At 37.7% G+C, this 144,179-nt stretch overlaps 1 protein-coding gene across 1 annotated transcript; it reads right to left on the reverse strand.

Moving 5' to 3' along the window:
* Window positions 1–12,637: 12,637 nt before the first annotated feature.
* Window positions 12,638–74,277, reverse strand: KITLG (KIT ligand). The gene is made up of 10 exons (XM_058190532.1): window positions 73,770–74,277; window positions 39,180–39,293; window positions 30,629–30,691; window positions 27,396–27,578; window positions 26,312–26,471; window positions 24,868–24,957; window positions 20,166–20,275; window positions 18,426–18,502; window positions 17,881–17,967; window positions 12,638–14,637 (listed from the first exon to the last, which is right to left on the reverse strand). Exons 1-9 carry the CDS (start codon window positions 73,782–73,784, stop codon window positions 17,928–17,930), a joined length of 852 nt encoding a protein of 283 aa, XP_058046515.1. The 5' UTR covers window positions 73,785–74,277; the 3' UTR covers window positions 12,638–14,637; window positions 17,881–17,927.
* Window positions 74,278–144,179: the final 69,902 nt, after the last annotated feature.

Here is a 144,179-nt window from a genome sequence, read left to right on the forward strand (position 1 = left end):
TTTACAACTTCTTCACTGCAAAAACATATGGACCACAAATCTTGATCAGGGCAAAGCAATAGATGCAATTTACATAGACTTCTGTAAGGCTTTTGACCCAGTGGTACATGACAAACTTCTCCTAAAACTAAAATCCTATGGCATCTCCGGACCCCTCCACAATTGGATAACAGTGTTCCTGTCAAACAGACAACAAGTGGTCAAAATAGGCAGTGCCCTATCAAATCCTGTTCCTGTCAATAGCGGTGTTCCCCAAGGCAGCGTTCTTGGACCAGCACTCTTCATATTATACATTAATGATCTCTGTGACCATATTATAAGTAATTGTGTTCTCTTTGCTGACGATGTTAAACTATTTAACACTACCAAAAATACAGCTACCCTTCAAAAAGACCTTGACTTTGTGTCAGAATGGTCAAAAACTTGGCAACTCCAAATCTCCAAATCTCAACCAGCAAATGCTCTGTCTTACACCTTGGAAAAAAGAATCTCAACACTAAATACAAGCTCGATGGACATAACATTGTAGATGACCCCCACCCTGTTACCCTGTGTTTAACTCATAGAATCATCTATTGCAATGTTCTTCCTGTTGAAAACTTCTTCAGCTTCAATCACAACAATACAAGAGCAAACAATAGATTTAAACTTAATGTTAACTTCTTCAATCTTGATTGCAGAAAATATGATTTCTGTAACAGTTATTAATGCTTGGAACACATTACCTGACTCTGTGGTCTCTTCTCAAAATCCCAAAATCTTTAACCAAAAACTATCTACTATTGACCTCACCCCATTCCTAAGAGGTCTATAAGGGGCGTGCATAAGAGCATAAACGTGCCTACCATTCCCTGTCCTATTGTTCCTCCTCATTATATCCAATTAATATAGTTATTACATACTTATGCTCATATATGTGCTTAAATATTATATAGTTATTTCATGTTAATGCTTATATATACTGTTATGACAAAATAAATAAATAAAATAAAAAATAAAAATAAAGACCTTGGAGTTTTCATATCAAATGATCTAAGTGCCAAAGCCCACTGCAACTACATCACAAAAAAGGCTTTAAGAATTGTAAACTTAATCTTGCGTAGCTTCTTCTCCGGATACACTACACTACTAACTAGAGCATATAAAACATTTGCTAGACCAATTCTTGAATAGAGCTCGCCTGTCTGGAACCCATACCTCATTTCGGACATTAATACAATTGAGCATGTCCAGAAATATTTTACAAGAAGAGTTCTCCAGTCCTCTGATTACAACAAAATACCTTATGCCACCAGACTTGAAATCCTGGGTTTAGAAAATTTTGAACTCCGCCGCCTTTGACATGACCTGAGTTTAACTCATAGAATCATCTGTTACAATGTCCTTCCTGTTGAAGACTACTTCAGCTTCAATCACAACAATACACAAGCACACAATAGATTTAAGCTTAATGTGAACAGCTCCAATCTTGATTGCAGAAAATATGACTTCAGTAACAGAATTGTTAATGCCTGGAATGCACTACCTGACTCTGTTGTCCCTTCCCAAAATCCCAAAATCTTTAACCAAAGACTGCTATTGACCTCACCCCATTCCTAAGAGGTCTGTAAGAGGCGTGCATAAGAGCACCAATGTGCCTACCATTCCTATCCTAATGTTCTGTTTGATTGTATCCAATTTCGTATAGTTATTACATACTTATGCTTATATATATAGTTATTTCATGCTTATGCTTATATATACTGTTGTGACAAATAAAATAAATAAAATAAAATAAACTTGACTTACACTGATGCTCTGCCTAGCACAGGGATGTTATTTTCCTCGAATCATTTAATGTGATGTTTTGCGGTTTGAGTTGTTTTTTCTTCATTGTCGGAATGAGGCTCTTCAGTGTCTGCCATGACACAATAGTGAAGAAGGACTCCATGTCTACTTCCATGCTGCAAAGGATCCCCTCTATAGGGATGGTGACATGGTATTTATCAGCATCACATGCGTCTGAGTGGCCCACAGTTGTTTGATTTATTCCTTTTGCTTCTGGTTGGGTTTCTTCCCTGTGCTTGTTCCTTGGGTACCCCGGTCTCACGTGTCCTTGCCTCCCTGGGCCAGCCTGGGGTCTGGTTTGATATGGTATAGGCTGGGTGGCTCTGCAGGCCTTGGCTATGTGGCTCTTTCACTGGCACCGGCAGCATATGGCAACTTGGAACTGGCAAACTGCTCTAGCATGGAAATCCATACACCTTGGGCAACGGGGTTGTTTAAAATCATTGTTTCTTTGGCTTACCCTTCTTTCCGGGTATATTCAGTTCACTGCCTCTTCCTCCTCCCAGTCCTTTTCATTCTTGGGGACCTCAGTGGCCCAATTGGGCTCCCGTTGGGTGCGATGCACTCTGCTGGTATTTTGAATGTTGCTGGCAGAATTATCAGACACTTTTGCAGGGCGGGCTTTCTCGACCACATCTTTGAAGGTGGCTGTCCTCCGAATTAGCAGCTTCTTCTGTAAGGTCAGGTCCCTCATCCCCAAGATGATTCTATCTTTCATCATCTCCTCCAGATTGACAAATTCATACCTGATTGCAATTTCTCGCAATTTGGCCACAAAATCGCTGATGGTCTCACCCTCTCTTTGTCGCCAGTGGTAAAATTTGTTTCGGCATAATGGTCCCTTAGGATATTTTGCAACGTGGACCAGGTCATCATTTCAATGTCTGCTGGTGATGCAAGGGTCTGAGCCATCTTGTTGTGTCTTGCCCGCCCTCAGAGCAGCCGGGGCCTTCTTATCTGCTCCCGAACACGGAGGAATGTATGCCTCCCGGCCCAAGTCCTGGCTCCATGCCCAGACAAACTGCAGAAGAAGGAGCAGCTCCCGGCCCCAGCCCTGACTCCATGCCCAGGCAAACGGAACAGCTAGACCCCTCCCCCTCCTCCACAGCATGTGAGCCTGAGGAGGGTTTATTACCAACAGCTGATTGGAGTGACCCTCGCATCAGAAGATTGGATAGGCGGAGGCAACAGAAGGAAGGGAGGGGCAGGCCTTAATGAGTGCTGAGTCATGGAGCCACACCCCATGGCCTATATAAAGGATCTGCTTTCTGGCAGTCTCTGAGTCAGGCAAAGTCGAACTTATCTTGCTGAAGTCACTTACTGGTCTCCTGCCTGCTCTGAGGACTTTGCTAAGACTTTGGGCAGAGCTGCAGAGGCAAGCCTGATTCGGATTTCCCTGACCCGGCCGTCAGCGGAGGAGTGGGACACGGCACATCTTGTAAATTTTTGGACCGCAGTAGGTGAGGAAGAGGGCTCTTTTTCTGTTGTCTGAGAGGTCTTGGTAGTTGTTAGCTTCTAGGAACATTCGGAATCGTCCCATATAGGTGTGCCATTCCTCTGTCTGTGGATCGTAGATGGCCAGTGCAGCAGAGGTTTGGTTGGTCATCATTTTCTTTTTGTTTGCAGGATGAGGTCATTCCTCCCTAAGGAAATGGCCGTGGATACCACAAGGTGCAGGTCAGTGCTCTTTGTCCCCTTTCCTCTGTCCTCTTTAAAATCCCACTTTTGTTGCCAGTGTTAGATAGGGGGCACAAATGAAAGGCGGGATGCAGTAGTCTGTTCAGCACTTTATTTCCAGTCGCCATCAGGAGCAAGAGGCTGGCAGGCTGCCAGAGCTCTCTTTTTAAAGAGCTTCGGTAGTCTTGCTGGCCACTGACGGTGGCTTATTTTTCCCGCTGCTAGATTATCCAGTCAGCTGCAGGCATGCAAATGGGTGCTCTGTACGTCCGTACATAACAGTATGTTAGTGTGCATGTTTTGATTTTATACAAGTATTGGATCCTCCATTTAAGGGTTTCAGCTTCTGGCAGTTCCTCTATTCTTTATCTGAATTGGAATCAGACATCTCTCTTGTACTGTTGGTGCAGCCCATTTTTTATTTAAATATTTATTAGTTCTTTGAAATCTTATTAATTCTAAATTGGATCCAAGTCTGACTAAGTGTTAGCGGTCTCTTTTGAACATGATGCTATTTCAGCTTCCTCACACTCATTTTCAATATTCTCTTATATGAATAAGCTTTGAATCCACATACCCTTAGGTATGATACCCTTCCTCCCATTCTGTAACTCATATGGAATGTTAGCTGCACTTTTGGTAAATGCATTTAGAGATAAGTAGCTCTCTTGGGCTTCTCTCCAGAATTCATTTGGTAATTTTGTATCAGAAGATACCTTATCATGCTTAACAGGCTTTGATTCTGCAGCCTTATTTTTCTCAAGGCTCTAACAACTTTTTTTTGATGTTTTCTGAATTTATTGTTCAAAATATTTTTAAAATTCCCAGTTACAACTTGTTACCTTTTAATCAGACCTTAATCTCTCTATTTTTCTGTTGAATTTGTTTTCAGAATAAGCGTAGTATGGTTTGAATTTCTTAAACAGTTTAGTTTTGTCAGTTAAGAAATAAATGCCGTGTTTTGATTGGCATGGATGACAAATGCCTGAAAAAATAAATTCCAATGGTTAGCTAGCTTATTTGAATTTATGTCTGGAAAAATTGTTCCTTTTATCTTTGCTCTGAGGCAACAGTCACACTTTGGTTTCCTTTGTTTCTTGCAATGACAAACATTCAATTCAATTGCTTGGTCCTCATCTTTTATTTTCTTAAAGATAGATACATTTGCGTGATTGATTGATTGACTGATTGATTGATTATGTGCCATCTAATAGTTACAGATAGTCCTTGACTTACAACCACAACTGAGCCCGACATTTCTATGATTAAGTGAGATATTTGTTAAGTGAGTTTTCCCCCATTTTAAGACCTTTCTTGCCACAGTTGTTAAGTGAATCTGTAGTCATTAAATAACCTGGTTGTTAAATGAATCTGGTTTCCCCATTGACTCTGCTTGTCAGAGGTTGTTGTGCCTTGCCCACCCCCCTCTCCGCAGCCGGGCCCCTCCCATCTCCTGCTATCTCAGCCAGAGACTGATAGTGAAGACGAATGGCCTGGCATGCCTCCAGCCCCCAGCCCTGGCACCATGCTCGGACAGACTGAGCAAACAAACCTCCCTCCTATAGCATGTGAGCATGATGAGCATGAAGCCAGCCATGACCTAGAATTGCCGGCAGCTGGGCAGGAAGAGGAAAAGTGGACAGATCCCCGCTTCCAGAGAATGGAGAGGCGACATCAGCAAAAGGAAGGGAGGGGCAGGCCTGGATAAGTGCTGAGTCATGGAGCCACACCCCATGGCCTATATAAAGGATCTGCTTTTTGGCATTCCTTGAGTCAGGCAAAGTCTAATCTGGTTGCTGAAGTCACACCTTGGATTCCTGCCTGCCCTGAGAACTCTGACAGGAATTTGGCAAAGCTGCAGAGGCTTCGTGGCCACGCTTGATACAGACTTCCCAGACCCGGCCGTCAGAGAATAGAATAGATTTTTTTTTTATTGGCCAAGTGTGATTGGACACACAAGGAATTTGTCTTGGTGCATATGCTCTCAGTGTACATAAAAGAAAAGATACGTTCATCAAGGTACAACATTTACAACACAATTGATGGTCAATATATCAATTTAAATCATAAGGATTGCCAGCAACAAGTTATAGTCATTCAGTCATAAATGGAAAGAGATTGGTGATGGGAACTATGAGAGCATTAATAGTAGTGCAGGTTCAGTAAATAGTTTGACAGTGTTGATGGAATTTTTTGTTTAGCAGAGTGATGGCCTTCGGGAAAAAACTGTTCTTGTGTCTAGTTGTTCTGGTGTGCAGTGTATAGCTCTATAGAGGAGGAGTGGGATAAGACAGAAGTTCACAAAAGGTGATCACATGATTCTGGGACATTGAAACCATAATAAATATGAGTCAGTTGCTAAGTTTCTGAATTTTGATCACGTGACCATGGGGATACTACAAAGTTCCTAAGTGTGAAAAATGGTCAGAAGTCACTTTTTTCAGTGCCATTGCAACTTTGAACGGTCACTAAATGAACTGTTGTAAGTCAAGGACTACCCATATTGACTCAGAAGAATCAAATAGCTAGATCTTCTCCATCTGTCCTTAACTTGGTCTTTCAGGTCTTCTAACAGTGCGTTCATCATCACAGTAACCAAGTCCATTCATCTTGCTGCAAGTTGTTCTCTTTCCTTTCCTTCTACCTTTCCCAGTATTAGGGTCTTGTCCAGGTAGCTAAATCTTTGCATAATGTTTCTAAAGTACAATAATTTGAACCTGGTCATTTGTGCCTTGAATAAGAACTTTGTTGATTGAAGAATCCTCAACTGTTCCTCAGTAGCATGCTGAGTGCCATCCAATTTGAGAGATCCATTATCTGGCACTATATCACCCATCATATTGCTCCATGATATTTTCCTTAGAAAAATGAAGGATTGGTTTGTCATTGCCTTCTCCCAAGCAGTAAGGTAAATTTGTCATTGTCATTGAAGTGATAATCTGCCTCTAGCATCTTCTTGTATCACCACTGCCTGATGTAGGGGGTCTGCCTGCTTTAGCTGGGCAGTTGGGGTGGTCTTCCATTTTGGGTAACCCTGCTGGGAATATCTACTCTTGGCAATCTTCCCAATCTTCTTTGCTCATCCCTCCCAGGAACATCCCCATTCCACCATGATGAGGCAGCCCAGCAGGACTTTGAGAGTTTGATCTCTATGACCAAAATTTAAATGCTGTAATGTTTTTGTGCAGGCTTATTTTTATATATGCGTCCTGCTACTCTGTTTACTTTAGATTGCATGAGCTCCAGAAAATTAACTTCACAGTGTTTTCTTTTTGATATTACTTTATGCTCCATTATAATAGTGCAAAGTCCTTTCTTAAGCATAATTTCAAAGCCACATTGTATATATTAGTATGGGTATGTCTAGGGTGTGTGTCAAATTTTTCAACTTTCAATTTCCAAACTTTAAGGGTGCTCAAAAGTTGTGACATGCTTTGGGGATTGTAAAGATATTTTGGTTAGTTTAATATAATTTAGACGTGCTTGGTAAGCAACACCATAAATATCATGACTTTTTAACATTTTGTTTGTTTCATTTATTGTGCATCCATGCAATAGCAAGTCACATCTGGTGCCTAGATGACTCCATTGACCAAATCATGGCAACTTTTTTAGAAATTTTCCTTTTTCCTTTTTCCTAGGACTGAGAGGAAATAACTGACATAAAGTCACCCATTTGACTTCTGTCTGTAAGCCAGGATTAGAATATCGGTTTCTTTGGTCCTAGTCCAATGCCTTAACCCTTGGACCAATTTGCATCCAGTTCAGGCATACATATAACTATTTTATGCCTGCGTTCATTGTGATTGATCAGACTGAATACTGCCTTTTCCATTTACATCTATCAACCTTCCATTTGCTAAATTAATTTTTTCTTGGCAAGGATTATTTTTGTTGCAGACATATCAATGTGATTGATATATAACTATCCAGCAATTTTTTTCTTCAGAATCAAATAAGAATTTATGTGCTTATAAAAATGCTACTTTGTATTTATTTCATTGTTATGGTACTTTCTGTGAAGATATGGCTTTTACATAAAGTTATTGGACCTCATTATCTTTTTCTGTTGTAGGCATCTTCATTCTCTTCATTGTATGCTCTTTTATTATAATAATGGCAGACTACCGTTCTCCCTTGTAGCTGTTTTAGAAAATTCCTTCAGTTACATGTTCAAATCATGCTGGCACACCTCCACTTTGGCAATTACATATTCAGGGGAAACTTCATCATGAAGTTTGATTAACTCTAATACATCTTGTAACATTTTCATATTGATTTTTTCCCCCTGCCATATAAATTTCATTATCATTCTATTCAGGTCTTCAAAATGTTTTTTCAAGTTTTATTGGTATTGTTTGAAATAAAAACAACAATCTAGGTAATATATTCATCTTAATTACCATTTTAATTTAGTTTTATATATATATATATATATATAATTAAGTGGTTTTTATTACTCATTCCTGAGCATACATATATTTGTCTTAGCTTGCCCTGAACCTCTTTTCCTGAGGCATAATTTTGAATCATCTCGCAGTTTTTCAAGTTCATTTTCAGAATTATTTTCAAATATTGCTTCTATTTTTAGGCTTCAGACGCTGTGTTGTTTCCTATCTTCAAGCATTCAATTTTCACCATCATTTTCGGAACTCAAAATAAAAGCAGGAAAAAGTGCTCTGCAATTAGGTTATTTTAAGTCCTAAACTCAGACTGCTTTTACATGGAAATAAATTAGAATGTTTTTGTGACTGGAATGCTTTGGCTGCTTCAGGTCAGTCAGTGCTTAATTCTGGCTCCCTGCTGAGGTTATGGTACATTCAGTAATATATCCAAATTCATTGTTATTTAAAAACACTTACAATGTTGAACTAGGAATTTGGGATTGAATCCCTGCCCAAAGTCATCTTGGGCTAGTAATTTTTACAATTCTTTAAGATGAGCCACATTTCATTGCCCAGATCTCCTGATAGTACCTTAAAATGCAGTCATGAATTATCCAAAGTGATTTGACATTTACAGATTTCGAGATGCTATGTTTAGATATGTGTGAGTCATGTTCACACCAAACTGATAGCCAATTACTACCTGTTGTTCTGATATCTAAGGATTGAGAACTTTTGACTAATTAGTCCTCAGTTATTGGCCAGACATCCCTGAACCTGCAGACACCTGTCGGCACTGAAATGTAAGATTCCTGTATTGTAGTATTAACTATTTAAAATTGATTTTCTTGTCAGCACATTGTTCATGAATGTACAAGAATATTCCAGGAAATCTTACCATGGTAACTGTTCAGGCGCAACATCATTTCATCAGTCAAATATCAGTCAAATATATGAATTATAGTCTTGAAACTATTACTTAAATGTTTGAACAAGACAGATTAATGCGAAAAATCACCAAGTAAAATGTACTGTACAGAGTAAGTGAGAATAAATAATTTCTAACATGCAAACCATTTGGTCATGTTTGCAATAAGCATTTAAAATGGACACAAAACAAATATTCTGTTCTTAATTTCTTTAATTGGGCTTACTTTACAAGTACAGTGCATGCATCATGACATATTTGATTGCAAATAAAGAGATATTTGTAATAGCAAGGATCTTATTTCATGAGGTCAAGAAAATGCCTCCCTTTGCCAAAAAAGACAGAATGTTGCTTCTGTTTTTGAATCTAGCCAAAAGCTCAACCTCTCACAAATGCCTGAAAAAAATGTTGTGTGTATGTGTATTGTGATTCAATTCTTTTTCTGTAGAATTTATCAGAAATATTGTCAAGTCAATAGAGTGATACTTGTTTAGAAAACCAGGTATTTATTGTGTCCAAGCTAAATTAAAGACAGTACCCCCAATAAGTAAAACACAGAGGAAATTTAGAAAGTAGTAAGCAAATGCTTTGCTTCTCAACTCCACAGAAAGTTTTGTTGTGCTCAGTAACTGACTGAGTTACTGGCTATATGTTCTTTGTTCTACTATTTAGGCCCTTGCCTATAAAGCAAATTCAAAGTCATTTTTCTTCCAATCTTATCTGTTTACACGTCAGAGTAATAGAAATAATACTGGGCTCCTCCCTTTGGCACCAGCTTTAGTCCAATTCTATTTTTTCTTGATGAATCCAGAAGCTCTTCAATTTCCTCTACATGAAATACACAGCTGTTGGAAAAAGGCAAACTGCACTGAAGGAATTATTAGGAAAATAAATGTGCTAATCTTTATAGCTAGATTTCCTAGAAAATCTAGATTGTGATTACGTGCTTGGAACATGTGGTGTACAACCTGATACATACCACATATTTTTCTTGGACAAGCACACTGTGGGAGACTAGGAAGGGCTGGGAAAGAAATGGAGGGTAGAGGAGACCTAAACAATCAAAAGGCAGGAGGTAAGTCATAAACAGCAGTTTAGTCCAGATCAGTGGTGGGTTACTCCTGGTTCGGTCTGGTTCTTGCGAACTGGTAGTAATGGCGGTGGGAGGCTCCACCCACCTGTCCCAACATCATCACTGACAATCTTGCATGCAAACCGGTAGTAAAGGTAAGTAGAACCCACCACTGGTCCAGATGTCAAGAAACCTAAGAAGCATTTCAAATAATTTAAAAATAATTTATAGTAACCTTCATTAGCTTACTATAAATCGTCTTCCTAGCATTATTCTTGCAGGTGCAGGGTCCACTTTTCAGATGGACAAATGCCATCTTGCACAATCAAATGTAGCATTCTGGTCCAACTCGGCAATTTTCATGACTGCATTTATTGTGCCTTGCTAACTTTGCTTTAGTCTTCCACGTAGGTGTTTGCCATCTGTATTAAAGTAGAAGGCAATAAAGGCAACATTGGGGGGTGCTGCTCATAGGACATGACGTTTATAAACCTTATAGGCTTTTCTCCCACATTTTCTCAGGTATTGGAGCAATGCCCACTTGTTGATATACTTCGTTATTGCTGACATGGTCAAGAAGAGAAACATCTAATGAACAACAAAAATAAGGGTGTGAAATCCATCTTATAATTTCCCAGGTTCTATATTTACTCCAGACTTAAGATATTTACTTAAATATCACATAGAAATGGTTGTCTTTGCATGAGCAAAATAAAAGTGCTTTCTGTGTAGAAACAATCTGGCTCACCTCTTCTCAAAATGATATTATGGAGTTAGGAAAAGTTTAGAATAGAAACTCTGAAATCTTATATGGAAGAGATATAGGCTTTTAATTAAAAAAAAGTGAAAACATGATGGAGCTATATAAAATTACTCATGGTGTGAAGAAAGTAGGATAATGTTCTCTCCCATTACCTCATCATCTCATGATGTTATAACTCAAAATATCAAATGGATCTTAATAAAGGGAGATTTAGAACAGGTGAAATGAAGTAGGTGGGCTTTTAAAGTTGTAGTTACATTTCACAACTTGGATGGTTTTAAAAGTGATTCATGTGATAAAGTTATCAAAGGATAATAGAACGTATAGCTATATGATTGTCAGCAATTAAAATCAGACAAATTTTTGGGAATATGAGTGGGATTGGACTGCAAGGTTTATATGCTATTTGTGAATGTTCTGGGTGGATAGAATTTTGGAGTAGATAATCCTGATTGAACCAGAATTAATTTATCCTGGAGAGTTATTATGTGAATACAAAGGAGAGAGAACTAAGTATCTTAGAGAAAAAGGCTAGAAATTATAAAACACGAATTGTCTCAGATTGGTAAAGTCAAGAATGAATTTTTGTAAAAAATGTCCACTTTGTCCCTGTAGTTTTCCCTGTAGGAAAAAAAAAATAACTGCAATCTATCAGTTGAAAAATAAGTATCTTGAGTTAGTAGTTTAATTTTCTGCCAGAGGAACCTAAGGAAGTACAAATTTGCTTCTGCATGCATGCATCAGATTTCTCCATTCTGTAAAATCACTTGTGAAATCTGTGGGGACTCAGGGACAGTTAACAAGTGACATATTCAACACATTCAGGTCTGCATTATGCTGTAGTTACTACCAGCATAAATTCTTTATCATACTAATTATGTTTCAGTGTGCATTACCCATAATTTCAGTATACTGCTATTCTATAAAATTTAACTTTTCAGTTACATTTTATTTACCAATGTGTAGCTATTTGATAATTGAACAGGTAGTTTGAAATTTTAAAACTGTTATATACTCTAAACTGTTGAATAGGTTTTGCCACAATGAAATAAAATTAAACTCTCGTTTAATTTCCTGCCGAAACAGCTCCTGATAACCCATATGGAAACACTCCATGTTAATATGTCAACTAGAATTATATACACTTATCTAGGCTAATGTAAACCAAAGTAGCAATATAAAAAGCATAGTTAGGAAGGTTTACATCATCCAAAGACTGGGGCTAAGATAAAAGTACCTGTTTTTATTGAGCCAAATATATATATTTTTATGTAGAAGCCACGGAAAATTAGATTTGTTTCTTTCTGTTACAGTTAAAAAATGTTGTTCACTATTAAATTGGAGTAGCAGGCTTGAAATTTGATGTAATTGCATCTTTGTTATAAGATGCTGTACAATATTTGATGTTCTTGCTTCTTTGCCCATCCAGGAAGAGTTGATTCAATTAGTCTACTTTCTAAAGGTTCATGCTGTGTAAAGGCTGAATCCCCACTGAGCAAACTAAGAATAAGCCCCACCACATCACAAGGCCTCCCTGCACCATCGGATTCAACCACAATTCCCTCCACTTGTATTCTGCTCTTTGCAGGAAACTATTGAATCATCAAACAATGAAAATCTTTGTGAATTAACAAACAGATCTAAGTTAAAGACCAAAGAGATATATTGTTTCCTTGTATAATAATATATTTTTAAAAGCATTAAGTGCATTGAGTCTTAATAATTCACGTACATGTATTCTGAACAACATAGAATGAGATTATATGAATCCTTTCCAGAATGTCACATAGTTGTGATAAATAATTTAAGATGACAAGATTTTAGAATGTTATAGTGTTCCAAGAAAAAGGACAATTATAACGATTGATGATCATTCTCCTAGTAGGTAAGTAGATTAATTAATAATAGTAGATTATATAAATTTACATAACATTACAAAGGATGTGGAGAAATTATTACATAATTGTAAAAATTGTAGTTTCAAATATGTATGAAAAGTATTTTTATTTAACAATTATATAATGCATTATCTGAAGAGTTTGATACTGAGAAAATAATAGACAAGTTTGATATATTTGTATTAACAATGAATCAAAACAAACAGATTGAAATAGGTATCATTAGGCTATTACTAATTACCTCTTTTGCATTCCACATAAAAATTAGCATCATCATATGCACTCTATATGACATTCATAAGGAGAATATCTTTTCTTAGTAATGCAGCAATGAAAGAATTTCTGCAGGTGGCCTTGTTTTGCTCAATAATACCAAAAAGCTAATGGAAATATTTGGCTAACCAAGCCACAATCCTGAGATGTTATGCAAAGTACTGGCAGAGAATTTGTCCATTTACTTATTTATTACACATATTTCTATGCCACTCAGTTTCCAAGGCTGTTTCTATGCAATAATATTCCATAATGACTTATGGAAAAACATATCTGAAACTTTATAAAGATTTTGATTTGACTATGATATAGTATTGTTTATATGCAGAATTATACTTTTAGATTCAGTATTAAACACTCTGCCTAGTACTGTGAGAATTGGCAGTGTGAAAGCTGCTTAATAAATAGAACCGCTCTGTACCTTAGTTTACAAATAATTTGTCCTTTCTCCTTAGTAGAGCCTATTGATACAGGCCATATGCATTTGTTTCAAGATTAGCCAAAATTAGGAATCCAGATTTAGGTTATTTTAGTCAATCCTAAATATGTTACATAGCTTTCTAAGAGACTGTGACAGATATGAAAATAAATAAATCTAAAAATGTGAAAGTTTAAATAAAGCATTTATTAAGCACAGTTTTTTTTATCAATGCACCATAAAGGAAAATTTAACAATAGTTTAATTAAACTTACAATAGTTTAAACTTATTATTGGATTAGTAGTTTGGAATGTACAGCAATCCAACTATTTCATAGAAAATAAAATTCTTCAAATCCATTTTCAGGAAAAAAATAACTTAACATTATATACAGGTTTCAATGTTTTTAGTGTTCCATTGAAGTTCATGACTGGTAATTTTTCACCTGGCAATTGTTGTCCACAGTTTTGTTACAATTATCAAAAGGTTGAGAAATACTTAGACAAATAATTCTTTCCACTTGAGCTGAAGGAATAATAATTGATGGAGAATTCAAAATGATAAAATGGGTGCTGCTTTTAAAATTTATTTCAAAATATTCAAGGACATATATAAAAAGTTAAAGTAAACTTACTATCTCTGAGATGACCTAATTTCTGTTAGTATCAAGAATAGTTTACGTACTTTGATTCAGTTTCATGATAGTTATCCCAGATAACAATTTATATTCTGCCCCCCACCCTCATGTACTGGAACATAACTGGTAATCTTCCTTGCAACCATCAATGGGCCAACCTAGAATATTTGCATTTAGATCACTTCTACTGAACAGACAGTCACAACATTGTCAAACTCTATAAAAAATTTTGACACAAAATTAAACTCCACTTATATCTTTCAAAATTACTGTATCTGATTTTAAATGAAACTTTCCATCACTATTAGCCCAGTTCCATTGATGAAAGAAAACTAACACATTAGTCCATTGCATAAACTTATTTGCAAGACATAATTTCTGAAGTTTCCTATTTTTGTCCATTTCCGCATATTTCTTCTATTCATAGTCTCCATTTGTGTATCCAATACGAACTTCCTTATATTTTGGATCACATAAATCTTCTTACTGCATTTGCTAAAATCCACTGCAGATCCAAGGTGCAAAGATACACTTTGCTCTGCATTAAAAGTGGTAATCCTTTTTGCTGTAGACTCTTTTCTCTAGTGATGTTGAATTCCACGTTGATTTCACAGTAACACAGCTTTCATCCACAGCTCTATATTGTGAATATGGAGTCACAGGCAACAGCAACAGATGCAGACTCAGTCTGTCACTCCAAAAGGAATACAAATATGCTTAAAGCTGCTTCATTTATGAAGCAAACTTAGAACTGTTAGCTGCCTGGAGAAAGGGAAGGGAGGAAAAAGCTTAAAAACTCAATATTTCAAAAGCTATTTCAGTGACAAATGTTCAACTTCTCATATTAGTAGAAGATACTTTCACATAGAAATGGCAAAGGCTGCCTTGATAATGAAGGAATCCCAAGCAAGGAAGCCTTCAATTTTACTCAGTACTTGATTCAAAATATAATGTGATTTCATTCTCCTTTATTCAACCTACAGCCACCACCCTTTCCAATTGTTTTATACTTAAAGCAGCTACAATCTTTTTTAAAACATATAAAGCAGGGGTGAAATGCTACCGGTTCAGACTGGTTCGCCTGAACCGGTAGTGATGGCGGTGGGTGGTTCGGAGAACCAATAGCGATGGCAGCGCAAGGCTCCGCCCACCCACCCAGTTGTCATTGCTTCCTGGTTTTAACCCAGAAGTAACCTGTTTTTTACCCTCTGTGCATACACAGAAGGATTTGTGCATGCGCTGAGGGTCCAAGAGTGCATGGGGTGCATGCACTTCTGAACCAGTAGGGAAGGTAAATAGATTTCACCCCTGATATAAAAATAAAGCAAAATATAAAAGTAAGGCAAATAGAATTATGAAAGAAGAATGAATGAATGAAAATGAATAAATGAATAAATGGATGGAAACATTTCAAAGGCTTGGCTAAAGAGAGTACCTTCAGAATGGGAGCTAAGCATCACTCCTAAGGGTAGGTTGTGATTTTTTAAATCACAGAGTATGATTTTTTTTAAAAAGATGATGAACACAACAATGTGACCAAAACTCTTTTGGTTCTTTATGCACATTTTATGTGCAACACACAAAAAATTCTGATCATATTTTTGTGGCCCCCAATTTGACTTTTCTGATCATACTTTGTGGATACCCTGCCTAACGAAGTACAGTCCATAGACCAAGAATGTTGAATGAGCGATACAGGCCCCCCAGTGAAAACTCTGATGGTCAGGACAGATTTTTCATATTTTCCCCACCTGGTACAACTATTAGCAAGGTATCAGTTACATTTTCTATCATTTGAGCATCTTATCAATTTACTATGAAATGTATGGTGAATGATAGAGTGATGAAGTGTTGCCACCTTAGAGAATAAAACCACATGATAAGTCAGAAGAGAAAGAAGAGATAAAGACCAGGGGACAGAAAAAATAAGAGAATGAAATTGATAGAAAATTGGTGTTTGTGAATCGGGCAGAGTAGAACTGAAAATAGAAATATGGTGGCTGTGGATTCTGCATGTTTGTGCAGATGCATGAACACATGTGCACAATATATGCATTTAATCAATCATAACATGGCTGTACTCTTATATCTGTATGTAGAGACAATTTGTTTAAATTGTCTTTAATTTAAATAGGTTCAGTTGATGCTGCCTTTCTGAAGCATCAGCTGAACCTATATTAAAACTTAGTGGTTCAGTTTATGTCAGAGATAAAATGATCATAGTTTATTTCTGTATCAATAGTAAATTGATACAAATGGTAGCTTGCTCTTCTTTGCATGCCATGTGTACAGGTAGTCTTCGATTTATGACCACAATTGCAACTGGGATTGCTATTATAAATTGATGCAGTTGTAAAGCAAGATGTCATCTGATTGCAATTATTTGTAATAGCAATACCAGGACTCCACAGTGCAGTTATTAACCAAAAATTGTGGGTCATCAGCCGAGTAGCTAGTTCAATCCAAGCCATTCTGGGCTTGGTCCATACCAGCCCTAATCCTCAGTAAGTCAAGAGACTGCCTTTAACTACCCCTATGTGTCCATCGCTCCCCCATCTATAACCTTTTGGCCAGCTTGCATCCTGCCTTGCAACAAGCAACCTAACATCTACGGCTGCCTGCCATAACCAAAGAAGCCTCCACCAATTCAGCCCACCCCAGCTGGTATTCATTCAACCAGCTACCTTCTCTCTCCAGGCCTATATACTCCATAGTCTGGCCAGAAAGCACCAGCAGCATTCGTTCACTCCCAATCCATCCCAGCAAACATTTCTTCACCCAGAGCCTTCTCTCCTGGTTCCCTGCATGGCTCTTTCACCATTTGCTGTCTCTGTTTTGGGCCCAAATTCTCCAATAAACCTTTCTTACTTTCCTACTTTGTCCTTCTTCTGAAGGCAACATGTTTTTTGTAAAACTGAGCTATCTTTGGAACACCTTAGGAAAGGCAGTTCAGATTTCTGAAGGATGTGTTGTCTTTGTAAAGCTTTGCTGTCTTTGGAAAGAGAGTGCAGCTTTATGAAGACAATGCAGCTTTACAAAGAAGCACTGTCTTTGGAATGAAGTGGGGGGGAGTAGAAAAGTAGGCAATGTTTCCTCAAAAGGCTGGATCCAAAAAGGAAGCAGCAAAAGGCAAAAGGTCGAAGCAGGAAACTGGAAGAGAAGGCAGTTGGGCAAATGAATACTTGCTGGTGCCTGCTGGGTTAAGGTGGGGAGCACTTGAGGCTGGGAAGCAAAGAGAAGTGGGCAATATAATGAATGTTTTCTGATGTTTGCTAGAGCAGACTGGGGTGGCTCTGGCTTCCTGAGGTATGGCAAGCAGCCTCAGAGCCATGTCATTCTAAGGCTGGTTGCTGCTTTTCAAAACAGGGTACAAGCCAGCCAAAAGGGCAATGATATGGGGGGTTGGGGGGGAGAAAAATAGGTGATGGGGGGGATTTGAACTGTCCCTGATGTAAGTGTGGATGGGCTGTCAAGCACTGGAATTTTCATCACGTAGCTGGCACAGGTGGTAAGTCCCTTTTTTCAGCCCTTTTGTAACTCCAAACTGTCAATGAACCATAAGTCCAAACCTATCCATATTAGCCACTGTGAATTTACTTTGATACCCCATAGGCAGGTCTTAAAAGAAGCCAAAGTTGTCCAGCAAATGCCAGAATTTCCTTCTGCATCATAGCTGAGCTACGCTGAGGTCAATGATGGGGAAAACCTGCCAGTGCAAGATGAAATTCCAGTCTTCAATTCACAGCCTATCCCCTGTGTCCCAGCGCAAAGGCTCAGATCAGATGTTCATGTAATGCCATCATTTTAAATGCTTATTTAAAAGAGAGCAAGAAGGGAGATTACTTTATAGACTATGGCTGTATTGTCAATGAGAGCAGCATATCAATGTTCTGATGGTAGATAGGTTTATATGAGAAACCCTGAAAGAATTACTACAAAGTTCACTCAACTAGTCACTTGAAACCCCTCAGTCATAAACTCAAAATATTCTGTTTCAATACTTGCCTAGACGTGAAGCAGTAACAGTGTATATATAAAAAAGAAACAGCTACACTTGTAGAAGCGATTTGTCTTTGTGCTGCAACATACTAAAAAAGAAATAAAAACAAAGTGCTTTTGTGACAAATGCATTTTTGAAATTATGAAAATAATTTCAGATGGAAAACAGTCCTTATTTGTTAAGAGCATTCCACAATTACCTATTTTAAAATATATTCATATGGAAATAATGTTTTAGAATGTAACAATATATAGTGCAGGGGGGAAATGCATCAATTAGACATAAAAACAGAATTGTCAACAACACAGATTTCTAAACTCTCCGTTTTGCAATTTTATAATGCTTGCATACTAAGAAAACCCCATTGTATAGCCACGCCCTAGTAAACCTGTGTAGAATTGCAACTTTACAAAATCCTAACACAGGTCATGGGGTACATATGTTAAGAGTCCTAGAATCTTTCAGGACTAACATTTCCAAAACATATATTGAAATTGGGGAAATAGTATCCTAACAGACAATTGACTAAAAATTAAATTAAAATACCTTATCTCATTATCATCTTGGTTGATGTTAGATTGTGTTGTCTGGTGAATTTGTAGCATATGCCTGCAGGTCCTTTTCTATAGAAAAATAAGAGAACAAGCCTTATGGTAATGTAGAAAGAATACAATTTAATCAATTTCATTTTTTTTAAAAATGAAATACTAAAAGCATGTTGTCACTCAGCTGAAAGAGGAAAAGAATAGAAGTCAAATCCCCTTTTCTTTGCATTGATCCCATCTCTGGGAGATTATATATCACTGTCCATGTAGTTTTCTTGGCAACCATACAGCATGGAAATTGTTTGCCATTGCTTTTGTACATAAATGTGACTGTGTATAAATTTTCTTTCAGCCCACCTTTTTCTTACTATTTATTGATAGCAGAACGATATGAAGGCAGAATAGCCCTTGTGCCTCTTTGTACTGTGATTATTTAGTTGTTGCAGAAAGGTCACATTATGTTGCAGAAAGGTCACTGGGATACTATTTTTTATAACTGTAGGCAGCACAATCCCTCGAACTTCAAATCACAATCATTTCACCTTGGGAAAAATAATATTATTCTTAGCTAATCCCCAAAATTAGGACTATAAATGTTATAGAACATCTATAGTCCTAATTGTGTGGATTAGCTAAGAGTCTTTCCATTCCCCACTATCCTGTCAGAGCTGAAGAAGCTTCTTGGATGAGAAGCGAAACGTCTTCAAAAGAAAAAAAATAAAAGTTCAGTTGCCTCCTGAAAAAAGCACCTTTGGGACAACCATGACCTGGATGGCTGAGAATCTCTACAGACTTTTAGCTATATAATTTGGGATGAACAGCCTTTGAATTGTGTGGGAGTAGGAATGGATTTCCAGAGGAAAAAAATGAAGACTACAGGAACCAGGAGCACTACTCAGGTGACCCTGAGAACACAGATAAACCTCCAAGTGTTTCAACAACCCTCTAAAAGGATGCAGATTACCAGCTGTCTGCAAGGAATATAAATCCTTCCATTCCCCACTATTCTGTCAGAGCTGAAGAAGCTTCTTGGATGAGAAATGAAATGTCTTCAAAAGAAAAAACAAGAAAAACCAGTTGCCTCTTGAAAAAAGCACCTTTGGGACATTAGCTAAGAGTATGTTTCAGTAGTCTTCTACCGCAATGGTCCCCAACCTTTTGGGCACCAGGGACTGGTTCCATGGAGAGAGATTTTTTCATGTACTGGAGGGGGTGTGGTTTCGTGTGCTGCCTGTATCTCGAGGATGGGGCTTTGCTTGTCTGCTCGGCCTGGTTTCTGGCAGGCCGCAGCCCAGTACCGGTCCATGGACTGGGTACTCGCTACATCAACTGGGCCTGGCAATCCTCGAAGATTTGTAAATTTTGCCACATTTTAAAAATATTTATCATTGCAAGTGTATGAAATCACACTGCTGTTGCCAAATCTAAACTGGCATTCAATTCCACATCAATGCCTATTCCTCTTCATTAGGGAATCTAATTCCACACTGGAGAACTATCCTCTGCCAACAAGTCATCTGCCTCTAGACAGGATGGAGAGAGGAAAGTAAAGTAAAATGACAAAGCTTTCTAGAAACATAGAAAGTTTTTAAAAAATCCTTTCCTCAAATCCTGTCTGTAAAATCCTGTCTGTTTATTGATAGGTTTGCTTAACAGGAAATCAAGGTTCTTCACTCAAGGTCATATATGATACTTCAATTTAATATCCTCTTTAACCAATCATATATTTGATATTTCTCACCTTCCAGCATATGGCTCCCAAAACCAAGCCGAAGACAAAAGCCAACAATGATGAAAGTGCTATGCTCAATACTTGATTGCTAGACTTACTGAGGAAGTCCAATTCCGCTTCTGAAATTAAAAGAAAAAACAAAACACATTTTGTATTAATGAAGGCAGATTAAAACAAAACAAAATCTCCAGGGTAACAAAGTTAAGCTTGTGAGTCATGTATTTGGTAATACTTTTCTACTCCTTACATTGTAAATGATACCTTTAAAGTAGTTTGTGGTTTTATTAGGAAGTGTTTGGCTGCCTGAAATTCACAGCTTTATTTGCACTTCACTCGGGAAAGGCAAACATTCTGGCAACTTTATAATCCCATGTAACCATCTGCAAAGGAACACTTACCAAGTTATCTTCTTGTTTTCTCTTGGCTGGATTTTCTGTAAAGGTCTCTTCTCCCCATTTAAACTAGACCACATAATTTATCAGAAAAATACCCTTAGAAGCTCACAGATGTGAATTCTCAATAGGCAGAGTAGCAGGAACTGAAAAATGACACAGATTTCCCCAACTCTTCATTGGAGAACAGAGTACTATTAGCAAGAGCAGCCCCACTGGCAACTGAAATAAGAGTTGGGGCACTTTTGCTCATCTGAACATTTGAAAGGCAATCTATACTAAGACTTAGCCTATAACAGTGTTTCTCAACCTTAGCAACCTCAAGACATCTGGACATCAATTCCCAGAATTCTCCAGCCAGCATGCTGATTAAGGGAATGCTGCAAGTTGAAATCCACATATCTTAAATTTGATATCTGCTAAGCCGTTACAGAAGCGCTAAAAGAAGCTAAAATGACTAAAAGAAGCAGTAGCCTGCTGTTTGTCTGACACCCAGTGTCCCAACCATGATCAACACAGGTTTGTAGCAATAACTTAAAGATAGCAGTGAATGCAGTAGTGAAATCCGATTTTTTTAATTACCGGTTTTGTGGGCATGGTTTGGTGGGCGTGATGTGGTTTAGTGGATGTGGGTTGGTGGGCATGGCAGGGGAAGGATACTGAAAAATCTCCGTTCCCACCCTACTCGGGGGCCAGCCAGAGGTGGTATTTGCTGGTTCTCTAAATTACTCAAAATTTCTGCTATTAGTTCTCCAGAACCTGTCAGAACCTGCTAGATTTCACTCCTGAGTGAATGTATTTCTTGTTCTGTCTCTGGTAACTTTTTTTTTAATTTAAAATCTTGGTGTGACTCAGCTCCTATATCTATGTATGGTGGCTTCCCATATTTCTGTGTTATTCTTATGTAGGACAACCATCATGTGCATATGTATGCCCCATAGCAAAATAAGGTCTGGTGAGGAAGAGTGAAAGACAGATGAGCCGAAGAGGTTGTAAAAAAATGCTTTTAAAAGGTTCTGGCGATCAGGCAACTCAGCTGGGATCGTCAGAAGCCTTTAAAAGCTTTTTTTCCCTCTGGTGATCCCAGCTGAGTTGCCTGATCATCACAGGCTTTTAAAAGCATTTTTTACAACCTCTTCAGCCAAAGAGGTTGTAGAAAAAATGCTTTTAAAAGTTAAAAAAAAATTGGCCACGCCCACCCAGCCACATTACTCCCCCCACCAAACCACACCCACAAAACCGGTAGTAACTAATTTTACATTTAATCCCCGTTGTGCCCACACTGATAATCCTATACGCCCCGCCCCCGTGCATGTGACACCCCCATGCTCCCCCCTGCTTTTGGCAGATGGGCTCAGTAGGCCTGTTTTTTTCTCTCACTAGGCTTCAGAGCCTTTCTAGGAACCGGGGAGGAGGGAGGAAAAAATAGCCTTCCACCCCCAGAGGTCCTCCGGAGGCTGGAAACAGCCTGTTTGTCAACTTCCTGTGGGACCGGAAGTTGGCAAACGGGCCATTTTTGGCCTCCAGAGGGCCTCTGCGGGGGTGGGGAAGGCTGTTTTGGTCTTCCCAAGGTTCCTAGAAAGGCTCTGGAGCCTCGTTTCCGGCCTCTGGAGGGCCTCCAGGGGTGTGGGGAAGGCTGTTTCCCCCCCACCCCAGGTCCTAGAAAGGCTCTGGAGCATGAGGAGAACAAAAAACGAGCCTTCCCCACCCCCACCAGGCCCTCTGGAAGTAGGAAACAGCCTGTCTCCCTATTGCAGGTGGGCCCAGAAGGCCCGAAAATCAGCTGGCCGGCACACGCATGCCTGCCAGAACTGAGCTCCTGTGCCCACCCGGCTATGCAGGCCACCTGTGGCATGCGTACCATAGGTTCGCCATCACGGCCTTATACCAAATTAGATATGATCAATCTAACCAGCGTTGTCTACAGTGACCAACAAAGGCTTTCCAGAATTGCAGACAGTTGTTCCAATTGCTCCCTTTTTTATATGGACATCAAATTGGAACTGTTTAGGCCTATGATCAAATCCATCATGTCTATTTTTATTACGTGTGCCAGGTCTTGGCTGTGAAAATCCAGGTATCTACTAGATGGCACCAAAGGCATGCAGAAAACTCATTCTATATGTTATGGTAGGGGTCAGGACTTCTCTAGCCCAGATTTGATAACTGTGATTGCCTTAATACTTTCCTTTTATGCAGTATTCACAGCTGCATTCTTAACATTATGGAAAATAACTACATATTCTTATCCTGTTTGACTAGGTATGAATCCATAAGATGACTTGTCACTTAATTTTATTATTGCTTTGAGTCCATTACACAGGTAGTGAGTTTTCATCCCAACTATATTCTTATTAATACTATCATAAGATTTGAAAAATTGGCAAAATATTTTCCTTGCAGAATTCTATTTTCTCTGTAACATTTGTTATACCCCATCAAACTTCTTCCATCAGAAGACCAGTTACTCTGGAACAGGGGTCTCCAACCTTGGTCACTTTAAGACTTGTGGATTTCAACTCCCAGAGTTCCTCAGCCAACTTTGCTGGCTGAGAAACTCTGGGAGTTAAAGTCCACAAGTCTTAAAAGAGCCAAGTTTGCAGACCCCTGCACTAAACCATAAAACATGAAGAGTCAGTGCAGTGTAATGGTTAGAGTGTGACTGGAGAAATCTAGGTTTTGTGGCTCACATCCACAAAAGTTTTGCTGTCTGAGGAATTCTGGGAGTTGAAGTCCACAAGTCTTAAAGTGGCCAAGGTTGGAGACCCCTGCTCTGGAAGAACTAAATGGCTGTTCTGTATATTTTAAAAGTTTGTTCATTTTACAGTGCTTTCCCTCAGTGATCAGAAATATAGGCATGCCATTTCTTTGGCTATCCTAGTTTCTTGTTTATCCTCTAATTTCTTTCTTTAAAGGTGATTTTAGCAGTTAGTATCATAAGACATTTTTTAAAATCTCTTTGAAACAGGATATCTGGTTCTGCTAACTTTCTCATTGCTGTCTGTTAGAATTAAGTTTCATTTTGTCAAAATTCAAAATTCTTTGTGAATACATGCACAGACACAGGAGTGCACGCGCGGGCACACACACACACACACACACACACACACACACACACACACACACAAATCTATATTTGCTGTGTCCTCATTTCACTTTATTGTTTTCTTTAGTGATATTTTGTTTTCTCTAGTGATATTCCTTTCTGGCATCTTAATTCGGAAATATTTAGAGAAAATCACTTGAATACCTGACCTTAAGGTAAAGGTAAAGGTTCCCCTCGCACATATGTCCTAGTCATTCCTGACTCTAGGGGCCAGTGTTCATCTCCGTTTCAAAGCCGACGAGCCAGCGCTGTCCGAAGATGTCTCCGTGGTCATGTGGCCGGCATGACTCAACGCCAAAGGTGCATGGAACGCTGTTACCTTCCCACCAAAGATGGTCCCTATTTTTTCTACTTGCATTTTTATGTGCTTTCGAAACTGCTAGGTTGGCAGAAGCTGGGACAAGTAACAGGAGCTCACTCCGTTACACAGCAGCACTAGGGATTTGAACCACCGAGCTGCCGACCTTTCGATCGACAAGCTCAATGTCCTAGCCCCTAAGCCACTGCGTCCCTGATTTTAGCTTTACAAAATACAGTCCCAAGATTGTAAACTGAAGTGGTAGTTTGTGGGGCTCATAATATGGCAATGCAAGAAACAGATTCCTTTTCTATTTCATCTTATGATTTATACAGTCCAGAAAATGTTAAAATCATAAAGAAGCTTCTTCACCTTCTCAATTAGTAAGCCTCTTTAATTAAAAAAAAATGGGATTGAGCACTTAGACTCTAAAAAAAAACATGTTTTTTTATTTCTCTCACAGCTTCATCAAGGTTTAATAATTTAATGCTTCCCAGACTGAAGCAGAAGTGTGGGGGGGGGGAGGGAGAGGAAGAGGTGGATGAGGAAAAATAACCTCATTCTGGTGCCATTAAATGACATTCATGGGTATGTTATGAAATAATTAAGAGGTTTATGTATATTGTTTCAATTTTACACGCCCTACAATTCTCATTACCAAAGTTTAACATCAACCAAAGCAAAACCATGTGCTTCTTCTCCAAGCTCTATGTTTCGTGCTAAGAAGCCATATTAATGTTGAGTGCTATTAGACATGTTTGCCACTTGCTTCTTTCCTCTGCTGGCAAAGAAGTTTATTTAACCACTGGATCATGATTCCTGAGGATACAGAACTGATTTGCACAATATTGGCTGCTTTTCTTCCCCACTTCCCCAATTAATATGACAATATCGAAAGCAATTGTTTACACTTACTGTTGCTGTTATTGTTACTGCTATCATTCCTAAGGGAACTGGCCGCAACAGGATGTAATAAAAATGGCTCTGTGACACTAGTGCTTGAATCTGAGACAGAAATAATATGTCAGTGTTTATATATATATATTTTAAGCACATAGGAAGTTGCATAACACAGAATGAAACCCTTGGGTCGTCTAGTTCAGGATTCCTGTAGGATTCTTTCCCAGCCTGATCTGGGACCACATGTAGGAGTTTCCCACTACAATAAAGCTGGACCCATTTTTTTTGGGAGGGGGAACCCTACTTTTTTTTTACTGCTTTATAACATTTAGACAATTCAGTAAAAAAATGTGATCAGAAGTAAATAGCTATAACGGAAACAGAGCAGCTAAATTTTCTATATTCAGAGCCACGGTGGCACAGTGGTTAGACTGCAGTACTACAAGCTACTTCTGCTCTTCAATTTGGCAGTTCAAATCTCACCGGGCTCAAGGTTGACTCAGCCTTCCATCCTTCCAAGGATGGAATCCGACCCAGATTGTTGGGGGCAATATGCTGACTCTGTAAACTGCTTAGAGAGGGCTGTAAAGCGCTGTGAAGCAGTATATAAATCTAAGCGCTATTGCTATTGCTATTCTATGTTAAAAAAATATATCATTCTACAAAATCCTGAAGGATTGCTTTATGTTCCTAAGACATGTTGTTATGGTGTTCTGACGAGGAATATTTTAAGTCTCAAAGAGTCAGATTGAAAACGCTAACATTGTCCACCTGTACTTTTGATAAAAAATCTAGGGAAAGGCTGCTCTTTCAAAATCTTCACGCAGACCCTTCAGGAACCTTCTTAATTGAAGGTTGGGATGAAAGTGACATAAAGAGGTAAATAAATTTATTCCACAGTTTATTTTATTTTAAAAATTAAATAGCAGTCATGAGTTTTGAAAATGGATTGTTCTAGAGAATAATGGGCTAAACAGTGTAGAAAGATTTTGATCCCTTCTCCGTTTCTTAGCCAAGAGAGTCAGCATTATCTGAAGACATTTCTGTGATCATGTGGCTAGCATGCGTATGTGGTGAGGTTCATGGAACACTGTTACCTTCCCACCAAAGTGTTATCTATTTATCTACTTGCATTCACATGCTTTCGAACTGCTAGGTGGCAGGAGTCGGGGCAAGTAAGCTGGGAGCTCACCCTATCGCGCAGCACTCTAGTCTCAAACCCAGGCTGTCGGCTTTCCAGCTGACATGCTCAGTGTCTTTAGGACCCTGGTAAAGAAGGGTACATGTCTATGAAGTCAAAGCACTGTTTATTACTGATGTGTCTAGATGGCCCTTTTCCAAGCAGCATATAACTGTTACATTTACCCTGTATAATACAAGCTCATATTGAATTGGCACCAATCCATTAAAGGTGATTCATGACATTTGTGGATATTTCTATATATAAAAGAACATTTACCATTTGGAGAGGCTTCTGTTGTTGAGGGAAGAATGCAGTCACTTTGTTCTGGTCTTTTTGAAAAGATTTTGTAGGCCTCAATAATGCTGTAAAAGTGCTTGAAGAACTCTTCTGGAACAAATTTACCTTCTTCATATAGATGATCATGTTGGCTATAATTCTGAGAAAGAGGATAGAATCCCATTTTTGAAAAAATAAGTCCACCTAGTCTATCACTATGCAGGGAAAGTTATAAAGCAGAAATTCCTTCCTAGGTGAGTACATTATTTACAAGTGGCAAAAATACAGACGTGAAAACTGTACATGCAAATTCATATTCAACTGAAAAGCTTTTTTTATATAAATATTAAATACACAATTAAAATACTAAAGCAGGAATTGGTTTGGTTTATTTTGCAAACTGAAGCAGCTAATTTTAAAGCTGGCTTTAGACATAGTTTCTTTATGTTCTTTATATTTTAAATCAGAGGTGCATAATGAGGGGAGGATGGCATGTATCTCAGAGAACTCTTACTCCCAAATTTCTGTTTCATCTATTACTATGAAAAGCAAAGTGTTGTTTCCACAGATTAATTAGCAGTGCAAGCAAGCCATGCTTGCTACTCAGATATTACATTTGAAATAAGTCCTATTGACACAGCTTCAATGCATCAAATGTACATACATTTGATATGTAAGTATATACATATGTACGTACATACATATATACATACAAATGTACATACATTTGAATATGTTAAATAGACATATTTATTTAAATACAGGGATAGAAGAAATTGAATTGCATGCAGTAATTATTTATATATAATCTTTATGTTCCACTACAAACATATAAACCCAAGGGAAGGTATAAACATGATACATAAATATATATAAAAATTGAAATTATATATAATTAAATATATAAATAACTGAAGGAATTATATAAAATCATGATTTAATAAAACATTAAGAATGTTTGGTTTATTATAGTAGCAAGGTAACCTCTGAAAAAGCATTATGTTACAGTCACCCATTCTTTATATATTTTTATCTCAGGATATTATTTAGTAATATAGAGGAACGTTCAGATTTAGATTATTACCTTATTATATGTGGTAGAAGGTAAGCATGCCATCACATCATTGATGATCCTCCTTAGTTTATTGATAATCGAATAATTACTCAAGACATTTGACATATCTGGAAATTCTTTAAATTTATTGAGAAGATTATTTAGACTGTTTAACAATTCAGGGACCATCAAATGCAACCAACAGTGGTAAGGCTGTCAGAAATGATAAAAAAGGAAAAAAGATATATTCTGCACATGCTTTAATAATGTACAATTGTTAAAAAGTAGTTCAATGCATTGTTACATTCATTCATTCATTCATTCTCTATCTATCCACCTATCAACATTTATAAACTATCTCATCTCAATCTGCATTGGAAGCATTATTTTGCACTTTATTAAACAAATATTCAGCTGCCATTAATATGCATGGATCTGTGCCTGTCAGCAGATTTCTGATAATTCTACTTGTTTCTCGTGTCCATTAATTTCACTTCTTTATTCTTTTCCTTATAAGGAAAAGAATTAAGATCTATTTTATCTTGTTCGTCCCAATTCAATATGTTTATGAATCTTGACTCCTGGTGATGACATGGAAAGCTCCACAGTTTTCTTAGCAACATTTTCAGACTACAGGATCCAATATTTATGTTGTACTGAATTTGTCCTATATTTTAAAATGAGATGCATTTCATGTTGCATTCAGGAATACAAATTACATGTAAAAACCACTATGCATTAATAAAGTTGCTTCATTTATATATAGATTGGGTTCACCTCAACAGTGAATGTATTTTACTAACATGAAGTGTGTTCATACATCACAATAAGTCATAATGAGATTTGTCTGATTTTGACTTACACTGCTGTGTGAATCCTAATAATACCAAAGCCCATTAATATTGCAAGACAAAGACTGATTTTCAGTTATGAACATCAAACTCAATTTGAAAATACTATTAGATTTAAAAGTAATTAGTATTATTAGTATTAAAAGATAATTGAGCATCTACTGAGATCTCTACCCTATAATGCTTTCCTGCCTAATTTTTTATTTATTTATTTATTTTAATTTATTTAGTTTGTCAATCATGTACTAGATAATGGGTATAAGTATAAACATGGACATGAATGAAGGAAATGAGTACAAATGAATGGAGACAGTAGGACAGGTAGACATGCTGGTGCGCTTATGCACGCCTCCTTTACGGACTTCTTAGGAATGGGGTGAGGTCCATAGTAGACAGTTTAAGGTTGAAGCTGTGGGGGTTAGAGGATGTAACAATGGAGTCAAGTAGAGCATTCCAGGCGGTGACCACTCTTGCTGAAGTCATATTTTCTGCAATCGAGTTTGGAGCGGTTTACTTTGAGTTTGTATCTATTGTTTGCCTGTGTATTGTTGAGGTTGAAGCTGATGTATTCATTGACAGGTAGGACGTTGTAGCAGACAATTTTGTGTACTATGCTTAGGTCAGAACATAGGCTGCATAGTTCCAGTTTTGTATGCCCTAGTTTGCAGTAAAATGTTATTGGAGAAGAAGCTTCGTAAGATTAGGTTAACAACTCTTAATACCTTTTTGGCAATGCTGTTACAGTGAGCTCTGGGGCTTAGATAATTTGAGATGAGTACTCCTAGCTCCTTGACAGAATGAGGGTCATCTACGAGATCGTATCCACCCAGCTTGTATTTGGTGTTCTGATCTTTGTTGGCAATGTGTAGGACAGAGCATTTGTTAGTTGAGATTTGGAGTTGCCAATTACACGACCATTCTGAGGTCGAGGTCGCTTTGTAGGGCAGAAGCATTGTCAGTGGTGTTAAGTAGTTTTACGTCATCAGCAAAGAGGATGCAGCTGCTTGTAAAATGATTGCAAAGTCATTTATGTAAAGCAGAAAAAGTGTGGGTCCTGCCTTGGGGAATATCACTATTAACTGGTGCCGGGTTTGATAGGGTGTCCCTATTTTGACTACTTGTCTGTTTGACAGGAATGTGGTTATCCACTTGTGCAGTGATCCGGAAATGCCATAAGAGCTTAGTTTTAACAGTAGTTTGTCGTGTACCACTGAATCAAAGGCTTTGCAGACGTCTATGTAAATTACGTCTATACCCTGGTCGAGTTGTGTGGTCCAAATGTTTCTGCAGTGTAGGAGTTGTAGACTGCAGGACAAATTTAATTGTTACAGTTTATGAAGTGTTGTAGCAATAGTACTTAGATTTATATAATGCTTCATAGTGCTTTATAGCCCTCTCTAAATGGTTTACAGAGTCACTCTCAACAATCTGGGTTCTCATTTTACCTCGGAAGGATGGAAGGCTGAGTCAACCTTGAGATGGTCAGAATCAAACTGCTGGCAGTCAGCAGAATTAGCCTGCAATTCTGCATTCTAACCACTCTGCAACCACGGCTCTACCTACATATCTTTTTTTTTTTTAATGATTCTTCTGAAGTTGGAACTGGTGGTACTTCTAAGTTCATAGAATACTGCCACCATGGCAAATAAAACCAAATGTATTCACAAAATGTTTTTGAGTACTCACTAAAGAAAAGATCTTTCTCTCTCACACGCACAAAAGTTATTATTCTCTCTGCCAGCAAGCAGATTTAATTAGGCTTTTAATTAGCAGCAAAGAAACAACCTTAAAACATTGCAGTTCTATGTCTGTTTTTTGGCGAGGAAAAATTAGAAGCTTGGCAGGAAACCATTTATAATATTATGTTCTTTACAATTTAATTAGATGAACAAAATTGAATTCCTTATTAATACTGTAAGTATGTCAGTAACCACACACCTCCATGTTTGGAATTTAGAGGAGACAAGAATGCAGGCATAAAAATCTTACAATATTTCTGCTGCATAAAATCAAAGATTTCTTGTTCCCAACTACCATGGGAAAATGATTCATTTTATATAACTGAAGATTTAGATAGGTTGAGTCATAGGCTGCTTCACTCATCTGATTACTACATATATACAAATAATTAAAATTATATTGTTCCTTTGTACATATTCATTTCAAGTTATTATTAAATAAAATATATGGGAAAAAACAATTAAAATGCCGCATGTTAAATTTTAATAGAATTTCAATGGAAAAATTTAATTTACCAACAGGAATGTAATGGTCTCTGGCCAAAATATATATTGTTTGAAAAATCGTTGAATTAAAAAGTTCAATCTGTTTGCCTTTCCAAAAACTGAAAAGCAAGAATAATTGATGCTGCATATGTTTATGTTTTTAAATAATTCCAATAACTTTACATACCAGTGTGTCCGTCTTCTGGACATATCTAAGAGCTATCATATAATCATGTGGAAGATTTCCAACCTACAGACAACAAAGAACATGAAAAACAACTTAACTATTTGAAATAGAGCTAAACATATAAAGTCCAATCATGCTTGTGGCAACTTAACATGTTTACCTGACATGCCACTTGCATGACAGTGCAATGAACATTTTTTAATGCTGACTTTTTATTAATGAATTATGTGCCACCCATTTGATTCAGTCCAGATTTATTTTCATTTTTTTTTCAGTTCCCTGTTGAAGAATTGCCTTTCAGGTATTTTTGACTACATCTGTTTTAATCCTTTGCTACTGTGAATGACGAAGGGCATGAGGTTGACTCCTGGTTTATTGTTTGTCAGGGTATTCCTTGCATGTGAAATATCAAACTGAAGTTTGTTCTGCTTTGTTCTCTTACCTATGAAGGAGAAAGGGGGGAAGTACATGATCTAAGTCTAACAATGACTTGTTTTTCTGTTTTATCTGAATTCTGTAGTGGGCCAGTATATTTTTCCATGGGTCTAGGGCAACTTGCTGTGGCTATCTCAGCACCACCAGCTCATCATTGCCAAGTCACCTCTGCTGACTCACTGCCACTAAGTTGCTGTAGGACAATTCCACATATACAACTCACTGTGGAGACAACTTGCCATAGGTTTCTGGAAACAGAGCCAGGCAGGTGAGCAAATGAAAGGGTGGGCAGAGCACAGAGTGGTGGCCAGGGGCTTCTCATTGTCACACCGCCTGACCCTGCTTCTGCACAAAGCTCTGGGGAAAAAATAGTCAGGAATGGCCGCAGTGAAAAGGATGGGTAGCAGGGAGGTGACAGTGGCCAGGGATGTCCCATTTTCATACCATCTGCCACTGCTGCTGTTGCTGTGCCAAGCTCTGGACACCCCCACTGCCACCTCCCTGCCATCGTCTTCAACCTCTTCGGCCCGGAACACAGGGCAGTGCAACAGCAGTAGCAGCAGCGGCAGCAGTGGGGCTTGTGAAAATGGGACGCCTCAGCCTCTGCCACCTCCCTGCTTCTTGCTTTGCCCACTGCCACTGTCCCCAGGCTCTAAGGTCTGGAGTTTGGCATGGCAGGTCACTATGTGCTCTACCCACCTATTTGCTCACTCACCCAACTTCCTCTGGCCACCTGCAGTGACTTGTCCCCATGGCAAGTTAGCTGTGTGGTTGTCCTGCGGTGACTTGGCAGCAATGAGTCGGCACAGGTGACCTGGCCCTGCTGATCTGGCTGCGATGAGTTGTCCCATTCCTTTTTTCCTTAGCCTTTCCTTGTTTCTTGAAAGCCTTTGTATTCTAATTGGAAGATTGCTATCGTAATTTTGATTTAGTAATATTTTCTGTAATCTAAACATACATAGATCCTATAGCCATTCTTCACAGAGCCTGATTTCCATACTCCTTTTTTTCTAAAGTGTTCTTTTTTTAAAGTGTGGTGGACACTATTCCAAGTAAGATCCAACCAGGTCAGCATAAAATGAAATAATTACTCCCTGTTATCTTGATTCTATTGTCTGTTAATGCCCCAAAGATAACATTTATGCTTTTAGCAGCTCTATTATACTGCTGGTTCATGTTTAATTTGTGGTTATCCAGTACACCCAAATCCTTTTTTTTTTACTGTTCGCAGGACTTCACCACTTTTGCCTTACATTCTTCTTATTTAGATGCATAAATTTATGTTTCTTTGTTTCCTATTCATTTCTGTCATCTATTCAAGCCTGTCCAGAGCTTTTTGAATTTTCTCCCTTTCATTAAAAATGTATGAGTCACCTGCAAATGTTATAAATGAGTGAAGGAGTCACCCAAGTCACTGATAAAAATATTCAACAGTACGAGTACCAGGCCAGAGACCTGTGGCACTCCACCACATACTTCCTTCCAAGATTAAATGGGGCCAATAATGAACACTCTTTGGACGTGATCATTTAGCCAACTGTAGGCCCATCTAAGTAGCTCATATTTCACCATTTTATGAAGGTGAATATCACAAGGCACTCTGTCAAAGTGCCTGAACTTTAGGTGCACTATGTCTCTAGTATTTTCCAACTTTGTCAAAGGAGATAAGGTTAAGCTGGCAAAATTTGCTTGTAAGAAATCTAGTCCGGGTCCTATTAATTGAGCTTTCTTATATAATTGCTTCTCCAAACCACAGGTTATTATTTAGTAGGTTTCACCTTTCAGTTTGGACATAAAATGAGCTCATCATATTTATGACTGCACAGAGAGCTGAAAGATCATCATGTAACTCCAGGTAACAACTATGGGATACTGCAGTGAATTTGATTTTTGGCCAATTATGTGATAGGCATATGGCCATTCTAGTTTATTTATGTATTAGATAGATATTTACCTTGCCTTCTTTTCATAAGCTAAAGACAGCATGCATAATATTCTCTCCTCCCAGATTTTCCTTCCAATCATCAACTTGGGAGGTAGGTTGGGCTGAGAAAGAATGAATGGCCTCAAGTCCCTAATGAACTTTTGTGGCTGTGAGTGGATTTGAACCTAGATTTCTCCAGTCACACTCTAACCACTACACTGCACTGACTTTTCGTATTTTATGGCTTAGTGTATTGTGGGAACCTAGCCACTATGTTTTTTAAAAAGAAAAACAATTCATGCTTCAGTGCAATACATCCTAAATTATAACTTCTGTATATAGTTCTAAAACTTACAGCACTTCTACTCTACTAATAAATTTCCCTAGAAGAAGAATGAGCAACATTTTATTTTTATATCCTGCTTAGGGGTTATAGGGGACGAGTACCCAGTGATGTCATGGCATCACCAGAGTTGGTAAAATCAAACATTCCAGGTTTTTTTTAACTTTAATTTTGAGCTAGAAGAAAGTTTCAATAGGGGTTTTGCCTTGAAATTTATTTAATTTAATTTATATTGGGCCTTTCAAAAAGAATTTTTTTTAAAAAGTGATGCAATTCTAACTTTTAAACAATCCATTAAAACTCTGCAAAATATAAAAAAATGGATCTAAAATGGGCGTCTTTTTCTTTTTTAAGTGATATAGTTATAACCTTTAAACAATCCACCAAAATTTTGTAAAGTGAAAAAAAGGGTCTGAAAATTATGGTTATATTTATTCTGGTATGGCTTTATAGGCCTGTAGGGTTTTAGGGGCTACATGCAGCTTGTAGACTCTGGGCTGCTGATTTGCATTCTAAAACGAATGGCATCTGCCACTTTTTTCAGGTATGATTTTATTTTTCAGAATAGATGCTAGAGAATAGTTTGGCTTCTTGGGACTACTGTCCAATAGTTTTCAGAAAGAATGAGCCAATTTAAAATGTAATTAAGGATCAATCAATGCTAATAATAACCCAGTTAATAGGTACATAAGTAGCTAGAGTTCACCTAGTACCTAATCAAAGTAACGTATCTTCCCATTTAAATTTGTTGTACTAGACTCACTTGTCTAATTAATAAAAGAGGTCACTCAATTAATGAAAGAATTAGTATTTGGCAAGATAATGTCATTTACATCTCACAATCCTGTCAAACAATTGATATTCAAACCAAAAGAAAACACAGTAAAATTACTTTGAAATACACATTTCTTAGGACTGTGAAATTTTTACAAAATTTGTCAATTTCTATTGATATCTAAAGGACCAATATTTTTAACTATTTTTAAACGTGGATTTCATGTTCCATTTTAATTAATTTTAGAAATGGATACCCTGTTTCTCCAAAATAAGACATCCCCTGATAATAAGCCCAATTGGGCTTTTAAGCGCATGGCAATAAGGCCAAGCGCTTATTTCAGGGTTCAAAAATATATAAGACAGGGTCTTATTTTGGGGAAAATACGGTATACCTAGAATAATTTATCAAAAGCATATTTGGGCTTTAATGCAAAATCAAATAGTAGGTTATATTCAGACTTAGTTGAACTTAAGTATATTCAGATAAATCAATGATTATGTAAGTTACCAGTTTAAGTTCCAAACTAGATCTACTCTGTACAATGTTGGCTTTTAGATCTTGCATTAATTTTTAATTCTTACATAATTCTGTATTATATCTTTTTAACTCAAGAACAAACTATAATATATAACATAGGGATTGTATAGGTGCTTTTTCTTTCCCTTCTTTTTTACGTAAGAGTAAAGACATATGATGAGTTGATCCAGATTTCACTGCTTTATTTTCTGAAACTCACTCCCTAAATTAGTTCTGGATCCCATCCACATTTGACTTGCAGCCTCAATACTATCATACAATCATTTGAGAAATCTTACATTAAATGTAATTTCTTTTTTCCCCTCCAAATAAGAAAACTATGGTTCACAGGTCTGGAAGAAGCCACGATTTTGAGGCAACTTCAAAACCATCTTATAGATTTGGAAGATACTCATCTCCTCATGTAGATTTGAGGAGGGAAGGCAAAAGGGTGGTTGCAGCAGAGGGGGGTTTCAGCAGGTTCTGATCAGTTCTGGAGAACCGGTAGCAGAAATTTTGAGTAGTTTAGAGAACCGGTAGTAAAAATTTTGACTGGCCCGCTCCCATCTATGCTCTGCCTCCCAAGTCCCAGCTGATCAGGAGGAAATGGGGATTTTGCAGTATCCTTTCCCTGGAGTGGGATGGGAATGAAGATTTTACAGCATCCTTCCCCTGCCACACCCACCAAGCCACGCCCACCAAGCCACACTCACAGAACCAGTAGTAAAAAATTTTGAAACCCGCCACTGGATTGCATGGCCAAAAGGATCATTCAGATTCATCTGAACACAAGAGGATTTGGGATCTCTTAGCCAGATCCAATATCAGCCACACTTTAAGCAAAAGAGAAGTTCCTGTTTTCTTTAGTCAGTATCCTCAGAGAGATTAGAGCAGTGGTTCCCAACCTTTTCTTGTTTGAGGCACAACCTTTTCTTGTTTGAGGCACCCTTGGAAAGCCTTTCAAAAGTTCCCGGCACCCTTATAAGGAAATAGATATTTAAAATCTCTGTAGCTCAAAAGTTCCCGGCACCCTCAAAAGATCTCACGGCACCCCTTAGTGCCGCGGCACACTGGTTGGGAACCACTGGATTAGAGGCTTCACAATGTCAGCAACCATGCATTTCTTTAAGGAAGGTCAGTGCAAGATTAAATCTGTTCCAGATCGAGAAGCACAACAAGAATTGACATGCATTATGTATACAACCTACTTTACTAGCATCAAAGCCTTTCAAGCTCTTTTCATGCACAGCAAAAAAAAAAAACCTATGTAGCCAAGATTACAAAGTGAAGGAGTTTGAACATTTTAATAACTATTACAGAGGAGTGGAGAGGGACAGGGAGAGAAAGACTGATACGACATAGCTGGAGCCTTGCAACAAATTTAGATTTTTGAAAAGACATGCTGTCTTATTCTGAGAAAAATCAATGAACTTAAAATTACTTATGTATGTAAATACTGACTGAACTATAGCAGTATATTTGGTGTGACATCAATTTTTATTTCAATTGCAAATTCAGAGTCACCATGCTGGGATTTAATGACAAATTATAGAAATATCATGTTTGAATTTCCTAGTCCCACACTCTTTTTCTAATCCTGCTATCTTTTCACCATTGCAATTTTTACTAGGTTTTTTAAAAAAACATTTCTGCCCTACTTATGCTGCATGCTCTGCTTTGAACTCAAAGTGAACTGGTTATTTTATTAATAATGAAAAAATATATTTATGCTTCCTTGTGTCCTCCAATGCCATAAGACATCTGCCCACTTTTTAGCTTAGATGATAACAAAACTCTAGAAGAGCCTTATAAGATAACATTCCTTGTAATAAGAAGCAGCTGATAGCTAACCTAGCATTATTTTACATGCCACAAAGGAACTTTTTAAAATTCCAAACAATTAATTATTTTCACATTCATATTACACTTGGCATTGATTGTTCATGCCACAGGAAAACTGTGGTTTATGCTATCTGATGGGAAAGAGAGCTTGTTAGGAGTTGTTGAAACTTGGATTTGTGGACTGCTTAGAAACTGAAGGGATGAGGAAAACATGTAACAAAAGGAAGGCACAAATCTCTAGCAGGTCACAGCCTAAGATTAGTTGATCTGCTTTGGCTTGTTGGGTCTTGACTGGTGCAGACATGAAACAACTTCTGTAAAAATGTATCACATCTTTGGATGTCTTTTTCTAACAAGAAAGGGACCATCAGCATGCCAAGAAAAGAAGTAATTGGTTGTGCTTGCATAATGTATGACCTGAGTTAAGTACAGTTTCTAAAAACATAGAAAGTTGCATCAATATTTCACTCAGTCTATACTGCCGATGTTGAATTATGTTGACTTTCCCTCATATGCTGTTTGCGTATGCGTATCATTCACGATGCATGCTGTAAGCCGTATTCTATAACATTGTTCCATTCCATGCCTTTTCTTAGACTCAGAGCAACAACTCCAAAGCTAGCATTTAGTAGAAAATTGTAATGAGTGCAATATATTCTCCAGCCCCATCTCATCCTACCCACTTATGACCCTTGGATGAAAGTGGATAATCTTCTATGAAGCAAAGACATGTTGGCATTGGCTATGAGGAATGGCCCAGCAAGAGAGGGAAGCTCAACTACAGAAGACCAGTTCCATGAGGCAAAATATATTTGCAGTCCTCGGCAGTGGGGAAATATAAAATTTGTTATTACTGGTTCTGTGGGTGTGGTTTGGTGGTGGGGGTAATGTGACTGGGTGGGCGTGGCCAACTTTTTTTTTCTTTTAAAAGTATTTTTTCTACAACCTCTTTGGCTGAAGAGGTTGTAGAAAAAGTGCTTTTAAAAGCCTCTTACGATCCCAGCTGAACCGTACGATCATCAGAGGCTTTTTTTTTTTTACTTTTGAAAGCATTTTTTTGGCAAAGAAAAAATGCTTTTAAAAGTAAAAAAAAAAACCCCTCTGATGATCACGCGACTAAGCTAGGCATGGGGGGGGATTTTTGCTACCGGTTCTCTGAACCACCCACCGCCATTGCTACCAGATTGGGCGATCCGGTCCAAACCAGGAGCATTTTACCCCTGGTCCTCGGCTTACGACTGGTCACTTAACAGTTTGAAATTATGATAGCTTCAGAAAGGGTCTTAAAGAAGTTCTGACCATTGAAAAACATTGCACCACTATCCCTTCATCATCTGGGTGCTTCACAATCAGTGGCGTGGTTTGGGCTAGTTCGGGCGAACCGGTAGTTAAATTGCTGGCTGACCCCTCCCCGCCCATTCCAGGAGTCCCCTCATCCCCCATTTTGGCTCCCAGGTAAGTGCCTGGAGCCCTAGGCCCAAAATGGGGCACAGGGGTGGCCGGGGAGGCCCCCACGGCACGTTTTCGCTCTCAGGAGACTGCAGAGAGGCTTTCTAGCCCCAAAAAGGGGTGCAGGTGGATAGCATGTTCCTCCCCACAGCCCATTTTTGCTCCCCGGGGGGAGCAGAAGGCCAAGTGCTGCCTGTCACATCCCCTGGCCATGCCCACCATGGCCACACCCACCCATCCAGTCATTAGGGAAGGGAACCAGTTGTTAAATTATTTGAATCCCACCACTCAATCCATTCACACTTATGACAGGTTCCCAAGTGCCCCACAATCATGTGATCATCATATACAATATTCCATGCTGGCTTCCACAGAAAGTCAATGTTTTCTGCTTGGATTTCAGCAGGGAGGATTTTTAGTTCCACACTGGAGAGGCACTTGTGTGCACTGAGCCTCTCCCACCCACCCCCGAAGCAGCATAAACCCCTTGTTCCTTATGGAGTCTCATGCTTGATTTCAGCAGTTGCCTCAGCAGAGGCAGAAATCATGTAAGGAAGACCTGGCTCAGGCAGTGCATGAGCATCTCTCTACTTAGGCATTGAAAATCTAACCTGCAGAGGATTTTCAGTGCTAGAGTAGGCCTCCCAGCATTTCCCCCACTCAAGGAATCTAGCACTCCTTACTTGAGAGTCTGTCCACTTAATGATGCAAGAAATTGCTTAATGACAGAGGGCTGAGATTATGGTCATTGAGCAAAGCAGTCATGTGGGTCTCTTGCTTAACAACTGCTTTGCTCAACGACCCAGATTCTGGGACCAATTTATGTTTTGAATAGCCTCTAAAGGACATTCCTACTTTCAGTGTCTTGATCGGATGATTTAAGATAGGCACAAACATATATATTTACTCCAATGATAAAAAGCATAGAATATATTCCTCAGAGTTGAAGAGAATTTAGTAATGGAACTACCACAGATTTAACAGGAAAATTTACAGGCAGGCAAAAAAAATGGTCTTTGGGAAACACCATAGTTATTTTATGGCTTGAAACAGACTCATGTATTTTGTAATGATTTGCCGGATCCTCTCTCCATTTTTTTAAAAAATAAGATAACTTTATTAGGTTTTTTTTTACATGATAAAAATGAACTGAAGCTAAAAATTAAGACAAGCCAAAGAGAGCTTCCATGTTTCTGCCAAGCATATCTCCTTTCATCTTGTGCAGAACAGTGTTTAGTGAGAAATTTGGAAAGAAACCACTTACCAGTACTGTAATTTCATTTACATCATCTGTCACTGGATTCCCACAGGGGCTTTGGGCTTTAATAAGAGGATAAAGTAGGAGCAATTGAAGATAAAAGCAAGTGATAATCCAAGTCTGTGAAAAGAGAGAGAATAACTGGTAACTGTAGTAAAGACAAATTACATTATAACAACATAAATACACTTCAGAGATGTTTTTGGCTCTTTAAATAAAACAATTTTCATAAGTTATAAAATTTGAGATAAATGTTAAGTAACATGTGGATTTAGATGGCAACAGTTTCAGCAACCAAAACAAACTTCCAAAGCAAATGTGGTAACTTTAAAAGTGGTATCTTTAAAACTTTAATCATGTTCTCCATCTTTCAACATTGCCATCACCTCAGGAAAAAAGCAGAAAAATATTTTTTTTTTGGCTTTGAAGGAAAAATTCTTATTTTACATAGATTCTGATTGTGATGAATTGGGAAAGACTGGTTTAAAACATGCCTTGATTTTTTTTGTGCTGTAGCTGAAATCAAAGGCAAATTCCAAGCAGGGAATTATCAGGAAATGACCAAGTGACCATTGGAATAATGCCTATAATTTTGACTGCCTTATCTAAAAAAAATAAAAATAAAAAAATTTCACAATTAGAAAAAAAAAGGTGCAGAGAATATACATCCCAAAATCAGTTGGTGGAAAAAAATAGAAATAATAACTAGCTTCTTTTTCATTTTTGTAATAGTACTCACATAAGAAGTTTGTCAGAACTAGAAAGTGTTTGCACTGCTTGCATTATGATGACAGTAGGCGTAGATACATAAAAATCTATAATACGTTAATTCACCACATAGTTGGTTACTTTTTATGCTTACATAATTATCATTCTATAATGGAAATGGACTATGGAGGTTTATCAGTAATTCATAATATAACACAGGATCATTTATTCAATTAATTAAATGGTAGGAGCAATACAACAGGTAAGAACATACACACAGTCATCTGTAATAATTAGATTTTTTTTTCATGGGAGGTGCTTGGCAACTTTAAGACTTGTGGACTTCAATTCCCAGGAGTTGAAATCCACAAGTCCACAAGTTAAGTTGCCAAGTTTGGACACCCCTGGCTTAAGCTTTTCTGAGTAGGCTGTAGAAAAAAATCAAATGCAAAAAGCACCTATTTATTGTTTAAATTTTGTCTAAATCACACACACCAAACCAAGTTTTTTTTTATAATAAACTCCATTCTGTTGAAATCCAACACAAAGAAATTAAGTTCATTAAGTCAAGCAGAGAGGTTAAAACATACAGATATGCCTAAAACCATGTGCTCTAGAATATAAATGAAGTGGTATAAGTTATTGTATCATTATTATTATACAATAAGTTATTGTATCCGGAGGCTGCAGTTAGTCCAGAATGCGGCTGCGCGGGTGATAGATGGAGCCCCTCGTGGCTCCCGTATAACACCCATCCTGCGCAGACTGCACTGGCTACCTGTGGCCTTCCGGGTGCGCTTCAAGGTTTTGGTGACCACCTTTAAAGCGCTCCATGGCATTGGGCCGGGTTATTTACGGGACCGCCTACTGCTACCGAATACCTCTCACCGACCCGTGCGCTCTCACAGAGAGGGTCTCCTCAGGGTGCCGTCAGCGAGGCAATGTCGTCTGGCGACGCCCAGGGGAAGGGCCTTCTCTGTGGGGGCTCCCACCCTTTGGAACGAACTACCCCCCGGACTCCGTCAGCTTCCGGACCTTCGGACCTTCCGCCGCGGGCTTAAAACATACTTATTTAATTGTGCAGGACTGAGCTAGATTTTAAATTTATGGGTTTTAATTGGGTTTTATTTGTATTTTTAATTAACGGGCTTTAAAATAAGTTTTTTAATTGTTTTTATTCTGTATTTATGTGTTTTTAAGCGCCTGTGAACCGCCCTGAGTCCTTCGGGAGATAGGGCGGTATATAAATATGATTAAATAAATAATAAATAAATAAATTTACCACAAGGCCATTGGAGTAACTCAGTTTTCAAAAGTTTCCGAATAGTTAAAGCCAAACAAGCCAACTACTTCTCTCCTTGGCAACTGTTTCATACGATAGGCATGGCCTCTAAAATAGCAACAGCTGCAGGCATCAGGATTTCCTTTTGTTCTTCAAGTTCTGTTTTACAGCTGAGTTGAGAGTCAGCTGAGAACAATCATAGATTTAACACCTTATCCTAAAACCTGATTGGCTTTTATTCAGCCACAATCAACTATACAGCAATTACATCAAAAAACTGAGATCAGTCTCCTCTCCAATTGTGACACATCCGCCTGTTGCTTCAATGTTTCTCAACCTTGGCAACTTTAAAATGTGTAAACTTCCATTCCCAGAATTCCCTAGCTATACAACTTAAAAGTATAGAAATATAAACAAACAAACAAATAAATAAATAAAAGTTGTCAAGATTGAGAAACACTGATTTAATTGATACTATGATTCCAGCTGAAGCTGAAATTTTAGCCAATGTTATCTTTGAACCAAAGAAAAGTTGGAAAGTTCTATGGCAGAGGTGTCACTAAACCGGGTGTGGGCGTGGGCAGCACGTGACGCATCCGGCCCCCGGGCTGGGAGTTTGACAGCCCTGCTTTAGAGAATGATCAAATTTGCTCAGGTAATGAATATGACTTTCAGTGGATCACCAGTGTAAAACAGACAAAAAAACACCTATCTGGAGAAGATAATATTTAACACATTTTTTTTTCTGCAAAATGGTCTTCATCCAAATAGAATAGAATAGAATAGAATAGAATAGAATAGAATAGAATAGAATAGAATAGAATAGAATAGAATAGAATAGAATTTTTATTGGCCAAGTGTGATTGGACACAGAAGGAATTTGTCTTGGTGCATATGCTCTCAGTGTACATAAAAGAAAAGATACGTTCATCAAGGTACAACATTTCCAACACAAATGATGGTCAATATATCAATATAAATCATAAGGATTGCCAGCAACAAGTTATAGTCATACAGTCATAAGTGGAAAGAGATTGGTGATGGGAACTATGAAACGATTAATAGTAGTGCAGATTCAGTAAATAGTCTGACAGTGTTGAGGGAATTATTTGTTTAGCAGAGTGATGGCCTTTGGGAAAAAACTGTTCTTGTGTCTAGTTGTTCTGGAGTGCAGTGCTCTATAGCGTCGTTTTGAGGGTAGGAGTTGAAACAGTTTATGTCCAGGATGCGAGGGATCTGCAAATATTTTCACGGCCCTCTTCTTGATTCGTGCAGTATACAGGTCCTCAATGGAAGGCAGGTTGGTAGCAATTATTTTTTCTGCAGTTCTAATTATCCTCTGAAGTCTGTGTTTTTCTTGTTGGATTGCAGAACCGAACCAGACAGTTATAGAAGTGCAAATGACAGACTCAATAATTCCTCTGTAGAATTGGATCAGCAGCTCCTTGGGCAGTTTGAGCTTACTTAGTTGGCGCAGAAAGAACAGTCTTTGTTGTCCTTTTTTAATGATGTTTTTGATGTTAGCTGTCCATTTGAGATCTTGCGATATGATAGAACCCAGAAATTTGAAGGTTTCTACTGTTGATACTGTGTTGTCAAGTATTGTGAGAGGTGGAAGTATGGAAGGGTTTTTCCTAAAGTCTACCACCATTTCTATGGTTTTGAGTGTGTTCAGTTCCAGATTGTTTTGGTTGCACCACAAGGCTAGTCGTTCGACCTCTCGTCTATATGCGGATTCGTCATTGTCTCGAATGAGACCAATCACTGTTGTGTCATCTGCGAACTTCAGTAGCTTAACAGATGGATCATTGGAGATGCAGTCATTGGTATACAGAGAGAAGAGAAGTGGGGAGAGCACACAGCCTTGGGGGGCCCCTGTGCTATTTGTACAGGTATTTGATGTGATCTTGCTTAGCTTCACCTGCTGCTTCCTGTTTGTTAGGAAGCTTGTGATCCACTTACAAGTCTGTTCCGGTATCTGTAGCTGGTTTAGCTTAGTTAGAAGAATGTCTGGAATGATGGTATTGAATGCTGAACTAAAGCCTACAAAAAGGACCCTTGCATAGGTCTTTGGAGACTCAAGATGTTGTAGGATGTAGTGCAGAGCCATATTAACAGCATCATCTGTTGATCTATTTGCTCGGTATGATCCTTTTCTGCTATATGGAAAGGCAAAATGGTCATCTATCAGTCTAATATCAGCTACAATGATTTGGATAGTGAGATTCACAGGTCAAACTTATATGGTTAGGATCTATTTGAACCCCAAGCCTTCTCTAATTTTATATATGGAGCTACCACCAGTATATTTTAATTGGCAATGATTATTTAAGTTTGCTACATAATAATTTTCTCTAATGTCTTTCGTTAGAAAGGTAAGGGATTGAACTGGGATCTTTTGTATGTAAAGCATGCATTTTTCTATTGAAATATAATCTCCTTCCCTATTCTTATAGAAACATAAGAAGGGAGGAGGAGAAGCAACTTAATTCAAGCTGTCGCTGCACTAATTGCTGCAGTTTTAAAAAATGATTCTAGATGACTGTTATCAAGTCTGTGAATCCTGCAGCAGTGGTGGGTTGCTACCAGTTCCCCCCAGATCAGGCGAATTGGTAGCAGCGAAGGTGGGAGGCTCCGCCCACCCACCCGGATGCATGTGCAGAAGTGTTGCACATGTGAGCGTGGCCATGAGTGAACCGGTAGCAACAGGTTTTGAAACCCACCCCTGTCCTGCAGGCAATATATTGTATTCGTTAGGGAAATAGCTTCATTGGAATAAGCTTCATAGAAATATCAGGAAGCACGTTGCATACACAAGAAAATGACTTTTGCCCTGGGTGTGACATTAAATGAAAAACATCCAATGCATTGTGGAGCAGAAGAGCAGAAGAGGGGGGGGGGAATCAAATATAGTTTCATACAGCCCTGCTCTGTGGCGATTCTAAGCATCCTGGATGTAATTTGAGGGAACTCATGAAAATGGTGTGTTGAAAGAAACACACATTTCTGAATGATAACTGATATATCAGAAAAGAAAACACAAGATGTCTTACATAAATGTAATCCAGTTAAAAGTTCTTTGCTTCTACAGTTGCCAAGAAACTATGCCAAATTTTACACTGCTAATAGTTTGGAATATGTTTTCGACAAGTATGTGTGAAATTAAGAAGAAACTGTTGTTTTTACTGTGGTGTTATTCATCCAACATAAATGTTGGAACAGATTACATAGATGCTAAAGCAGCTTAAACAAGCAACTGTTTCATTATCATTATTATCACGGCAATTCTGGTGGGTTATACTGATATCATTGATAAACAACAGATGTTGTCATTACTATTTGGTGAATAGATACATAGATGTTACAGATATACATAATTATAAATATAGATATATAGATATATCACACTTTGTCTCCAACATAATTCCTCTCTTATTTCCTCTCTCTTTAAAACTAAGAACATGCCCCAATGATAAATTATAGTTACAAATTTTAGAGTTTGTAAAGTTTTACAAGTAGTAGTGAAGTGGTGTTTTGCCTGAGAGTATTGCTTTTAGTACTATGCATTTACATAGTTAATAGTGACAGAAATCACATTTTTTCCAGATCCAAAGAAATACCTATTTTATTAGGCCACTGGATGTGAGAATCTCAGAACAACCCTAACATGCATCTAGTTAGGGTTTGAATTCCAGATTACTACAATAGATCTTTTGTAGGAGAACCTGCATGTTCCTAGCTTTGATCTAAAGCAGTGGTGAAATCCAATTTTTTTTACTACTGGTTCTGTGGGCATGGCTTGGTGGGCCTGGTGTGGCTTGGTGGGCGTGGCTTGATAGGCATGGCAGGGGAAGGATACTGCAAAATCTCCAATCACACCCCACTCCAGGGGAAGAATACTGCAAAATCCCTATTCCCTCCCCACTCTAAACTACTCAAAATTTCCGCTACTCTAATTTTCCGCTACTGGTTCTCTGAACTGCTCAAAATTTCCGCTACCTGTTCTCCAGAACCTGTCAAAACCTGCTGGATTTCACCCCTGATCTAAAGGCCTTATTGCAATACCCTCTAAGGATGTCTTCCTTAATTCCCACTTCTTGCCATTAACATATTAATATTCCAATATTATAATTATTTATTCAGATCTATAGGATATATTAAACTAAGAAAAAACAAAAATTTATCTCTCTTTAGCAGAGCAAAAATAACTGCAACTAAAATGCAGATTTCATAACCAGATCCAGGTTCTATTTTAAGATTTGTTTTTCTGCTATTCCTATTTTTGGGGGTAGGGGTAGGGAGGGGGAAAATACACTTTACTTCTGTTAAGATGTCATTCTTTAGAAAACTCCAATGCTTTTAGGCCTTGTGGTTGGTTTTAATGTGGTAATGCCCAAGAAAGATCAGGTAAAGAATAAATCACTCATATCCATGGCACAAAATCGAAAGGAAGGGAAAGATCATTTTAATGGATTTGGAGAGAAGGGAATTCAGAGAGGAGTTCTCATGCTGAAATCAAAACAGTTGTTTTTCTAGCTCAATTGATCTTCAGTGACGTTGACTATCAATGATGGTCTAAGATTTTAAATAAAAATCTTTCTCAGCTGTACTTGGAAATGCCAAGGATAGGACCTTTCATCTGCAAAGCCCCTACTGATCAATGAATTGTGATCCTTCACATTTGCCACCTTGAATTATATACATATATACATACGTGTGTGTGTGTGTGTGTGTGTGTGTGTATGTGTGCGTGTGTATGTGTGTGTAATGTATATATCTCCAAGTACAGCTAAGAAAGATTTTATTTGAGAACCTCCTAGCAGCTCCATTATCAACTGGGTCAATAAGGACCAAGATAGGTATTTAAGTTCCTGGATATCTTGTGAAAAATGGGCTACAGGTCCTAGAACTGTTGGCTGAGAAACCAGGACCAATAGCTGCAGAACGATTGGAACTATTGGAAAAAAGGGGGTTTACCCATCACAAATATACAGAGATAAAAACCAAAGAAATAATGTTCTGTTATTATGAATCAAGCCCAACAAGAAAAGGATATGTGAAATGAAATGCACTAATTTGGGAAAAATAATATCCAGAATCAGAAATAACAGAACAGAGGGCTAGCAAATCAATGGTGATTTATAATACAAAATAAAATATTCACAGAATCAGAATTTGAAAAATTTCAAACGTCTACCAGGGCAAAGAAATCAAAGCCTTGTCAGAAGCAACTTGGATTGTAGAGGCAAGCCAAGGGGATCTGACAGCAGGGGAAGTCAGCGCAGCTGTATAATTGCTTTCATTTGGAAACCAGATGTGCTTTCTTCTGCCTCAGAAAGAACAACACTCTCTAACTAAAGAGGTAGAGTCACAGAGCATCTAAAACAGCACAAAAATAACAGAATAATATTGCCTGTATTGAAGCTTGTTCCAAAAAATGGCTAGCACAAACATGAAAAATACCAATACTGTAATATCAAATGTAAGTACCAGCTCACTGCAAGAAATAAACCCACTTATGTACATCACAAGTGCAATTATAACTGAATATCTAGGATGCAAAGGGCATGATTCATTATTCTTATTTTCCTGGTCTTCCTATTCAGGATTTTTAGTTCTGCTAAAAGTGTTCTGATACTTTAGAATTAAAACAGACAAGTATCTGCCACACAAAACCCCAAACTAGCTATTATTAATAAGAAAGACAAAAAAAGTCTGGAAGTTACAGTATCTGAGGATTTAGCCAAAGAAAAGAGAAAGAACTGGACAAAATCACAAAATACAAAGACTTGCAAATAGAATGACTGTGGCAAAGAAAGCAAAGGTAACACCAATAATAATAAATGCCTTGAATGCAATCCCAAAACATCTGGAGCATCACTTGAACACCAATGGCATTGTCAACTTTATCAACAGAAAATTGCTAACAGTGGCATCACAGTTTACATTCTACTTTATGAAACAACATCTGCCTAACCCAGATTCTTAGGAAAGACTTGATAGATGGGTGAAAATGCCAAATCCAGTATAAACTTCTGGCTGACTGCACAACAAACCATAATAATAGTATAACTCTACATTGAATATGCATGTATGCCACCCATTATTTAGAGTTGGGTTCAGAGGTGGGTTTCACATAATTTTACCACTGGTTCGCCATGCACCAAAAATCTGAGCGCTCGCTTCGCTCTCTCTCGCGCCTTCTGCACACGCACACAGCCTCCCGTAGATGCGCTTTGCTCGCATGTGCGGCTTCCACGCATGCGCACGACTTAGAAAATGTGGCTAAATAGGACGGCATAGTGCTGGGGAGGGTGGACAAGCCCACCCACAGGTCGCCACTACCAGTTCACCTGAACCAGTCAGAACCAGCTGAATGCCATCACTGCCTTGGTTATGAAAGAAAGAATTCTAGCAGATTCAAGTTATAATTATTATTTGATATCATGCTGGAAACTTGACTGAGTTAATAGTTTTTTTATTTATTTTCATTTTGTCACAACAGTATACACAAACATCGACATAAAACAACAACACATAATAAAAGAAATATATATATAAGCAAAAGTATGCAACAACTATGTTAATTTGATATAATGAAGGGAGCAATAGGATAGGAACGGTGGGCACTTTTGTGCTCTTATGCACGCCCCTTATAGTCCTCTTAGGAATGGGGTGAGGTTAATAGTAGACAGTTTTTGGTTGAAGATTTTGGGATTTTGAGTAGAGACTATAGAGTCAGGTAATGAGTTCCAAGCGTTAACAACTCTGTTACAGAAGTCATATTTTCTGCAATCACAGAAAATAGTTGATAGATTACAGCCAACCTTTATCTACTTAATGAGTAATGTTGGCAATTATTTTGTGCAAATAGGTGCTTATAAAAAACTATAAAATAAAGCTATTATGATTCTTTTCTGTCCCACTAGAAATCTTCCGGTTGCAACAATTTTGGTTATTTGGTCTTTTCCCATAAAATAATTCAGATTCCTAGTCCAAGATCTAACAATCGAGAACTTGTATATGAACAAATGGGTGAAGAAATATTATCAATAAATAGATAATTAGCTATCTTTTCATATATATTAGCATTCAAATTACATACATTTCATCATTCCCCTTTCCTTTCTGTTTGGGGGTAAAAATATTTATTTTATTTTATTTTATTTATTTATTTTGTCACAACAGTATATATAAGCATAAACATGAAAGTAACTATATAATATATAAGCATATATATATAAGCATAAGCATGCAACAACTATATTAATTGGATATAATGAAAGAAAACAATAGGACAGGAACGGTAGGCACGTTTGTGCTCTTATGCACGCCCCTTACGGACCTCTTAGGAATGGGGTGAGGTCAATAGTAGACAGTTTTTGGTTAAAGCTTTGGGGATTTTGAGAAGAGACCACAGAGTCAGGTAGGTCTCGACTGTTTAATTTTAGCAACATACGGATATAAACCATGTAATCTTGCAAACCCAATTGTGGAAGTGTATTAACAGAAGTATGAATTGGGTGATAACGTAAAGATGAAATCATCTTTTTCTGGGGTCTTTGCAACTGGAGATGAATTATACTAATTGCAAAGGAGAATTTTCTTTTTTAAAAAAAGTTATTAAACTTTAAAAAAAAAGAAATTTTTGAATTTTGTTTCTTTTCAACAAGTTCGCGTCGGTAACAAATTTCTTACTTACACATTTTTTCTTCCTTATTCTAATGTATCTTTTATATATATATATATACTTCTAATATAAATTTATTTATTTACCTATATACAAATAAATAACTGTGTACACAATTTCAGTTCTATAATTTTTGTTTCCTCGTATTTGTTGTTGTATTTTTACTCCTATTTTGGCCATTGTTTGATCTTTCCTTGCCTTTTATCTCTTTCCTCCAGCCATTCATACCATTTCTCCCACACTAGGTAGTATTCTGTTTCCTCTTTTTCTTGTATCTCCTTTGTAAGCTTATCCATTTCCAAACATTCCAAAACTTTTCTGATCAAATTGTCTTAGGTTGGTATATTGCTATTTTTTCAATTCTGTGCATAGATTATTCTTGCTGCTGTGATTATATGAATAATTAAATATTGTATTTCTTTTTCATATGACCCTGGAAGTATTCCTAATAAAAATGTTTCTGGACTCATCTCTATATGTTGTTTGGTTATCTCTTCCAATTGTGATTTTGCTCCACTATTGTTTCGCTTTATGACAGGACCACCACATGTGGTAATACGTTACCTTTTGCTGTTTGCATTTCCAGCACATTGGTGATGCATTGGGGAACATCTTTGCTAATCTAGCTGGTGGCAAGTGCCACCTATAGAACATTTTGTACATGTTTTTTTTATAGTATACAGACATTGTCAGTTTATCATTTTTCTTCCCTAATTTCTAAAGGAGAACTTCTAAAATATCTACCTAGAAGAGCTGTTCTAGAATGTCCTGAAAATACAATAACAAGTATGATATCAGGATGAAAGGTTCAAGCTTACAAGGTGACATTATAATGCCCAGCTTCTTCCTCCCACACAGAAACCTGTCAGCTCTACTCATTTCACCTGGGAACAGCAAAGACAATAAAAGTTACTTTTCCTCTTTAAATGTCTGATGACACAACCGAGTTGTGAGTTAAAGAATTTGCATATGTTTAGCCTACAGAAAAGATGACTAAGGGGAAGTACGGTAATCAAACGTCATTCAGAAGAGAAAAAAGACTTGTTCTCTGCTGCCCCAGGACCAGAAGCAATGAAGTAAAACTAAAAGGAAGATGAAGGTCAGGATAGATATTGGGAGAAATTTCCTGAATGTATCAGCTGATGTCCAGTGGTACATGATGTAGGTGAGTTCTCCGCTAGAGGCCTTCAAAAAAAAGTTGGATGGTTATTTATCAGAGTCCTTAGTGGATCCTGCATTGAGCATGGAATTGAACTAGATGACATTTGTGATCATTTCCAGTTCTATGATCCTATGATGCCATTTTAGAACTGATGCAGAATTTTCAGTTGAAAGTGTCGAGCTGGCTTAGAGAATACGTTCTACACTAAAAATGTCACAGTACTTAGCTCTCCCACACTAATATCACTTTAAATTATAATATAGATACACAACCATTCTGTAATATAATTTATCACCACTTGAAGAAGAAATGGCTTGGAGTCTCTGGGCAGAGATTTTGGAGACATCTATATGGAATTATATGCCAACAAAAAACTGTAATATGTTTCTAGTGAACAGACTATAACAATCCATGTGAGGAAACTAGATTAATATCAATCCTGTACAATCTCAGCCTTGACTTGCAGACTCTTTATCAGTTGAATGTCAATGTGACACAAGGATAGTATAGGTCTGTATCCTGAACCTAGACCTATAAGCATCAAAATGTATAGTGGCACTTTCTGTGGAAACAACCAGGCTTCTTGTTCTACCTGATTTTTTTTATATTTAAAAATATTTTTATTATACAAAAAGGAAGTATGAATGCTACAAAGCAAAGTGCAAGCTTTCAGCACCATTTTTATTTCTACGAATGCTTCGGTACACAAACCTTTGTTTTGTTGTTGTTGTTGTTGTTTTAAAATAAAAATGGTGGACTTTCAAGGAAGAATTGGTGAATTCTGCTCTCGTGACCACAGTGGAACAAACAGCTCTTTAGAATTCTTCTCTCAACAGGGAGAAGATTTGGGGTAGCAATAGCCATAGCACTTAGACTTATATACCACTTCACAGTGCTTTACATCCCTCTCTAAGCAGTTTACAGAGTCAGTATATGGCCCCCAACAATCTGGGTTTTCATTTTACCCACCTCAGAAGGTTGAGTCAACCTTGAGCTGGTCAGGATCGAACTCCTGGCAGTCGTCAGAATCAGCCTGTAATATTGCATTCTAACCACTGTATCACCACAGCTCATCTACAAGTGCTCCCACTATGTGCTTCTCACAAGGTGAGGATGAAACAACATTCTCCAACAGGTTTAGAGATTTGGGGACCAGGCAATGCCATCTTTGCCCAAACTGTGGTTGGCGCCTTTGTGGATACAGGATTCATTTTTAAGCAATAAGGAAATTGCTTATTAACGGCTTTTCAGCTATTTGGAAAGACAGGTTTTACTGCTCTTGGTAAATTTCCTTTAATTCTTAAAAGAGTTTTAAATAGCAGTTTAATGAATTTAAAGAATCTTCTTTTGGAATAAACATGTGTACCAGGCGGCTGCTCTTCCAGTTTCCGGAACTCCTGCACACGTGAGGACCAGCTGGGTGGCATGAGAAACCCAGAAGAGCAACGGGCAACAGCTCATGTGCCCGGAAAGATGGCTCTGCATGCCATTTCTGGCACGTGTGCCATAGGTTCGCCATCATGATATTATACAGTACATACAGTAACCTTTGTATGTATATGCATTATGTAAGACTGCCACAGGATATATACAATACAAAACCTCCCACTTCCCTAATCCACATATAAAATAAAAACATTATTATTTTTAGATAAAACTATTTATTCCCTTTCCATTCCATACCTCTTCAATGGAAAATGTTATTCCTCCATCAAAATACTTTTCTTCCTCACCAGTAAAGAATACTATAGCTTCTAGTAATACAATACTCATTAATGTGTGCAAGCATAAGCAATATGCACTTCCCTCTTATGGGAATGCTGAACAGATGTCCAGCCGATTCCCAGCTATTACAGATCCAACTAACAAAATCCCTCCATAACTCCTCACAGGCCAGCGAAAGTCATGGACCAAGCCATTATTTCCTTTCTCTTCCCATAAAAGCAGCCTTTTCTTATCTTTAATTACAGACATTTCCACATGGTAACTTTCAGCAGCCTATCTCCTGTGTGTAAACTGGCTGGAAAATAGCTTTAAAAATCTCTTTTTCGGATTTGAATCTGCTTCTCCACTCTGGCTACAGTGATTTTTTTTTGTTTGCACCACAATTACCAAAGCCCTGCTGGGTAGATTTCCCTGCTTAATTAATTAATTTATTTATTTGCCAAGCATATATAAGATAACAGATAAAAGTATAAACATGATTATGAATACATGAAAAGGATACGAATAAAAAGGGACATTAGGACAGAAAAAGTAGGCATGTTGGTGTGCTTATGTACGCCCCTTACAGACCTCTTAGGAATGGGGTGAGGTCAACAGTAGACAGTCTAAGGTTAAAGTTATGGGGGTTTGGGGAAGAAACCAATTATCTCTCCTGGATCATTTTTGTTCTTTTTTTTTAAAGGGAAATGTTCATATTTTTACTGATCCATCAATAAACTTAAGAAATGAAAGCAACCAGTGATCACCGTGCATAATAACCAAACAGAGTAGAGATATTACCTACATGAAATGACTGAAGCATAATCAAAAGCAAAAACATACTTTTGATGCATAGCAGAAAAATATGAATAACCTTCCCAGTATAAATGACATCATGTGATCCTGTCCTCAATAAATGATCAATTAATAAGGAGAGGGTATACAATCTGCTCAGTCATTCCACTTGGATTACTCATCCAGTTCCGTGTGAGAATTTCCATTGAAGTAGGTTTAGAAGCTTTGCTTAATGTAGTGTGCATCTGGGCTCACACACTATGTGAAGAATAAAGTTTTCAGTTTGGTTTTTGTTTAACATGCAGGGTGACTTCAGTCACCAAAGTTTCAAAACTGTAGTCCACAATACAAACTATTGTATAACCAAACAATTGTGGCTGGGGTCCGTCCCCCCCAAACTACCAAGAACTGGGATGTTCCCTAAAAGCTATTTATGATTAACATTTCTATGAAATTAGATGTGTTAATTTATAGTTTGAAAAAATTGCAGGTATGAAAACTGCATAAAAAGTCCCATTTATTTTTTTAATAGGCAGTACAGTATTCCCATTCTAAATGTTATTATACTACTATGGATATTTTGCTATGCTCATATGTATGTTTTCTATGCCTTTTAGGATACATGTTTAATCTACTGTCAAAATGTATGATACCACTTTATTAAGCTAAATTATCTAGTTAATAAGTTGTATTCTTTCTTCTAGAAATAGTTTTCTTTTTCCGTGCTCTCTCCCTCCCTTATTTTACCAACAGCCTTTTCATTTATAGATTAAATCAGTGACACAACTGTACAGCTTCTTCATTTATGAATCACGTTTGGAATGTTGATAGACAATGTTGGCATTTATATAACTTTGTTCTCAGTATGAAATAATTCCCATAAGTGTCTCATGAAAAACATCAAGTCTTGACTTAATTAACTCTTTCTGCAGGCTCCGTCTCTAGAAAAGCTTCTGAACATCATGGGCTTAGTCAATGTGCACTCATGGAACCCCAATGTCCAGAACAATAGTTGCAGAATTCCATCATCATGAGGAAAGCATACTGGAGACTGATTGTGTCTAATAGTTTTAACTATGTTTTCTTTGGTTTGTGGCAATTTCCAATACTAAATATCAAAAGTATCACATGGGCTTGTCTGGAAGTAACTTGGACCTGCGGCAAAATTACTTCCCTATTATATAAAATGGCCCAAAACAAGATTCTGAATAGTTGATGGTGCTACAAGTTGAAATATTATGCAATATGGGAAACAATTAAGTACAAACGTAAGAGAAATGCAATGAAAGAATGAAAGTGATTATCACAATGTGTCATAAGACAATTAGTTTTGCAAGTAGGACCAGAGTAAGCAGAGTGCTATTTGATGACTGTGCTGTCTTTTAAGATTTTCACTTCATATCATATCTCTGTCCCTGAGGTATGTAAAGACTTTTGCTATTTCTTTGAATTTACTGCTGCTATACATAAAGCCACGGAGAAACTAACTTTTATACTTCAAAGTGGCCTGTGCTTGGGAAAAAAGTCTCTTTAAAAGTCATCTTTTAAAAAGAAGCCCTGCAAAAGGCTGGCACTTTCCTTAGTTTCCATGTATATCAGTACAGAAAAAGTATGTTGCAGTATAAAAAATCAAGAATAGCCCCACCAAGACATGTTGAATGATGGCTATAATGGGCATCTCCACTATATATGCTTTAATAACACCAGGCCTTTTTTTAGAGGGAGTGGGGGCAAGAGGGTATTCTCCTTTGTACTTTCAATTATTTCAGTGTTTCTCAAATTTTCTTAGCTATAAGAAATAATTTTAGCTTCAGTTGCTTTTTCCATCTGCTTCGTTGGAACCTAAAATAAATTAAAACCCCGAAGAATTATGGCTAAGGAAAAAAAAACACCAGGCTGCCAGGTCTTGTTTACCACATTGGATTCCAGATTTAATTTAACATCATGATGTAAGAAAATACAATAAAATGAACTTTGTTTATCTCACTGGATGGTGCCATAGTAGAGAAAGAGAATGATAATAAAAAGAAAAAGGCAGGTTTACTATATTCATGATTTGGAACAGGTTATTAATAACAGGACACATTCATAGAAATATCCGGAGACAGTGGGTGATATTTTTAGTTTTAGTCTGCTTTCCAATTCCTGTCAATTATGGAAAGACCTCTGAAATAAAGATACGAGTTTTGCACAGTTAGAGATAGAGGAAATTCAAAAGTGCCTTTTGAAATTAATAATATAGGCTATGTCCCACTGCTAAAATCATCTTCCATATAGCTCATATGCTACCCAAACCTTTTAAACTTTGCAGTGGTACCTGGATACTGATTGTTACCGTATATACTCGACTATAAGCCGAGTTTTTCAGCACGTTTTTTGTGCTGAAAAACGTCCCCTCGGCTTATACTCGAGTATATACGGCTTATACTCGAGGTTTTTTTTTTTCTTCTTTTTTTCACATTATACCGGATGGTGCAAACTTGGCGGGCTTTTGCATTAGCGCGGGGAAGCCCTGCCGGTGCAGTGAGAGGGCGGGGCGGGGGAGCCGCCAGCCTTCTCGGCTGAGGGAGGGAGGCTTTCCCTGACCGGTAGCTGCCTCATTTCCCTCCCTCGGCTTATACTTGAGTCCCCAGTTTACCCCAGTTTTTTGGGGTAAAATTGGGGACCTCGGCTTATACTCGGATCGGCTTATATTCGAGTATATACGGTAATTGGTTTTGGGAGGCATAATGAGTACCAAAAACAATGATTAACAAACATTTTTTTCCATAAGGAATAATATAGTAAGTCACAAGGCAGCCACCACTGATAACTTGTGTATTGAGTACCCAACAACCAATGAGTACTGGGACAAAATTTTCATGTCAAAATGCGTTGAGTACCAAATCTGATGAGTTTCAAAGCAGTTGACTATCAAGGTACCACTGTATTTTTAAGTGCACAGTTTACATTATATTATCTTGGAAGTTCTTGGAAATGTCACTTTTCTGAAGCTGCCCATGAACTGTGGGATAATACATGCTCCCTTCAAAATCCACAGGGCCTGGTTTTGCTGTCATTTAGGAAAATTCTTAAAATGAGCCTTTAGAGCAGAGCAACTTGTAATCCGGGTGTGGATGTGTTGGGTGGGGGGGAGGAGTGGCAAGGGCAGGGGAGGAGTCAAAAGAGGAATCAGTCTTAGAGCAGCGATGGCGAACTTTTTTGGCACCGAGTGCTGAAAAAGGAGAGCGTGCATGTGCGCGTGGCACCAAGTGCCGAAAAGGGAGCACTTCACAAGTGGGCATGCACTCATCAGGGCCCCGACCAAGAAGAGGAGCTGTCCAAGGGGCATGCACGCACCAGATAAGGTACTTATCCTAGCTAAGGCAAGCAAGTCTTCTAGTTACTGATGCACATGTGCATGCACTGATCAGCTGGCCAGCATGCATGCTCATGCCAGAAAACAGAAGACCAGCTCTTCCAGTTCCCAGCACTGCTGCATACACAAAGGCCAGCTGATTGTCACATGTGCATGCGTGCCAGAAACCCAGAAGAGGAACGAGCAATGCTACGCATGCCAGGCAACACGGCTACATGTGCCACTTTGAGTACACGTGCCATAGGTTCACCATCACGGGTCTAAAGTTTCTACATTGCCACAAGTCCAACCCCTCTTGAATTCTGTTAACCCTTATCTACTGTCAAAATAGTGCTGTTAATTGACTAAATTCCTGTATATAGGCATGAATAACAAATCAGTTTAATTGGAACTTAAAGTGTAGCCTTGGTCTTTTGCTGCTGAAGCACACATACACACACAGAAAGACACACATATACTTAAATACACACATAATACACTTTAATATTTTAGAAACAATGTGTTGAGACAGAACAGATGTCCTTGAAATCACCAGGAGTAAAGTCAATTCAGAAGTGTAATAGTAGGCAACATATAGTCAGTAGAATTACAGGGAAAGGTTGCAATTCAGCAGCTGAGCACAATACAAAATTATCACTCTTTGTGGCTCTCCTTGGGGCAGAAGGATGAACTAAAATCAAGTTGGCATTCTTCCTTTATTAATATGTAGAACTACATTTATTTTAAAATAAATTGATTGGAGTCTAGAACTGCAGCAGCAGGTTTATTTATTAAGAAAATTTATATAGCTGCCCCCAACTCACTCATGGAGATTCCAATCATCTTACAGAAGTAAAACCCATATACAAAACCCAATACCCCTCCCCCATGACAACAATCAAACAAACCAATTGATGGGCTCTGTATCAGCCTGGTTCCCACAGGCCCACTAGCAAAACCATGTTTTCAGAGCCTTTCAGAAGAGTATCAAGGAGGTCAATCTTATCAGGATGATATTCCACAGGAAAGTAGCAATAATGGAAAAGGCGTCTTGGTCCTACTAGATGGACCTCATTTAAGAGGGGACCCATAACATAACATACTTCCGTACTCTGGTGGATTGGGTAGATATAATTGGGGAAAATAATCCTTCAATTAATCCGGCCCGAAGTCATGTAGGATGTTAAAGCTAGCAACCAATAGCTTAAATCGGACCCAGAAGCAAACTGGCAACCAATGCAGCTCCTGCAAGTGAGGTAAAACATGTGCAAATCTAGACCTGCACAAAACCATATGGGCTGTCACACACTGAACTAATTGGAAACTTCCAAATACTTTTCAAGGGCAGCCCCACATACAGCACATTGCAGTAGTCAAGTTGAGAGATGACTAGGGCATGGATGATTGTGAGGAGGGAAAGGGTGTAGCTAATTCATAACAACTGTTGCACAAAGGCTATTCTGGCCACAAGCACCACCTGCTCCTTCAGCAGGAGTTGCAATCCAAAGGAATCCCTCAATTACAGATGAGTCCATCTGGAGCAATGCAACCCATCCAGGGCCAAAGATGGCAAATCTCCATAGACAAAAAAACCCTAATCCAGAGTCATTCCATTTTACCAAAGATCAGTTTCAGCCCATTGCTCCTTAATCAGCCCTTAACAGTCTCCAAGCACTACAAGAAGGAGGACATACAGCTGAAAATCTGCAAGCCCAAAATCAAGAACACAAGGTGATTCTTCCAAGTTGAGTTCTTTATAGTTTCACCCCTATAGACCACAGCTTGTCAGACTGAACATTCAACTCTTGACATTTACAATATACTCTGTAAACTATTAGAGAGGAGCTATTTTCTTTCACATGTGTCCTTCCACCTCCTTACTATATTCCATCACAATATCATCAGCATACTGATGATACCTCAGCAAATGATGACAATTTCATGTAGATGTTAAACAGGAGCAGAGAAAGTACCTAACCTAAGGGGGGACTTCTCACTTCCTATCAACACTGAATGAGAATGGCCAAAGGAAGGAAGTGAACCAAGAGAACACAGTGTTCCCCATTCCCACCCCTGCAACTACTTCAGAAAGATATGAAAGATAATGAAGACCACCAGGATGTCAAGTAGAACAAGGATGGACACACTACCCCATCCCACTTTCACTAGGGGTAATCAAAAAGCAGAACCAATAACATCTCCATGCCATATCCAGGCCTGAATGCCAACTTAAAAAATCAGAGTTGAAGAAGCTTCTTGGATGAGAAGCAGAACATCTTCAAAGAAAAACCAGAAAGTCCAGTTGCCTCTTGAAAAACAACCTTAGAATGTCTAAATAATCTGTTTCATTCAGGAACCTCTGGAGCTGCAACACAACCACTTTCTCAATAACCTTCTTCAAAAAGGAAAGGTTGGAAATAGGACAAAAATTATTGAATAAGATGGCTATTGCCTCTTAAGAAGAAGGCAGACCACAGCTTCATAAAAGGCTGGGGCACAACCAGTGGTGGGATTCAGCCAGTTGCACCACTTCGGGAGAACCGGTTGTTAACTTTTTGAGCAGTTTGGTGAACTAGTTGTTGGAAGAAATCATTAGGGCAGAAAACCGGTTGTTAAATTATTTGAATCCCACCACTGGGCACAACCCCTTCCAGCAGAGAAGCATTAATCATGCCAGAATCCACTCACATGTCACCTCCCAGGAAACTTTCACAAGCCAGGAGGGACACAGATCTAAGACACAAGTGGTTGCAGTCATACTTTCTAGGGTCCTCTCCACTTTTACAAGAGTAACACAGTTAAACCATTCCCAGATAGCTGGGCAAGAATCTGCAACAGACATCTCCACCAGATCAGCAGCCACACCAACATCTAACTGGAAATTAATCCAAGCAACTTTGTCTTCCAGAAACTAGGCAAATGCCTCCGCATGTCCCTGCAGGTAGACATTTGCCTTCCCCAGAAGTTAACTCCCTTAAAGATGGTCACCTGATGATTATCTGCAGATGCAATTAGCGTGGATAAGTATTTGCACTTTGCTGCCCAGATCACCTTGAGGTAGGCTATAATATCAGCTCTTACCCATGTTTGGTTGAGTTAATTCTTTGTCTTCTGCCAATGATACCCTAGTTATTTCTTAATCACTTTCATCTCTGAATTCTGACATATACCAGGGGAGGGGCATATCCACAGGTCAGGACAGGTCGCAGGAGCGTAATCAAAGCCTGTCACCTTTCTATTCCAAGCAATGACTAGGAATTGGCAGAATTAAACAGCAGATCCTAGTTATAATCTGCAGTTCCTTCTAAAATCAGTCACTGGAGGTAGATCAATCTGCTTCCCTATAGAGCAGTGATGGCAAAACTATGGCACATGTGCCGGAAATGGCATGCAGAGCCATCTTTCAGGGCATGCCAGCCGTTGTCCATTGCTCTTCCAGGTTCCAGTGTGCACATGCATGTTGGCCAGCTGCTCTACGCATGCACACATACACCAGAAACTGAAAGACCAGGTGAACTTTAGCTTCCCGGCGTGCGCATGCATGCTGGGGAACTGCTCTTCCAGTTTCTGGTGGTCCTGCACATGCATTCTAGGGAGCTGTTGTTCCGATTTCTGGTGCTCCCCAGCGCTTGCACGCACACTCCTGTTTTGGCACTCAATGCCAAAAAGATTCGCCAACACTGCTATAGCGGGATACAACTCTAGACAAGCTCATAATTGAACTCTGGACAACCTGACCTTGAGACAGCTACCTCCAACCCCACCCCAGTTCAAAGTTTCCCAAAACTATGAACCTGAGGAACTCCATCACCAGCCCCATAGCAAGGACCAGGAGCTCAGGCTGGGAAGCTGCAGTAGGGAGGTTGGTACAGTAACCCCAATCTCATCTGATCCCTCAAGCCCAACTTTTAAAAAAGGTCTTATAATCACTCACTTGTGGAGTGATATCCCTGAAAGCCATCAGAAATTCTCTGATGACAACAGACAGACCCTTCCTGTCTCTGTAGTCTAAGTTGGTGTCATTCTCCAAAACCAGCTGGGCACATTTCTAAGACAGGAACCCCACCAATTGCACCTAGCTAGGTCTCGGTGATACAAGTCAGATCAGCCTTCTACACAAGAATCAGCCTAAAACTCAAATTTGCTGACTAGGTAAATAGATTTAATGCAAGGACTGAAACATAAGAGCAGTACTAAATACTGAGGATGTGTTCCCCACAAGGGGCATGACCCTTGTCTCCTGCCATATTTCCCATTATCTGACACCACCAAAATACATTGCCCTACCTTGCCCTCCTCACCAGCCATACCATTCTCCATCCTCAAAACTCTTTTATTGATTTGAAAGGGGACCCCCCCCTTCAACTAATGAACAACCAGGGATAAGGTGAGCCCGACAGATGCTATAGCATTTATTCTCAGTGCCTTCAAGGCACTGCCATTTTCTTACCGCAACAACAGAGTTGTCACATCAAAAACCCCTTCATCCCCCTCTGCATTCACCCTACATCCATACAACCCCCAAGTACCACCCTCCCTGGTCTTTCTCACTTACCAGGCAACAAGACATTTACACACACAAACACACACACTAGCGCTCACCCAGGGAAGAAGGACAAACATAGTCAGTCTGATTCTGACCAATCTTCTGCACAACTCCAGGTTCTCTTGTACAGCCTCCCAAAGTCAGATTGTAAATAAAACCAGAGATCAGCCTCAAACATAATCAGACCAGTAATCCCAAAACATACCACGCTGCACCAAGCTCTACACCAATACAACTCCTGAAAGACAGTCAACCAAAAATCCAGCCAACAGCCTATTACATGCCACAAAACGAACATTAATGTGAATAGGTCTGTCTATGGCCAGGGGAGCCCAATAGTCCAGTAGAGTAACTTTGGTGGTTGAAATACAAAGAAACATTAAAAAGTTCTATTATGAGGCCCTTTGATGCACTATGCTGATAACATGCAGTTCGCCAGCTGAAATCTTTTTCTTAGTTTACTAAAAAAAGAAAATGTAGTGTTAGCATTGCTTCACTAATTTATACTCTTATGCACTTTGAAGTCAAAAGCAAATTAAAAATCTCAGGTCTAGAAATGCAAATGAATTTAATTAAATTAGCTTGCAGTAATTCATAACTTGTGGTTAAAGAAAAGAATTTTTTTTTGCAGTTTCCTCCCTCCCTGCTATTCAGTGTGGTTCATGATTATACTATATATGAACTAATAAAACTCTGAATTTCTGCTTGCAGAAACCAAATACTGTATACTCAGTAGTTATGCTGCCTTATGGTTTTTTGCTAAGATTGCAACATTATTAACTTTTAATACTAGTTGCTCATGAATGAAAGCTATGGCACTCTAATTGAGCTGCCTTGTTTTCTGTTTTCTGGGCGTCAATCTTGTTCTGTTAAAAACATACATGCATATATAAACCACAGCTTTATATAGCAGAATTTTAAAATTATGAGTAAGAATACTTTTCTGCCTGTAACATTTCTTGTTAGACAAATGTAATTATTTTAACAAGTCATCAGCCTTAATTTCAGTTATAATAATTAGATAGTTTAATATAATCATAAAATAATAATCACCTGCCCAAGCAAACATCTGTCAAACTACAAATAATAACCATAAGTAAAAAAAAAGCGATAGGAATATATATATATATATATGTACATTATCAGATGCAGCCATCTTGGTAATCTTAGAAAAATTAACATCACTAAAGCTTAGATGGGAGACTATCTGGAAATAGTGTTTAGTGCTGTAGTCTGGGCTATGAGATTGAAAAACCAGTATGGAAGGAGGTAATGTCAAATCATTCTGGACTGCTGCCAAGAATTTGATTTATTAGTCCTACAAAACATTAATTCTGTAGAAGTTGGTTTACTCTTCAAGGAGAGGGGCAAAGGGATATCAGAGCCACTGCAGAACAGCAAACACACCCTAGGGTCAGAGATTTGGCTCCGAAGTGAAAGGAGACCCCTTTGAGAAGGACAAGATGAGATCAATAACTTTTTTCTCTGAATCTTGGACAGTGGCCAGGCAATTTGGAAATAGAAAGAGAAATTCCCCTTTCTCCCTAAATATGAGTGTTGTTCAAGGAGAAGGAAGTTGCCTACTACTGACTTTAACTCTGAGATTGGATAGATCCGGGCGAGATGACGGGGCCGAGCCTTGTGGACATTACCTGGCCTGAGTTTGATCCTGTGACTCCCGACGACATGGACAGGCTGTTGGGTAGGCTGAATCCCACTACATGTTTATTCGACCCATGTCCCTCCTGGTTGGTACCGGCCACACGGGAGGTGACACGAGGCTGGCTCCTGGGAGTGACCAACTCTTCTTTGTTGGGGGGCATTTTCCCCACCGCCTTGAAAGAGGCGGTGGTGAGGCCCCTCCTCAAGAAGCCTTCCCTGGACCCAGCTGTATTGGCGAACTATCGTCCAGTCTCCAATCTTCGCTTTTTGGTGAAGGTTGTTGAGAGTGTGGTGGCATATCAGCTTCCCCAATACCTGCAGGAATCTGTCTTTCTAGACCCATTCCAGTCCGGCTTCAGACCTGGGTACAGCACTGAGACAGCTTTGGTTGCGTTGGTGGTTGACCTCTGGAGGGCTCGGGACAGTGAATGTTCCTCTGTCCTGGTCCTTTTAGATCTCTCGCCGGCTTTTGATACCATCGACCATGGTATCCTGCTGCGGCGGTTGGAGGGATTCGGGGTGGGAGGCACCGTTTATCGGTGGTTCTCCTCCTATCTCTCTGACCATTCGAGACGGTGTTGGCAGGGGGGCAGAGATCGACCTCTAGGTCCCTCACTTGTGTCTCTCACCCCTCCTGTTCAACATCTACATGAAGCCGCTGGGTGAGGTTATCCGTGGTTTCGGGGTGGATTGTTATCTGTACACTGATGATACTCAGCTGTACATTTCCACTCCAAACCACCCCAACGAAGCTGTCAAGGTGATGGCCCAATGTCTTGAGGCCATGCGGGTCTGGATGGGGAGGAACAGGCTCCAGCTCAACCCCACCAAGACAGAGTGGCTGTGGGTTCCGGCGTCCCGGTACAGCCAGCTTTCGCTTTCGCTGACTGCTGGAGGTGAAGTATTGGCCCCCAGGGGAAGGGTGCGCAACCTGGGCGTTCTCCTGGACGATCGGCTGTCCTTAGAAGAACACATGACGGCCATCGCCAGGGGAGCATTTTATCAGGTTCACCTGATTCGCCAGTTGCGCCCCTTCCTTGACCAGGACTCCTTATACACGGTCACTCATGCCCTCATTACCTCTTGCCTGGACTATTGCAATGCTCTCTATATGGGGCTCCCCTTGAAGAGCACCAGGAGGCTCCAGCTAGTCCAGAATACGGCTGCGCGGGTAATAGAGGGAGCACCACGTTGCTCCCATATAACACCTATCCTGCGTGGCCTGCACTGGCTGCCGGTAGCTTTCCGAGTGCAATTCAAGGTGTTAGTGACCACCTTCAAAGCGCTCCATGGCTTAGGACTGGATTATTTACAAGACTGCCTTCTGCCACCGATAGCCTCCCAACGACCTGTGCGCTCCCACAGAGTGGGCCTGCTCAGGGTGCCGTCGACCAAACAATGTCGGTTGGCGGCCCCCAGAGGGAGAGCCTTCTATGTGGCAACACCAGCCCTTTGGAACGAGTTACCTCCGAAGTTATGCCAACTCCCCGACCTCCAAAACTTCAAAGCGGGAATTGAAAACTTTATTATTTAATCGTGACTAGCCTAAATGCATTTTAATTATAGTTTTTAAATTTTAAAGGGTTTTATGTCAGTCTTGACCGTTTTAGTAAATTGTCCAATTAAATATTCGTTTTAAATGTGTTTTAAATTTGTTATTTATATTATGTGTACTCTTGTGTTTTTAATACGGTTGTAAACCGCCCTGAGTCCTTCGGGAGAAGGGCGGTATAGAAATTGGATTATAAATAAATAAATAAAATAAAATAAATGAGAGCATATCATGTTTCTTTGGATCAAAATATGCGTGCAGGAGGTTGCGATTATAAACAGTCCAGAGAAATGAATGATATTTTACTCTACAATGATTCTTAATTAGAATCTCACTGCTGGCTAACCAGACTCTCACTGAGCAGAGATCTCCAAGTTCCAACTATTTGTCAATTCAAGGCCTGTGCAGCCACCTCACTCCTTTTTCATGCCATTTAGGTTTACTAGGAATATAATAGCTGCTTTTATCTCACTGTATTTCCATGAACAGCCCTCCAGATCACAGAGGACAAACATTTATACAGAAGGCAAAGAAAGTAGTGGGATCCACATGGGAATAAAAGGAAGTGTAGAGCTATGGTAGCGAACATATAGCCCACAGACATTATATGAAGAATAAGCCTGAAGGGACTATTGCAATAGGAAAATTACTCATATAACTAATTTATTTCTTTATTTCTTTAGTCAATCATATATAAGATAACAGATAAAAGTATAAACATAATTTGGATACATGAAAAGAGTAATTAAAAAGGAATATTAGGACAGGAATGGTAGGCACGCAGGTGCACTTATGCACGCCCCCTTACAGACCTCTTAGGAATAGGGTGAAGTCAACAGTAGACAGTTTAAGCTTAAAGTTTTGGAGGTTTTGGGATGAGACCACAGAGTTTGGTAGTGCATTCCAGGCATTGACAACTCTGTTACTAAAGTCATATTTTCTGCAAGAGTTTGGAGTGGTTTACCTTGAGTTTGTATCTATTATTTGCTCGTGTATTGTTGTGGTTGTATTGTATTGTATTGTAGCGTGTATTGTATTGTGGTTGCATTGTATTGTGTATTGTTGTAGTTTAACTAGCATTAAAAGGAAAACTACAATGAAAGGAAAACAAACAAAAGTATAGACAGACATTGCAATGATATTAACAAAAGCTTCCAAATAATCATTGGTAGTATATAAGATAATTATTGTGGCAAGAACTGCTATGAACCATTTTGCTATTCTTCAAGAAAAAGGATACAAATATGATGAATATGCTTAAATTATTGCTGATACACACCAAATGTCAAGACAGAAATAACATATTAGCAGATCTTAAAGATCTTCTCTTGGGAAAAGAAAGAAGTACAGAAGGAAGTTTGCATTCTGAACATCCTTCCATATTCTCAGTAGATGTTTCTTTTACACAATCCTATAATTATTTTTGTTTCAATCTTGTTTACTTATTGTGCTTCCTTTAAATTCTCTTGAACTCCATTTGATAAAGAATAGAATAGAATAGAATTTTATTGGCCAAGTGTGATTGGACACACAAGGAATTTGTCTTGGTGCATATGCTCTCAGTATACATAAAAGAAAAGATACGTTCATCAAGGTACAACATTTACAACACAATTGATGATCAATATATCAATATAAATCATAAGGATTGCCAGCAACAAGTTATAGTCATACAGTCATAAGTGGAAAGAGATTGGTGATGGGAACTATGAAACGATTAATAGTAGTGCAGATTCAGTAAATAGTCTGACAGTGTTGAGGGAATTATTTGTTTAGCAGAGTGATGGCCTTCGGGAAAAAACTGTTCTTGTGTCTAGTTGTTCTGGTGTGCAGTGCTCTATAGCGTCGTTTTGAGGGTAGGAGTTGAAACAGTTTATGTCCAGGATGCGAGGGATCTGCAAATATTTTCACGGCCCTCTTCTTGATTCGTGCAGTATACAGGTCCTCAATGGAAGGCAAGTTGGTAGCAATTATTTTTTCTGCAGTTCTAATTATCCTCTGAAGTCTGTGTTTTTCTTGTTGGGTTGCAGAACCGAACCAGACAGTTATAGAGGTGCAAATGACAGACTCAATAATTCCTCTGTAGAATTGGATCAGCAGCTCCTTGGGCAGTTTGAGCTTACTGAGTTGGCGCAGAAAGAACATTCTTTGTTGTCCTTTTTTAATGATGTTTTTGATGTTAGCTGTCCATTTGAGATCTTGCGATATGATAGAACCCAGAAATTTGAAGGTTTCTACTGTTGATACTGTGTTGTCAAGTATTGTGAGAGGTGGAAGTATGGAAGGGTTTTTCCTAAAGTCTACCACCATTTCTATGGTTTTGAGTGTGTTCAGTTCCAGATTGTTTTGGTTGCACCACAAGGCTAGTCGTTCGACCTCTCGTCTATATGCGGATTCGTCATTGTCTCGAATGAGACCAATCACTGTTGTGTCATCTGTGAACTTCAGTAGCTTAACAAATGGATCATTGGAGATGCAGTCATTGCTATACAGAGAGAAGAGAAGTGGGGAGAGCACACAGCCTTGGGGGGCCCCTGTGCTAATTGTACAGGTATTTGATGTGATCTTGCTTAGCTTCACCTGCTGCTTGGACCATATCTTTACTATACTCAGTTCCCTTCCCTATACTTCAAAATCAAACCTTAACACCACAAGAAATTGCTTTTTTTACACTATGTAATGCAATTTACAATTCCTAATACATTCTAGATAGCACAAAAAGGTCAGAGATATTCAGGGATTTTTAAAGCATAAGCTCCTAAGCAATTCTTAGGAAGTACCATAGTATTATTTACATTGCACGAAGCAGCTTAGCAGGTTAAACTGCGAGGAAGGATTTTGATAAAAGAAAGCAAAGTATTTACTTTCTTTCTTGAGATTAGCTAGTTAGCTAGATAGATGATAAATAGATAGATATAATAGATAGATAACAAAATCCATACCTTTAGAAAATTACAATGAACAAACATTTGTCTACTTGGCAAATCATTACCAATATTGCAATCAACATGTTTAAGAAAACAGATGATCAGAAAATCTTACAGGTCGGTCTTTTTTTAAAAAAAAAATAGTTTAATTTGCAGAAACAGTAATAGATTTATTAATTGCTTAATCCGACTTTCCGAGTATGTCAGACAAATTCAGAAAACAGTTTGTCAGAATATTTCAATATGCTTTTAATAGGCAGTGTATTGTATCTTGACTAAACTATCTTCTCTGTCTGCACCTTCACAGTTTATATACAGTATTATGTACTTTGTACTGAAGCATGCATCTGTCAAAAGAGCAGCAGTTACTGCTGAAGCCTACTGCCTCTGCATAGTTTCTTCTGTGATGACTGTACGCAGGGCATTTTGCAAGTCTGGCAATCTACCGATATACTTAAAGTTTTGTCTTCCTTCATTGACAAATGCAGCAGGTTGTGGAGTGTGAATATCAGTATCTAGAAGTTCAGTATCAGTATCTAGAAGTTCACAAATGCATAAATGCTCAAATCTGCTTCTATAATTAAAGTTTTCTTGATAATATTCAGGACTGGAAAGCAATCAGAAAATCTGTTTTGCCCATGTACATCGAGTACAGACTGTGAGCAATTAATCAAGAGAATGCCCTGCTGAATATAGCTTTGGAAACAAGACACAGTGTATATAGTCACTTTTGTGTGGTTATTCAATAGTTCTTCAAAAATCTGTAAGTTATATTACTCTGATTAGTTATTTCAGTTCTCAAATCTAATCACCAAGGAAGCAAGAGAAAAGAACTCAACCAGTGTATCCCATCTACTCTCTCTATTTCTTATTCTTCTCTACAAACTCTTATCTACAAAAAATATAAATATAAACTCTGGAAAAGGATATCCTTACAATTAGATGAACAGATGAGACATTGCCCACACATTTACAGCATCCCACAGTTAGACAACCACAATTAACAACTTTTTTGCTGTGTTTATTTCTGATTTTCTGCAAAATAGCCCATAGCGAATAAAGAATTTGCTTAATGGCTGTGGCTTAAATTTGCTTTATGACTGCTACAAAAAAGTCATAAATATGGGTCTTGTAACATGGTAGTCCATTTTACAACTGTCATAACTTGCAACTATGTAGATGGGCGGGCTCTATATTACATTGTATGTCAACAGCTACCTATAATGCCTATCTCAATAGTTCCATCTACATTCTTATGTTTGTATTTCAAATATTTACCCAAGTAAATTGAAAAATCATATTAGATCCGAAAAAGGCCTATCTAATCTACCATCCAGAGATTAGCAATAATAATAATAACAAAAACAACAGCAACAACAACAACAGAGTTGGAAGGCACCTTGGAGGTCTTCTAGTCCAATCCCCTGCCTAGGCAGGAAACCCTACACCACTTCAGACAAATAGTTATCTAACATCTTCTTAAAAATTCCAGTGTTGGAGCAGTCATAACTTCTGCCAGCAAGTTGTTCCACTTATTAATTGTTCTAACTGTCAGGAAATTTCTCCTTAATTCTAAGTTGCTTCTCTCCTTCATTAGTTTCCACCCATTGCTTCTTGTCCTACCTTCAGGTGCTTTGGAGAATAGTTTGATCCCCTCTTCTTTGTGGCAGCCCCTGAGATATTGGAACACTGCTATCATGTCTCCCCTAGTCCTTCTTTTCATTAAACTAGATATACCCAGTTCCTGCAACTGTTCTTCATATGTTTTAGCCTCTAGTCCTCTAATCATCTTTGTTGCCCTTCTCTGCACTCTTTATAACTGAAATAAAAGGCTTTTTCGTTAAGTTCCCCTGGAGTGCAAAATGTGCATGTCTAGCTCATCAACCCTATGGTTGCACAATGGTCAGCACTGGAGATAAGTAGAGAATAGTATTGTTTTGTGGTTTTTTGTGGGAAGAGGTATCTCCTTTGTCTCCACTTAATATACTACATAACACAAGGTGCATACTAATAAGCCACTCTCCCACTTTTTCCCTAGAGTTTCCTTCCTCTATTGTTTTCCACTGCACCGCATTTCAGGGTATAATATCAAACTATCATCTGCCTGGATTTCCTGAGCATTTGCCAGCTACAGAAACAATAACAAGTCAACAGAAATACAGACAAATTCTTCAACAGAAGTTAAAAGCAAATTCTTTATAAATTAATTTTCAAGCATTAAGTATTTCCTGAGTAACTACAAATATTGCAAGTCACAGTGCATTTTATCGATCGGTATTAATGCCATAAGAAACTAGAAAGTCATTTTTATCTACATATTTATGCAACTCGGACTACAAATCTCAAATAACTTTTAGAAGCAGATCCGATAACCTCCACAGTTCCATGCCAGAACGAGTAATTTGAGGATGAAAGCCTGTGGATGCTTGTAGTTTTTGAATGATATATTCAGGGAAGATCTCTGGGGTGCCCATCACCACCCCTCATCTAGCAACTCTTGGATTCATTTTTTAATCTAAGCATAATATTAATAATTAACAAGCTTTAAGTGGGCAATGCAAAGATTTTTGGGATAAATGTTCCCAGGAAATGCTGTATTAAAATAGATTATCCTTAGTATCATTAGACTAATAAATATAGGACATGCTGTTTATTCAAGGAAGAAAAGTAGGGGAATAAAACTCCCTATTAAAATAACCTTTATTCCATCTCTCATTAGGTTCCTTTAAATTTACTGACTTGGCATTTCGGAAATTGCAGACACCCATTAGTAATATGGAACCTCCCAACAAAACACAACTGAAGATAGGTAAAGTGAATTGATATGCTTTATTTGAAGTGGCTGTCATTTTTAAATCTTGACTTCACTATACATTATCCCAGGTTATTCAACTTCAACTACCAAATAACCTGCTTGAACTATAAAAATATAACTTCATATCACAGTGTTGAATCATGTACATGCTAGTTAACACTGGAGGCTGAAGTCTTTCAGCAACCTAAATGGTTGATATTTGTTTTAAACACTAAGAGTAGTGTGCCAAAAATACCAAACTAAGTACTCTCATTGTTATAAAAGATACAGTCCATGCAAATAGTCTCGGTTTTGAAACAAAGTAATGTGTAAAGAAAGTGCCAATTTATACGGAATCCCTTCCTCAAATCCCCTCTCTTACAAAAGTCTAGTTAAGATCCATTTGTCCCAAGGAATCTTCACTTTACATATATCAGTAATGACAGCCAGTTTGGTCTAGTGGTTAAGGCACCAGGCTAGAAAGTGGAAGACCTTCAGTTCTAATCCTGGCTTAGTCATGAAAGACTGGACCTTGGGCCAGTCACTTTCTCTCAGCCCAATTCACTTCGCAAGGTTGTGGTTGTGGGGAAAATAGGAGGAAGAAAGGAGTATAAGATATGTCTATTGCCCTGAATTGTTTAGAAAAAATAATAAAGGTGGAAAATAAATAAATAAATAAATAAATAAATAAATAATACTATGCTGCATGTCCTACAGTTAAGTGTTTATAGCAACAACAGTACTTATCTGAACTGAGTTTTGCAAACACATCCAGATATAAAACTATTAACAAGAATTATTGGCTGCAACCAACAGTTCTAAACCATGGTTTATGAAATTTAAGAGAAGGATGACTTCTCTTACATCAGCTGCAGAGAAAAATGAAACTAAAATTCTTTATATTTTCAATCTAGCCCATCCCTTTTGATTTCTAAAGCAACTTTTACCAGTCCTTCACCTGAGTCTTTGTATGTATTCATTTTATTTTCTATACTCTCTTAGCAACACTGATTAGTAGATGTGATTGTTGTGTTTGCTGTTTCTAACAAATGAGGGCTATGCTTAATTATAAACCTGTGAATTGATATTTATATAAGCTTATCAGTCACGCATATCAACCCTAGAGTTGCATAGGAACATAGTTCTTTTCAACAGAATAACTTCATGTACATCTACTTCACAAAAGCCTACTTTGAATGGCTTTAAGTCTAAGCTAAATGGATACCGGCCTCTTGCAACGTATGTTTTCAGAATAGGATACAATTATGCCTCCATAAATTGCTGGCTTCCCCCAGGATTTTGTGCACCATCTATTCCATTATTTCCAAAAGCCTCTTCCAACAGCAAAAATGCTGTACTACTCGGACTGTCCTCCCAGAGAAGCCCTGAAGGTCATATAACTGCTGGCAATGAATGTACCCATTCAGCAAAAGAAAGCTGTATTCTTTCTGCCTCTAGCTCTTTTCCACTGTTAAGGTCTCCTAAAGTTTGCATGTCTAGCCAGCAGGTCAAATTTCTGAGTCTGCCTGGTGATCTCCAAACTTGTTGCGATCAACCCTATGCTTCTAAAATGTACTTCTCCCAATATATTATGAAATATTGCCTTTAAAGTAGTAGCTGACAGTGAAAAAATGTTGCTTTTAAAAAGGTTGCCTTTTAAAAAAAAATTAAGTCCATGTTTACAGAAATTATTACTTTGAAATCCTTCTCTGGTACGACAATTACACAGATTTGTTTCTTATATTAGTATTCATTTACTGTTGCATATAACTGTGCAAATCCATTCATCAGAACAATCCTTCAACAAGATTACATCACCATAATCATCCCAAATGAGAATGGGCATGATCAAATTCTAAACGGCCAAAATAAAAGAACACAGAATTTTGAATCTTCATGTATAGTTGATTTATGATATAATCTCTAACTGCATTCAAATAGCCAGTTGAAAATACATTTACATAGATAAGTATTTTTCTATCAGGTCATCTAGCTAATGCATTGCTAATGATTAAATCTAAGGATTAACACATAGTAAGTATGCATAGTAAGTATAGTATGCTACTATAGCCGTAATTTATGCTAGTAAGCAGAAATATAGATAGACTTGCTTCTGAGTAAACTCCAGAAGAAGAAAAATCTGAATTCCAATATCTAATACCAATTTTAATGAAAAATTCCTGCGCCAGAAAAGATTCAACTAGCTTTTTTCTCCTCCCTTCCACCCTTACTACCCTCCCCCAAAGCTTTCAGCAGCACAGAAGCCTGAACAATGGAGCAGATTGAAAGGTACAAAACAATGGCTAAGGTAGCATGGAACAGTGACTAATTCCCTCAGAGGCTGAAGGGGCCCTGAGATCAGCCAGAGCAGTTACAACCTGATGACAACCTAAACCCTGAACTGCACGATCCGATCCTTTCTTAATCCCAGCTCACAGTGCATCATAGGAAAAGAACAAGGAGAAATACAATGCACTGTTGACAGGATTCCTCTCCACTTGTCTTTAAATGTGAAATGTTACCTTGTTATAAACCATTATCTTGGTTTCTTGTATTTTAACTTCTGAAACCTGATATTCTCCCCCCCCCAAATCTAACCCTTTTCTTCATCAGCTAACACAATATGGAAAGGTCAGAGAAATTTGCCTGCAACTATCCATCTTTCTTTCCTAAAAAATGTTCTCTGTTCAATTACACCTCTGAATTCTGACTAGAAGAAAGCTGATAGGTCAGAAGGTGATTCATAAGTCTCAGAAAAGAACCCTTGAAGCCACCAAAGACTACTGCATCAGTTTTCAGAGTAAAATCACTATCTCAGCTTCAGTGTGCAACTGGTAACTTTCAGAGTCATATTTACATGTGCAAAATGGAACTGTAGGGTGAAACTCAACAGCTTGCAAACGGAACTCTACTTGCCTTCCTTTTTAAGTAACACTTTTGCCTTTTTACTCCATCATACAGAGTACAGAGTACAGGCTTCGGAATTTTCTCCAATCCAGCTCGTACTTTCCCTTCTGAGCAGACATTGGCATACACAAACTAAACAAAATTAAGTAGCAACTGCCAGTACTATAATCTGTACAAAATATATATTGACTGCACAAAGCATTTTCTCCCCTCAGGACTCTGATGTGATGTTTTTCAATCTACCTATCACATCTTAAAATTCCAAATGTAGCAAGATTTCAAATTATGGGAAAGATATATTAATACTTCTGAACACCTACATAGGATATTTTTGTTTCACTTTTCCGATTAAACAATCTAATTTCATTGTTTCTGTTTGAATGACACCGAATAAATGTTGCAGATCCCACCTAAGTCTCCTTGCTTGAATCCCTTCCTTTCATTGCTTACATGTGGAAGACCCAAAATGGCACATGAGCCAAAACAGCAGAAGATACCAAAGAAAGTAGCTAGGAAAACATTGGGATTAAAGGGTGGGGTGAAGAAGGCACTGCTGTGCAAAAACTGGCAAGGGAACAACACTGGGAGATTCCATCTATCTATTATCTATCTTTTTTCATCTATCTATTGCGAGGGAGCCTGGTTAAACATTCTTCTAGAGTCCCAAACACATTTAGCTCATTCTTGTCAGCAATTCCTTGTCATTCTGGGCAATTTTCTTTCAATTCCTACTCCTCTCCTACTCTACAGCCAGTCCCCTCGTGGAAAGAAATTATAACACAAAGTGCAGCTTGTAGAGAAAGGAACATGTTCAGATATGGAATGGAAAAAAAAAGAGGAGGGGTGTCAATGAAAGATAAAAGCAAAGAGGAAAGGGTACCCCACAAAGGCACTCTTTGCATGATTATAAAAGAAGCAATACTTCAACCCCTTAGTTCTAGCTGGTATTGAGCAATTTCAGTTTACCTATTGATCGAGTATTTGCACGATTCATCCTATCGGTAAAGAATTATTTGGTGTTTAGAATCCTGCCAGGTGGAAACGACCAGGTAGTCACAGGACAGGAAAGGAGGGATTTGACAAACGATCACCAGCTCCAATGGCCTTAAGAATGCTTTCTCTCTCTGCCATAGAGTGAGCCGTCGTCACCAGAACACCCCTCCTCTACCTACCTGGCCCCTAACCAGAACGTCCCCGTTGAATAGAAGCGCGAGGTTGGTTCAAGGCGGCTTACAACGCTCCGCCGCGCAAATCCACGCGCAAGAGGAGAGGGAAAAAGTTAGCGGCGCTTCTGCAAGCAACTCGGCAGCCTCTTTGCTGTAAGGCTACCCAACAGCCAGAAGGTGATCTCTCGTCCAGCTCTTATCCAACTCGCTCTTTTCTCCCCGCCAAACTTCCACTTGCCTGGACACTAGACGCCTTCATCCTTCCCCGCGGAGCGCACAACCCACCCGCCCTTGGTAAGTCTGTCCAGATACCATCAGCACCAAGTCCCCGGCGGGACGCAAAACTTCTTCACTGGATACTCACTTGTGTCTTCTTCATAAGGAAAGAGAGCGCTGCAATCCAGCTCCGACAGTGGTGTGCAAAGTCCTTTTAGCTGCTCTGTAGTTCCAGCATGTTGCAAAGGCAGCTAGACCACGCATTGAGGCTTGCCTAGCGCCCTCTATGGCTTTGCCGTGCCCTGTCCTTCAATTCGCCCCCAGGCACGCGGGCGGCGCACCCGCTGCTCTCTATTCGCACCGGCTCCAAGTCCTCCGGAGGAAAGCAGAGGCGGGAAATGCAGCTCAAGCCGGCACCCGATCACTTCTTTTATAGCTTTAAGCTGCCTTCCGCAGCGGCAGCAACCGCCCCGAGAGGACACGCCTTCTGTGTGAGTCCTTGTCAGGGGACGGGGAAAGTGGAGCAGCGGAGGAGCCCGGAGAAAGGGGAGAAGGGAATCAAGCAGGACCAGACAGACAATTGCAGTATATAAACGCCGACAGGGAGAGCGAAAGAAAAAGAAGAAGAAAAAAAAATGATTCCCAGCCTTTCTCCACTGCCTGGGTTGAACTGTTATCCACACACCACTGAGTAGGCAGAAAACTATGCCGCATGCAGTTTGCTGTCCCCACCCTCTTCTGCCCCTGTTCCCAGTCACTTGAGTCACCTGACCTTCCTCCGAGCATTTTACACACCTTAAGGCAAACTTTGGACATGGTTCAAGGGAAAACGCAAATGTGCTCTGGTATAGCGAAGGACGCCTTCAAGTGTGTCTGTCACCTATAGACCGATAGTGAGATGCAGCCAACATCACAAGGAAGTCTCAGAAGAAAGGTGTTATGGGGGCAGAGTTCTTTCGTAGTTATAGAAAGGTGGGGAAAAGCCCACAATGCATCTAGCTAATCTTTTGAAGCTAAGCAAAGTTGCCCCTGGTGTATTGGGATGGAGTCTTACCTAGGAGTTTCAGGAATGTTGACTGTATTAGGACATTGAAAAATATCCAAGAAGAAAACAGAAGCAAACGATACATCAAGAAAACGTGGGATGGGTTCATGAAGTGCCACTGGCACTTGAGATGGACTTGAGGAAGATTTTACTTTATTTTATTAGGGAAATAAATGTAACTACCAATAGAATGGATTTGAAATTCCATTGTCTTGGCTTCTTTGTTGTGGAAACATTTTTGATCCTTTTGGAACAGCTCCATACCATATTCTTATTTTACTAGTTAAGGATCCGATAGAAGTTTCATAACCCAAATGGGTCATACATCCCTCTGAAGACTGTGCTAGTGGAATTGCCTGAGAGACAATGTGAATGGAGCTGTTCCACCAGGGAATGTATGTCAAAAGAGGATAGAGCCATCTGAGTGCAGATAGGAATATCACATGAGAATACAGGGAATTCTTGATTTGTGACCATTCACTTAGCCACCGTTCAAAGTAATTACAACACAGTTCCAAAATACCAAACAGCTCCCCCCCCCCACCAGTAGTCATCTGGCACATGTCGGCCTGCATTTATAGCCATTTGCAATGATACCCCACACATGGCATGCTACTGGTGGGGAGGCGGTTGCGGACTACTCTGGATAGGCTACACCCCCAATATGACACAGAGCGGGGGCCAGACAATTCAATCATAACTAAGGGATTCAAAGGAGGGGACACCGTGTTTATCCGGAACTTTGGGTCATCACCCAAGTGGGTGCCAGGCACCATTATACAAATAACCGGGCCCTATTCCTACAGGGTCCGGCTGGCCGACGGACGAGAGTGGCACCGCCATATAAATCAACTCAGACGGCGGACAGCCGGCACGGAGGGCCTCACCTATGACCAGGACTACCCGGGAACCTCGGAGCAGGCCGCTCCGGTTCCACCTTCCAGGCCATCAGTCCTGGAAGGAAACCACGACCACGCCGGCCCGTCTTGGGAACCCGGCCTTCCGGACCTGCAGGCCGGGGAGGGACTCCAACCCTCAAGACGCGGATTGATCTCGTCGAGAAACGTACCTGAAGTTTCCGAAGTTCCCGCGTGGGCCAGGCCTCCTTTAGGGGTGGAGTTGTCGTTCCCAGCAGAAGCATCAGCAGCCTCAGGCCACTCCTCCTCCTCCTCCGGCGGCTACCGCCCCTGAACTAAGAAGATCTGGGCGGAGCCGACGTCGGCCTGCGTACTTGGCCGATTACGCATGCGCGGTCCAGGAGGGGAAGGGTGTAAAGTCCTCAGAGTTACGACGCGTCTCTAGCCTGGCAACAGCCAGGCGTCTGCTGATTGGGTGAGACACGCCACAAGAAAAGCGGGAGATTTGGAGCCCTGTCATTGGTGCAGTCCCCTCTGGCAGCCGGTATATAAGAGCTGTCAAGGGTTTCTAGTTTTCGAGTGAGTTCTCTTGTTGTTACCACGTTGGTTAATAAAGTTATAAAAGCAGTTCCTGACTGGACTCTTCCTGGTATCTGACTCCAGACACAATAAATGGTATTGCCAAAAACTGGCATTTTCTTACAGCCTGTGGCAAACTGTTGGTTTGCTTAACTATGGTGACATTCACTTAATGATCTCTGCCAAAAAGGTTATAAAATAAGGCCAGTCATGTAGGTGACATGATTTACCACTATCATGACTTATGACCATGATAAGCAGCTTCCATTATGGTCATAAATCAAGGATTATCTGTATATTTTTTTAAAAATTATTGTATTTATTTTAAAAAAATTATATGGCTGGTCAACTCTCAGTGATTCTAAGTAGTTTACAAAGTAACACTCCAAATACATATCCATTAAACCCTGACCCTCTGGTGACAACAATCAAACAAACAACTTGACGGTCTCCCTGGGGTCTCCAGGCTCACTGGCAAAACCATGTCTTCAGGACCTTTCAAAAATTATTAGGGTGGGAATCAAACTTATCTTTATGGGGATGATGTTCTACTGGGGGGGAACCAACATGGAGAAGGCCCATTTTCTTGGTCCCAGTAGATGGACTTCCTTAATAGAGGGAACCCATAACATACCCTGCCCTCCCATTTTGGTGGGTCAGGTGGATGTCAGTGGTAATTAATTATAATTTTCCCCACATTCAGATTATGTCCATGCCATGCAAAACTTCATACCAACCCTGGATCTAGTATAGGAACGGACAATTAAAAATAGACCCTTCCATTTCAGTGATTTCACTGAGGCCACTGGAAGATCTTCTCCCTAACTTCTCTTTCTGTATGGAGAGATATTCACAAATGAAGCACATTGAAGCTTCAGAAGTGAAGCACATTATTTCAATACCACAAATGTTTCTTATACTGATAAGATTCCTTAATGTTTGTTTACTAGATAAAATGAATGAATGTTAGATAAACATTTTGTCATTCATCAGACACAATTTGATTGTCAAACATACTGCAATGGCAATTTCACATATTAAAAGTAGCTGTATGGTTGCGTCCCTTTTTAAATCTTCCTTGTTAAAAGCACAATAGTCCTGGGAAAATGCAGCAGGACCTTAATTTTTTTAGGACAACATTTCTTTTTCTTTGTCACTGATGTATGAGATGGAGTTTTCCTCTATCTACTCAGGACTTGGAGAACAGCAAATGCGTAAGAAGCCAAATCACACAGAATAAAACCAGCAAGATGAGCAAGACTAAACAATGACTGGGCAAGTTGGTGGCATGAAAAATGTTATGAGCTGGGGAGGGAACAAAGACCTTCACTGAGATAGGAAGTGAACTGTAGGAAATAAAAGTCACAGAAATAAGTATCTCACAAATCTAGCCTTCCATTCTCACAAACCAAATACAGAAGCATCAGCTAATATGCAGTAATAGGTCAATATCTTCCTAATTAATGGAATTTGCAAAAAATATTTAAAAAACAAAACAAAACCAGTTCCTAATACTTGTTGAGTCACTCTCTCTAATGAACTCGCTAGCTGCGCTTACTTACTGGTAAAGGAAATATATAGTCATAGTTCCAAAGAACAAGAACTAAGTATAACTACTTCTATAGTCAGAAATGAATATTTTAGCACAGTTTCAGAATACTAACTATTAACATGAGTATTTCCAAAACATAACTGCAGGTAGAATTTATTTCTTTTGTTTGTTTGTTTGTTTGTTTGAGAGTGAGTGTGTGTGTTTGTACCATTTTGGAATTACAGTGAAGAGAAACATCGCTGAATGTTTGCCCCAATGGCAGGAACCATTCTCTCTTACTTCTTGATGTCACATCCAGCTCCATGTCTTGGGCATGCTTTGAAAAATAGCTACTTGACTAAAGTTATTTGCATATCTAAAATTATTCTGGGGTTAGAATTTTATTCATTTTATTAGGGCCAATATCATTTATGTCTAAACACTGTTTCTATCCTCTCTAACTTTAGCTGAAATTCTTTTATTTTTGAAAAGTTTGATACAACCTATAATAAAAAAAGACCACACTCCTAATTTTTGGAGGAACAAAGTATAAATACTGCCATAATGAGTGCCTACATTTAGTAAGTATGTGCATCTCTACATGTATGTTCCCATGAGTACTTTTTGCACACATAATTTGATAGATAGATAGATAGATAGATAGATAGATAGATAGATAGATAGATAGATAAGATAGAATTCTTTATTGGCCAAGTGTGATTGGACACACAAGGTATTTGTCTTTGGTGCATATGCTCTCATTAGGAATATAAAATACATTCATCAAGAATAAAAGTTACAACACTTAGAGATAGTCAAGGTTACTAATAAGCTATCAAATCATATTAGGAAACAAATAAAAACAATATAAATTGAAAGACACAAGCAACATAAGTCATAAGTGGGAAAAGATAGCTACTAGGAAGGAAGATAATAATAATAATAATAATAATAATAATAATAATAATAATAATAATAATAATAATAATAATAATAATAATACAGTCTTAGTAAATTATTTGACAGTTGTGGAGTTGTTAAGCAGAATGATGGCATTCGGGGAAAAAAATGTCCTTGTGTTTAGTTGTTCTGGTGTGCAGTGCCCTATAGCGTCGTTTTGAGGGTAAAAGTTGAAACAATTTATGTCCAGGATATAAGGGGTCTGTAGATATTTTCACAGCCCTCTTTTTGACTTGGGCAGTATGCAGGTCCTCAAGGGAAGGCAAATTGGTAGCAGATGACAGACTCAATAATTCCTCTATAGAACTGAATTAGCAGCTCTTTGGAGAATTATTGAGTCTGTCATCTGCACATCCATAACTGTCTGGTTTGGCGCTGCAACCAAACAAGACAAACACAGACTTCAACGGATAATTAGAACTGCAGAAAAACAATTGCTAAACAATTTTATCTGCATTTTATGTAAAATTTATATTTACCTGGTTGCCATCTGGAAGTATGACTCTATTTTGAAATATGACTATAAATTCCTGACTCTGGCAGGCTGAATCTTGAACCAATCATTAGCATATTCAACATGTCTCCAATTTCCTAAATTATTAAGCAATATTTAATTATATTTTTTCACAGAAAGAATGAACCTATTGTGTATCTAGTATCATTGTCTACAGCAGGGGTAGTCAACCTTTTTATACCTACCACCCACTTTTGTATCTCTGTTAGTAATAAAATTTTCTAACTGCCCATCGGTTCGGGGGAAGATGCGAGCTATTCTGGGACGAGGCTCTTTTGTTTGCGGTAGCACTATAGCTCCATTTAGTTTCACTTATGTAATGTGAACTAAACTTATGTGCAATACAAATAGTATATTTTCAGAAATTTAAATTGTCACTGGGAATTTTATGAAAGCCTAATGAAAATGTTTTTAAATAATGCTATGAAAGTTTTTTAAAAAGTCAATTAAATTTAAAAAAAGGAAAGTGCTTCAGTATCGGACAAAACCCCTACCGCTGGAACACCAACTAGTGGGCGGTAGGGACCAGGTTGACTATCACTGGTGTACAAATTGCTGCTACTAATAGTCCTTCGGCCATGGAATCAATCTTGTAAGTACCGCATAGATTTTTATGTAACATATTTATCTGGGACTAATAGTTGTGGATCCTGGTGCTGCATTCTGGAATCATTGACTCATGACTTCTAGGTCTAGTATTAGCCAAAAGAATATTAAATGCCAACAATCCAATGGATATCCATATGATAATCACATATTAAAGATGTTCAAAAAGAATAAATCTTCACAAAAATATGATGTGAATTTTGATAGAAATTAATGTACTTGCAAACTTGGTCACCTATAAACATACCCATGATGCTTTGTCTTTGGGGGATATGCAGCAATAAGCATGGTGCATATTCTCATACTCAATCTCTCACGGGTCTGTGGAAGGCCAAAAATCTGGCCTACATATTCCTGCTGCAATACAGCGGCACTGCATTTTTAAAATTGTGTTCAGTATCACCTCTTTAATACTTTCAATCAGAAATTTACAAAACACTTTCCAGGCATGTGAGATAAACCCCTGTTGCTTAGTCATTCATTCTAGCTACTTTTCCACCTGTATGGAGAACAGTGATGATACTTTTATTGAGCAGCGATTTTATCTTCACTCACTGAAAGCTATAAATCATAGGTTGTTATATAACCTATGTTACTTGCCATAAATAACATGTCTGTTTCAAATGAAGGCGAATATACGTGTTCCAGGATAATGTTGCAGGATTCAGTCTGAATCAGTCACCGGGACCAGAAGTGAACCATAGGCTCCAGCATGAGTCTGAAAGCTTGGAAGATCAAACTTCTGGTCCTGGTGACCGACCCAGATTGGATCCTGCAAACATCTGTTTGTTTACTTCACAGTTATAGAGCAAAGCTTCATACAATAAACAAATATAGCAAAGTTGATATTGTTCAAATTGTAAAATAGTGAATAGCCTCTTAACATGAAAACAATCCATCTGATTCAGTTTAAATCTCAAGTTTGAAAAATTGACTATTTTTTTTCAACCTTTATGATGAAGATTAAAGTATATTTTAGGATATGCTGTATTGTATACTATTTATCGATCCATACTGTGAAGTGATTTTCATTTATTACAATGTTATCTATACTGTAAATATATAGTAAATATATAGTGTATATGTGGAGCTGAATGACTGAAGCTACGTAAAGGCATTCATAATAAATAAAATACAAATTTAATTAGAGCTTTAACATTGTTTAACAGATTTATGTTCTCATAATATTTATCCCCTTTTATCATTTCTTTTCCTGGATACTAGCCTTCTTAGTATTTTCTTCAATTCTACTCTGACATATCACTTTCATTCCAATACAAATCTCTAAAATGCTTATTCAAGCATTCTCTCACCTAAGATTTATTTCAAACTATTTCAACTATTTTCAGTTCCATTTACTCTGTTGGATGCTTTTTGCTTAGTGCTTGAAAATAAAAACAAAAAATTGTTTTTACACCTAAGTCATATTTTAGTTACACCTGATTTTCTCTCCTTTAAATTTGAACTGTTTCTCTGATTCTCATAATACATAGAATCTTTCATTCTCATTTTTTTCAATAATCATTCTTTGTATGCATTCATTCTCATTTTCTTCTTCATCATTCCATAAAGCATTTTTTCCACAATTTCCATATTGTAAGTGCAATTCCACAAAAGCATGCTCTGTAACATTCATTTCATCCTGTTCCTCTTTCCTTATATTCACTTTTCATTCAGTTTGTTGGACGAATAATCTCCCTTCTAATATATTTTCAGGCAAAATTCAAGGCTTTTTGCAAGAAATTTTACTTTCAATATACTTTCTTTTACTTCTTTTTTTTCCGCCATGCCCATTTTCCTCAAGGTCCACTCTTGAAATTATTCTAAAAATAATATGACCCTCATTTAGAACCTCTTATCATGCTTGTAATATTCATTCTTAGAGTCTTCTATCAGTCTAAATTTACAATAATTCTTTTGCCATGTGTATGCATGAATATACTTATGTTTAAATATTCATCATATTTAATTCAGAATTGACATTTTTCTGAAGAGAGACTGACCCCTTACCAGTCTCGTTCATTCTTCAGTCTCTTACAATACTCTTTCAGTATTCTTACATCTGATTCCCATTTATGTCACATTGCAAATTCATTTTTCTCCTCAAATCACATTATTTCAAAATGTGACCCAGTTCCACCCTTGAACTCCTTTCTGGTCCTTCCATTATCACTATTCAGTGGAGTGTAACATAAAACTATTACCATCCTGTTTCCCAACTTCATGCAAATCCACAACTATCCAGATGACATTAGTTTATACTTTTTGACATACCAACAAGTGGTGGGTTTCAAATCCTGTCACTACCAGTTTGCTCGTGGGTGCACGCGTGTTCACAGGCATGCAACGCTTCTGCACATGTGCAGGAGTGTCTGGACGGATGGGTGGAGCCTCCCACTGCCACCGCTACTGGTTCACCGGAGCCAGGGCGAACCGGTAGCAACCCACCACTGATACCAAGATGTTGTTTTTTTCATTCATACCTAAATTAAAGGGTTCACTTCAGGGGTGAAAAGCTCCTGGATCGGACCAGATCAGGCGATCCGGTAGTGATTGTCCTGGTTGGTTCGGCAATCCGGTAGCAATCATGGAGCGAAGCTCCTCCCACCCACCTGCTTGTCGTTACTTCCTGGTTTTAACCAGGAAGTAACATTGTACCTTCTGTACATGCACAGTTTTTGCACATGCGCAGAAGATCCGCTGGTGAAGAAGCGCTGCCCCTCTCAGCTGGGGTGGAGAGGGATAGGTGTGCGAGACTACTCAGAGGGACATTGCGAGGCTCGCTCGCCTTTTGGGTCTGGTGTGCTTGGCTTCCATGCGGTCTTTGGGTGACTTGCCTTCCCCGCTGACTCCATCCAGCCCATGATGGGGGATGCGCCACTTCTGGACCAGGCTGCCCACCCTCCCAGAGGACTTTCTTCCTTCTCCTGCAGCAGCCGCTGGAGCAGAAACTGCTGCTCTGCTGGGGTGCGCATGAGCAGCCCCAGGATGTAAGGTTGATGCTGGCAGTTGGGAAGGGAGACCCGCTCGGCCAAAGAAGAGCCACCTTGGGGGAACTGGTGAGGGTCGCTTGGCTTCCACAGGGCGTTTGGGTGACAACTGCGTGCTTGCCTTCCCCTCCACTTCGGGTCCCGCTGCCTGCATCTATCTAATGATGGGGAACGCATCCGGCGCACCCCGCCCCACTACTCCCCCGACTCCACCCCCCGTCATGCAACTGGTGCACAGCCCCAGCTACACCTCATCAGGGCTAGCAAGCCTTAATTAATCCTGTGTGGCCTGGGCTATCAAGTTTTTATTACTCCTGGGCAAGCCGCCCTCAGTAATCCTGGGCAGGCTGGGTTGCTCCCGATCAGGCTTGGGGCCTCTGAGCAGGCATGGAAGCAGCCAGTGCCGACCTGAGCGCCTGCTGTTTCCTGTCCACCTCTCAGCTGAGAGGCAGTAGGGAGCAGGCAGCAACAAGAAGATCTGAGGTCTTGGCAGCAGTCCCGGAAGCAGTGAGCAGAAGTGGGAGTTACCAGCAAGCGACAGGATGCAGGGCTAGTAAGTGGAGCCAGGGTGAGGCTTCCTGGGTCACTGGAATATGGGGTGGTTAGCTCCATCAGCTGCCATCCCCGCCAGAATGAGAGCCCCCACGCAGCGGGGCTGACGAGAGAGAGAAGAAGGAAAGAGAAAGAAAGGAAGGAAAGAAGGGAGAGAGAGAGAGAAGAAAGAAAAAGAAAGGAAGAGTGAAAGAGAAGAAAGAAAGAGTGACGTGAGTGACGTCATGTTAGTTCCGCCCACCCAGTCACACACACCCACACCAAGCCACACCCACCAAGCCACGCCCACCGGACCGGTGGCAAAAAAAATTAGATTTCACCCCTGGTTCACTTCCCTGCATGTCTTCTCAATTCCATTCTTCACTCAAACTACTTTCGTTCAAACCTCTTACATACTTTCCCTTTGGGTTAGTTTCACAGACATACAGGATTGCTATTTTTCTTACATTTCTTTCATTCGTTCACTTCCTTTATCATTTATTTCACTTTCAGTTCAAGTTGCAATCTTCCATTTGTCATGTTCACTAAAATGGGCCTCTACCACCCATTATGTGGCCCACAGGTATTTCATCGTAAATACAACCAATCCCAGTGTTACCCTCGGGATGTTTACATATATTGCTTGCCTTCAGAAGTTGTGGGTGCACTTCCACTGGAGGCTTTTAAGAAGAGACTGGACAGCCGCTTGTCTGGAATGGCATAGGGCCTCCTGCTTGTGCGGGGGGGGGGTTTGGACTAGAAGACCCCCAAATCCCTTCCAACTCTGTTATTCTGTTACACCAGCTTTGCTGGCTGAGGAATTCTGGGAGTTGAAGTCCACAAGTCTTAAAGTTGCCACATTTGGACACCCCTGTGTTATACTATTCTGTGCAAGCTGGACCATTAATCTAGAGACTATTTTGGGATAGAAATTACAAACTGACAATGGCTACTGCATATAAGGAAAATCTTTGTAAAATGTTTTATGGGTGGCGTTTGCCACCGGCAAGACTAGCAAAAATGTTTAACAACATGTCTGCCAAATGTTGGAAATGTAATCAGACTCCAGGTACCTATTATCTGTTGTGACCCAGACCCAAGTAGGAAGCAACAAACTCAGTCCGTGATAAAATAAACTTTATTCAAACAGCTGGGAATTACCTCATTTCCAGCGTCATTCAACTCAAAGTAAAACAAAGGCCTCTCAAACACAAATTCTTCAGTTAACACAAACCTGAGTCCAATTAGGCAAACTACCAAAGGCCATTCCTGATAAATGTCCAAAAGTTACCAAAACACAGAGCAAAGGACGCAGCTACAACATTGTTTTCCGGCAAACTGAAACACCAGTGCCGGTCTGTTATTAAGCCTTATGGGAGGGGCCAATCATGTCTTGGCCCTACTCCCGAGTTGCCCTCTCTGCTTGAGCTGCTCTTTCCTTTTGGCAGCTCTCCTCATATGTGCATTAGGAACAGGCTCCTCCAGTTCCTCTTCCTCACTATTATCAGTCTCTGGAAGCTCTAGAGTCTGCACCTCACTTCCCGATGGCCCTGGTCTCACCTCAGCCTCATTGCTGTCTGACTCCGTTGCCAGCTCCATAGGCTGCTGACGGACCACAACATTATCATATGTGGTGTATGTGGTGTATGAAAGCAAGAAAAATATTGGATGAAAATACACACATGGCTGGAAAAGATGACCAAGCAGCATATAGACTTAAAAACGGACATATTTATGTTAGGCATAATACTATAAAATTATGATAAAGGGACTATATACTTAATGCTATATGTATTGATAGCAGCGAGAATTGTATTTACACAATATTGGAAAAATGAGAACACCCCCCCCCCCAGATGAAAATATAAATTTGGAAAATATTGGACTGTGCAGAGATGGATAGATTGACATTGAAAATAAAAAATAAAGGCGATACAGAGTACTATTCAACGTGGGATAGATTTTATCAATGGTTAGAGATAAGAGGTAGAAATTAGATAAAGAAAGATTATTGTTATGTGTAAGTAAAATATGAATGTTCTTTATAACTATAATTATGCTAGTATAATTAATATGATCATAAATAAGCTAATATAATTATAAATATGATTATAATTATAACATGTATTATCATTATTGCTATCAGTATATCTGTTACATATATATAAAAACTTGACTTAAAACAAAAAATCTAGAGACTAATTTATATGGCAAAGTGCTGTTGTTAAATATCCTCTGGCTCCTCTGGTACTATTAATCAAGATACTGGCTGCCATTTTATCTTGTCTTATGATTCTTGAAGTTTAAATATAAATGTAATATTGGGGAAATTTATTCTCTTGGATTTTCACCTTTAGAGAATCTGCAGAGACTGAAAATATCATTTTATTTAGATACAGGTTCTCAAATTGAACATGAATGGAACTAGATAAACTGATACACTCATTCTCAATCTCACACTTTTGAAACAAAGATTTAGAAGACTTATTGGGGAAACTGTATTTGATATCTGTTTTTGTTTTTTCTGCACTTCATTGGCCCACTGATGATACAGGCTACTCAGCATACTCTCAATTCAGTTTCCTAGAAATGACCTAATTCTATGAATCTCTTTAGAAAATCTGACTTGCTTCCATTTTTATTCTCTTTCATAGCACCTATATCAGGAGTAAAAATCCTAAAGCTAATACTAATGCATGCAATGCAGAATAGTGCATGCATTTTTAAAATATTCTTGAACTCTGTATATTTATGATTTTAAGGCAGTAAGCAAGCCTAAACATGCACATATAGAAAATAGAATCTTCTTGTATTTCTCAGCTTAACAAACCAAATCAAGCAAGTATTTTTGACAAATTGCTTGAAGGCATGCTTGGGCAAAAGCTAGAGATTTGGGAACTGTGAAGAGTTTATAGTCCACCCTGCCAATTTTGAAGAGAATAGAGACTCTTTCCTAGCAAGTGGCTGATAACTATTTTTGGAAAGAAATAAGTAACGAAGCTACTATTTATTGCAATAAACCAACCTCCTCAACTTTAACTATGGAATAATCTAACCCAACAGCAAAAATAACCTGAGACAGCATGGACAGTCAATACCATGCCAACTTGATTTTGGTCTAGAATAGAACAGGGATGTCCAAACTTGGCCCCTTGAAGAGTGGGGGATTTCAACTCCCAGAATTCCCCAGCCAGCATGAGCTATAAATATGAGCAAGTTGCTGGCTGGGGAATTTTGGGAGTTGAAGTCCACCACTCTTCAAGGGGCTGAGTTTGGACATCCCTGGTTCAGAATAAATCCTCAAAGAACTTAACCAAGTATAAAGAGCCAAACTTTCCCATATGTCATAGAGACAAACAATGCTGCTTGAAGACAAGCCTCCATTGACATCAACAGAACCTTCCTTCTTGGAATTAAAGTGTTCCTCCAAGGGAGAGGGAAGGGACAATTTCTCAGAGCAAAGCTGGTGAAAGAGCATGTTTTTAAAAATTATCTATTTATCACAATTACTCTAATATTTATCCCTAGTTGCTATTTAAATATTTTATTATTTAAATAACAAAAATAAAATACTTCAGGGCATGCAGAAATTATTTATTCATCTAGCAGCATTTATAAGCTGCCCCACTGTAACTGTGAGCAGTGTACAAAACCTACATGAAAAACCAGAACCCAGAATCAGGTCTGAAAAGCATGTTAGCTTTAGATGCATTCCTGAGGAAGAAGATGGTGGGAAGCAATCATACCTCTGAGAGGAGCAGTTTCAGACCAGAAGAAAAGGAATCATTATTCATTTGGATTCTGACAAATCTTTAACCTTCGCTTCTGGGATAAGTAATCCCTTGGCTTTGGCTTTGCCTTCGGTATCATATTGCCTTTACTTTATGCTCTTCACCCTTCTTTGCTTTCTCTCTATATGAACATAATAGTTGATCCTTTCATATTGTACATATCAAAAATGTAACTAATTCTTCCTGAAGCATCCCCTGGGTTTTATCAGTTCCAGTACTGACTTATCTATTTAATCCATTTTATCTATTTGGAATGTTATTTGAAAAACATGATTTCTTTCTTTGTTAGTTTTTCCCATTTGTATTTCAGGGATGGTCCAAAGCAAAAAGCAAAAAGTGTGTGTGTGTGTGTTGTCTTAAGAATGTCATTCTTAGAAGTATTTTGTAACAAGCCTAGGAATTGGTCAAGGTGACTTCACCGGATCTGTTTCAATCCTAATTGTCAGTCCTTTTTGATATAGATTTATAGAGATGTCTGGGATCCTTAAATCTCTGACTTTTGAAAGCTGACACAAGGCACTTAACAGCCATTAACATTTTGATGATGTATTTGAATGAGATTCATATAGTCCACAGGTGTCAAACTCACCATGTCACGTTGATGTCACGTGATGTATCGCAACGTTTTTGCCTTCATGGAGCTGGGGTGGTCATGGCCTGTTTTTGATGCATCTGGCCCATGGGCCACCAGTTTGACACACCTGACCCTGAAGACATGGGCCAGGGTAATAGAACTATGGACTGTAGTTCAACCAATTCTCAGCCCATCTTGGAAGATGTGATGGCTGAAATATATGATGTCTCCTGCACATATTCATCCCACTCCAGTGTGTGCAACCAAGAAGAATCTGTGCTAAACTGGGTCTTAAAAAGAAATAGGAAGCCTACTTTCTGCCCTCTGTGGGAAATTCTATGGTCAAAAGGATTTTTTTAGAAATCTAATGGGAGCAGGAATCTTTTGAAGTGAACTGGTGAACACTAACCTGTGTTCAGTTTGCATAATCTTTTATTAAACAACACCTTTCATTTCCATGACTTCTTTCCAAGGACAATAGATTCCCAGGCATCACCTGAAATTGCTTGGACGTTAGATAGGTATGTTGTGCAAGGTTCCTTCCTGTTTAAGTACATTGAATCAGACTTTAAATCAAACTGCTTTCAGATTGGTTTTATGGACAACATTCACTGAAATGGCATTTTTTCCTAGCGCAACTGATAATTCACACAAGCTTTGGAGAACAGATGGAGACTTGATTGGTTGAATTCAGGAAATTGTTAATGCCCCTTTGCTGGCAGCCATGAAAGATGCTATGGTATGATCCCACCTGAAGAAGCCCTCCCTGGTTCAACCTTCACTTTTTAGAGAGTGTTGTTGAGAGGGTGGTACAATTCAGCTAAAGAGTGCCTACTGCCAGTCCCATTAGAAAATAAATATCACATGAAGACTTAAACTGTTTTGTTGAGATTGGATGATATAGCAAAATATTTCAAGTCTAATTGTGCTATACCTACTCCATATTTTTATACACCAATAATATCAGAGTTTAGACAGTGTAACTATTATGGGATAAACCCAGGAGCAAAAAAACACAGCACATAGAGCCTTTAGATAATTAACAGTGGTTTATATACAACTAAATATATACAGACTTATACGTGGTAAATACCTTATCATACAGCTACTGACACAATGAGATACATGTTGAGAGAGAACATGAATAGAAGAGAAACGCCCTCTAATGGCTTCCCTTATATAGGCAGCTTCTTACCCAGCTTCTTTTTTTTTTTATTAAAAAAGTTTTATTTTTATTTTTTCTTACCCAGCTTCTTAAAGTGACAGTAACCCTGCTGCCTTATTCCCATTGCATCAGCTTTCAGTTGCTTCCACTTACAACCTTCCATCAGCTTACAGCTGTTAAATCTACATACCCTACATAGCGTATAATATATCTATCTGAGCCACTTCTAAATGTTATCTCTTTATTCAACACTTGATAGCATTCCTTTTGTTATTTGATTAGGTTTGCTCTAGGGACTCTTATTATAGTCTTATAATGGATATTTAAATGCTGATGGTAAATTATAAATGTTTTATTGTTGATTATTAAAAATGCAGTAGACAGGTAGTTCTGCAGTAGACAGATTGGTATATGAACCTCTAGAATAGAGCTCTGTTCTATGAGCTGCATTGGTTGCATCTGGGTTCAGTTCAAAGTGTTGGTTTTAACTTTTAATGCCCTTCACAGCATGAGACCAGGTTATCTGAGGGACCACCTCTTCCTTCTAATAATAATAATAATAATAATGATGATGATGATGATGATGATGATGATAATGATAATAATAATAATTTAATTTGTATACCGCCCTTCTCCCAAAGGACTCAGGGCGGTGAACAGCCAAAATAAAATACAAAAGGAACAATACATACAATAATAAGAACAACCCTTAAAAACTTATTCAAATGGTCAAATTTAAAATACAATAACACCCTATAAAATTGACAAAAATTTTAAACCCATAAAATCAAATTAAAATTTTAAAAAATCAAACCAGTCCAGCAAGGCGGAATAAATAGGTTTTAAGTTCGCGACGAAAGGTCCTAAGGTCAGATAGTTGTCGAAGTCCAGGGGGAAGTTTGTTCCACAGTTCGTTATACATCCAACTCATTAGATCAGGCAGAGTAGGCATGTTGCAGGTACCATTGGCCAGGGACCTTCATTTGATGATCGTAGGAGATGTGCTTTCCTGCTGCAATGCCTGCCTTATGGAATGTTCTTCCACCCCAAATTAGACTCACTATATCCTTTTGGTATTCTAAAAAACCCTCAAGTCTTTGCTTCATTGTCGTGTCTGGGTCTCCCAGGTGACCAGATGGCTCCATTGTTGAGGTACCATTTTTATCCATACAAATCTGTAATTTGTACTTTCACTTTTATGATATTTTTAATATGGGTTTTTATATAGTACATTTTTGTTTGTATTTATTGATTGTATTGATTTTTTATTCACTTTTGACAGTTTCCTTTGATGAATTTTTTTGATGAAAAAATAAACTGCCATGAGTCAATAGTTAATTTAGTGGCATAGCAGTGGAATGAACAAACAAAACAACCTTATTCAACAATAAATTTATTAGTTCTTTAGGTATCATTGCAAGTCTTTCTCTTGTATTGTATTCGTTGGAAAATATTATCTCTCTGGAAATTTTTCCTAATGCGGCATTGATTTCTATCAAAAGAAGCAAAAGATCTTTTTGTAAAAAAAATTTTTTAGGCTATATGACCTCAGAGAGTTTTTGTGTTCATCTGTTATTACCTGTGTCATCTCAGTGATTAAATTCAGGTGCAACAAGTTGAAGCATAAAGCGAGCAAGGAGTTGTGTCACTCCATGTCAGGTCTTGATTGAATATGAGGCCTGAGGAATGTCCATAAGGAAGTGCCTGCGGTAGGTGTTAATGCCCAGCCAGTCCATGGTAATCTTTGTCACATTATACATCACCTATCTATATTTCTGTTCTCAGAAATACTTAAATGACGCATGTAGGACATTCAAACAATGAACAGCTAACTGAATTCTGCACACAGTTTAAATCTGTGTCATTATCCTGTCATTCTTTTTGTTTAATGAAGTACAAAGTTCTGCAACATCAGGGCTGCAAGAAAGAGCAATACTTAATAGTTCCTGTTGAAGTTACTGGAACTAAAATTGGTTGAAATAAATTCTTAGAATTGTTCCACAGTATTTCAGCATCACCTTAATAAGAACTTAATAAAGTTCAAAGCCCAATAGCATTGATTTATTCTGTCTTTTTTTCTTAAATCTCATTTACAATAATAAATATAAAGTTTTCCCCCCTTTATTTATGGTCACTAGGTAAGGGGCTATTCTGAATACTGTTTATATTTTAGAAATTATTGGTTATTTATTTATCATTATATTATTTATTTATTTATATTATATATATTATTATATTTATTTATTTATTTATTTATTTATTTATATTATTTATTATTTATATTATCATTCTGAAGAAGCCCAAAGAAAAAACCTGTTCTTTAAATAACTAATTTTAGAGTGCTTTTTAGCACTGAATCTGTTCCAAAAATATTATCCTACCACAACAGTCTTATCACAAACATTGACAGGCATGCCATGGGAAGAAGGAGTACTTTGTGAATCTGTATGTGAGGTGTAACTTAATTCTAAAACTAAGAATTTATAAATATAAATATGCCAAAGTATGAAATTATTAATTTATGATATTACAAATCATTTTAACCACACTAAAACACAAAATATTTAAAATCAGCAGGAGCCAATATATCAAACGGAACAAAAATCTGGGTGAAGCCATTTTAAGTAGACACTGAATGTAGAAACTTCCAATAATGTCTCTGTATAGCACATAACTTTAAAAGCAGGAATTCCAAAACAAGGCCACCTATTATCTCAGCATCACATGCAAATCCTCTAGAGATCTTAAAGACTGACCTGGCATATTTTGGGAGAAACCTTCAAAAATTATTTAGACCTATTTCTAAATCGATATGGAATATATCCACAGTTCAGCTTCCCCTAGCATGAACATGGACCATCTACCAGTACTGGAACACCAAAATGCATGACTTTATCCTCAATCCACTTCAGCTATAGTTCATGCTGACTCTGTCTTCCTTCTCTGGCTGTGCATCAAAAATAGTTTTTTCTATCTTGCACTGGCTTAAGATAGGCTGTTGGGTTTACAAATTATACCTTATACCAAGCTCTTCCACTCCAGTTGGCTACTGTGGTGTGAATGCCTTCTCCATTGAAATCCCTAGTGACTGCCCCTGACTGCAAGTTTTGTTTTGTTTTTCTTATTTTGTACAGTTTCAACAGTGGAACAATGATAAAATGTGTGTGGCTTTTTTTTACACTATTCATTGCAGGAACCAAAAAATGAAGGATTTTGTTTATTGTTTTTGAACTTAATACTGCCACTTTCCTCTTCTTGCTCAGTGATTTAAAAAAAACCTGGGTGGGTAAAACTCTTTTTTACAATTTTCACTGGTCCAGAAGGAATAGAGAAGAAGGTAATCCACCAATCAGAGGTCATTGTAAGCATATTCCAGACAGCACATCAAGTTATCACCATGACCAAGGCTTGGCTTGAAATTCAGAAAGAGATTTCATATATAGGTTTTATTTCTAATCAGTTTATGCAAGGGAGTCAAGTATCTGAAGGGTGTGGTGCAGAAAAACTCATGGTGTGTGTTACACTAGAAATGGGGAGATTCAGGCTCACATTCACATAGACGCTGAGTTAAAAATATTATAGAATAGAATAGAATTTGGAGAGAGTGGTTGAATCAATATCTGAAAAATTCTGATTACTGTATTTTGTAATTAAGTAGAAGGATACTTGTATCACCCTAATCTTGACTAGCTATACTAATTACCCTACACTAATTCATCTAGATTTACATCACAATTGGAATCAAATTTGAATTAACGGGCATTAGTTTTGTTCAGCTCCATTATTATACCTTCTTTTCTGGTATAAAACCCTTTGCCTTATATTGTATAGGAAGGTTATTTTTAGCAATCCTGTGGTTATTTATTGGAGATTAACCTGTTCTGTATAGAAATCATACAAAAACAGCCTAAAGCTATATCTAGTTTCTGTTCTCATCTTGACTTCTAGTGCTCAGTTCAACACAAGCTGACAAAGAGACACTTCAGGGAGAAAATACAATGTATTTTTAGAAAAAAATGAGAAAACCCTGTGACCCATTGGGTAAAGCTTCAAGAAAAAGGTAGTGTATTCTGATGTGACCAGAATGAACATTAAATTTTAGGCTAACCATATCCGATCATAAAACAACAAAGCATCCAAAATGAAAAAATATGTTCATAAACTAAACATAAACTGAATTTTGTTCAAATATAGTAACTTCTAAAAGATATTGTTACAACACAAAACTTAGCCACTTCAGAATACTGAACATCTAGTAAGAAATACACAGTTGCCTGTTGAGACCAATGTAGATAGTAGAGTGGAGATCAGGCCCAACTTTCTACAGCAGATTCAATTTCAGTATCTGAACATATTCATAAATGACCTTACTAGGGACATTTTTTTTATTTGTCGTAACAATATATACAAGCATTACATAAAGGATTATATAATATATAAACATATATATGAGGAGAAACAAGGTAATATAAACATATATATATATAGGGGAAGAAACAATAGGACAGGAACAGTAGGCATGTTTGTGCTCTTATGCACGCCCCTTAGAGTCCTCTTAGGAATGTGGTGAGGTCAACCGTGGATAGATTTTGAGTAAAGCTTTTGGGGTTATGAGAAGAGACCACAGAGTCAGGTAATGCATTCCAAGCATAGATAATTCTATTACAGAAATCGTGTTTTCTGCAATCTAAACTGGAGCGGTTGACATTGAGTTTAAATCTGTTGGTGGCCCTTGTGTTATTGTTATTGAAACTGAAGAAGTCATTGACAGGAAGGACATTACAATGGATGATTCTATGAGCTAAACCCAGGTCCTGTCGAAGGCGACGAAGTTCCAAGTTCTCTAGACCCAGGACATCAAGTCTGGTGGAATACGGTATTTTATTGGTTTCGGAGGAGTGGAGAACTCTTCTCATAAAATACCTCTGGACATGCTCAACTGTATTGCTATCAGATATATGGTATGGGTTCCAGACAGGTGAGTAGTAATCAAGAATTGGCCTAGCAAATGTTTTATATGCTCTGGTCAGTAGCGTGGTGTTTTTTGAAAAGAAGCTACATAGAATTAAGTTAACAACTCTTAGACCCTTTTTTGCTATATAGTTGCAGTGGGCTTTGGCACTTAGATCCTTAGATATAAAAACTCCAAGGTCTTTGACAGGAGGGGGGTCATCAGTGAGGTAATGTCCATCAAGCATGTACTTTGTGATTGGGTCCTTTCTTCCAATGTGCAAGACTGAGCATTTACTGGTTGAGATTTGTAGTTGCCAAATTTTAGACCAAGCAGTTAGATGATCAACGTCCTTTTGAATTGTGGATGTATTGTCAGTGGTGTTGAAAAGTTTGACATCGTCAGCAAAGAGAACACAGTTACTTGAGATATGATCACAAAGATAGTTTATGTATATTATAAAGAGAGTTGGTCCAAGAACGCTACCTTGAGGAACACCACTCTTGACAGGAACAGGATTTGATAGAGCATTACCAATTTTAACTACTTGCTGTCTGTTTGACAGAAAAGCAGATATCCAGTTGTGTAAGGGTCCTGAAATGCCATAGGATTTTAATTTTAGGAGGAGTTTATCATGTACTACTGAGTCAAAAGCTTTACAGAAGTCTATGTATATTGCATCTATTGATTTACCTAGATCAAGATTTGTAGTCCATAGGTTTTTACAGTGGAGAAGTTGTAAATTGCATGATAATTTTTTTCTGAAGCCAAATTGTTTATTTGAGAGAAGGTTGTGTATTTAAGACATTGCTTCATGTCTTCATCAAAGGCAAAGTTCCTTCTATGTGAGGGTACAAGAATTTGGTGAAATTGGGGTAGTAACAATTGTAGTAGAAGTGTGAGATATTAGCTTTATTCTTTTGCAGATCCTCTTTACATATCAGTATGCAAGTTTCTCTACTTGAATCATTTAGAATGACGTATGGTTTGAATAGGGAATTTATGGCATGAGACTTTTCCCAGTCCTTGACCTAATTTTATTTGGATTGTGGGTGGATCAAAAAGCGGAGCAAGGAAGGAGGAACTCGAAAGATTCTAGTTATTAAAAGAAGACAAAAAGGAATTTCTGACTTCTCCCATTTGGGGCACAATGCCTCATGCAGTCTGAGCATCAGGAAAAATAAAAGGATCCACAGCCTTGATCCAAGTGAAATTTATTTATTTATTTATTTATTTATTTATTTATTTATTTATTTATTTATTTATTTATTTATTTATTTATTTATTTATTTATTTATTTATTTATTTATTTATTTATTTATTTTAAGCACCTCAACCCATTTTTTCTTCCACTGAGTTTAGAAGTTGTTACAGATTGAAAATGCCATGGAGTCTCATAGCGGGCCTCCTTAATCTGGCAAATTCCAAATATAACTGAAAGTTGGAGTTTCACGACACCTAAAGATCTGTCACCTATCAGCATTATATGTACTTTGCAGTAGGTTGAATATGAAATGATCTGGAATAAGTAGAAAGTACTGAGGTGTGGGACAGATACTTCAATAGATTATAATATTATTACAATTTATTGCTAATTGTTTATAAAATTCAATATGTTTTTTTTTAAAAAAAAGGTCTGCAAACTTTCAATAACAGTTTCATGGAAAATGTAAACAGGGCAAGGACAGCAGGAAACGCGAATCACCTAAGATGAATTCCAAGATTTCAAACAAAAAACAGTTTTCAAGTTCATTTAAAACAATTAGCTTCAGATTAGCTTCAGAAAAGCTGTCATCAGCCCCACCTCCTAAAATATGTTTCTGTTAATTATTAGAAAATCTTGATTATTAATAGTATATGCACATTCTAAGAGGCAATTCAGTTCACATGATAGCACCACAATAGCCTTAGGATTGGTAATTTTTCCCTCTATAATGACTGCACTTCAATTACTTCTGAGCATTATTTTACAGGAGAATCTTTGATTATAAATAAAGCATGCATAGCCTCCTTTTTTAAAACAAAACAAAACTTTTATTCTTGAGCCTAGTAACCCTTGTGGTGACAAACTGGTAGGAAAAAGCTACTCCCCACTTTTAAACAAAACCCAAAATTTCCCATTTTCTCTCCTTCCAAAATCTTGAACAACAAAACTCAGAGCAGTAAAGTATATGGAGAAAATAATTTACCTTTGACATCTTCCTAAAAAGGAAAAAACAAAAAATGTGTACTGTACTATTTGTTCTACAGGCTAAGAAAAAATAATTCTAAAAGAACTTGAGAAGAACAGTTTAATTCACTTTTAAAGCCCTATAATGCGATTTCCTCTCTAGTCTCTTCCTGGCATATAATCCAGAATAGGAGAACTGCAAAAGGGTCCTCTTGCTTCACACCAATTGTTGTCTGACCCTTTTAGTGGCCACAGTATATTACTTCAGTCTGATGACCATCATAATTACAGTTGAAAGAGCTTTTTTAGCCTTGTCAAATAATAGGAATGTAGAGGGAATTGTGTACTGTATGACCTCATTTTAGTAATTAGTCTCAGAACCAGATTTTGAAAATAGATGTTCCTAGAGTAATTATAGATTCAAACATTTTGCTAAGCTATGGTATGATTTGTTGTTTTCCATTTGTGCACACACACAAAAACCCCACCACTGAATAAACTATTGCTTATTTTTGAGCAATAAATCATAATTTTTAATCATTACCTACCAGCTCAGAGATGGAATTTGTGGCTCTGGTATTTATGATGGTTGCAGTGTCCTGGGTTCTTTGCAGACCTCTGACAGAGAAGCCAGATCTATTTAACAACTGTGTTTAACTTGACAACAGCAATGACTCACTTAACAACTGTGGCAAGAAAGTTTGTAAAATAGGCAAAACTCAGTTTTTTGTTTTTGTTTTTTTGTTTACATTTATATCCCGCCCTTCTCCGAAGACTCAGGGCGGCTTACAGTGTATAAGGCAATAGTCTCATTCTATTTGTATATTTTTACAAAGTCAACTTATTGCCCCCCCAACAATCTGGGTCCTCATTTTACCTACCTTATAAAGGATGGAAGGCTGAGTCAACCTCGGGCCTGGTGGGGCTTGAACCTGCAGTAATTGCAGGCAGATGTGTTTTAATAACAGGCTTCTTACAGCCTGAGCTATTCCGGCCCCTAAAGCAAAACAGTTAAAAACTGTTTTGCTTAGCAATGGGGGTGGTGGTCAATTTGGAGTCAATTGTTGTCATAAGTCGAGGACTACCTGTATCCAGTTCCTCTATAATGTACCATAGGTCAGGATTACTATTCTCACATTGCAGATGATAGAATCAGAAAATGACTCAGCATAGGATGCCTTCTGATTTCATGTGAAAGCTAAGACCTTATCCTTTTTTAAAAAAAATCGCATTTATTGCTCATGCCCATACTGCTCTGGTATCCAGTTCTTAGCATTATCATTTTAATTCAAAACTAACGTATACGTTCACAATAAGAGATGTTACTTAACCAAATCATTTCATATGGAACAGTGCAAATTGCATGGACCTCATCAATGTAAGTTGTTTTAAAATTGGATTAGAAAATAATTTTAGTAAAGATAGTTTACACTGTCTTTACTAAGCTGCACATTGAGAGTTTATGCACCAGTGACAAATTTCTTGTGTGTCCAATCACACTTGGCCAATAAAGAATTCTATTCTGTTCTGTTCTGTTCTGTTCTGTTCTATGACAGTTTACCTTTCACTACTTCATTATTTTAAGAATAGTTTATCTAAGATGACCAAGGAAAATGTGTAATGAGAACAACTTAATCTATTATTTTACTACTGACAAATTTTGTAGAACAATAATTCAAAAGAAATGTTAATTCAAAGTTCAGACTTTTCTTAAATTGATGTACCGTATATAATAGGAAAACATTCTCACCAAAATGCCTGTTTTCATTGGAGCTTTCTACCAAGTAAGGATGTTCCAAGATAAAGAGATGGACATACCTTTATGGAAAAGCAGTGATTAGGCTCTTCACCTAGTCTTAAGCTAGTCATTATCTTCTCTATCCCTGGGGCAAAGCTATGCCTGTGGGGCAAAAGGTCACCCTTATTTACAAAAAGATTAAAAGATTAATAATTGTGTAGCATAAACTCAGTTAAATAATGTTGTAAAAAAGATCAAACAGACTTGTTCTGATCCTTTATTGTGCTGAAAGTGTGTTATCTGCTACTTCTCAGCAAAATATGGTCTTTGTTAATACAGTGTAATTTTGTGGAAGGTTAAAGAGTTCTATGTATGTATTGTGTAATATATTTTGTATTTTAGCTACCTCACTTTTATTTAGGTTATAACTGCATGTTGGCAAACAAGAATTCTAAAAAGGTTGCTTTCCATGAATGTAGAAGTTCCATCACAGTTTTCCAACTCTCCCAATAGCCTTGCAACATAAAAAACATGTATAAGATTTACTGATTGTGTTCATATCTTTCAAAGGTCATTGAAGGTTGTACAACATCAGAGTCAAATTTTCTATCACATCTGGATGGATCTTCAGGTGCTCTCATCAGGGCTTCAATGTGCAAAGAATTATTTTTTTTTATTTTATTTGTATTTATATCCCGCCCTTCTCCAAAGACTCAGGGCAGCTTACACTATGTCAAGCAATAGTCTTCATCCATTTGTATATTATATACAAAGTCAACTTATTGCCCCCAACAATCTGGGTCCTCATTTTACCTACCTTATAAAGGATGGAAGGCTGAGTCAACCTTGGGCCTGGTGGGACTTGAACCTGCAGTAATTGCAAGCAGCTGCTGTTAATAACAGACTGTCTTAGCAGTCTGAGCCACTCAAGGACCCTTATAAAATTATAAAATTTTATAAAATTATAAAAAACACACACACATGGAACCTACTTTAGCCTCTTGATATGCCATGTACTGGTGGTAATCCATTTCAGCTGGAGTCTAAAGCAGAATGGGTCATTGTACATAGGTTTTCAGTGCTGCCAAAAGAGTTCTGGCCATTTTAATTTCTCATTTCTACAAGTATTAAACCAAGATGTGCAGGAATCAGGTTGTGGGACGTTTGGCTGTAAGCCTTTAGCACAATATAATTGTAAAATCTTATTTACCTTCTTGAGAAATGTGTGTGTATGTGTGTTTGTGTGTGTGTTTTCATTTTTAATAAAGCCTGATTTGCCCTGGCAAAAGTATATTGCATCATTCATTCAAGACCAGTCTTGAACTCAGTAGGGTTCCAGTTCCAGTATCCATGTTGTCAGAAAAGCTGTATGGGTGTGCCCATCAGTCATCAGGAATCAAGCTGAACTTGAGGGAATTTTCATTTTACAAAGTTATGAATTCTGAATGGAAAAGCAATTTGATTTTGATTTTTTTATATACATTGAAGTCCAGGATATTTTATTCTTAAATATCTTAAGAAACTTTTGTGACACTTTGTGACACTAAAATCCAACAAATTTATCATAATATATTATTTTTTATAAGTAAAGAAACTGATCTTTTCAAACTGGATGGCGCTTATCACACAAGCCATCTTATTTACTGTAATGAAAAAAGAGTGAGGCAGGCATAAAACTGCTGCCTCCAGTATATACTTTCTTCTCCCACTGAAACCAACATACTTTGGCTGAATTACCTTAAATGAATGAAGACTTTGGCTTTATTTTTTATAAAATGTATAATGGAAATAGATTTTTTGTTCCATGAAAATATTTTTTATTTAAAGGGAGGGAGGGAGGGAGGGAGGGAGGAAGAAAGGAAGGGTGTAGGGGTCAGGCAGATAAATAGAGGGAGAGAAAGAGATCCTGGGGGGGAAAGCATGTGAGAGTGAGGTGTCCTGGTAATTAATCTAGGCTAATAATTTCAAAGGACAACATGAACTTTAATGTGCAAATATACTGAATTTTTAGGTAATAATTTTTTGAACAAAATTGTGACAACTAGATTTTAAAGTAGTAAACTGGTGAGCTACATAGGTTCACTTGATATCTATTTTCTATTTAATGGTTCTTCTATTCCAATTTCTGTTTAAAGATAAATAACAAAAAAAATCAAGCCTTGATATGCTCAAATGAGCATCTCAACATCTAACAGACACACAATTCATTTCCATTATGAGCTTGACTTCTCTACCCCCATCAGTATCAAGTAGAACCACCTATTCAAGTAGAGTGGAAACAGAATAATGTTTTCTATGCCAACTCTTACAATAATAGTGGCAATGAATGCTGCTATGAAATCTAACAGGTCAAGGAGGGTTGCACTATCCTCAGTGACCAGTTTGGTTTTCATCCCATACTCAGTCCTGAACTCTGACTAGAAGGGATCCAGTTAATCTATTTCATCTAGGATTTTTTGCAGTTACAACCCAACCACCATCTCAACAATCTTACTTAAAAAGAGTGAAATAATTGTTCTGGGCAGCTGGGTTGAGTGGTCACTTTTAAGAAAGGATGTGCTGTGAATAGTTTGATGGACAGCAGCATTCAACAGTTTTCTATACTCATGCTATGGTGTCCTCCTGCCTGCACATATCAGCCAGAAGAAGTGTGATTCTAATTTACAGGTGCCTCAGCTTATCCCACAGTGGATCTTCCTGAGGCATCACAGGCTTATAAGAATGTTAGATGGCCCCACAGGATATACTTCTGTCATTTCATAAGATCATATCCACCCAGCAGTTAACTCAGTGCAGAGATGAGCAATTTGATCCTTAATGTCAGCAGGTTTTTCCAGTGTACAAAAGGCAAGAGGTCACCTTAAATAATGCCGCTACCTGACACTGTAGATGTAATGTGCAAGGATGTGTTGCTACTCTTACTAACCTGGTGTAGGTTCAAATTTTGGTTCATACCTGCATCCAGTGTACAAAAGGCAATCATCCAATCATCTTCACTCTTCTTCTCCCAGCATTAATCCATATATATTCCAGGTATTTTATTTTCCAGAGTTCTTATTAATTCAGGACTTCCTGAATTCATCACACAACGATATACCTCTCAGGAAAAACCATAGCAAGCATATTGTATTTGTTGCTTCAGTAGTCTGGAACTTAACAAAGTATCACCATGGAATTATTTGTTAAGGGACACCATCTAGAAACCATTTGGAGCATATCAACCTATGGGCCCATCTCCTCTACAGAGGTAGTGGTAGTCATGAATCTCAAGCATTCTCTTTTGACTTCCATTCAGTGATTATTATATTTTTTCTGCTGTGCATAAAGAACTGTTAGATTGCCCATGGAGTTAATTACATTATTGCTAAAATAATGAAAGTAAAATTTGGGAAATTGACATCCATCTAAAGCAGATATTTATATTATGATTATTATTACTTGATATTATGGTTATTATTACTTTGTTGTTTTGCATGTGCACTGAGAGCTTATGCACCGAAGACAAATTCCTTATGTGTCTATCACACTTGGCCAATAAAGTATTCTGTTCCATTCCATTCTGTTCTATTATGTGTAAGATAGTACATAGGGAAAGTTGAAGACATATGCCATATTCTTGAAAAATAAGCACAAGTAAGAGCCCTTCCACAAGACAAAAGAAGAAATGGACTAGTAATGCACTACACACAGTAGTGCACTAATCACAGTCATAGGTCTAATGTTCATTTATTATGGAGAAAGGGAACTAAGGGAGTTTGAATACAACCACAATTACATTTCCTCTTTGGAATTAGAGTAGCTCTCTTCTTCCACTAAATGTTTGAAAATAGTCATGATGAAGTAAGTTTGATTAAAAGCACTCTTTGGTCAGGATAAAAAAATAATTTCAGAGAAATGTCTAAGTGCCATGTTAAGCTGGGAGGGTGCTAGGATATAGAAAGCTGAATGTAACTGCAATGAGACAATTTCAAAGTGGCATTGGTATGATTTAAGAGTGACCTCTCATTAGAAAAACATATGATGTTTTTTATGATGCCTGAAATAGTAAGAGAAAACTGTGTGCATTCCTGTTTGCTGAAAAGGTAGAGATGTGTGCAGGTACAACTGATAAAGTGAAACCCTGGGGTCATAGAGAACAATAATCCAAATGTAATTTTCCTTCGTTGGATTGCTATGCATGCGTCAGGGCTTATTACCATCTTTTGCCTTCAGCAGGACTGATTTCATACTTTAATATGCCCTCAAATCATCCTCACCCTGAATAGGCTTCTACAAAATAGCAGTGGGCATTTGTTGTTAGAAATCAGAAAACAAATGCTAGGAATGAATGAGCAATTTTCTCAATGGAGGAAAAGAAAAGTGAATCCATCAAGGATGTGAACTGGGGCTGGTTCTTTTTTTAATTAATTCATAGATAAATATTGGCTTAGAATAAACAATGGCTGGCATGTTTGTAAATGATAACAAGCTACTAAGAGTGGTGAAAAACAAATGTGTTCATAAAGTTTGAAACTGTGTGAATGGTCAGTCAAATGGCAAATATAGTTCAAATTACGGTATTTTTCAGAGTATAAGATGCACCTTAGTTTTTGGGGAGGAAAATAAGAAAAAAGCTGATTGGCAGGTAGATTGGCCTCCTGGAATACCCCCAATCAGCTGTTCCCAGAGGTGAATTTTAGCAATTTGGTTGTGAACTCTGTGCCTTGCTTTTTTTGGCTTTTTTTTCTGCCTCTGAAACTGTTTCAGAAAAAAACATTTTTTTTTCTGCCTCAGAAAGTATTTGAAACAGCTTCAGAAGAAAAGCCTGTGAAGCTCTGTTTGGGGCTTCTTTTCTGAAGCTTCTTTTCTGATGCTTTTTTCAGCCTCTGAAACCTCCGTTTGAGAAGCTGGGCGGGGCTACATTCGGAGTATAAGACGCACCCAGATTTTCACCCTCTTTTTTGGGGGAAAAAGGTATGTCTTATACTCCGAAAAATATGGTAAGCATAAAATGTTACAAATTGGAACAAAATTTGTCTAATTTTATTTTCTCCCTGACAGTTTCTAAGCTGTTTGAAACTAATCAGGAAAAATATAGGCAATCATAGTAGTCAATTCAATGAAGATATGCACTCTCAATGTACATCATTGGTGAAAAACCATATTCTATTCTAAAACTGCTAACCCAGGGGTGAAATTCCCTTCCCTTCCCTACCGGTTTGCAAATGTGTACATGCTGTGTGTGCGCTCGCTTCCCTGGCACACACCATTGTCCCTGCATGTGTAAAGCCTTCTGCGCATGCGTAGAGGCTTAAAATGTCATAAAAAAGCAATGTCATGATGTCCGCATGAGTGGTTGGAGCCTCTTGCAGCTGCCGATAATGGTTCACCTGAGCCAAATAGAACCGGTTGAATTTCACCCCTGTGCTAACCTATTAATTTCCTTATATAAATCTATGATATATACCCATTTAGAACACTGGGCAGTTCTGGTTACTGCACTTGACAAATCTAGTTGAAAAAAATATAGAAGTCAATCAAAATTATTAGATGGATCAGATACATTCCTTATGAGAAAGACTAGTAGGAGGCAAATTGAGTAAGACATCTAAGGGAATCTAAAATTATGTAGGGCATGGAGAAAGTAGAAGACAAAAATAAGATAGAAGAAAACAATAGGACCAGGCTAATCCAGTTGATTGAGGGGTAACAATCCTTACCACAAATTCTAATTCTAATTCCCTTTGAAAGTCTAGATAAATTCTAAAAACAGAACATTTGTCTTTAAAAATCAGTATTATCTTTATGTCAGAATTACCCTCATGGCTTCAAATACCAATTGTAGGGGAAATATGGTGGGATCTGGTCATGTCTTCATCTTCTGCTACTGACTAGCTAGTAGAATAGTTTGATCATTTTAACTAAGTCAACAGAAAATGTATTTAGTTCAAATTTATTTATAAATTTATTATTTATTGATTTACTTATTTATTCATATAATATCAACAGCTCCCCATATCACAACAGGCAGTGAATATTCAGGATATCTAGATATTTCTGGTATGCATTTAAATGTTTCAGAATTTGTTTTTCTTTCTTCTGATAGCATAAAAATAATATTTTCCACAAAGGTAGTCCTTTCTCATTTGGCTGAAATGCCATTAAAATCTGAAATGCAAGCTTTTAATTTTATTGGTCAATGAATTAGAAAGGTTTACCCAAAAATATACAGAGATAGGACAATTTGGGGGATTGTGTTAGATTAGTCAACCAACAGCATTTTTTTCTACTCTGGATTCAGTAAAAATAGAATTCACATTCTTCTAAAATGTCTTTTAGTCTCACATCCAAGAAAGCCATTTGATGATAGGTTTGACAAGCCTTGTTAGGACTAATTAGCAAATGTATTAAATAGCACAATTTATGCTGAGCTGAGCAATAGGTTGCTCTGACACAGCATCATAATCATATGGAAATCCTACTTTTGGAGAAAATTTATGCCAAGCATCAGACATAAATAGGCAAACTAATGAACAGGACAAATTGAGAGAAAAGAGAATCAAATGAAAAAAGGGAGAAGAAATGCAAGTATAAATAAAAGAATAACACAGTATACACCTGCTTGTACTTATACTATTTTAAAGCCATTTTTCATAACCCTTCATCACACTTGCTCAGCAATTGAACTGGATATCAGTTTGTAATTCCTGCATCCAAGAGAAGCAGAGGGGAAAAAACACAAAACCAAAACCAGAAACTGCCAAAGATGTCCTGCTGTGCAACTGCAATGCAGACAGAACAAAGCATACCTTTCCAGGAGGGAAATAAAGAACCAGTTTCAACTAATATGATTAGCAAAGTTAAGAACTTTAATTTATTATGAATCACATGGCAATTTGATGGTGGCAAAACTTGATTGGAATTCCCCACAAATCCAAAAAGTAGAAGCAACATTTAAACAGTGGAGATCCCTGACCCCCACACCCCCAAATAATAATAATAAATCATGAGACAGATGAGTTATTCATTCGGCCTGCTAGGAGGTAAGCCAGAGAAATCATCTGTTTCTGGGTATAATAAACATGAATGGGGATGCCTGTTTTTTGTTTGTTTTTTGCTTGTTCCTGCTATTAAAAGGAACCAAATGAAGAGCGAAAAGCATATTTGGTTACATGAAAGCAAACCTGTGTAGTGTCCAGGCTATTTTTTTTTATCCAGACAAATCTTATGTGCAGATAAAATTTTAATATAGATTGCTGTGTTTGAAGCAGAAATTATTTCCTTTGCAACTGTCCTATGTTTTGCACCTTATTGGGTTTATATCTTAGCCAGTGGTGGGGTTCAAATAATTTAACAACCGGTTCTCTGCCATATTGATTTCTTCCAACAACCAGCTCACCAAACTGCTCAGAAAGTTAACAACCGGTTCTCCCGAAGTGGTGCGAACTGGCTGAATCCCACCACTGATCTTAGCACATAATTATTTTAAATTGACTAATTTGAAGTTATAGCACTGTAACAACACACCATTCAATAGGGTTCTCAGTTCTTTATTCTTCATTATTCTTCATAATTGCCATCTGTTCAGTTCCATATCTTAATTTTTGCAGACATTTATGTATCTTCAGTAATTAAAAATGAGATTCCTGCTTTGATGCATTTCATAATCCTTGAGAAGAAACAGAAATATTCCTAAGAATAGTTTTATTTTGTGGGAGGAAATCAGGTGGCTTAAATAAAAGAGCAAAGGCATTGATGTATTCCACCCCAAAATTATCATCCTGATGAACAAAATGCCAACAAATACACAAATCTGTACAGCCTTTTCATATGTTAATTTTTATGTCTGTATAGAAATTAAAAATAATTGATTATGTGCCATCAAATTGGTGTTGACTATAAGTGACCATATAGATAGATGTTTTCTAGGAGAACCAATCTACATCCTTGTCCTTTGGGTCTTCCAATAATACTAAAAATAATTACTATAATTTAAATGAAATATATATTCTATTAGAGGAGAATATATGCATGTCATGGTTGAACTATGGAGTCTCTGAGTTTAATTGATCACTTACAGACAATTCATTATCCAATTAGTGGGATCACCTATGCAAAACTATAGCCAGATGAGCTGTATTCTGCATACTCCTCTTTTTCTTTCTCACTTTCCTCCTCTCACTTTTAAATAGGACTTGTACTGGATGACCCTTTGCAGGTAAGACTAGAACATCTGAAGACTCTAGATAAAGGTTACAGATAACACTATGGGCACAACAGGTTACCAAAGTTGGAAGAGAGAGTGAGATGAAACCTAAGTAGATTTGTAGTCTTTTGTTGTTGCCTAGTAAATAGATGGATGGAGGGTTTAACCTCTAGTTATCTTACTTTTCATCAAAGCTGCTAGGTAAATTGCCTAATTTGTTTTCTTTCTTCTATTTGTTGTGTTCACTTTCTGTATCTCCCTCTCTCCCTCTGTGTATCTGAAAAATGTTCCATATGGCACGTTTTAGATTCTATCAAACTAACACATTACAAGGTCAAGTTAAGTGCAAGTGCTATAAGAAAACCTGACTCATCATTTACCAAAATATTGCATAAAAAATTTAGAAAAGCAGTGCTGGATTTGAAAGGCCCATAGAGCTGAGTATTTACATGGCAACATACCTATAAAAAGGCTTTAAGCAAACAAGAACACACAGAAACATGTGTGTTCTCATGGTTGTCTGTGGTGAGGCTGAAGATGATTTTTTAAAATATACACTTAATTTTTTATAATATATAGCATTTTATAAGTATGATATAAATATATCACATTAAAAGTTTTTGGACTAAATGTCTTTTCTGGGAATATGAACAACTATAGAATGTGTTGGAAGATACCTGAGATCATATAATCCATCTATCAGTTCAATGCAGAATACAATGGCAATTCGATAATTATTTAATATCTGCTTACATATCTGCAGCAAAAGAGATTTTTTCTAAAGCAATTTGTTCAACAGCTTTAATTAGTCTGAGGTTTCTAGTAATATATATAAGGGAGCCTACTTCCATATTCCCATGTTTTTTATTTTGTTTAATATTCCTCTTTTGTTTTCATTCCATATCGTTCACCACCTGGTCTTTCTCTTTTGTGGCATACATGGAGTGTATTTAGTTCATTCTCTCTCTCCCTCCCTCCCTCCCTCCCTCCCGCTCTCCTATCTATATCTATCTATCATCAGATGGATCAGTCATCCATCTATCTATCAACATCTATCTAGTTCTAAGACTAAACAATTTTTGAGACGAAAGACAATTTTTGAGACTAAAGACTAAAGTCTAAGACTAAAACTACTTTTCTGTTGGTGGCACATTTCATTTGTTTGTTTGGATTATTGATAGCATTGGTTTCATAAGGGCACCAACTTTTACCATGAGTTAAAACGCCGCAGGTTGATGAACTGAGCCAGTCATTGAAACATCAAATAACCTACAGACTGACCTAATTTTGCTAATTTTGCTTTAGCGATTAAATTACTATCCATTTTGAAATTTCCAGCTGATGTCAACAATACTATGTCTTTCTGCTATATCTTGACTAGAGCATAAATGTGTACATAATAATTTTTGTAATGCACAATTGTATTATAAATACACATTCTTGAATTTAATAATGTATTTATGGTCTGAGAAACTTGCTTCATTTTTAAAAAAAAGAAATATTGTCAATTATTTGCAGATTTGTTGAATTTTATTACCTACAAATTGGTATTATTTTTATTAATCTGAATGGTCAAATTTAATCTTATATAGCAAGCAACTTTAATGTTACTTATGTTTATTTTTCACTCTATTTTTGTTAAAAAAGAAAGTAAGGATTATCAATAAATTATCAACTTTAGACCCATTTTGGAAATTAAAATATCATGTTTCAAATTAAATGTCTATTTGGACTATACTGTAGATAACCTGCTTTATATAACCTGGATTTGACATTAGGAACTGTTGATCCATAAATTATTAAAAAGTTTGAAGAAATAATTGGTCTAAAGATCAAAAGAAATATTATTGAGGTTCCTTTTCAGAATTCTGAAATTCTATAATTTCAGAATTATATGTCTCTATTTTATTGATGTACACAAATGCCTTTTCTGCAGACTACTTTTTTTAAGCAACTTTACTACTTGACTGAAGAAGGCAGATTATTTTGCATTCTTGCATAAAAATTGGCTTTCATTCGTAATAATTGTCAATATGAAATTAGGATGAAAAACAAAATTTTGTCTGGTATGGAAAAAGTTGAAAATAGGTAACATTGTATGTGTCAAACCTGAACCTTTAGAAACCTGAAATACTACAATCCTCAAAATGAATTGAAGATGCTTTGACTTCAAAGCAGAGCTTTTTATAATGCATAACTAAAAGATATCTTGAAGTTTGCTGTCCTTCTACATATCTAAAATAAGGATAACAATATGAGGTCATTGCTCAGTATAATTCACATGGTCATCCTTTGTCAAGAATGGTAAACTATGAACACTAAAGGGAGTCAAGCTGTAGAACTTCTCACACCTTTTAAGCTAGGAATAAACTTGTGGATAATAAAAGAAAAGACACAATGTTCACCTGTGGTTATTCAAATATTTGTCTGAAATGGTATAGGGTTTTCTGCTTGATCAGGGGGTTAGATTAGAAGGCCGCCAGGGTCTCTTCCAACTCTGTTTTTCTATTATTATTCCCAATTATCCCTTCCAACTCTGTTATTCTGTATTCTGTAATAACCTTCAACAATGTTTCCTGTTGTTGACTTAGTGTCTACTTTTCCTAATAACCTCTTAAGAAATTTATTTTAATAAATTAAAGATAGACTTCACATTTACAGAAATAAATGATGTTATGTCTGAAATTTAATCAGTTCTTGAAATTACTCTTTGTTATTGCAAATTTCTGTAAATGTGAAGTCCATTGTTCCTTGAATTTAGAAGTATGGGACAAAAATATTCTTGGGGAATAAGTATAGGTTTATATAGTACATATAGTACATATCACCATTTATTATTATATGCTTATTTGTACCCTATGACTATCATTAAGTGTTGTACCTTATGATTCTTGATGAACGTATCTTTTCTTTTATGTACACTGAGAGCATATGCACCAAGACAAATTCCTTGTGTGTCCAATCACACTTGGCCAATAAAAAATTCTATTCTAGTCTATTTGATATATCAACATTTTTTTTCCAAGATAATATACATCTGTACAAATGTCCTTCTGACTAATAGTAGAATATAACTTATTTAAAATGTGTGTTTTTCGGGGTCTTAAAATGCCTAATTTAAAATTGTATTATGAAGCAGTTGTTTTATCATTAATTACTGATTGGATTAATTTAACTGAGGAAAGAGTTCTGAATATAGAAGGTTATGGTTTGTTATATGGGTGGCATGCCTATTTATTATATGATAAGAAAGTTGATAAAATCTTTAAAAATAATATAATTAGAAATGCATTATTGAGGGTTTGGAGGAAATATCAATACAAATTAGATGGAAAGATTCCAATATGGGCAAACCCGAGACACATGATAGAAAATATAAATATATATCAAAAGATGGAGGTAGTTACTTATAAAGAACTTCTTTGTATGGAAAAGGGGGAGTTACAATTAAAATCTAGAGAAAAGATGGGGGAAGAAGGGAAAAATTATACATGGTTCCAATATGGACAACTACAAGCTAGATGGAAATTAGATCAAAAAATAGGTGTTAAGCAAATTGAGGATAATTTGTTAAAACAAATGAGAGATCAAGGTCAACAGCATATTAAGAGGTTGTATAATGTATTAGTAGAAATAGATTCAGAGACTGATTTGGTTAAGGATTGTATGATTAAGTGGGCACAAAATTTTCAGCAACCAATAATGTTGGAAACTTGGGAAAGAATTTGGGTGAGGAATGTTAAATTTACACAAGCGCAAAATATGAGAGAAAATTTTTATAAGATGTTTTATAGATGGCATTTAGACCCCAAAAAATTGTCATGTATGTATCCTAATGTACAGGCTAAATGCTGGAGATGTGATTGTGAAGATGCTACTTATTATCATATATGGTGGACTTGCAAAAAAGTTAAAGCATTTTGGATTAAAGTATGGTGGATCATGCAGAATATTTTGAAAAAGAAGATTAAGTTTACCCCGCAGTTCTTTTTACTAGGAATAATTATGGATTGTACAGCTATAGAGACTAAATTGATTCTGAACTTAATAACAGCCGTAAGACTTTTGATTGCTCAATATTGGAAGAAAGAAGAATTACCTACAATTGAAGAATGGACTCTTAAAGTATCAAATCTGGCAGAAATGGCAAAAATCTCTGCTTACTTGAAAGACTATACACAAGAAAAATATATTTTAGAATGGAAAATGTGGATTGATTATATTCAAAATAAGTATCAGATAAAAAAATATCAAATAGCATATGAGCAAATTGAGGATAATTTGTTAAAACAAATGAGAGATCAAGGTCAACAGCATATTAAGAGGTTGTATAATGTATTAGTAGAAATAGATTCAGAGACTGATTTGGTTAAGGATTGTATGATTAAGTGGGCACAAAATTTTCAGCAACCAATAATGTTGGAAACTTGGGAAAGAATTTGGGTGAGGAATGTTAAATTTACACAAGCGCAAAATATGAGAGAAAATTTTTATAAGATGTTTTATAGATGGCATTTAGACCCCAAAAAATTGTCATGTATGTATCCTAATGTACAGGCTAAATGCTGGAGATGTGATTGTGAAGATGCTACTTATTATCATATATGGTGGACTTGCAAAAAAGTTAAAGCATTTTGGATTAAAGTATGGTGGATCATGCAGAATATTTTGAAAAAGAAGATTAAGTTTACCCCGCAGTTCTTTTTACTAGGAATAATTATGGATTGTACAGCTATAGAGACTAAATTGATTCTGAACTTAATAACAGCCGCAAGACTTTTGATTGCTCAATATTGGAAGAAAGAAGAATTACCTACAATTGAAGAATGGACTCTTAAAGTATCAAATCTGGCAGAAATGGCAAAAATCTCTGCTTACTTGAAAGACTATACACAAGAAAAATATATTTTAGAATGGAAAATGTGGATTGATTATATTCAAAATAAGTATCAGATAAAAAAATATCAAATAGCATATGAGTAAATTTAGGAAATAATTTGTATTAGATATATTTTTGAAGGAGAGGGGAATTGAGAGTGTGAATAAGCGTGGAGAGACTAGAGATTATAATTTAGGAATTATTTTAGATTATGATTGTTAGTTTTGATACCCTGCATTTTGTTCTGGGAAGTCGGGGTGGGGGTGGGGGTAAAGGGAAGGAAGTGGGGGGTTGAGGTTAGTGATGGAGTGATGGTTAATGTACAGGGATTATTGAAGATGTATAAATATAATTAATGTAGGGTCGGGTCTGACCAGTTGCCATTTTAGAACGGTGGGGAGGGAAAAAAGAGAGAGTAGGAGGTAGGAAAGAGGAGAAGAGGAAGGAAGAGGGGTAGAAGAGGGAGAAGAGTGCAGGGTGGAGGGAGGAGAGGAGGTAGATAAGAGAAGGAGAGGAAGGTTTGGAAAGTAAAAGAAGGTAGAAGAGGGAAGAAGGTTAAAAAGGGGGGTGGTGACTGGGCAGGCCCGACTAATTGTATATAACTGTACATTGGATGAATTATTTGATAAGATAAAAAAAAATAAAAATAAAAAAAAAATGTGTGTTTTTCCTTCAAATCACAATTTATATACCTATTCCTGTGTATATTCCAGGGTTTTTGTTCTTTATTTTTAATTGTTTAAAATTTTAGATATTTTTCATTTTTCACTAGCTTTGTTTACTTCACGTAAAACGTTTTTTTTAAAAACAGATTTTTAAAATGTTATTCTTTTTCATGCTCATAGAGATTCCAAATCACGTGGATACCTGCTTCTGAATGCTTAGATGAGAAATATATGCCCTCCCAGGCATTGTTAAATGCCAATTCCCTTTATAGCCTTGCCAATGAAGATGATGAAACTGGATTCCAACCATATCTACATTTTTGGCTGAAAACTTGGTTTAGTCTTCCAAACTATATGAGAAAAGGATATTTTGATAACTAATTATTTAAGATTTCTTACATAGATTTATTTGTTCTTAGCCTTGAAGACTTTGAAATAGTTGTTGAATCAAAATCTCTAATGCACAGTAGCACAGGTAATACTTAGATATCTACTAAAAGTTAGGATTCCATTTCTTGCCTCAAAGATTTATTTGAGTGTTGATGTTGACTATAGTAGAAACATTTCTCTGCATTCTTGTGTGGGAAAAATTTAATCATTTATACCAGGACATTGCCTGTCCTCCTGGCACTGATTTGTGACGACTCTTTGACAGCAGTCTTAAAGAAATAAAGATGGTGCATTTATTTTTTTTCCCTTCTAAATGTCAAAACTCACATACAGCCCCTGGAGTTTCAACCAATATTTTCTTTTAATTTTCATCTCTGTATGCACCTAGTGATATAATTCACACATTTTTGAGGAACAGACTGGATAGAACAGACTTTTTGTCTTATTAATTAGCAGCTTGGTGGGGGGGCTCTGAGAATAAGCAATATGGCACCCACTCAGAGGGCAGGAAGCTCTCTCTTATTCTAATGAAAATGACCTCCCCTACCCCCTGCTGCTGCTAATTAGGAAAACAAAAACGGTGGGAGATCCTAATTCTAGATAAACCTTGCGAAAATGGGATGGCGAGAAGGATTTCTCAATTCCTGCTATCACTGCCTATCAGTGTGGGGGCTTCCTTCCTTCCTTCCTTCCTTCCTTCCTTCCTTCCTTCCTTCCTTCCTTCCTTCCTTCCTTCCTTCCTTCCTTCCTTCCTTCTTTCCTCCCTCCCTCCCTCCCTCCCTCCCTCTTTCTTTCTTTCTTTCTTTCTTTCTTTCTTTCTTTCTTTCTTTCTTTCTTTCTTTCTTTCTTTCCATGTTGTTACCAGTACTTTCATGCAGTATGATTACTATCTGTACAAGAGTTGGGCAAAAGGACCAGAACTTCTGTGAAGAACACTGTGCGTACATATTACAATCTAAGGATTTTCTTTCCAGGAATTATTTATTAATCCAGGATGGTATTATGTTCTTTTTTTTAAATGGGGAAGCAAATTAAAATCTTTAGTTAACTAGAGTCAATCATTTTTGTAAAAATTAAAATTGCAGCAAAGTTTGCTCAGATGAAGAAGTCCTCGTGTTCATATGTAGTTTCGCTATAATGAATCAAATCGCTACTTGCCTTTTGAAGTTTAAGTGTACACCATTGCAAATGTGTTATATTTATAGTACAAATACAGAAATCATACATGCAAATACTGGTTCAGGTATTATCAATTAGTGTTTCCTGATTTATTTACCAGTCTCTCCACATATTTGAAATGAGAATTGTAACAAGCTTTTTAATATCCAATACTGTATTACTGCACTGACATATGTTGTACAGTATATTAGGTGTATGGTAAATTACTTTTAAGTTTTGATAGGTGTACCACAGGAAATTTTCCTTTCCTAATTTCCCCACATTCATTTTTCAGAACGATGGCAGATCTGCATGCTTGTTTCTGTATATCCTAATTCAGTCTTCACTACTCTATAGTTGAAATTACAACACCCAGAAGGGTCAGCAGCATGGAATTCTGAGATTCATAGACTCTATGCATTAGAGAACATTCCATTGCAGAAGACATATATGTATTATTGTGATAGAATAGGAATAGGAATAGGAATAGGAATAGGAATAGGAATAGAATAGAATAGAATAGAATAGAATAGAATAGAATAGAATAGAATAGAATAGAATAGAATATACAAGGAATTTGTCTTGGTGCATATGCTCTCAGTGTACATAAAAGAAAAGATACGTTCATCAAGAATTCTAAGATACAACACTTAATGATAGTCTTAGGGTACAAATAAGCAATCAGAAAACAATCAATATCGATATAAATTGTAAGGATACAAGCAACAAAGTTGCAGTCATACAGTCATAGTGGAAGGAGATGGGTGATGGGAACAATGAGAAGATTAATAGTAGTGCAGATTTAGTAATAGTTTGACGATGTTGAAGGAATTATTTGTTTAGCAGAGTGATGGCGTTCAGGAAGAAACTGTTCTTGTGTCTAGTTGTTCTGGTGCTCAGTGCTCTGTAGCGTTGTTTGAAAAGATACCATCTTTTCTAAAAAAAACAACTTTGCAAAGTTCTATCAAAGCATATATTTATTTACATTCAATACAGTTGGCTACCAAATTATGTACTTTGGCAGAGGAACTGTTCAGAAAAGTTTGAATATGCCTTGGAAAAATGGTAGCATTCTGTGATTAGAAATGCGCCTGTCTAAGGAATGACCTCAGATCCTTCTTCACAGCAGGAAGGAAATAAGGCAATGACATATTTGCTTTAGTCTCCAGATAAAGGGTAGATGAGGAAGTTACCACCCATTTAGGTTGAAAGCTAAAGTGGAACCTCTTCCTTTTCTTATTCCAACTCTGGAAAAAAAACCCTGTGGTGACTAAAAAAAATGACCACATTTGCTGTTCCTCTTTTTACAAAATCTCTGTGGTAGCTAGCATAATGTGAACAAATCAAGAATCAAACCCATTTAGCTGTAGCTTGGTTTGTTAATATAGCTTATTTCTTGAAAGTATGCCAGTGAAAAAAGAAAAGTCCCTTGTGATCCTGCTAGAATAAGTAAGGATTAAATCTAAGTGAAAGTAGTGGAACAAGTTAGAAGGAAGAATAAAGCAGTGAAATATAATCATCACTGTCTTTATGTGAATCAGGACCACAATAGTAATTATAGGATAATTTTAACAAGTATTAGATGCCTCAATTTGCCAGGTAACTAGCCAAAAAAATAAATAAATCCTGGGGTTATAATGAAGATGTTAATTTAGTATCTTGCAGCTGTGAAAAAAAAGCAAATTTGATGCTAGCAATAATTAATAAAGGGATTAATGCAAACTGCTGCAAGAACATTCCACACTTGTATTAAAAAGTACATACAATTTCTTCTACAAAAGAATAGTTATTTAAGTTGTGCAGCTTGATGTGCAAGGAATTCTGTCCCAGAATTTAACTCAAGACGTTTGTTTGTTTGTTTGTTTGTTTGTTTGTTTGTTTGTTTGTCTGTATGTTTGTTTTATAGACTGCTCATCTCACTGTCCAAAGTGACACTGGAAATCATTTGTGGTTTCTAGTTCCATATAGTTCATTATTTATAAGATGTGCCACATCTAAAATTTAGGTTTTCTTGCATAATATCTTAATATTGTAACCTTAATTTACCTGTTAAATGCAAATAAATGTTAACCTGCTTAGACATCAATTTAACTCCTACATTCATTTTATGATTTACATTTTGCTGACTACTGCTACTACCATTTATATATTACTTATATTTTAACAATAATGTGAATGTTTTTATTTAAATACTATAATAAATTCAGTTATTTAAAACTAATTAATGAAATACTGATTTTTAAAAAATCTAATTTTATGATGCTTGTAAATATCTTGGGTTTTTTTTACTTTGTGTTTTTCGGTTTTTAAAATCTTTTTTTCATGTTTGTCTTTTTTATTTACTTTTTACCTTTCTCAAAAATGTGTAATGAAATATCATTTTTAAAAAAGAAAATAAAAAATTCAACCACCAGGAGCATTAAACTGTTGTAAAAATGTGATGTTTACATATGGAATATTGTTATGAATTTAAAATTGGTACAGAACAGCACAGCTAAACAAAGTGCAGAAGAGGTCAAACAAAATGATTAGGCAGCTAGAAAAAGTTTCTTACATGAAAATATTATAACACTAGCTGAATACCCATGCTCTGCTACGAAACTATATGATTGGGCTTGATAAATGACAGGTAGCATTTGAAAATTAATGAGCAGTTACACTCGGCCTTTCCTCTCCCCTTCTCTCCCTCAGGCTGGCCCATAGACCCTGTCCTCTCCCCTTCTCTTCCCCAGGCTTGCCCCACAAAAATGTTTCCTATCCTATCCCCTTCTCTCCCTCAGGCTTTCTAGCCCCTTCTTTCCATGAGACTTGCCCCACAGAAGCCTTTCCTATACTATCCCATTCTCTCCAGAGTTATTTTCAAGTTGGGAGGGGAAGTAGAACGTCTAATTAATTAGAATCAGAGCATGTTATAATCATATAAGAAATACTAATGCTCTGATGGTCATTTCGAGAAATCCTTTCTTAGTGAGCACCTAGAAGCCAAGAGGAACATCCATGGTAAATTTCAAGTTTGTAGGTTTTATGGTTCTGGAGATTTTGTGATTAATGCGTGAGTAGTTTTTGCTTATATATGTATAGATTTGGTATTCTTTACCTTGGGGAAAAGTTACCTGTTAGGGAATGATCAAGCTGGTCTGAAATCATGCATGACACAGAGAAAATACACAGATACGCATTTTCTTTCCATTCTTAAGAAAGGGGTCAGAACTTGGATGACTTTCAAAGGAGTTTGAGCAAATTCATGTAGAACTAGAGTATCAATATTTATTGGTCTTAAGGACTCAGTATTGCTTTTGGATTAGTGCAGCAATCTCTAAATGTCAGTTTCAAGAAAACAGTAATGAGAGACCAGAGCTATTTTTGTTCTTCTGAAACTATAATTATATTTTCATATCTTTAAGGGTTCCTGAGAAAGGAAAATTACATCAGGTGCGCACCCTTTAATCTTACTGCACTGTAGTATCTGATGGTATTTTCCCTGCTATCTCAATATAGGAACACTCCTGCGGCTGCAATGAACATATAATGGAAACATTGAATATTATGACTGTAAATCAGATTTCTTGTTGTACCAAATAGAGGACTAGAAAAAGCTTAGAAGAAGTCTAGACAAGAAATCAGGTAAACCACGAGATTTTTCTGTCAAATGAATTTTTCTGTCAAATGATTTTCCTACAAATGGAAGGATATAATTTCAATGTGAAACATGTTTGAAATCCCTTAAATTGATAAAAGCAATCTGTGATATTGCAACAAGAGGAAATAATAAATACAATTTATCTGATGTTATATTAAAGTAAAAAAGCTTAGGTAAGGCTGGTATTGTGTTCTAGTATTAAATGCAAATCTTAGTAAACTCACTTGAATTTACCTTTGAGTAGACATTAAATAATAATCAACCCAAAATAAATACAAATGGTCTTTTAATATTCTTAATTAAATTTATACTAGAGAAATTAGATGGAGAAATTCTCCCACAATCTCAAGAATCAGATTCGTGGTAAGATTAGATATACAACATAAATAAAAGAAGGAAAATAAAAATGAGAGAAAATATATTAACGTAAGCATATAAAATGTGTTGGAAGAGAACCAAAAGTTGTATGAATATGAAACCTGGCCAATATTTTGTTCAGAAAAAATGCATTATATGTTGATGTGTGTCTTAAAAAATAAAATAAAAAATTACAAAAAAAAAAAAGAATCAGATTCCTCTTTTGTAGTAATAGTAGCGTTATTAAAAAGCCCAATAGGAGGAATTCCATCATGATTTCTTCAAATGAAATTGACACTCATGAATACTGCAGATCAATAGAAAGATCACTAAGTCAAATTCTCTTCTTTGAAATAATCTCTAAAACAATGCCTGTCAGACTGATTGACAACTGATAAAAGAAATGCAGATTTTCTATGTCTGGCATTAATTTGTATGTTAATTCAAAAGAGCATTCTTTGCCATTAGCATGCAGTGGAAACTATCCCTGGCTGTCTAGAAAAATCTACAGTACATATGTTGACAGCCAAGAATGTCATCCAATGAATATCATCTAATACAGTGGTAGTCAACCTGGTCCCTATTGCCCACTAGTGGGCGTTCCAGCTTTCATGGTGGGCGGTAGGGGTTTTTTCCGATACTGAAGCACTTTCCTTTTTTTTAATTTAATTGACTTTTTAAAAAAAAATTCATAGCATTATTTAAAAACATTTTCATTAGGTTTTCATAAAATTCCCTGTGACAATTTAAATTTCTGAAAATATACTATTTGTATCGCCTGCACATAAGTTTATTTCACATTACATAAGTGAAACTAAATTGTGCTATAGTGTGACTGCAAACAAAAGAGCCTCATCCCAGAATAGCACACCCAGCTATAACAGACAAGCAGAGCTGGTAGCTGGTGCCCCAACCCCAACTCAACTCACGATGTGCGAGAGGCATGCGCAGACGATGATACACGGCGCATTACTGTGGAACTGGTGGGCAGTTAGAAAATTTTACTACTAACAGAGATACAAAAGTGGGTGGTAGGTATAAAAAGGTTGACTACCCCTGATCTAATATAACAAAATTATTTCTCTGAAATTTCAGTAGTCTACATAATGGCAATGTTCACGGATTGTACACTATCGTATGATGGTTTTAGTTTTGGCTTAGCATGTGTATGAGTGGGTTTCAAATCCCATCGCTACTGGTTCGCTCGTGTGTGTGTGTGTGTGTGTGTGTGTGTGTGTGTGTGCACTCGTGTGTGCGCACAATGCTTCTGCACATGCACAGAAGCATCCAGGTGGGTGGGTGGAGCCTCCCACCATCTCCACCGCTACTAGTTTGCCCAATTCAGGGCGAACCGGTAGCAACCCACCACTGCTGTGAACCCATCCACGGTAATTTGCAAAGCCATATATCCAGACATTGAAAATCATTTGGCTAAAGTTTCATTGATACTAATGGGATAAATGAAAGCAAGTACTTGATTTCTTTATTTAAATATTTAGAATTTAAAAATTTGAGCACAGTGAGAGAGATCCAGGAGAAATTTAGCATAAGTTACTCTTTACCAGATTTAATTACTGTTTAGATAATGGCTTAAGCAATGAGGCAGAATTGCAGTAGAACTTCTTCATTTTTATTATATGAAAATCTAAAAAGAATCGATATGGAGAAATACAAATGAGTTGTTACTCTATTAGGTATCAAAATCATTATTCACAAAGCAGTCAGTACCTTAACATGGTTATTAGTTGAAGAAAAATACTTATCCAGGTAAACACTTCACAGGAGATTCTGGGAAAAAATAGTATTTTGACAGGGACAAGTATCTCCTTGGTATTGAACAGCTGAATAACAAAATGTAAATGTATTGCAAAGAAAAAGTAATCTGCCTCCCTTGTGTGCTGGGTTTCTTTTTAAGATCTTCTGTTTGATCTCCCATACATTAAGAAGACCAGCATTCCAAAATGAATGCAAGTATTAATATCACTTTCAGGAAATAGAAGAAGGCACTTTTTCTGAAGAAAACTATTTGACAGACAAAATACCCCTAATAGTGGAAAATCTTTTAAAATGCTACTGAAAAGCATAAGCTATCAAGAATATTTTGTTATAACATTGGATATTATAAATAACAGGCCTAAAGAAAAGATTAAAATGCCTTGGCCCTAGTCTCCCATTAGTTTATTTATTATTAGGCAGATTTATGAACTGTCCTTTATTAGTAGTAAGTAGGAAATACGTAATTTAGATAAAAGAACGATAAGAAACTCAGTAAAACACAATACATTAAACTATCAACTAATAGCTAAAGATTTTTCTTAAGATGAATCAGAAAGTGAATATTAAAAGATATTGAAAGCTACATAAAACCATGTACGCTTTGCTAGAACATCTATGAGAGAAACTTATTTATTTATTGAATTTATATTGCTGCCTATTCACCCATGGCAACTCAAGGCGGCTTACAGAATATAAAACCTTATTTAAAACGATAAAACCAATAAAAAGAATCAAATAAATTAATATAATACAATAAAATCACCTCCCACCCGCAATCTCCTACCCTGGTGACAGCAGATCACATAAGCCATTTAATGGGCTCCATCCCGCTCTGAGTTCCATGGGCCCACTGGCAGAACCAGTGAACTGGCAGAACTTAGAAAGCTTGGAACTCCGTCGCCTTCGACAAGACCTAAGTTTAACTCACAGAATCATCTATTGTAATGTCCTTCCTGTTAAAGACTACTTCAGCTTTAATTGCAATAATACTAGAGCAACTAATAGATTTAAACTTAATGTCAACCACTTTAATCTAGATTGCAGAAAATATGACTTCTGTAACAGAATCATCAGTGCTTGGAATACTTTACCTGACTCTGTGGTCTCTTCTCATAATCCTAAAAGCTTTAACCAAAAACTTTCTACTATTTACCTCACCCCATTCCTAAGAGGACCATAAGGGGCGTGCATAAGCGCACAAACGTGCCTACTATTCCTATCCTATTGTTTTTCTTTTTTTCTTCATATATATATATATATATATATATGCTTATACCTCCTAATATTTACTCATATATGTGTTTATATACTATATAATCTTTTTGTATGATACCTACATATATTGTTGTGACGAAATAAATAAATAAATAAATAAATAAATAAACCAGATTTTCAGCGCCTTCTGGAAAAGAATTAGAGTGGGGCCATTCCAGTCTCTGGGGGAATGATGTTCCAGAGAGAGGGAGCCATCACGGAGAAGGCCCTTCTTCTGGGTCCCACCAGGTGTATCTCCCTTGGCGATGGGACCCTCAGCATTCCCTGCCTCCCTGCTCTGATGGGTCAGGTAGATGTGACCAGCAAGAGACAGTCCCTCAGATAACTTGGTCCTAAGCCATGAAGGGCTTTAAAGGTGACAACCAGCACCTTGAATTGTACCTGGAAGCAATCAACAACTAATGCAGCTCCTGTAGGAGAGGTGATACATGTGCACACTTGGATCTGCACAAAACCATGCGGGCCGCTGCATTTTGCACCAACTGGATGCTCTTCAAAGGCAGCCCCATGTAGAGTGTGTTGCAATAGTCAAGACGTGAAGTGACTAGGGCATGAGTGACTGTGAGTAGGGATTTTTGGTCCAGGAAAGGGTGAAACTGGTGCACAATTACAACTGTGCACAGCCCTCTGGCCATGACTGCGACCTGCTCTTGGAGCAGGAGTCATGAGTCTGTGAAAACTCCCAGATTACGCATGTGGTCTGTTTGTGATAGTGCCACCCATCCAAGACCAAAGTGGCAATTCTCCCTGAGCCAACAAACCCCAAATCCAGAGCCACTCAGTCTTGCCAGGGTTTAATTTCAACCTGTTGCTCCCCCAATGGAGCAACACATTAAGAACATCTTGCCTAGCACATATATAAGAAAGGGAAAATCTAGGTGCCATCTAGGTGCCAAGATGGCTGCTCGGTGCCAGGATGTTGACACTGCAGGCATCCAAACAATCTGTGACTCATTTAGAAAGTAGCATCATATTTCTTTTTGGCCTGGCCAGCTTTGAAGCTGAACATGCTGAGATTGTCTTAGAGACAGGTGATTAAATAATTTAATATTCATTACTCCTGCTTTTTACATTTGTCCCAAACACAAAAGGACTTCTGTTCAGAAAGAGGTAGTAGTAGACTGCAAGGATAGCAGAGGACAAGTTTATTTTCAGTGCAATCTACATCCTCCTGGTTCTTTGAATTGTTATTTCAATCTTGGGTTTGCCCCACTTAGAGCTTTCCATGAAAAACAAACAACTAATAAGCAAAATAAAATCAAATAAACACAGAAATATGGTGACTGAAGAAGACAATAGGAAGTAGTGAGTAACAGGGGAAACTACTGTCACCCTGGTATTTTAATCAAGAACTTCAGGTTACTCTCTGCCTGACATTTTGAGCTTCCTTAAAGTAGGCACAATGACTTTTCTTTCTTTCCCTTCTAATCATTTTGATTGTTCTCTGATGTCCAGATGGCTTCTTACTTCCCCAATTGCTGTCTGTACTTTTATCAAAATCTTCAACTTAAAAGAGTTTTTAAATTGGTTTCCTTATATTGCTAGAGGGTTTTTCTTGTAACGGAACTCAGTTTTTGTTTACACAACAAACTCTCTTAATCCAAACATGCAAAACAATCTGCTGTCCCAAGCCAACCCTTAATCTTTTTGTATCCTCCTGTAGCCAACTTTTGAACAAACTATATTTTTAAATCTACTTTCAAAAATCAGTTCTGCCTCAAGCGACAATTATGTTTTTGTAAGTTTTCTGAACTCCTTCAAATATGTTCATTGTTTTCTTTTTCTTACATGTCAAGACTTGTATTGTGTTCCAAATATAATTTTATTAGAAACATGAATATCACATTTCCTTGTTTTGTAACTGCATGATTTCCTAAATGAAGCATAAACTTCTGCAGCTTCACTTTCCAATCTCTCACATTTAGCAATAGCACTTAGATTTATATACCATTTCATATGGCTTTACAGCTCTCTCTAAGTGGTTTACAGAGTCAGTTTATTGCCCTCAATCATCTGGGTCTTCATTTTACCGATCTTGAAAGGATGGAAGGCTGAGTTAATCTTGAGCCAGTGAGAATCGAACTGCTGGCAGTCAACAGAACTAGCCTGCAATATGTTATTTTAATCACTGTGCCACCACAGCTCCTTTAAAACTTTACAAGTTTTAAAATTAATTTAAATTAAATATTTGCATTTCACTTTATTTTTCTATACAAAAACTAAAGGTTTTCATTTGCCCCAAAATGAACCCAATTTTGCACAAAGGTTTTATCAGAATTGTCATTGAGATTCTCAATATAGCCTTGTGTCCCCATGTGCATAAATATATAAAAAATCAGCATTGTCTGCTAGAATTACACACTGTTGCCAAGCATTTATGGAAAAGTGTTTGTTAGATCAGGGCAACTGTCCTCCTCTATATATGCTCCATGATTCCATCATCTGTTAGAAGGAACATAATTTCAGCTATAGAAATATTTAAGTCAATGTCTTCTTGACATAGCAAATCTTTCTAAATATGGCATTATAAATGATAAAGGAAAACAACCTGTGACACTGTAAAAACAACTCTAAAAATGTATTGACAATACAGTAGAAGGGGACTCCATTAAACATTCCTTCAGTTTAACTAATAACAATTATATTTAATCAAATTCATCTTTTTTCTTCTTCTGCAACCTACTTCTTGCTACTGGCCAAGTTATAGGGCATAGGCCACAGCATTTTATTTCATCAGTAAATGTTCTCCCTCCCTCTCTCTCTCTCTCTCTCTCTCTCTCTCTCTCTCCCTCCCTCCCTTCCTCCGTCTCTCTCTCTCCCTCTCTCCCTCTCTCCCTCTCTCCCTCCCTCTCTCTCTCTCTCTCTCTCTCTCTTTCTCCTATACACACACATACACCACCACCAACAACAACAACAACAACATCTAGATAAACCCTGATAAGAACATTCTCTTATTTTAGAGATAGGAGGGGGAACAGGGCAAGAGGGCTAGACAAGAGGCAATTTTCACTAGTAGCTCCCCCTCTCTCTATGTCCATGTAATTCTAATGTTCCTTGCATTCTGAAAGCAAGTAAACAGGGCATCCATCAGTTTTTGGGCTGAACTGGTAGTATGTTAGGATGGGTTTGTTACAGAGTTACTGTATTTGTTTAGTTATATTCATCATCATTTTAGCCATTGTCTATCCCCTGAAGGCCTCTTCCTCATGTTTCCAACCAATACAGTCCTGAGCTTTCTTTTGCCAATTGGGCCTGCAATACTTGCTGATGTTGTTAATCCATCTTGTTTTAGGTCTCTTTCGTGGATGCTTTTTATCAAATGGGATCCATTCTATGACTGCCTTGGTCCCCCTGCTATGTGACCAGCCCATTTCCATTTCAGTTCTTTTACTATCTTGATGATAGCTTACACTTTTGTTTGTTCTCTAATCCATGCGCAGGTCTTTCTATCTTGCCTTGCAATGCCAAACATGTATCTTTCCATGGCTCTTTGCGCCACTCTTAAGCTTTTGTATCGATTGTTTAGTTATATTGCTTTACTGGAATTTTGCTTTACTATGAGTCTTTCAGAATATAACAAATAAATAAATATAACTTCATGTATGCCAGTTTCTACAAAACTAATCAGTAAACTTGTCCAACAGAGGAAATTTTGCCCCATAAAGTGATGGTAACCACTATGAACAGACCTCTCCCAATTATGTGAAGTTTCAAGTCTAGGAATTGTGAGAGAAAGCCTTAGGAAGTTATTTTTGAAGGAATCAGTTCAGCCAGCTGACCACATGCATGTGTGTGCACACATGGGAAAAATTACATACTATTTCTCAGAGGTTTTACAATAGCGTACTTTTTTTCTCTTTGAATTTTATTTTTTTTAAAAAATCCATATCATATATTTAAGGCTGTTCATCTTGGACAAATGACACTTTTATGACAGGCCGTTTAAAAGCCACAACAATCCTGCCTGGCAAGTATTGGTGACAGACAGATTTTAGCCTCCATGGGTGACCAGTCATTTGGTACCACACAATGCATTGGCATCTGAGAGCAATTAGATTATAAAGACTCCCTAATATTATAATCCATCTGTAACAGCTTGTAAAATTATTTGGTTCTATAAATAAGAAAATAATAAACTTTTAAAAATAATATTCCCTCTTTGTTTGTGGTGGTGTATTCATTTTTAATAATTAATAACAAAAAGCTCTGTTTTGTAGTCTAACTACAAACACATTTTGTCTAGAGGCAAGACATGTCTCATTTGGACATCACAAAAGCCAAGGTTTTTGTTGGCATCCATCAGGCCTCTAAAGAAATCACTTAATAAAAGCTGATAGATATTGGGAGAAGGGTTCCTTCAAGACTCTAGGTGCCTGGCAGACCATTCAAAGTTTTAAAGGTAAGTGACAAAATCTCAGTTTGGACCAAAATAGATATAAGTAACTAAAATGGCTGCTGCTGCTGTAGATGGCGTTCCTTTTTACATAATTTGTTGTGGAAAAGTCCACAGGTATAACAAAAGTTTATATTAGAGCTGTGTGAAAAATTTGTTCAGGATTTTGTTTTCAATCATGAAAATAGAAGAATAACATTTGTTTTCAATTTTTTTTTCAAAGGGGTATTGCTTTAGTTAAGTCTGTGTGAAATTAAACTTTTATCTTATAATCATCTCTCTCGGGGTTTGCAGTCCCTTTTTATAGCTTGTCTTTAAAACAACACAATCAACCTAGTCAGATGTTAACCTTGACCTTGAGCTCTTTAATAGGTATTTTAATGAAAAGGTTTTAAACAATATAGCTAAACCATAATCAAAAGCTATTTCAAAAGCTGTGTTCTCACAGGTACTTCAAAAAGTCAGTCTTTAATGGTCAGGACTTCTGTCATTCCTTTCTACATAATTTGTTGTGGAAAAGTCCACAGGTAAGTTCATTTGGAATGATTTTTTTCCCCTCTAGCACGTACTGTTTTGAATACATATGTTTATTTTTCTTTTCTTTTAATTGTATTTCATCTCTTAGGTAGTAAGAGATCAAAGCTGATAGACAGGTCGAAGAAGGAAAAGGCTAAAGTTTTCTGTTTGCATTTATTTGTAGAGAATTATATAAACACGTAGGGAAAAATGTGTCAAATGTTCCATTTTGTTCAATTTCCATAGAACTGGACCTTTGAAATGGCTCATGGGAGTCAATTCACATGTAATTATTATAATAGCTGATGCTCCAGATGTAATTCTTTTTTTCAGCTGTGCTACCAGACATGGCCAAAGTTCCATATGAAATGCTTCTGTCCCAGTGACTGACTGCTTCATTTGCTTTGTTTTGTTGTTTCCCAGTCCTTTTCTTCTGATACATCTTCTTTCTCCTTCCCTTTTCCAATCACGACTTCATTAAATATATGGTGTTTAATGAGATCCGTTAATTAATGGTAAAGGTGTTTTATTGCAGGCTATATTCCCTGGAGAGGGGGAAAGGGCTGCATGCCCCTTGATAAAAGGGGAATATGGCAAGGAACAGAAGGTGAGACCAGAAACCACCTGTTGTAGGTTGGACAACAGTTTTGATTCTTTTCCCCTATTATTATTTTTTTCTGACATACCATTTTTTCTGACACTTTCTTCTTTCTGTTTCTGCCTCTGACTTCATGCAACATGCTAAGAGAGTTTACTTTTACTGTAGAGTCTTGGCCCAGGCACGAGAGGTTGCCTGTTTTGTTCTTAGGACACAATTGTCTATTCTTCTTTGTATTGTTCCAAGATTTAGGAGACACACCAGCCAAATATTCTATGTTAACTTGACATGCTGCCTATTTTTCAGGCTCTCTGACCTTCTGTCTATAAATAGAAGTTTGCAAAAACTAATGAATACAGATTTATGCTTATTTTATGATACAATACCCAACCTATAATGCTTATGTTGTGATACCTAATATTTTCCTGAAACTATTAGTTCAAATATTATTTGGACTAATAGTGATTGGACACACAAGGAATTTGTCTTGGTGCATATGGTCTCAGTGTACATAAAAGAAAAGATACGTTCATCAAGAATCATAAGGTACAACACTTAATGATAGTCATTCATCAAGCTACAACATTTACAACACAATTGATTGTCAATATATCAATATAAATCATAAGGATTTATTTATTTATTTGTGATTCTGGGTAGCTGACAGCATTAAAAGTATTAAAATGATAAGATAAATATTTCTAAAATGATAAAAATGCAACTATAAACAAAATAATTTAAAATGGGGAGAGAGGACGAAGGATGCGTGGAGTGTGGGGGGGAGATGGGATTGCCTCTTAAGTCATCAACTACCTCCAGTGTGCTGCTCCTCTGTTAGGGCCCCATGTCTTCAGGCTCTCTTGGAAGGTCAGAAAGGTGGGATCCAATCTCATTGCAGGGAGTAAGATATTCCAGAGGTCAGGAGCCATGGCATGCCTTCTCTGCTGGCGTGGGTGGGGTGGGCCAGTCCCAGACAGTTCCTCAAGTAACCTGGACTCATGCCATGCAGGCTTTAGAGATAATAGCCAACACCTTGAATTGTCCCCAGTAGCAAACTAGCAACCAATGCAGCTCATAGATCAATGATGTAACATGGGCTAAGAACAACCTTCACTGTGCAATCTACATCACTTGAAGCTTCTGAATGTTGTTCAAGGAAGCCCCATTTAGCATGCATTGCAATAGTCCAGACATGGGATGACCAGGGCTTGAATGACTGAGCCAGTCCAGGAAAGGCCGCATCTGGCCCACAACATAAAGTTGTGCAAAGGCTCTCCTAGCTGTCCTTGCTCTCCTAGCCATAACTGCCACCTTCTTAAGAGTGACTTTTGAAACCATTGTTTTAATATCGTGCATTCTTACTTTTCTTCTGTGCTTGCAGCTGCTGCTGACTCTGCTTGGGTCCTGTTCTTCTGAAAATACCCCACATGGCCTTTTGATTCCCCACACAGTTGTCACTACCACCACTTTGTTGTTGTCTCTCCTGGCCTCATACCATGAAGACCACTTGTTTACACCACAGAGGTGGTATTCAGCAGGTTCTGACCAGTTCTGGAGAACTGGTAGCGGAAATTTTGAGTAGTTCGGAGAACTAGTAAATACCACTTCTGACTGGCCCTGCCCCCATCTATTCTCTGTCTCCCAAGTGCCAGTGGATCGGGAGGAAATGGGGATTTTGCAGTAACCTTCCCCTGGAGTGGGGATCCTTCCTATGCCACACCCACCAAGCCAAGCCATGCCACGACCACCAAACCACACTGGTAGTAAATGTTTTTGAATCCAACCACTGTTACACCACCTCCTCATATCCTTTCAGGCCTTTATTTCCTGAAATTGCTTTCACCTTTGAAAGCAGTTCTTCAAATCTCAGGGGTTGCCACAAAGAAGAGGGAGTCGGGCTGTTCTCCAAAGCACCTGAGGGTAGAACAAGAAGCAATAGGTGGAAACTGAACAAAGAAAGAAGCAACTTAGAACTAAGGAGAAATTTCCTGACAGTTAGAACAATTAATAAGTGGAACGACTTGCCTTCAGAAGTTGTGAATGCTCCAACACTGGAAATTTTAAAGAAAATGTTGGATAACCATCTGACTGAGATGGTGTAGGGTTTTCTGCCTGGGCAGGGGGTTGGACTAGAAGGCCTCCAAGGTCCCTTCCAACTCTGTTGTTATGTTATGTTATGTTATGTTATGTTATGTTATGTTATGTTATGTTATGTTATGTTATGTTATGTTATGTTATGTTATGTTATGTTATGTTATGTTATGTTATGTTATGTTATGTTATGTTATGTTAAATCAATTTCCTTATCATTTCCACTTGTTCATGTGCCTATCATCCTGCTGTTGTTTCTTTGGTTCTTTCGTCTGCTGACTCTTGTGCTTTTTTATATCTACTTGTGGCATGAATCAGAATATCACATAATGGCTGTTGCAGTTTAGGAGCATAATTTTTCCACAGTATATATTTCCAGATATATTTATTTGGTCTATCCATTGGCTCTGATATTTTGAGTCATTCTTAGAGACAGCTGAGACATATTATTGTATTTTGGGGGATGGAAGTTGGAGACGTGGAAGTGGAAGTGGTTTACTATTGCCATGTTCTTAGGGCTGAGAGGATGTAACTGGCTCAAAGTCATCCAACTGGCTTCATGCCTAAGATAGAATTAGAATTAGAAATTACAGTTTCAGTGCAGGATAGAACAAACACCCCTATTAGACGCTCATGAAGGTGAATGGTCCTGACTCCATGTAAAGTGTCCTTCAGAGAGAAGAGATACATCATATTTATGAATAAATTATATAAATAATCATCATGCAAACGAAAACTAGCTTAATATATTTACAACTTACTATTTTACAAGAAAAAATAGAGTGGTATGGCACTTTAAAAGTTAACCAATTTTGTTTTCATATAAACAAATATGGTTCACAAAAGACAATGTGATCATAAACTTTAGTTTCCAATGTTCTAATAATCTTTGTTTATTAAACAATTTTATAGCATGATTTGTAACAAAAGTAGTAGAAAGATTGTTATGCATTTTAGCCGTATTGCATAACAGTCCAATAGATTATTCACTGATGTTTGCCTGATTTGACAATGAAAGACTGTATGTTTCTGTCAGAGAATGTGCTAAGTTCCCCCATATGTTTGCCTTATTGTGGCATTAAGCATTCCATAAACCTGGTTTTAATCAAAGTTTCATTTGTCTTCTTGTTTTGCATTGAAACACCAAGACATATTTTAGTATCAAATGTTTATTGTGATTTCCTTTGAAAAAGCCTTTGCAGACTGGAAGTCTCTTTCATTTTGATTTTTTATAACTGTCCGTTACAAGTGCTATGAATATCATCAAATAATAGTATCTGTATTGTAATTTCTTCCTTTCCTCTCCATTGGTGCTTCAATTGTTCTAAGGCATTTATACGAAAGTTAATCTATAGAACTTATTTCCAAATGATTATTTATTTCTTTTTAAATTCAATTTATATAGCTTCCCATCTCAAATATATTATTCTGGGCAGTTCACAAACAATTTTAAAAAGTATAGTAGTATGAGAGGCAGGGGCAGGTTTCAAAACCCATCGCTACCAGTTTCCTCGTGGGCTCACATACACAGAAGCGTCTGGGCAGGTGGGCAGAGCCTCCCGATGCTGCCACTACCAGTTTGTCCAATCCGGAGTGAACTGGTAGCAACCCACCACTGATGAGAGGAGATCTTAAAAATGAAAAAGAGAACAAAAAGAGGCAGAACTTGCCTTAGATAGAGTAAAAACTCTACTATCAAAAATAATATTGCCTTTGTTGCCATATGGGAATCGGGGAAGACAGGACATATAATAAAATACTACCTGCATGCAAACTTCATACTTCTGATTGATGATTTGTGAATAAAATAAATTCATTAACAAAAAGAGGATGGCCAGGAAAAGATGGTCAATTGATGGGGGAAAATTAAAGAGATAACTACTGTTTTATCAGTTCTGGGTAGCTACTATTGTACAGTAAAAAATATTTTAAAAATGAAAATAAGGACAAAAACCACCACTACTACCATCACAACAACATTAACACCACCATCTGAAATAGAATCATCACTTTCCATATCTACAGCCAAGCTATTGCAATGGAGTTTGGACTGGACAAATGTGCCATGCTTTCCACGGAACAAGGGAAAATAATGAAAACTGACAGAATCAGACACAGACTTCAGAGGATAATTAGAACTGCAGAAAAAATAATTGCTACCAACTTGCCTTCCATTGAGGACCTGTACACTGCACGAATCAAGAAGAGGGCCGTAAAAATATTTACCAATCCCTCACATCCTGGACATAAACTGTTTCAACTCCTACCCTGAAAACGATGCTATAGAGCACTGCACAACAGAACAACTAGACACAAGAACAGTTTTTTCCCCAAACGCCATCACTCTGCTAAACAAATAATTCCCTCAAAACTGTCAAACTATTTACTAAATCTGCGCTATTAATCTTCTCATCGTTCCCATCACCCATCTCCTTCTACTTATGACTGTATGACTGTAACTTTGTTACTGGTAATCCTTATGATTTATATTGATATTGATTGTTTCCTGATTGCTTATTTGTACCCTATGATTATCATTAGGTGTTGTATCATTAAGTGTTAAATTTGTACCCTATGACCAATTAAGTGTTATAAGTGTTGTACCTTGATGAAGGTATCTTTTCTTTTATATACACTGAGAGCATATGCACCAAGACATATTCCTTGTATGTCCAATCACACTTGGCCAATAAAAATTCTATTCTATTCTATTCTATTCTATTCTATTCTATTCTATTCTATTCTATTCTATTCTATTCTATGGAAATAATATTAAGAATCTGGATGAAGACAATTGTCTTAACTATCTGAGCATCCTTCAAGCTGACAACACCAAGCACAATGGAGTAAAAAAAAAGTTAGAAATGAATGGATCAAGAGAGTGAAGATCTTAAAATCCAAACTTAGTGGAGGAAACACCATCAAGGCAATCAATACCTGGGCCATTCCAGTCATTAGATACACTGCTACAATAGTGGAGTGGATTCAAGCAGAACTAAGGGCCCTGGAGAGGAAGACCAGAAAAAAAAAGTGTAGGAAAGTTGAAGAAAGAGACAGAAGGACTAATTCAGGCTGCACAAGACCAGAATTTAAGAACAAATGCATACAAAGCGAGAATTGAGAAGACAGCAACAGATAGCATATGCTGTCTCTGCAAAGAAGTTGAAGAAACAGTAGACGACCTAGTTAGCTGCTGCAAGAAGATCACCCAGACTGACTGCAACCAATGGCTTGACAAAGTAGCAACAGTAGTGCACTGGAAGATCTGCAAGAAATATCATTTAACTGCAAACAAGAACTGGTGAGACCATAAAATAGAAAGTCATAGAAAGTGAAGAAGTAAATTGCTCTGGGACTTTAAAAGTCAAAAAGGCAGGCACCTGTCACATAACACCGCAGCTTAATAATTGTCAATAAGAAATACAGAAGGGTCTTAATAGTGGGCATGACACTACCTGGAGAAGCAAAATAGAAGAGAAATAACTGGAGGAGATAACAAAATAGATAGACCTACAAATAGAAATAGAACGAATGTGGCAAAAGCTAGCAAAGGTAATACTAATAGTAATAGGCACCTTGGGTATAATCCCAAAACATCTGGAGCACCACTTGGATATCATCAGCGTTGACAAATTCACCATCGGTCAATTGTAAAAGGCAGCTTTACGTGGAACAGCTTACATTCTGTGACAATATCTGTAATACCATCAAACATTCTGTCGTGTCCCACTTCTCCTCTGACGGCCGGGTCGGGGAAGTCCATATCAAGCGTGCCTCTGCAGCTCTGCCAAAGTCCTATCAGAGTCCTCAGGGCAGGCAGGAATCCAAGGTGGGACTTCAGCAATCCAGATTACACTTTGCCTGACTCAGAGAATGCCAGAAAGCAGATCCTTTATATAGGCTATGGGGTGTGGCTCCATGACTCCACGAGCTTAAAACATACTTATTCATCTGCGCAGGACTGGACTAGATTTTAAATTTATATTGGTTTTAATGGGTTTTATTATTTATATTGCTTTTTTAATTATTCGGCTGTGTAGAATAAGTTTTTTAACTGTTATTTTATTCTGTATTTATTTGTACTTTTTTATCTGCCTGTGAACCGCCCTGAGTCCCTAGGGAGATAGGGCGGTATATAAATATGATAAATAAATAAATAAATAAATAAATAAATAAATAAATAAATGACTCAGCACTTATCCAGGCCTGCCCCTCTCTTCCTTTTGGTGACGTCGCCTCTCCATTCTCTGGAAGCGTGGATCTATCCATTGCATCGTTTCGTCTCCAGCTGTTGGTAATCCCAGCTCGTGGCTGGCTTCAGGTGCACATGCTATTGGAGGGAGGTTTGTTTGTTCGGTTTGTCCGGGCATGGTGCCAGGGCTGGGGGCTGGAGGCATGCCAGGACATTCTTCAGCACTATCAGCATCCGGCAGGCGATAAGAGGGGCCCGGCTGCAGCGGACGGGGGGGGCGAGCGAGGCACAACACATTCAGATCTGCCTATCTCAGTCCTTGGAAAGGACCCAATAGGTAGACAAAAATGCCAAATCCAGTTTGAATATCTGGGTGACTGTGTAACAAACCATAATAATAGCTTACATTATCTGATGATATCTTGAACACCAGCAATCATGCATTTCTACCATCCCAGGTGCTTGAGAAGGACCCAATAGGTGGACAAAAATGCCAAATCCAGCATGAACATCTGGTTGACTATGTGACAAGCTGTAATAATAATATGACAGGCATCTGCCACATAATACCCCAGAATTAACAATTGTCAATAAGAAAGACAAAAAGGAAGTCTGGATGGTGGACATGGTAGTACCTGGAGACAGCAGAAGAGAAGAGAAGAGAAAGAAATAAAGAAGATAACAAGAGACAAAGAGTTACAAATAGAAATAGGACATCTATGGCAAAAGAAAGCAAAAGTGGTACCAATATAATAGGCACCTTGGGTGCAATCCCAAAACCAATGAAGCCCCACTTGAGCTTTATTCCAAATAGCTTACATCCTGTGACGATACCTTTAACATTATCATGAGCATCCACATCTTCCTATCCAAGGTCCTTGGGAAGGATTCGGTAGGTGGATAAAAATGTCAAATCCAGTATTAACATCTGGTTGACTATGTAATAAACCATAATACAAAAGCTGAACAGTAGCATGAAATGCATATGAAAATAAGTAAGTTTTGAACTCCATCCTATATCGTAATAAGGTGGGTGTTTGTTTCATTCGATGTGGTTATTTATCCTGTAATATGGGATCATCAACAGAAAAAGGTGACTTGGTTGTAAATATCAAACATATCAGTGAAAACTTAATCTGTAAGCTTTTAGAGAAAGTAATATATTTCTCAGATATTGGCCAATTATAAGAATGACTTTCATCTTGGACAATACAAATCTTTTCACTTTAAAATAAAGTTTCCATCATGTTTATGCCATTTTTTCCATGAACAGAATTGAAAATAATATTCCAATTCCCTCAATAGCCTCTTCTGGGAACTGTGCCAGGAAACTACTTGGAGGATCAGGTGGCCTAATGTAATCATAAAAAATATTTGCAGTGTGCAAACTATGGATTTTTCCTTTGGGCTCTGACCTTGAGGCTGATAGAATCATAGACTCATTTCAAAGGATTTATTTTTGCCATCTGTAAAGACTTTCTTCTTTTAATTATAATATACATGTCTACTTTGGAAAAACAATTAAGAGTACCTCCTACGTATGACCACTGCCAACACCTTTTCTGCTATATTTGATTACCAGATTGCTTACCGGAGGAATTATTATGAGCTTCTACATCCATGCATAATGTGTTGCACAAGATTGGATAGATTATAAAACTTTCTGAATTAGTGTTGGGAAGGGAGGACCACCCTTCTTTAAATGAAGTTTGCCTGAAGTAAATAATTTTATTATACTCTTTATCTTAGGCCCAGACTCATGAAAATTATAAAACGATTATGCTCTTCACAAATATGTGAAGATATATCCACAGGTTAATATAAAGCAAGTGAATAAAGTAAGCAGCCTAAATGAATTGAAGACTCTTTTTGCAATGAAAGCTCCGTTAATTTCAGATCTGAGTTGCTTTATTAAAAAGGCAATTAACAAATCCATCACATTCTTTTTAGAAAAACAATTAAATGAAAATGAAATAATAATATGCTCAGAAACTTGCCAAATGCTTTCTGCTGAAAGAAGAACACACTGAATCCAGACTAAAGGTAGCCAATCTCCAACCCTTCAGGTATTGCTGGATGTTCATATCCAAAAGAGCCAGTCTGAGGAGAAAGTATGAGTTGTTGTTGTTGTTATTTATTTATTTATTTGTCAACAAGTACAAGGAAACAAGTAACAGTATAGACATAGACCTGGACAGATGAAAAAAATTGGCACACAAAAAAAGAATATAAATAGGCAAAACATAGCCATAAACACATAGAATGATTACATATAATTGGGAACAGTAGGACATGGATGGTAGGCATGCTGGTGCGCTGATGCATGACCCCTTAGAGACCTCTAAAGAAACATGAAATGTCCATGGTAGACAGTTTAAGGTAAAAGGTATGGGGATTACAGAGACTAACAACAGGATCAGGTAAAGTGTCCAGACATCTACTACTCTATTGCAGAAACCATATTTCCTACAATCAAGATTAGAGCGAATTACATTGAGTTTGAATCTATTGAAAGCCCTTGCGTTATTACGTAAGTTGAGTTGTAGCTTTAATTTTTGGAGGGCTGCAGATTTTTACAGGTCTCTCTTTCAAGCAGGGTGAATACTCTTTTCTGTTTCCTTAAACTGTTTTAACTGCATATGAAACTCCAGTTTCTGATTTGACGTGTACACCTGGTTAATCCATTGGGTTAAGTTTACTCCTGATGAGTCACGAAGACAACTTTTCATTAGTCAAAGGTTCTAATGGATTAGCAGTAAAACTAAACATGGCAATGCAATATTAAAGTATGATTTTAAAATAGTTCATCTTAACAGAGTTCCAGAATTCCTTATAAAATAACTTATAAAATAACAATATTATTGAAGCACAGACACAAAATATAAAAGTATTAGAAAGCACAAAGAAGTAATAACAATATTTTAATAATATAAAAAGGCAACAATTGATCACATAATTGAATGATTATTCAACCAAATGCCCTCATAAATGAAAGGTATTCTCAATTGTAAAAAGAGTGGAAGTGAGCATATATTTTCAGTACTTTGTTTTGGTGGTCCACCATCAGAATTTAGAGTGCTTAGCTGAACAGAAAATCAGGAAATAAAGCCAATATAAACAAACCTGTATCATATAATGATAGACAAACTCAAATATAATGATAGGCTCAAACATGTTCATATTTTTATTTCTTGTTCATTAAGAAATCTTAGGTCATGTTATAAATATAGAAATATTTAAAATGTTTAATCTTGTAACTAAGCAGGAATGTGAGACGTAGGGTTCTCAGAACCATTGAACTCCAATGGCATCAAACATTGTGCCAAATGAAATTACAGATAATCCCTGGATTATGAATGAGATCTGTTCCTAAATCAGTCTAAATTGAATTTGTAAATAAGTCAGAAATAAGAGAAAATGTTTAAGTCAAATACAAATTACATGCTCAATATAGTAGTAATTGCAGGATGATCTGACTTAAAATGTCAGCTGACATTCTCGTTCCTTGAGCCAAAAAGCTGTGCAATGATTTCATGAACATCATGAAAGTTCATGTGTAGTGCATGCATTCATTATTATGAACTGTTAGGCAACCATTGGGTCACTATTTACTCAGGTAGCTCAGAAATATTACCCTACTTAATCAGAGAAACAACCTAAAAAAGCAGTCAGATCAGGTGTGACTTCCAACCTCCTGCTGGCTTCCCCATTGATGTTGTTTGTGGGAAGATGGCAGGTTACTCAGAAATCACTCCTCTTCTTCCTTGTAGCATGCGCCTTCTCTCCATCCCATGGGCCCCTCTGTCCAGAAAGGAAAAGGGTTCATGTTGACTATTGACACACTTCCCAACACAGCTTTAAGCAGTGCAGGTTTTATACCCAAATCTTCTGGACATTGAATATCTAATCAGGAGTGGGATTGAAAAAATTTAGCAAACAGTTCTCTGCCTGGTTGCTGGGTGGGCAGGGCCTACTCAGCCTCCTGCACCATGGGGAAGGGGGGCATTTTCACCCTCCCCAGGCTCCAGAGGCTTTTCTCGAGCTTTCGGGATGGCAAAAATGGCCTCCCCTGGGCTCCAGAGGCCCTTCGGAGGCTGGAAACGAGCCTGTTTCCAGACTTTTGGTACTTCTAGGGGGGCATTTTTTTGCCCTCCCAGAGCCTCTGTGCGTCCCAAATTGCGTCTGTGTGGAGACTCCTGGGAGGGGAGGGGCGGAGTGGGCAGAGTCATCCAGTCTTTACAATAATTGGTTGGGCAAACCAGATGTAAAATTAGCACCTGATTCGCCTGAACCGGTCCAAACTGGCTGAATCCCAACCCTAAATCTAATACTTCAGAACATTGTCATTCTCATGTCAAAAATATCCAATGTTACTTGGTAGGGGAGATGGGCAACATCAAAATTAAATAAATAAGCAAAGTATTAAAAGTGATCATATAAATTACTCTCACAATAAATTTAACCAGGCTTCAAACTACCAAACAAGCACACTTTTCATAGTTCTTATCTGGGGGGGGGGGATATTTTCAGACATGCAGAAAATTCCAATTAACAAATAAAGCTTTATTAATAATTAAAAGTGTTCTGTATAAAACATCTTAGCATTCACTCTAGACCAAGATTTTGTTGGCAAAATGTCTTCTATTGTAGAACCTCATATAAACAATATTGACTGAAATTAAGATGTGCACTTGCAATGAACTTTTTTTTTAATTTTGTTACAACATTATATACAGGAATATATATTGAAAGGAAACAATAGAACAGGAACGGTGGGTACTTTTGTGCACTTATGCACACCCTTTATAGTCCTTTTAGGAATGGGGTGAGATCAATGGTAGACAGTTTTTGGTTAAAGCTTTTAGGAGTTGGAGAGGAGACCACAGAGTCAGGTAGTATATTCCAAGCATTAACAACTCTGTTACTGAAGTCATATTTTCTGCAATCAAGATTGAAGCGGTTCACATTAAGTTTGAATCTATTGTTTGCTCTTATATTATTGCTATTGAAGCTGACATTGCAAGGACATTGCAATAGATGATTCTGTGTGTTAAACACAGGTCTTGTCGGAGTCAGAGGAGTTCTAAATTCTCTAATCCCAGGATTTCAAGTCTGGTGGAATAAGGTATTTTGTTGTTTACAGAGGAGCAGAGAACTCTTCTTGTAAAATATTTTTGGACTCGTTCAATTGTATTAATGTCAGAGATGTGGTATGGGTTCCAGACAGATGAGCTGTATTCAAGAATGGGTCTGCAAATGTTTTGAATGCTCTGGTTAGTAGTGTAGAGTTTTTGGAAAAGAAGCTACGCAGAATTAGGTTTACAACTCTTAGAGCCTTTTTTGCTATATAGTTGCAGTGGGCTTTGGCACTTAGATCATTTGAAATGAAAACTCCAAGGTCATTTACAGGGTGCGGGTCATCTGTAAGATAATGTCTATTAAGGTTGTACTTAGTATTTGGGTTCTTTTTTCCAATATGTAAGACTGAGCATTTGCTGGTTGAGATTTGGAGTTGCCAAGTTTTAGACCAATCGGATACAAAATCAAGGTCTTTTTGAAGGGTAGAAGTATTGTTGGTGATGTTAAATAGTTTGACATCATCAGCGAAGAGAACACAATAACTTGAGATATGGTCACAGAGATCATTTATGTATAGTATGAAGAGCGTTGGTCCAAGAACGCTACCTTGAGGAACGCCACTTTTGACAGGGACAGGATTTAATAGAGCATTGCCAATTTTGACCACTTGTTGTCTGTTTGACAGGAAAGCAGTTATCCAATTGTGAAGGGGTCCTGAAATGCTGTAGGATTTTAGTTTTAGGAGAAGTTTGTCATGTACTACTGAGTCAAAAGCTTTGCAGATGTCTATGTAGATTGCATCTATTGTTTTGCGTTGATCAAGATTAGTAGTCCATATGTTTTTGCAGTGGAGAAGTTGTAAGCTACATGATAATTTTTTTCTGAAACCAAATTGTTTATTAGAGAGTAGGTTGTTTGTTTCTAGGTGGAGGGTAATGGATTGGTTGATAATAGATTCCATTACTTTGCAGGTCACGCAGCATAGAGAGATTGGTCTGTAATTTTCAACTAGGCTGGGATCTCCTTTTTTGAAGATAGGGATGACTGTGGCTAGAGACCAAAGTTTGGGAAGGGAACCAGTCGTTAAAGCTTTATCAAAGATTATGCTTAGGGGTTCTGCTATATTAGTGGAAAGTTTTTTTGAGAAGTATGCACATAGTCCATCAGGCCCAATAGATAAAGATGGTTTCAGTTTGCGAAGAGCTTTTTCAACATAATCTTCTGTGAAGTCTATATGAGTTAAGTCGTTGTAATCATTGTTAGTACGATTGGGGAATGTCGGATATGAGCCATCACTGTTAACAAAGACTGAGCCAAAGAATGTGTTAAAGAGGTTTGCTTTAACTGTTTCATCATTACATTCTTTGCCGTTAGATTCTCTTATGGTGGGATGGATCTTGATTCTTTAAGTTTATTGTTTACAAAATTATAGAACACACGATTGGAATTTGTGTGCAGAAGATCTTCTTCTTGCTTTGTGTGGTAAATGGTGCATTCAGTTTTTATTTGGTTGCAAATATTTCTGTAGCGGTTTTTGAAGTTTGCTACATGGCCTTTTTTGTTTCTTCTCCAAAGGGATTTTTTTTTTTTTGGATTGAAGCTTCTTTATTGATATGGGTAATTTTTTTATTTTTTATTTTGGTGGTGATTTGTGGTACGTATTGTTTGATGATTCTATTGATTTCAAGTAGGAAAACTCTGTAGTGGTCTTCAGCAGTGATACAGGTTGAGAATAGATTTTGCCGTCAAGATATGAGAGGTCGTTGTTTATAAGGTCATAGTTGGCTTTTTTGAAATTGTAGTTAGGAGTACTATTATTATGACAATTTATGTGAGGGCGTATATTGAGACAAAAGTCTATCATGCAGTGGTCACTGTTGGAAAAGGTCCTTTTATTTGTAGTCCATAAATTGAGTTTGTGTTATTGCAAAAGATGAGGTCAAGGCATTTGTTGAGTCTTGTATTGTTAGTTACTAGTTGTTCCAGACCTAGGTCTGTAATGGTGTTTTATAGTGTAGTATGGATTGGTTCAGTTGTACATGCATTTGTTATCCAGTTAATAAAAGGTAGATTTAGGTCACCCAGGAAGATGAGAGGATATGGGCAAGAGGTAGCCCATGTTAGCAGTGTGGTTAACTTATTTGTGTGATTGATGTCGTAGTCAGGTGCTCTGTAGCATAGTAAGAATCGAAGTGTGGTGTTAATGGAAAGGTCGCATACAATAGTTTCAGGAAGAGAAAGTTTATGTACAACTTGAATATTTTTTAGGTTCAGTGATTTTTTGTAAAAGATAGCCACTCCACCACCTCTGCAGTTTTCATGATCTGATCGAAAAACTTGATATTCTTTGTTTGAAATAATGGAGTTAGGGAGAGATGAGTTTAGCCATGTTTCACAAACAAATATAATATCAAATGTTTAACAATAGGATAAATTCAGATAATTTATTTACAATACTTCTTGCATTTATTAATTTACATTTGAGACCTGCAGTGTTTGGTTTAGAAGAGGTAAATCTAATATTCCCATCTTTTTCTAATGAGTTTTTTTGTTTGTTTGTTTACATTTATATCCCGCCCTTCTCCGAAGACTCAGGGCGGCTTACAGTGTATAAGGCAATAGTCTCATTCTATTTGTATAATTTTTTTACAAAGTCAACTTATTGCCCCCCCAACAATCTGGGTCCTCATTTTACCTACCTTATAAAGGATGGAAGGCTGAGTCAACTTTGGGCCGGGCTTGAACCTGCAGTAATTGCAGGCTACTGTGTTCTAATAACAGGTTCTTAACAGCCTGAGCTATTCCGGCAGTTGCAGTTTTCTTTTTGTTGTTGTTGTTGTTAGTTGCGAAGTCGTGTCCCACCCATCGCGACCCCATGGACGTTTCTCCAGGCCTTCCTGTCTTCTACCATTCTCTGGAGTCCATTTAAACTCATGCCTACTGCTTCAGTGACTCCATCCAGCCACCTTGTTCTCTGTCGTCCCCTTCATCTTTTGCCCAATCTTTCCCAGCATTAGGCTCTTCTCCAGTGAGTCCTTCCTTCTCATTAGGTGGCCAAAGTATTTCAGTTTCATCTTCAGGATCTGGCCTTCTAAAGAGCAGTCAGGGTTGATCTCCTCTAGGACTGACTTGTTTGTTTGCCTTGCAGTCCAAGGGACTAGCAGGAGTCTTCTCCAGCACCAGAGTTCAAAGGCCTCGATTCTTTGGCGCTCAGCCTGTCTTATGGTCCAGCCTTCACAGCCATACATTGCAACTGGGAAAACCATAGCCTTGACTATACGCACTTTTGTTGGCAGGGTGATGTCTCTGCTTTTTAGTATGCTGTCTAGATTTGCCATAGCTTTCCTCCATCTACCGGGTACTTACGGGACCGCTTGCTGTTACCTTATGCCTCCCACCAACCCGTACGCTCACACAGAGAGGGTCTTCTTAGGGTGCCGTCCGCCAAGCAATGTTGGCTGGTGGCCCCCAGGGGAAGGGCCTTCTCTGTTGGAGTACCTACCCTCTGGAACGAACTTCCCCCTGGTTTGCGTCAATTACCTGACCTTCGGACCTTTCACCGTGAATTGAAAACGTACTTGTTTATCCAAGCGGGAATGGCTTAATTTTTTAATTTTTTAATTTCTTAAATTTTTTGAATTTTAATAATTTTAATTGGGGTATTTTATTTATGGGTCAAATTTGACGGTTTTAATTTTCGGCCATTTATAGAATAGGTTGTTTTAACTGTGGTTTTAATTTGTATATTGTACTGTTTTAATCTGGCTGTATACCGCCCTGAGTCCTTCGGGAGAAGGGCAGTATAAAAATCTAAATAATAAAAAATAAAAAATAAAATCTTAAAATTCATTTTGATTTTATTTAATGAGGCTTTTCCTCTTCAATAGTATCTTTTACTTCCATTATTATCAGACTGCCTGGAATCCAGAAAGACACATGTTAGTTCATTCTGAATAGTTTCATTTATTGCTCCTCAAGTATAGATAAAAATTTTGCCAAACTGAGGCATTTGCGTCACTATAGATATATATCTGAGAATTTCTAGGAAGGAGCCACTTAAACTCTCTTTCTCCCAACCAAACTTTTCATGCTTTCTTGGCTCTAGAATGTAGACTCTTTCTCTTGGGAATCCAGACTATATTCCACCCCAATTATAGAGTAAAATAGCTCAAGAACAGCTTGAACCCAAGTGCCAAACATTCCCTTTAAAGTAGCCTGGTGCTTCTAGTATCCAAACCTCAAGGTCTTGTTTATAATATAAAGAAATTCTTCCCATGAGAGAGGATCCTTTTAATTAACTTCAATATCTTGCTTTAAGTTAGATTCATCACAAACTTTAATCCATTTAAAAGTACTTTCTAAAATCAGCACTATATTTGGCTGTATATTACAAAAAAAAACCCTAAGTTCTTACAAAATTGTAGGCATAGAAATGTCTTTCCTTCTAAATGGATTGAAAAAAATAATATGTTTGACTCCTAAAATAATTTTTGAAAATTATGAAGGCAAAATATATAAACAAACAAACAATAACGGGGAAAAAAACCTTGCAATTTTCAAGTTTTTCCATTTTTAATAAAACAGTAAAAATAAAATAAAACTCCAAAATATTTCAAAAGATGAGGTTTGGTAAAACTTTTGAGTTCCCTAAAAAGACTAGATTAACAGCTCAGAGATTCATGAATTCCATGACTCCCAGTTGATTGCAAGTAACTGCAAAAATGTCAGTTTCTGACATTTTTGCAGTTTACACACTTTTACTCACCATAAACAGCTACCCAGAGTATATATATGATAATCTCAAAATTACCTCATCCTAATTATGTAATTACTTAGCTGCCTTTTGGATGTGATGCCTTTTGTAATCTGTGGTTTGTGGGATGTCAATCCACCATTCCCCACCAGAAACCCAGAAATAAAGATTTTTCATGTAATGAACTGGTACAAAAGCAATCCATTCCAAGGGCTCTATAACAGGGGTGAAATCTACTTACCTTCCCTACCGGTTCAGAAGTGCATCACGTGCATGCGCATGCTCAGAGGGTAAAAAACAGGTTATTCCCTGGTTAAAACCAGAAAGTAATGATGAGCGGGCGGATGGGCAGAGCCTTGCGCCACCATTGCTACTGGATCAGCTGAAGTGGGACAAACTGGTAGCATTTCCGGTAGACGCTGCTCTATAAAAATAAGAAAAATCTAGGAACAGTGTTAAGTATAATATTTTTTTCAGTTTAAGATGTATGTGTTATCATTTCTATGTACAAGCTTTTCCCTTGTGTGTTTTCTGCAAATACTGGTATTTCTTCGTTACACGTTGCTTTGTGAGATCTGCTTAGAACCTTATCTTTTGGGGTTGTTTTCCCTGTTGCAAGTTATTTTATCGTGCTCTCCATGGTTTGAGAAGCAACGTAATACAGTATGAAACAAAGCCCACACAAAAATAAGAACACAGCAACAATAAGATTAAAATTTTTCTTAACATTCTCTCTTTTCCTTCTTTTTTTTTTAAAAAATAAAATGTTATTTTATAAATTGCTTGTGATACTGGTCTATCTCCCTGCAAAAAAGAGAGGGAGGAAGGATCTGATTTTCTTACCCCACACCTTAATTTGAGTGGGCTGGGGGATGATTTGATCACATTTATTTCCTTTATCAGTTTTTTTTCTTTTTACTTTATAGTGACCAGATGTCCCACTTTTGGCGGGACAGTCCCGTTTTTTAAAAATTTGTCCCGCATCCCACGGCATTCTGAAAAAGTCCTCATTGAGACTTCCTGCGGAGGCGCCGAAGAGGTGAGGGTGCATTTTGCGGCATCCTTTCATTTTAGGTAGAGCCGAATCTCCCCCCACCCAGGAGAGCAAGAGTGAGCGAGGGTCCTTGGCTGACCAGGAGGCAGAGATTTCACATGGTCAATTTGGGCTCCACTTTGCCTCTTCCAATGGTGCCTTGGCAAACCCGGGGTGGGTGGGGAGGCAGAGGAGCCCCCAAGACAGGAGATTCCTTCCAAGGGAGCGGCGAGGAGTTGGAAGAAAGGAGGGGAAGGGTGGGCAGGAGGAACCCCACCAGCTCCGGTCCCCCCGCGAAGAGCCCGCCGGCTGCCATGGATGCATGTGAAGTCCCTGTCCCCGCCAGGGCAGGTGGGGAGCATGTCAGGACCGTTTCTCCGGCCGCCCCCCATTCCAGCCACTCCAGCTGAACCCTCTGGAGGGCTCGCCCAGAGGCCGGCTCTGCAAAGCCAACTCTGCCCAGGGAAAAGGCGCCTTCCTCGAGGAAGCAGCTGGGAGCCAAGGGAAGAGGGTGCCGAGGGATGGAGGGATGGAGGGAGGAGGGCAACCTGGAGAGTACCCCTCTTGCAAGAGGAAGGAGCCGGCAGAAGGGAGGCAGTGTCTCACTCTGAGCAAATGGAGAGAGAGATCTTTTTTTGGTAGGCGGGGGTTGAAGGTGGCCAAGCTTGTCTTACGCCACCTTTGATCACTGCGCTGTAGAAGGGAAGGGAGGCAAAGCCGCGAAAAGTTTATTAGACTGCAGCAACGTCAGCACGTTCTTGGGGTTTGTTTTTTTTTTGTCGTCGTCAACTTGTGGAACAAGGAAGGGTGCAGACTTTGCGTTTTACGGGGCGGTGCGGTGCGGGGGAGAACTGGGACCTGCTGTAAAGGGACCATCAATCATAGTTAGGCAGTTCAGATTTAAGGAGAAGTTTCGAGACAGAGATACCTGTAGGCAGGGCCAACTCTTGGGATCACATACATATACCTGTATTTAGCTTTAAGGCTACCAGATGATGGATGATGGATGGATGGGTAGGTGGGTGGGTGGATGGAAGAAAGAAAGGATTGGTAGACAGACTGACAGACTGACTGACTGACAGACAGATACTGACAGATGATAAGATTGACAGATGACAAATTTGACAGATTAGAGAGAGAGAGAGAGACAGACAGACAGAAGATGGATGGATAGATGATAGAAAGAGAGATAGATAGATGATAGTTAGGCAGACATATGATAGATAGAAAGATAGATAGATAGCAAGATAGCAAGATAGATAGATAGATAGATAGATAGATAGATAGATAGATAGATAGATAGATAGATAGATAATAGAAATATAGAGATAGATGATAGATAATAGATAGATAGAAAGATAGATGGATGGATGGATGGATGGATGGGTAGGTGGGTGGGTGGATGGAAGAAAGAAAGGATTGGTAGACAGACTGACAGACTGACTGACTGACAGACAGATACTGACAGATGATAAGATTGACAGATGACAAATTTGACAGATTAGAGAGAGAGAGAGAGAGAGAGAGACAGACAGACAGAAGATGGATGGATAGATGATAGAAAGAGAGATAGATA

The sequence above is a fragment of the Ahaetulla prasina genome, chromosome 7 (assembly GCF_028640845.1).
Source record: "Ahaetulla prasina isolate Xishuangbanna chromosome 7, ASM2864084v1, whole genome shotgun sequence".
In the NCBI taxonomy this organism is placed as follows: Eukaryota; Metazoa; Chordata; class Lepidosauria; order Squamata; family Colubridae; genus Ahaetulla; species Ahaetulla prasina.

What these genes read in the sequence shown, in the direction of transcription:
- KITLG (XM_058190532.1), bottom strand. An exon ending in AACAGAAGCCTCTCCAAATG is followed by an intron (nt 24,958 to 26,311) that starts GTAAATGTTCTT and finishes TTTCTGTCTCAG; the next exon opens with ATTCAAGCACTAGTGTCACA. An exon ending in CAGTAACAATAACAGCAACA is followed by an intron (nt 20,276 to 24,867) that starts GTAAGTGTAAAC and finishes TTTTAATTTCAG; the next exon opens with AAGCGGAATTGGACTTCCTC.